The sequence below is a fragment of the Grampus griseus genome, assembly GCF_964374135.1.
Source record: "Grampus griseus genome assembly, chromosome: 4".
In the NCBI taxonomy this organism is placed as follows: Eukaryota; Metazoa; Chordata; class Mammalia; order Artiodactyla; family Delphinidae; genus Grampus; species Grampus griseus.
Window position 1 is genome coordinate 32,180,861 of NC_138997.1, and position 144,179 is coordinate 32,325,039.

Sequence of the window (144,179 nt, forward strand, 5' to 3'; positions counted from 1 at the left end):
TTGTACCAAATGTGTCAGATGCGATGATTAGAAAACGATTGTAATCGGAAGGATGCAAAGCACGCTTTATTTGTTTATTCCATTGCTCAGCTTCTCTTTAAATTCTTTACACAAGACAAAGTGCCAGTTGTTATTCAGTTCTCTAAATTCTTGGGGTCATCTCTAAAATTAGAAAAGAAGGGCTTCCCTGGTGGCGCAGTGGTTGAGAGTCCTCCTGCTGATGCAGGGGGCACGGGTTCGTGCCCCGGTCCGGGAAGATCCCACATGCCGCGGAGCGGCTGGGCCCGTGAGCCATGGCCACTGAGCCTGCGCGTCCGGAGCCTGTTGCTCCGCAACGGGAGAGGCCACAGCAGTGAGAGGCCCACGTATCGCAAATAATAATAATAATAATAAAAAATTAGAAAAGAATGTCAATATTAAATGTACGATTAAGGATTAGAAAATATTTCAACATGCAATACATTGCTTCTGGGGTAGGTGTACCATGCTATTCCAGACCTAGTGAATAATTAATGCCTTGGAAGATTCCTATCACCACGGGTTGCCAGGCCACCAGATAACCAGTCCAGGATTTGTCCATATAAAAAGTGTGTGTGGAGGAGCTTCAAGATGGCGGAAGAGTAAGATGTGGAGATCACCTTCTCCCCACACATACATCAGAAATAGATATACATGTGGAACAACTCTTACAGAACACCTACTGAATGCTGGCAGAAGACCTCAGACCTCCCAAAAGGCAAGAAACTCCCCATGTAGCTGGGTAGGGCAAAAGAAAAAAGAAAAAGCAGAGACAAAAGGATAGGGACGGAACCTGCACCAGTGGGAGGGAGCTGTGAAGGAGGAAAGGTCTCCACAGGAGACCCTTCGCGGGCGGAGACTGCGGGAGGCGGAGGGGGGAGCTTCGCAGCCGTGGAGGAGAGCGCAGCAACAGGGGTGCGGAGGGCAAAGCAGGAAGATTCCCGCACAGAGGATCGGTGCCGACCGGCACTCACCAGCCCGAGAGGCTTGTCTGCTCACCCGCCGGGGCGGGCGGGGCTGCGTGCTGAGGCTCGGGCTTCGGAGGTCAGTGGGGTTGGCGGCGTGAACACAGCCTGAAGGGGCTAGTGCACCATGGCTAGCCGGGAGGGAGTCCGGGAAAAAGTCTGGAGCTGCGGAAGAGGCAAGAGACTTTTTCTTTCCTCTTTGTTTCCTGGTGCGCGAGGAGAGGGGATTAAGAGCTCCGCTTAAGGGAGCTCCAGAGACGGGCGTGAGCCGCGGCTATCAGCGAGGACCCCAGAGATGGGCATGAGACGCTAAGGCTGCTGCTGCCGCCACCAAGAAGTCTCTGTGCGAGTACAGGTCACTCTCCACACCTCCCCTCCCGGAAGCCTGTGCAGCCCGCCACTGCCAGGGTCCCGGGATCCAGGGACAACTTCCCCGGGAGGACGCACGGCGCGCCTCAGGCTGTTGCCACATCATGCTGGGCTCTGCTGCCGCAGGGTTGCCCCGCATCCGTACCCCTCCATCCCCCCGGACTGAGTGAGCCAGAGCCCCTGAAGCAGCTGCTCCCTTAACCCCGTCCTGTCTGAACAAAGAACAGACGCCCTCAGACGACCTACACACAGAGGCGGGTCCAAATCCAAAGCTGAACCCCAGGAGCTGTGTGGACAGAGAAAGGGAAATCCCTCCCAGCAGCCTCAGAAGCAGCGGATTAAATCTCCACAATCAACTTGATGTACCTGCATCAGTGGAATACCTGAATAGACAGCGAATCATCCCAAATTGAGGAGGTGGACTTTGGGAGCAACGATATACATATATTTTCCCTTTTGCTCTTTTTGTGAGTGTGCATGTGTATGCTTCTGTGTGTGAATTTGTATAGCTTTGCTTTTACCATTTGTCCTAGGGTTCGGTCTGTCCGTCTTTTTTTTTTTTTTTTTTTTTTTAGTATAGTTTTAGCACTTATCATTGGTAGATTTGTTTTTTGGTTTGGTTGCTCTCTTCTTTCTTTTTTATTACTTAAATTTTTTTTAAAATAATTTTTATTTTAATAACTTAAATTTAATTTCCTTTTATCTTCTTTCTTTTTCTCCCTTTTATTCTGAGCCATGTGGATGACAGGCTCTTGGTGCTCCACCCAGGCATCAGGGCTGTGCCTCTCAGGTGGCAGAGCCAAGTTCAGGACATTCGTCCACAAGAGACCTACCAGCTCCACATAATATCAAACGGAGAAAATCTCCCAGAGATCTCCATCTCAACACCAGCACCCAGCTTCACTTAACGACCAGCACTATGGTGCTGGACACCCTATGCCACACAATTAGCAAGACAGAAACACAACCCCACTCATTAGCAGAGAGGCTGCCTAAAATCATAATAAGGTCACAGACACCCCAAAACACACCACCAGACATGGAACTGCCCACCAGAAAGACAAGATCCAGCCTCAATGAAATTAAAAATTCTCTAGGCCCTCTGACCCCCGTCCCCCACCGCAGCCGGTGGGGCAGGCGAAATTTTGTTGCTTGTTGGCCTTAACACATGCCTCCAAATTACAAAACAAGATTTACTACTAGGTACACATCGGAAGAAGCAGGTGTTAATACCACTGGAACTTTGCCTAGCAAATTATTTACATAATCTGGGCAACAAAAGAATTGCTTCAGAGTTTTAGAGAAATATGTTTTGAGGAGCTTCAAGACGGTGGAAGAGTAAGACGTAGAGATCACCTTCCTCCCCACAAATACATCAGAAATACGTCTACATGTGGAGCAACTCCTACAGAACACCTACAGAACGCTGGCAGAAGACCTCAGACCTCCCAGAAGGCAAGAAGCTCCCCATGTACTTGGGTAGGGCAAAAGAAAAAAGAAAAAACAGAGACAAAGAATAGGGACGGGACCTGCACCAGGGGGAGGGAGCTGTGAAGGAGGAAAGGTGTCCACACACTAGGAAGCTCCTTCGTGGGTGGAGACTGCGGGTGGTGGAGGGGAAGCTTCAGAGCCACGGAGGACAGCGCAGCAACGGGGGTGCAGAGGGCAAAGTGGAGAGATTCCCGCACAAAGGATTGGTGCCGACCAGCACTCACCAGCCCGAGAGGCTTGTCTGCTCACCCACTGGGACGGGTGGGGGCTGGGAGCTGAGGCTCGGGCTTCGGAGGTCGGATTACAGGGAGAGAACTGGGTTTGGCTGTGTGAACACAGCCTGAAGGGGGCTAGTCCGCCACAGCTAGCCAGGAGGGAGTCCGGGAAAAACTCTGGAGCTGCAGAAGAGGCAAGAGACTTTTTCTTGCCTCTTTGTTTCCTGGTGCGCGAGGAGAGGGGATTAAGAGCACTGCTTAAAGGAGCTCCAGAGGCGGGCGCGAGCCGTGGCTATCAGCGCGGACCCCAGAGATGGGCATGGGACGCTAAGCTACCAAGAAGCCTGTGTAGCTGGTCAGTATCCACACCTCCCGTCCTGGGAGCCTGTGCAGCCCACCACTTCCAGGGTCCCGTGATCCAGGGACAACTTCCCTGGGAGGATGCACGGCGCGCCTCAGGCTGTTGCAACATCATGTTGGGCTCTGCTGCCGCAGGCTAGCCCTGCATTCCGTACCCTCCTCCCCCCCCCCCCCCCCCCCCCGCCTTAGTGAGCCACAGCCCCTGAATCAGCTGCTCCTTTAACCCCGTCCTGTCTGAGCGAAGAACAGATGTTCTCATACGACCTACACAAAGAGGCGGGTCCAAATCCAAAGCTGAACCCCAGGAGCTGTGCGAACAAAGAAGAGAAAGGGAAATCTCTCTCAGCAGCCTCAGGAGCAGTGGATTAAATCTCCACAATCAATTTGATGTACTCTGCGTCTGTGGAATACCTGAATAGACAACGAATCATCCTAAATTGTGTAGGTGGACTTTGGGAGCAACGATAAATATATTTTTCCCCCTTTATCTCTTTTTGTGAGTGAGTATGTGTATGCTTCTGTGTGTGATTTTGTCTGTATAGCTTTGCTTTTACCATTTGTCCTAGGGTTCTGCCTGTCCGTTTTTTCTTTCTTTTTTTTATTGCTTAAAAATTTTTTTTTCTTAATAATATTTTTTATTTTAATAACTTTATTTTTTTTTGTTTTCTTTTTTCTTTTTTTCTCACTTTTATTCTGAGCCATATGGATGACAGGCTCTTGGTGCTCCAGCCAGGCATCAGGGCTGTGCCTCTCAGGTGGCAGAGCCAAGTTCAGGACACTGGTCCACAAGAGACCTCCCAGCTCCATGTAATATCAAACGGCAAAAATCTCCCAGAGATCTCCATCTCAATGCCAAGACCCAGCTCCACTCAATGACCAGCAAGCTCCAGTACTGAACACCCTTTGCCAAACTACTAGAAGATAGGAACACAACCCCATCCATTAGCACAGAGGCTGCCTAAAATCATAATAAGGCCACAGACACCACAAAATGCACCACCAGATGTGGATCTGAACACCAGAAAGACAAGATCCAGCCTCATCCACCAGAACACAGGCACTAGTCCCCTCCATCAGGAAGCCTACACAACCCACTGAACCAACCTTAGCCACTGGGGACAGACACCAAAAACAATGGAAAATACGAACCTGCAGCCTGTGAAAAGGAGACCCCAAACACAGTAAGTTCAGCAAAATGAGAAGACAGAGAATGACACAGCAGATGAAGGAGCAAGGCAAAACCCCACCAGACCTAACAAATGAAGAGGAAATAGGCAGTCTACCTGAAAAAGAATTCAGAATAATTATAGTAAAGATGATCCAAAATCTTGGAAATAGAATAGTAAAGATGATCCAAAATCTTGGAAATACAAGAAACATTTAACAACGACCTGGAAGAACCAAAGAGCAAACAAACAGAGATGAACAACACAATAAATGAAATTAAAAATTCTCTAGAAGAGATCAATAGCAAAATAACTGAGGCAGAAGAATGAATAAGTGACCTGGAAGATAAAATAGTGGAAATAACTACTGCAGAGCAGAATAAAGAAAAAAGAATGAAAAGAACTGAGGACAGGCTCAGAGAACTCTGGGACAACATTAAACAAGGGAACATTCGATTTATAGGGGTCCCAGAGGAGAAGAGAAAAACAAAGGGACTGAGAAAACATTTGAAGAGATTATAGTTGAAAACTTCCCTAACATGGGAAAGGAAATAGTTAATCAAGTCCAGGAAGCACAGAGAGTCCCATACAGGATAAATCCAAGGAGAAACACGCCAAGATACATATTAATCAAACTATCAAAAATTAAATACAAAGAAGAAATATTAAAAACAGAAAGGGAAACACAACAATAACACATAAGGGAACCCCCATAAGGTTAACAGCTGATTTTTCAGCAGAAACTCTGCAAGCCAGAAGGGAGTGGCAGAGCATACTTAAAGTGATGAAGGAGAAAAACCTACAACCAAGATTACTCTAACCATCAAGGATCTCATTCAGATTTGATGGAAATTAAACGATTTACAGACAAGCAAAAGCTAAGAGAATTCAGCACCACCAAACTAGCTTTACAACAAATGCTAAAGGAACTTCTCTAGGCAGGAAACACAAGAGAAGGAAAAGACCTACAATAACAAACCCAAAACAATTAAGAAAATGGGAATAGGAACATACATATCGATAATTACCTTAAATGTAAATGGCTTAAATGCTCCCACCAAAAGACACAGACTGGCTGAATGGATACAAAAACAAGACCCTTATATATGCTGTCTACAAGAGACCCACTACAGACCTAGGGACACATACAGACTGAAAGTGTGGGGATGGAAAAAGATATTCCATGCAAATGGAAAGCAAAAGAAAGCTGGAATAGCAATTCTCATATCAGACAAAATAGACTTTAAACAAAGACTATTAGAAGAGACAAAGAAGGACACTACATAATGATCAAGGGATCGATCCAAGAAGAAGATATAACAATTGTAAATATTTATGCACCCAACATAGGAGCACCTCAATACATAAGACAAATACAAGCAGCCATAAAAGGGGAAATCGACAGTAACACAATCATAGTAGGGGACTTTAACACCCCACTTTCACCAATGGACATATCATCCAAAATGAAAATAAAAAAGGAAACACAAGCTTTAAATGATACATTAAATAAGATGGACTTAATTGATATTTATAGGACATTCCATCCAAAAACAACAGAATACACATTCTTCTCAAGTGCTCATGGAACATTCTCCAGGATAGGTCATATGTTGGGTCACAAGTCAAGCCTTGGTAAATTTAAGAAAATTGAAATTGTATCAAGTATCTTTTCCAACCACAGTGGTATGAGACTAGATATCAATTACAGGAAAAAATCTGTAAGAAATACAAACACATGGAGGCTAAACAACACACTACTCAATAACCAAGAGATCACTGAAGAAATCAAAGAGGAAAGGAAAAAATACCTAGAAACAAATGACAATGAAAACAAAACGACCCAAAAGCTATGGGATGCAGCAAAATCAGTACTAAGAGGGAAGTGTATAGCTAAACAAGCCAACCTAAGAAACATGAAACATCTCAAAAAAACAACCTAACCTTGAACCTAAAGCAATTAGAGAAAGAAGAACAAAAAAAACCCAAAGTTAGCAGAAGGAAAGAAATCATAAAGATCAGATCAGAAATAAATGAAAAAGAAATGAAGGAAACGATAGCAAAGATTGATAAAACTAAAAGCTAGTTCTTTGAGAAGATAAACAAAATTGATAAACAATTAGCCACACTTATCAAGAAAAAAAGGGAGATGAGTCAAATCAATAGAATTAGAAATGAAAAAGGAGAAGTAACAACTGACACTGCAGAAATGCAAAGGATCACGAGAGATTACTACAAGCAACTCTATGCCAATAAAATGGATAACCTGGAAGAAATAGACAAATTCTTAGAAATGCACAACCTTCTGAGACTGAACCAGGAAGAAATAGAAAATATGAACAGACCAATCACAAGCACTGAAATTGAAATTAAAAATCTTCCAACAAACAAAAGCCCAGACCAGATGGCTTCACAGGCGAATTCTATCAAACGCTTAGAGAAGAGCTAACACCTATCCTTATCAAACTCTTCCAAAATAGAGCAGAGGGAGGAACACTCCCAAACTCATTCTACGAGGCCACTATCACTCTGATACCGAAAGCAGACAAAGATGTCACAAAGAAAGAAAACTACAGGCCAACATCACTGATGAAAATAGATACAAAAATCCTCAACAAAACACTAGCAAACAGAATCCAACAGCACACTAAAAGGATCATACATTATGATCAAGTGGGGTTTATCCCAGGAATGCAAGCATTCTTCAATATCAATGTGCTACACAATATTAACAAATTTCAGGAGAAAAGCCATATGATCATCTCAATAGATGCAGAGAAAGCTTTTGACAAAATTCAAAACCGATTTATGATTAAAAAACCCTCCAGAAAGTAGGCATAGAGGAAACTTTCCTCAACATAATAAAGGCCACATATGACAAACCCACTACCAATATCGTCCTCAATGGTGAAAAACTAAAACCATTTCCACTAGGATCTGGAGCAAGACAAGTTTGCCCACTCTCACCACTATTATTCAACATAGTTTTGGAAGTTTTAGCCACATCAATCAGAGAAGAAAAAGAAATCCAAATTGGAAAAGGAGAAGTAAAGCTGTCACTGTTTGCAGATGACATGATACTATACATAGAGAATCCTAAAGATGCTACCAGAAAACTACTAGCGCTAAACAATGAATTTGGTAAAGTAGCAGTTTACAAAATTAATGCACAGAAATCTCTTGCATTCTTATATACTAATGATAAGAAATCTGAAAGAGAATTTAAGGAAACACTCCCATTTACCACTGCAACAAAAGTATAAAATACCTAGGAATAAACCTACCTAAGGAGACAAAAGACCTGTATGCAGAAAACTATAAGACACTGATGAAAGAAATTAAAGATGATACAAATAGATGGAGAGACATACCATGTTCTTGGATTGGAAGAATCAACATTGTGAAAATGACTATACTACCCAAAGCAATCTACAGATTCAATGCAATCCCTATCAAATTCCCACTGGCATTTTTCACAAAACTAGAACAAAAAATTTCACAATTTGTATGGAAACACAAAAGACCCTGAATAGCCAAAGAAATCTTGAGAACGAAAAACGGAGGTGGAGGAATCAGGCTCTTGGACTTCAGACTATACTACAAAGCTACAGTAATCAAGACAGTATGGTACTGGCACAAAAACTAAAATATAGATCAATGGAACAGGATAGAAGGCCCAGAGATAAACCCACGCACATATGATCATCTTATCTTTCATAAAGGAAGCAAGAATATACAATGGAGAAAAGACAGCGTATTCAATAAGCGATGTTGGGAAAACTGGACAGCTACATGTAAAAGAATGAAATTAGAACACTTCCTAACACCATACACAAAAATAAACTCAAAATGGATTAAAGACTGAAATGTTAGGTCAGACACTTTCAAACTCTTAGAGGAAAACATAGGTAGAACACTCTATGACATAAATCACAGCAAGATCCTTTTTGACCCATCTCCTGGAGAAATGAAAACAAAAATAAATAAATGGAACCTAATGCAACTTAAAAGCTTCGGCGCAGCAAAGGAAACCATAAACAAGACAAAAAAAAAAAACAACAAAACCCTCAGAATGGGAGAAAATATTTGCAAATGAAGCAACTGATGAAGGATTAATCTCCAAAATTTACAAGCAGCTCATGCAGCTCAATATCAAAAAAACAAACAACCCAATCCAAAAATGGACAGAAGACCTAAATAGACATTTCTCCAAAGAAGATGTACAGATTGCCAACAAACACATGAAAGAATGCTCAAGATCACTAATTATTCGAGAAATACAAATCAAAACTTCAATGAGGTATCACCGCACACCAGTCAGAATGGCCATCATCAAAAAATCTACAAACAAGAAATGCTGGAGAGGTTGTGGAGAAAAGGGAACCCTCTTGCACTGTTGGTGGGAATGTAAATTGATACAGCCACTATGGAGAACAGTATGGAGGTTCCTTAGAAAACTAAAAATAGAACTACTGCACGACCCAGCAATCCCACTACTGGGCATATACCCTGAGAAAACCATAATTCAAAAAGAGTCATGTACCACAATGTTCATTGCAGCTCTATTTACAATAGCCAAGATATTGAAGCAACCTAAGTGTCCATCAAGAGGTGAATGGATAAAGAAGATGTGGCACATATATACAATGGAATGTTACTCCTCCATAAAAGGAAAGGAAATTGAGTTATTTGTAGTGAGGTGGATGGACCTAGAGTCTGTCATACAGAGTGAAGTAAGTTAGAAAGAGGAAAACAAGTACTGTATGCTAACATATATATATGGAATCTAAAAAACAAACCAAAAAATGGTCATGAAGAACGTAGGGGCAATATGGGAATAAAGATGCAGACCTACTAGAGAATGGACTTGAGGATATGGGGAGGGGGAAGGGTAAGCTGGGACAAAGTGAGAGAGTGGCATGCACATATATACCCTACCAAACGTAAAATAGATAGCTGGTGGGAAGCAGCCGCATAGCACAGGGAGATCAGCTCGGTGCTTTGTAACCACCTAGAGGGGTGGGATAGGGAGGGTGGGAGGGAGGGAGACGCAAGAGGGAAGAGATATAGGGATATATGTATATGTATAACTGATTCACTTTGTTATAAAGCAGAAAGTAACACACCATTGTAAAGCAGTTATACTCCAATAAAGATGTTAAAAAAAAAAAAAAAGTGTGTGCGCTCCGAGATGAATCTCAGTTAAGTAGGTTGCTCTACCTACAGCCATGTAGCAGAAATAGTGATTGTTATTTACACTACACCCAATTTCCAAAAATAAATCGAATCCATCCACGTTAAATTCCCCAAATATCATAATCCCAAACAAGAATAAAAGGCAAGGGTCACTTACTAAAAAAAAGAGGAAAGTGGGGAATGGTTACAGTGGAAAACGAAGAATAATGGGAACTACCGTAGTGAGCAAAAACAGCTCTGGGCTCTCCTGCCTTCAGCTCATCAGAGAGAACTCATTGCATATCTCAAAGAAAAACATTAGTTCATAGATAATACGTATGTTATCCTGGTATCTTTGATAAATTGTACTAAGGGAACTTAATTAATACCTTCTATCTCTGTTAGCAATGTTCCACACAGAAAGGCAGATTTGTCACATGTAGCTTTTATCTTACACTGAGTCTCAATAAAGAGTACATGTATTTCTTTAGCCGCCTTAGAAGAATGACGATTGTTGTTAGGATGTTACATTCAGAAATAAAGTTCTGTATCTCATAGGGAAAAATAAAAGAGTACATGTAGTATTCAAAAGTTTCTTCTCTCAAGACCATTTCTTTCTCTCAGAGAAACCAATTGTCCTTTGTTATTTAAATGATTGTTAAGGTGACATTTATGATCATATCGCCAATTTTATAACAAAGATTTATGGACTGCAGTTTCATAAGTAAGTTATTAACCAAAAGCTGTTCTGGACTCGTGTTAGCATGAGTGGAGGAGAGGAAGGCACATGACAGGCCTTCAGCCTTGCCTGTGCGTGCCTCGCACGGACTCTGCGAGGAAGGCCAGGTCTGGGAAGGGAGCTGGTGGCCGCAGGGGGTGCTCTCTGTTGTTTGCGTGTGGCTCCGAGATCCAGGGGCCCACGCACGCTGCCTCCTCCACTGCCCTGCTTGCAAGTCCTTCCTTGGTTTGCAGTCCCCAGAGATGGGGGCGTTGCTGCCAGCGCTGCCGGTTCAAACTAAACACTTAGGGTTTGAAGAGTCAGCGGGGCAGGGAGCAGGGTGGGGGTCTCCTTTAGCACTGTGAATGCAGGTGACTGGAACTCAGAAGGAAGAGTAAGGCTGTCACTTAGGAGAAGAGCGAGTACTTGGCAGGCGGAAACCATCCCTTCAGTGCTCTTCTGCTTAAGGGGGGATATGTTTTAGTTCCATTTACGCCCCTGGAAGATATACACTATGGTCTTGGGCCAGTGAGGGGTTGAGGGCTAAGTCTTTGTAGTCAGCTCTGGGTGGGGACATTCCCTTCCTGTGACCTTAAGGAGATTTGGGTTTATTCAGTTGGGGATCCCTGCTGTCTATAAAAATCCTTTTGCTGCCATTTGTCGAGCAAATCTGTAGTAGGTCTTCACTCCTTTCAATATTATTATTACTTAGGTTAGCCTAAGAAAAGATGAGCTGTAGCAAGGAATTAAAAAAGCCAAAATTCAGGGGGAAAAACCCCTACTCATGTCTGGAAATAAAACAATTTGGTACACCTTCAACATACTTTTCTATTCTAGCTCACATTTGGGGCCTTTACAATTTCAATTCTTTTTTTTTTTTTTTTGCGGTACGCGTGCCTCTCACTGTTGCGGCCTCTCCCGTTGCGGAGCACAGGCTCCGGACGCGCAGGCTCAGCGGCCATGGCTCACGGGCACAGCTGCTCCGCGGCACGTGGGATCCTCCCGGACCGGGGCACGAACCCGTGTCCCCTGCATCGGCAGGCAGACTCTCAACCACTGCGCCACCAGGGAAGCCCTCAATTCTAATCTATTTGTCTCCCCACCCACTCGTCCCATCCACCTGTTACCTATCATCTCTCTATCTCTTTGCCTATCTATCTATATCTCTATCTATCTATCTGTCTGTCTGTCTGTCTGTCTATCTACCTACCTACCTACCTACCTACCTATCTTATCCTTCCATATATTCACCTATCTTTTGCAATGTCCCATCACATTTCCACTAAAGCCCTAATAGTGGAATATGTGGAATATAAAGAGTAAAATGTATCTTTTTTGGCATTTAACTTCCTAACTAGAATGGTAATGTAGGCACAGGGGAGAAAAGAAACCAGAAAATTGTTGTGAAATAGGTGGTTAGGGAGAACAGAACGTTTTCTGCTGTACCTATAATGAAGATAAGGAAAGTTTAAAGAATACATCACCAGAAAAAAATTTGAGATAATATTTCATAACTTTATAAAAAAGGATACAGGTTATTGATCATCCTCTTCAAATCGACCTTCTCTTTGCTGTAAGGGCACGTCTGCTTTTTACCAACAATACACCAACCTCGGATGCAGAATTCATGAAAGCTTAGGGATCTTTTTAGGGAAGCTTCTGGATATTAAAGGGCAAGGTCTGCTTCATGATGATGTAATAGAAGTGACCCCACCTGTAGGGTGGAGTGGTGGATGTGGGAATTGCTCTCGGTTATGACTCAGTTGTGTCCATCACTCTCTTAGGGAGATTCTGCAGGACAAGGGAACCACCAAGTCCCAGAGGAGCCTGGAGTCAGAGCTGCAATAGCTTATGACCCTGAGGAATTTACTGATCTTCTTGGCCTTATGTGTTCTTACCTCACTCGATTCTTGTGATTAAGTTACATAAAGAATGTGGACATGCTTTTTTACAGAAATGTCTTATGTAAACATATCATTGTATTTCTCTGTCTCGCTTATCATGCATTTTTCTGTGTTTACCGTAGCATCTCTCCATTCAGCTTTTTGTGCACCTACTCACTACCTACTATGTATGTAACCAGACTTGTCTTAGGCGCTAGACAAATTTAAATTATTTGTGGTCAAGAATATGTACAAATATTTCTGTTAGCTTCATAAGTTTTTTCTCAACTTTTTATTACTGATAAGGGGCCAGTTATTTTTAATAGAATATAAACCTATAATGAACATCTAAAACTCTAGGCATTTACAGATTCAGTTGTATACAACCCCTTGTCCAGAAAGTTTGACCCTTTGGCCCCAAAGTTGCCAGTGAACTGTATGTTTTTCTGCAGCACCAGGGACGGAGTCTTAACAGAGCACAAGTCACTCTGTGTCATGACTTTCTGTGTATTTACATGTCTCTCCTGGGCAATATGTTACCTGTGGGACCATGACTCATTCATCTCTGTGCTCAGCACATTAAGCAGTGCCTAAGTGCCTATTTATTGAAAAGTATTTGAATGAATCATTCAAAACCGATTACTTTTGCAAATGTATTTCCCCCAGGTTCCACAGCTTATAGATTTGGGTAAATGATTAACTACAATGAGATCCATCATGTTGATTTATTTCTACAGTTGTTGATCCCAGTGTGGCCTTCTGGATCAAGATCACACGATGTTCTGTCTGGCCTGCTACACACCTGTGTGAACAAAAATGATGTTCCCTCTCTAACAGACGGAGGATATGAAGGCGGAGGCAAGTCAAGGCCATGTAGATGATTCCTCAATATTAGATCTGTGTGCAACTAAGGGTTCCCACTCTTTTACGTTCTTGGCGTTGGGGTCACTTTTGCAACATGCTTGGGTTAACATACAGTGTATTATAACAAAGATTCTGAGTCAAAACCCATACAGCTCTTCATTCAAAAGGGCTGGAGTACAGCCCCATCTTCCACATAGATATGGAGTTCAGGGGTCATCGAACGATCATCGAAATGTCCATCTCCTCTTTAATATTCTCTCATCTTCAAAATCTCATCTGCAAAGCTTCCACACTGGCAGAATTGCCGCAGAGCAAGACTCAGATTCCCGCCCCCTTGTTAATATGATTCCGGTTTGCCCACTCCTTGTTAATATGACTCATGCTAAAATGGGCCTTTAATAATACTCCCTGCAAAGCAAATTTAAAGGTGACTACATTTTCGATTACATATGCACACGTGTACAACAATCCCTAAGGGCTTTTAAAGGTGAAGAGAGAGAAAATACTTCCACTTGCAAATGGCAGAAAGGGCTCTGTTCCAACATTTGAAAAGTAATTCATATTTAAAACTAGGACCAGACTTGGAAAATTTCTACTAAGAATGATAGTTTTTTGGGAAAGGTATCACACTGAGAAACCACATAGACTTCCACATGGGGTATCTTTGTGTTTCTCACCTTAAAATGTTAAAACTTAAATGTTGGAATAATACATTTCAGATGCATTTGGTCCAGTTTAGTTTTGCGGTACGCGGGCCTCTCACTGTTGTGGCCTCTTCCATTGCGGAGCACAGGCTCCGTACGCGCAGGCTCAGCGGCCATGGCTCACGGGCCCAGCCGCTCCGAGGCATGTGGGATCCTCCCGGACCTGGGCACGAGCCCGTGTTCCCTGCATCGGCAGGCGGACTCTCAACCACTGCGCCACGAGGGAAGCCCTGGTCCAGTTTTTGACTCTCAGGATTGAATAAATGGAATCTGTCCAGGTTAAACAGAATCAAATCATGAGTGCTGCACATCTAGGGCATTACTGATTGAGTTAGGTGGGCTCCAGAGGCAAAAGACAGATGGTTTAACCACCTCATAATGCCAGAGCTTTGAACCGACTGAGTGCATAGCAATATTATAAAATTGATATTGTACTATAAAATAAAGATAAATGATGCCTTCTCTTCCCTCTCTTAAGAAAAGAATTAAAATACTGATTGTTGGCCAACGCAAACACAACTCTGGTATCCAGAGTTACTTGCTCAGGCAGGGCAGGCTGCTGGGTTCTTGACCTCAGTATCTTTCAGCACAGTGGAGATCTTCCTCACGGTTACTGGAGTCCCAGAGGATGCTGGTTTCCAGGCCCAGGCTGGTCTGGTCCCTAATACCTAAAGATTCCTCAGCCAGTAGATAGCAATTTGGGGTACAGCCCATAGGCAGAGGAACCAAATAGTCCAAGAATTGGGTGCTCACGTTTTGGTCCCTCCTTGTGTAACTTAAAGTGTCCTGCTGCCTGTGACCTTATCCTCTTTTCAAGACCAAAGCTGATACTTGGCTTCCCCCATCACCACTGTTGACACAAGCAGGTTCCTAAGGATTATTTCCAGGCAAAGAATACCGCTTTGTCGTTCTTGTTCCTGTGAGACTCAGACACGGGCTCCACCTGGAGAGTCCTGAGTTCCTCCCTGCACCTGAAACTTCACTCTGTTTTTCACTCCCCAACCCTTTCTCTCTCTTGTCCTTCTTGGCTACCTGTTTGCTTATAGCTTCACCAGCTTTCCCAGCCAGCCTCTGCACAGATGCTGCAGCCCTCCTGTCTGTGTGGCATGAAGATTCCTTTTTGAAAAAGAAATTACTGGAGGAGGAGGTTCACCTCCTGCTAATTAAGAGCAGCTCATTATTCAGCAGGGATTGCCAGAAAGTCTCAAAAAGAAGACGGATGGGAGGATAAAGGCTTGGGGTTTGGGGATGAGCGTTAAGCAAGGCAGAGGGTGGGGTTAAGGGGAGAAAAGGAAGGAGGAGGGAAGTGATGAGACAGTCTTCCCTGACTGGCTATCTCCCATGCCTGACACAGATTATCTGAAAACTGCCTCCTGGCACTGGCTTGATAAAGACCAAAGGGTCTCCCATGGAAAGGATACACACGCTTGCACGAAAGCTGGTAGGTGTTTTCAGTGAGTCCTTCTTCATTGAGCACCACGGTGATCTGCCCACAGGCGGCACCGATGTCGTCTGACGAGCTTCTGGTGGGCATCCCACTGACTCTATAGAACTGTTGGGGGAAAGGCACAGAGCAACACCATTCTCGGAACACAGGGAAGCCACTGCCAGGCTTGGGAACATAGTCTTTACTGTTTCTCTGGTGGTTTAGAACTTGAAACACTTTTTCCCATAGGGACAATGCTACTGTGGGGTAAAGGTTTCTAGGCAAAACCCCACGGCACCCCAAATGGACCCAAAGCACATCGCTAATTGTAACTACCTAACCTCCCCACCAAGGAATCCTTTGAGAGGAAGAGTTTTTATCCAGAGCTGTAAGTGCAGACTCACACGGGAAGCTTTTTAAGTTCACCCAGAGCCTGACCCTTCCCTTTATTTTCCTGGAGACTCTGATTCATAGATCTGGAGTAAACCCAGGCATCTATGTATCTTTTAATTAATTTTAATATAATTAAAATTTTAATATAATCCCAAGTGATTATACGGAGCACACAGACTAATCCCATTAGAAGGCAATGCATCTGGAACCCTAATTTAAGACACTGCGTCTCCCCAGGGCTGCGGATGAGGAGTGATTCTCAACATCAGCAGCACATTAGAATGTCTCAGAAGCTCCTTTAAAAATAAAATATGTATTTTATAATAGCTTTAAACTTAAAGATACGAAGATAGTACAGAGTTCCCATACCAAGTTTCCCCTATCAGTGACATCTTACATCAGTATGGTACATTTGTCACAATTAATGAGCCAACATTGATACCTTATTATGAAATAAAGTGTATAGTTTATTCAGATTACTTGGTTTTCCCTTAATGTCCTTATTTTGTTTCAAAACCCCACCTAGGATACCATTAATTATCGTGTCTCCTTGGGCTCCTCTCAGCTTTGGCAGTTTCTCAGACTTTGGTTTCCTTCTGACTTTGAGAGTTTTGGAGGCAGGTATTTTGTAGAATGTCCTTCACTTGGAATTTAGCTGATGTTTCTTCTCTTGGTTCCGCTGGGGTTATGGTTTTAGGGAGGAAGATAACAGAGGTGAAGTGCCATTCCTACCACACCGTAGCAAGGGTACATGCCGTCAACATGACGTCCCTGTTGATGTTGACCTAGATCACCTAGCTTGAGGTAGTGGTTGTCAAATTTCTCCACTATAAAGCTACTCGTTCTTTTACTTCTTTTTATACTGTACTCTTTGGAAGGAAGTCGTCATCACTATGAGCAGCCCACACTTAAGGAGTGGGAAGTTATAAGTTATGCTCCACCTCTGTGTTAGTCAGCGTTCTCCAGAGAAATGGAACTGATAGGATATGCATGAGTGTGTGTGTGTGTGTGGAGAGAGAGAGAAAGAGAGAGAGAGAGAGGGAGGGAGGGAGGGAGAGAGAGAGAGACTCATTTTAAAGACTCGGGGCTGGGAAGTCTGAAACCTGGAGGGCAGACTAGCAGGCTGTAAACTCTGCAAAGAGTTATTTCAGACTTAAGGCAGTATTCCTTCTTCTCAGGGAAACTTCAGTTTTTGCCCTTAAGGCCTTCGACTGATTAGCTAAGACCCATCCATATTTTCAAGTGTATTTTCTTTCCCTTAAAGTTAATCATATCTACAAAATACATTCAAAGCAACACGTAGACTGGTGTTTGATCAAACAACTGGACGCCAGAGCCTAGTCAAGTTGACACATAGCATTTAACCACACAAGCTTCTTAAGGGTGGAGTATCTACATAAATTATGTGGAATTCTTCTGCATAGGAGATTTGTCTATTCTCCTCTATTTATTTATTTATTTAATTTATTTATCTATCCAATCATTTATTTATGTCACTATGGACTCATGGATATTTATTCTATACTTTGAGTTATAACCCAATACTATTACTACTACTACTACCTACCATTGTGTTGCTCAAATTGTTTCAGCTTTGGCCATTGGGCTCTCTTTCAGTTGGCTTCTGTGTCTCTTTGACATATCCCCATCATTGTGAGTTTTTTCTTGTGTGGGGTTTTTTTTGAGCACTTCCTTACTTTCTGACACTACAAGATACTCCAGGCTCATATTGTATATTCCCTGCCAAGATCAGAGTCAGTCATTTTTCCAAGAAGCACTGCTTCCTCTTATTATAGAATGGTATTAGAAACCAAGATCTGGGTACTCGGTGTGCTCAATGCTACTGAGGTGTCATTTCTTCTAGGGCTTCGTAGCTGACAGAGCAAGGAAATATGTCTGTATATACTAACCCATGTGTATACACATATCTATAAATATTTCTATATGTATCATCTACATTAAGATACATTAAGCTAAACATGAGTTCAGATTGATGTCTTTGACTCATCCATTACTACATAGATAATTCTAGCCTTTTCTCCTTGCTTGTATGTAAGCTTCTGAGAGTAAGAAATGTAGCTCCCACAATCGGTCTTCCATTTACCTGGTAGTCCAATTCCAGACCTGTATAGTGGTATCAAAATAGTTAACCCATAGCCCTGAGGGAAACTACTTTATGAACTAGCATACAGTGCTTATGTATATTTCCTTTTGCTTTTAATCTTAGATCTCCACTCATTTCAAAGTGACTTAGGTCAGCACTTTCCCCCCACCCCCTTCAGTGAGGTTATTTCATACATTTGTAATACAGTTGAACTCTTTTGTCACAGTCTACATTCTATCCTGGCATTCCCTGACATCCTAAATGATTTCTTAAGATTTGCATACATTAAGGTTTACCCTTTCCACTATAAAATACTGTTGATTTTGACAAATGCATAGTGTCATGTATTCACCATTAGAGTATCACACAGAATAACTTCACCACCCTAACAAATAACCTGTGCTTCACACATTCAACCCTGCTCCCTCCCTAACCCCCTGGCAACCACAGATCTCTTTAGCGTCTCCATAGCTGTACCTTTTTCAAATTGTCATAGAAGTGGAGTCGTGTAGTATGTAGCCTTTTCAGGCTGGCTTCTTTCACTTAGCAATATATATTTACAATTCATCCAAGTTTGGCATGGCTTAATAGCTCATTCCTTTTCCTAGGGAGCTTTTAAAACAAAGCAGATGCACTGGCTCCACTCCCAGAGTCTGACAATTAGTGTGGGGCTTGGGCGCTGGGGTGAGAATGGAGAGTGCTCATCCTTTGCTTCCTCTTTACCTCTGTCACAAGTGTGCATGCACGCACACACACACACACACACACACCATCAGTTTAAGTCACAGATGGCTGTACCAATGGCTCGAGGCAGGGGTTTTTATGTCTCTGGTGGTTGGAAAGAGGATGACAGGAGATGACAAGATGTTGAAGACTGGTGGGGTTGGGTCAGGTGAGAAATCTCCAGGATGTTGGTGCTTAAAGACTTGGTTGTCTTGCCAGGTTAAGTCTCTTCTTCCTGGTTCACTGGCGAACAGAGGACATACAACTCTTCTCTTCCTCTCCTGTCCCTAAACAAGCACAAGAAGCTTTGGGAATTTTTTAGAGGGGGGATGGCTCTGGTTTTTGTTGGAGAAAGTAGGAGCAAAAATGCTCCCTCCTGTGTTCACCTTAAACCTTATAAGAAAGGCAGTTGTCTCAAAGATTACACATGGCAGGGCAATTCCAGAATTTCACTATAGAAGTTGGATTCCAGGCTCTAGGAAAAGAGTAAGATGGAGCCTACAGAGACGGGGGGGTGAAGTCAAGGTCTTGTTTACTCAGTCCTGTCCCATAAAGAGAGGGAGAAGAGCAGTCCAGAAGTTCACTCTTCTCTTGCCACTCACACTGGTTTTTCCATTTTACATCTGGCTGTGTACCAAAAGACTGGTAGAGGGCAGAGATGTGGAATTTCTGAAACCACTGGGTCTTCCCTGGAGCCCTTGGTATGCAAGTTTTTAAGAGATGTGCATGTGTTAGACACAGATGGATACTCCTAATATCTGAATCTGGAATCCATCTAACCAGAAAGTATGTCCATTCTGAGTTTTAATTTTAAGAGAGTTAAAAAAAAAAACTACTAGGGATTTTTTTAAATTCCAGGGAAGAATATTACAGTTAGAATACATTTAGCACACTATTTTTGTCTTCTACTTCTTTAAATGCTGTATAATGATAACTGCTGTATAATGATAATGATAACATCATATCTTTATGATGAGGCATTGGTTGATTCTAAAGTGTTTTATGTGCATAAAATATGACTTTTATTTGCATTAGCAGAGATCAAGTGTTTTTGTTATTGCTGATTTTTTACTAATCCTTTATATGTTGACAATTGGAGTATGCTAGACATGGTTACTTTCAGATAATCTGACGCCAGGAGAATCCAGGGAGCAGCTGGGCTGACAGAACCAAAAAAGACTTATCTATTTTTGAAAATGGATGCAAATGTGTAAGATGAGACCATTTTTCCATGTACCATAAATGATTTCAAAGAATGAAAGCAACGCTTCCCCTATAGTAGAAGCCATGTAAACTGAGCAGATCTCTGCAAAGTCTATCCTCATTACTCCATAGTAGAGGCCATAGAACGAGGGCATGATGCCAAAATCCATGGAATCTCTAGCCTTGATTCTATTGAGAACAACAGTGAAGGGATGTAAGGATGTGGCATTTGTGGGGATGGGTGAGGGCTGCAGCTTGGAAAGTATTGGGTTGGCCAAAAAGTTCATTTGGATTGGTCAAAAACCCCAAACGAACTTTTTGGCCAACCCAGTATTTCCTGCCATGGTATCTAACAGAGCCTTGGTGGTATTTCCCCCCACTTATTTGTTTAATTTTTTTTTAATGAAAGAATTTAAAATTCTCTCAATTCCATTCAAATTTTACTACTCAGGGCTAAGTGGACAAAGTCATTATTGAGAATGTTTAGAGGCTTCTTAGGACTGCAGTGCTGAGACAAGCCAACTCTAACCAGCAGTTCTCAAGCTTGGCTGCGTGTAGAAAAACCTGGGCAGCTTGTAAAAACCTCCATCCCCAGGCTGCACCCTGGGCCAATTACATCAGGCTTTCTGGGGGTGGGGCCTGTGCAGCAATATTTTTGGAGGCTCTCCAGACACCAGGTGATTGCAGTGGTCCACTAACATTAGGAACCTCTTTAATAGTCCAATGATTCTCAGCCCTAATTGTAGATTGGAATCACCTGGGGGAGATTTAAACATATACTGATACACGAGTCCACTTTCAGGGGCTCTAATTTAAGTGGCCTGGGGTGAGGTCGGGGCAGCAGCTAGGGTTGAGAATCCCTGCTATCAAACTTAGATTTTACAGAATGCTTTCAAATACTTTATCTTTCCTAAAAATATTTGAGATAGATATTATTATCCCCAATTTACCTTTGAAAAAACGGAGACTTAGAAAAAGTGATTTGCTTAACATGACAATTGGTACAAAATGAAACCAGGAATCAAGCGCAAATTTTGATGCCCTTTGCTGCTATGCCGTGGTTGCCGTGTGTTAATAAAAAAAATCTTTTTGCAAGTTGGATCGTATTTCAAATGCACTAGGATTCTCTATGACAACCCCTATTTCTTTTTTAAAGGTAAATGTTTCTTTAAAAAGTAAATGATTATATCACCTCACACCAGTTAGAACGGGCATCATCAGAAAATCTACAAACAACAAATGCTGGAGAGGGTGTGGAGAAAAGGGAACCCTCACGCACTGTTGGTGGGAATGTAAATTGATACAGGCACTATGGAGAACAGTATGGAGGTTCCTTAAAAAACTGAAAATAGGACTACCATATGACCCAACAATTCCACTACTGGGCATATACCCAGAGAAAACCATAATTTAAAAAGACACATGCACCCCAGTGTTCATTGCAACACTCTTTACAATAGCCAGGTCATGGAAGCAACCTAAATGGCCATTGACAGAAGAATGGATAAAGAAGATATGTTACATATATACAATGGAATATTACTCAGCCATAAGTAATATTCCATTGGGTCATTTGTAGAGACGTGGATGGACCTAGAGACTGTCATACAGAGTGAAGTAAGTCAGAAAGAGAAAAACAAATATTGTACATTAATGCATATATGTGGAATCTAGAAAAATGGTTCAGATGAACAGTTTTGCAAGGCAGAAATAGAGACACAGATGTAGAGAACAAACGTATGGACACCAAGGGGGGAAAGCGGGGGCAGGGGGGGATTGGTGGTGGTGGGATGAATTGGGAGATTGGGATTGACCTATATATACTAATACATATAAAATAGATAACTAATAAGAACCTGCTGTATTAAAAAAAATTCAAAAAGAAAGTAAATGATTAGCTTCTAATGTAATGTCTGGATCTTAATCATTGCACTTTTGATGTGCTATCTCTGTAAACAGTCTCAAATACTAGCAATGGATGTAGGTGGGTCTGACTGAGTTGGGAAGGAAGTGGAGAGAGGAGAGGCGTTGGGAAATCTGTCTCTGGAACCTTCTTCTGGCAGTTTTTGTACTCTTAATTTGAGGAGGAAATGGTGAAGGCAGAGAGCTGTGTAGACCTAGAGGGCAGCCATCTTTTGGTAATGCGAACCAGGAATTCCAACACAGCAGGTGGTTTCATCCTTTCAATATTTGAGAATTGGGGCAGTGAGAAAGAATGAAGATGACTTTCCCTCCATACCCAGGGGAGCACGTATTTATAATCTAATTGATAAAAAGTGTAGCAATGAACTCGTGGTTCCACAGAAAAGAATCTTAATACCATAATGCTCAACAAAAATTAGTAGTGAAAAAAATCGTTCCTTCCCATCTGAAGGGTTAGATTCTTTGAATGCCTCACTATAGGAGAATTCCTGGTTAAGGATCTTAAAATTATATGGATAATAATCTTGGGGCAACTCTATTCCCAAGTAACTTCATAAAAGTCCTTATGAATACTTTTACATTCATTAAAGTAATACAGACAGTATGCTGAAAAAATAAATCCGTGTCTTTCTATAGCTTAAACTAATAATAATAGATCTGTACAGTTATTTTCTATCCCTTTCCTGCTAGAGAATGGTAGGAGTTCCCGCTCTGAAAGTTTCATGAAATACTTATAAAATCAGATTGCTATGTTGCCATAGAAAGAGCCCTTCCTCCCAGGGCTGGCTCTCCATCTGATTGTCTTCCTTATTTTATTTATTTATTATTATTTTTTTTAAAGTAGTTTTTAAAATTTATTTTATTTTTGGCTGTGTTGGGTCTTCATTGCTGCACGCGGGCTTTTTCTAGTTGCAGCGAGCTGGGGCTACTCTTCGTTGCGGTGCACGGGCTTCTCATTGCGGTGGCTTCTCTTGTTGCAGAACATAGGCTTTAGGTGTGCAGGCTTCAGTAGTTGTGGCATGTGGGCTCAGTAGTTGTGGCTCGCGGGCTCTAGAGCACAGGCTCAGTAGTTGTGGTGCACGGGCTTAGTTGCTCCACGGCATGTGGGATCTTCCTGGACCAGGGCTCGAACCCGTGTCACCTACGTTGGCAGGTGGATTCTTAACCACTGCGCCACCAGGGAAGCCCTGTCTTCCTTATTTTATGAGTTAAGAGTTGCAGGCCTCTGCCTCTGAATTTCTGTTAAGGTCCTAGAGATTTAGAGTAACCTTGATGTGACAGATCTTCCAGGAAATTTTTCATTTGACATGTTTTCCATGGCTGTGCAGTATGTCTTACATTCCCTTTCTAGGACATAGGTTGATTACACAGCCTCAGCTCTGCCTGTGAGACCCTCACCCGTAGCACATCTCAGCAACCATCTTCGCAATGGGAGCACGGTTCTGAGTCATAGATATTATTATCCCAATTTCCTTTATTTCTCCTTAGACTTTCTTTTTTTTATCTCTTCACCTCTCTTTCAGTGAAAGTTTCAGTACTCAGTTTCCTCTTTTCCTAACTGCTCCCAGCAAAAGGAATTTCATGGATACCAGAAACAAAATTCTAGAGCAGTGCTGTCCAGTGGAAATATAGATTGGACAAAATTAAAACTTTTCTTGTAGTCACACTAAAAAGGTAAAAAGAAACACATGAAATAATTTCACCAATACATCCAGAGTACTATCATCTCAGCATATAATCGATAGAAGAATTATTTTCTTATGCTGTCTTTGAAATCCAATGTGTATTTTAGACTTACAGCACCTCTTATGTCATAATTTAAGTGCTCCGTAGCTACATAGGCTAGTGGCTACTGTATTGGATAGCATACTTCTAGAGGTTTTAAGGAAGAAGATCTATAGAAGGAAATGACACTTCAGGATTTTGTGGAAGGGAAATTTGTAGTTCAGTAAGAACTACTTTACCATAAATGTCAACCTACTTTTTTGTTTGTTTGTTTGTTTAAATTTATTTATTTATTTGGCTGCATTGGGTCTTTGTTGCTGCGCGCGGGCTTTTCTCTAGTTGCGGTGATCAGGGGCTACTCTTCATTGCAGTGCGTGGGCTTCTCATTGGGTGGCTTCTCTTGCTGCAGAGCAGGGGCTCTAGGCGTGCAGGCTTCAGTAGTTGTGGCTCACGGTCTCTAGGGTGGAGGCTCTGTAGTTGTGGTGCGCAGGCTTAGTTGCTCCACGGCATGTGGGATCTTCCCGGACCAGGGCTCGAACCCATGGCCCCTGCATTGGCAGGTGGGTTCTTAACCACTGCGCCACCAGGGAAGCCCTGTCAGCCTGCTTTTAATGGTGATCTTTTAAACTTATAGACCACGTTTAGATTCTCTTTAAAGCTTATAATTTTTGCAAAACTTTTAAATCTGTGGGTTTTCTCTTCCTTTTCTCCTGGTTTTCCCCAGTGATATCTACGATACCAATGATAGGCCTATAAACAACGTGTGCATGGAAAAGTGTAGGGCCAAACGTGGCTTCCAGAGACAGAGAACTCGACCAGGTGAATGTTATAAGCAAGTGCTTGGAGATACGAATGTCTTAATTGGAGATACTTACTTGAAAAATAAATTGAATCCACACATTGTAAACATGGTAGCCGAATAACCCACAGCACCAAATGCACAGCTGACTTTTTGGATGAGAAGAAACCATTTGTAGACCAATCTGTGGAGTAAAAAATGGGGAGAAGCACAAAACACGATGTACTATAAAATATTTTACCTTTTTAGAACATTGTTATAAGTCAATTTTTAGTTTCTAAAATACTATTCATTATGCAATATACAGAACATGAGTATATTATATCAGCTAAACCCCATAATTATCTCGAGTTTTAATACACTATCAACAAGCAGTATATAAACAGTGCTATCATGCACATGTGTTTCTGTGTATATGCATATGTAAATTCATTGTGACTTATTTATGTTCCTCATGTAAAAATGGCCTTCAGGACTGGTTATTCTATATGGGACCCTGCCTACCTTCCTCTCCTCCTTTTCTCATTTGGCCCTAGGTTAGCTTAGAGTGGTTTTGGCAGGAGTACTTCGGAGGCAAGCAAAAGATGGGAAGAGAAGTCTAGAGGGGAGACCCCCAGGAGTTTCTCTTCCCTCCTGCTGCCCCAGCCCCAGGGCAGGCATCACCAGCCCTCACCCCATCGCCTCTCCACTCAAACAGCACCCCACCCCCCAGTCCTGGAGCAAGAGTGCTTCAGACTTGTTTTTTCTTCTATGTGGATGGGTTCTTTGTGTGTCCCGCACTCACCATGATGACTTCTAAGGCCTTTCCCTCTTCCCACAGGGTCCAAGTGGAGAAGGAAGAGTATAGAGAATGAGGGCAAGAGTGGAGATGATCTAGAAGGAGCCGTGTACCCTGTTCATTTCCCTCGTTCCAGGCAGTAAAAGCCCTTAGAAAAACTGCAGAAAGGCCACACGGCTGCTTTGTGCCTGAGAGAATGTGGAAAGAGGATGGAGGCACAGCTCCATTCCTGGGACACCGTGGTACAAGGACTCTTCCCACTGGAACAAGAAGAGAGGGTGGAAGGAGGAGGGCTGGGGGCCCCAGGCTTGGTGCCCAGAGAAGATAGGGGGTGCTGGCACATTGCACACAAGGGTGAACAATGGCAGGGGGCCCTGTTCGCCCTCAGCCCTTTCCCTCCTCATCCTCTTGAAGCCCCTCTCCTGCATTTCACCCCAAACTTCATTCAGAGTCTCCCTCGAAAGACCTGGCCCCCCCTTTTACCTCTGACCCCTGGAGCCCTGTCCCCAACTCTCACCTTCCCCAACTTCCTCCCTGTTGGAGACATTGCACCAAATGCTTATGTTCTATGGTATTACTGATGCAATGTTTCAGCGTTATTTTTTAAAATTTTTATTGAAGTATAGTTGACTTATGATATTTTATTAGTTTCAGGTGTACAACATAGTGAGTTGACATTTTTATGCATTACGAAATGATCACCACCATGAGTCTGGTTACCATCTATCACAATACAAAGTTATTACTATATTATCAACTATACAGGCAGACCTCGCTTTATTGCACTTTGCAGATACTGCGGGGGTTTTTTTGTTTGTTTGTTTTTACAAATTGAAGGCTTGTGTCAACCCTTTGTCAAGCAAGTCTATATGTGCCATTTTTTCCAACAGCATTTGCTCACTTTTTGTCTCTGTGTCCCATTTTGGTAGTTCTTGCAAGATTTCAAACTTTATTATTATTATATTTGTTATGATGACCTGTGATCAGTGATCTTTGATGTTACTATTGTCATTGTTTTGGGGCACCACAAACCACACCCATGTAAGATGGCAAACTTAATTGATAAATGCAGTGTGTTCTGACTGTTCCATCAACTGGTCATTCCCCCATCTCTCTCCCTCTTCTCAGGCCTCCCTGTTCCCTGGGACACAACAATATTGAAATCAGGCCAATTAATAACCCTACAATGGCCCCAGTGTTCAAGTGAAAGGAAGAGTTGCGTGTCTCTCACTTTAAATCAGAAGCTAGAAATGATTAAGCATAGTGAGGCAGGCATGTCAAAGCAGAAGCAGGCTGAGAGCTAGGCCTCTTGCACCAAACAGCGAGCCAAGCTGTGGATGCAAAGGAAAAGTACTTGAAGGAATTTAAAAGTGCTGCTCCAGTGAACACAGAAATGAAAGTGAAACAGCCTTATTGCTGATGTGGAGAAAGTTTTATTGGTCTGGATAGAGGATCAAACCAGCCACTACATTCTCTTAAGCCAAAGCCTAATCCAGAGCAAGGCCCTAACTCCCTTCAATTCCCTGAAGCCTGAGAGACGTGAAGAAGCTGCAGAAGAAAAGTTTGAAGCTAGCAGAGGTTGGTTCATAAGATTTAAAGAAAGACGCTAGCTCTGTAACACAAAAGTGCAAGGTGAAGCAGCAAGTGCTGTTGCACCAGGAAGCTGCAGCAAGTTATCCAGAAGATCTAGCTAAGGTAATTAATGACGGTGGCTGCACTAAACAACGGATTTTCAATGTGGACAAAACAGCTTTCTATTGGAAGATGCCTTCTAGGACTTTCACAGCTAGAGAAGAGAAGTCAATGCCTGGCTTCAAAGCTTCAAAGGACAGGCTGACACTCTTGTTAGGGTTTAATGTAGCTGGTGACTTTAAGTCGAAGACAATGCTCATCTACCATTCTGAAAATCCTAGGGCCCTGAAGAGTGATGCTCAGTCTATTCTGCCTCTGCTCTATAAATGGAACAACAAAGCCTACATGGCAGCACATCTGATTGCAACAAGGTTTACTGAATACTTAGTACTCCTCAGAAAAAAAGATTCAAAATATTACTGCTCATTGACAAGGCACCTGGTCACTCAAGAGTTCTGATAGAGATGGACAATGAGATTAATGCTTTTATGCCTACTAATACAATATCCATTCTGCAGCCCATGAATCAAGGACCAATTTCAATTTTCAATTCTTATCTTTTAATAAGTACATTTCATAAGGCTATAGCTGTCATAAATAGTGATTCCTCTGATGGATCTGGGCAAAGTAAATAAAAAACTTTCTGGAAAGTATTCACCATTCTAAATGCCATTAAGAATACTTGTGATTCATGGGAACAGGTAAAAATATCAGCATTGACAGGAGTTTGGAAGAAGCTGATTCCAACCCTCATGGATGACTTTGAGGAGTTCAAGACTTCAGTGGAAGAAGGAACTGCAGAGGTGGTGGAGATAGCAAGAGAACTAGAATTCGATGTGGAACTTGAAGATGCGACCAAATTGCTGCAATCTCCTGATAAAATTTGAATAAACGAGGAATTGCTTCATGTGGATGAGCAAACAAAGTGGTTTCTTTAGATGGAATCTTCTCCTGGTGAAGATGCTGTGAAGACTGTTCAAATGACAACAAAGGATTTGGAATATTACATAAACTCAGTTGATGAAGCAGCAGCAGGGTGTGAGAGGACTGACTCCAATTTTGAGAGAAGTTCTATGTGGGTAAAATGCTATCAAACAGCACCACATGCTGCAGAGAAATCGTCCATGAAAGAGTCAATCGATGAGGCAGACTTCGCTGTCTTATTTTAAGAAATAGCCACAGCAGCCCCAGCCTTCAGTGGCCACCACCCTGATCAGTCAGCAGCCACCAACATGGAGGCAAGACCCTCCGCCAGCAACAAGAGTACAACTTGCTGAAGGCTCAGATGATGGTTAGCACATTTTAGCAATACATATTTAAAAATTAAGGTATGTACATTGTTTTTTTGAATATATTTCTATCGCACACTTAATAGGCTACAGTATAGTGTAAGCATATGTAGTGTAAACTTTTATGTGCACTGGGGAACCAGAAAACTTGTGTGACTCACTCTATTGTGAAATTCACTTTATTGCAGTGGTCTGGAACCCGACGCAAAAGGTATGCCTGTACATTGCATTCTTGTAACTTACTTTATAATGTGAAATTTGTACTTCTTTTTTAAAAAAATTATTTAATTTATTTTTAATTTTGGCTGCCTCGGGACGTAGCTGTGGCACATGGAATCTTCATTGAGGCATGCAGGATTTTTGTTGAAGTGCAAGCCCTCTTCATTGTGGTACGTGGGCTTCTCTCTAGTGGCGAGCAGGTTTTCCTCTTCTCTAGTTGTGACGCGCAGGCTCCAGGGTGTGTGGGATCTGTAGTTGTGGCATGCAGGCTTAGTTGCCTCGAGGTATGTGGGATCTTAGTTCCCCAACCAGGGATCAAACCTGCGTCCCCTGCATTGTAAGATGGATTCTTTACCACTGGCCCACCAGGGAAGTCCCAAAGTTTGTACTTCTTAATTCCTTTCACCTATTTCACCCATTCCTCCACTGCCTTCCCCTGTGGCAACCACTAGTTTGTTCTCTGTATCTATGACTCTGTTTGGTTATGTTTTTTCATTTGTTTGTTTGTTTTTACATTCCACATATAAGTAATATATGGTATTTGTCTTTGTCTGACTTTTAAACTTAGTATAACACCCTCTAGGTCCATCCATGTTGTCCAATCAAAATGCAAACTTCGATAATTTCAATGGCTGAGTAATATTCCATCGTGGGTATATACCCTATCTTCTTTATCCATTCAGCTATTGACGGACACCTAGGCTGCTTCCATATATTGGCTATTGTAAATGCTGCCATGAACATGGGGGAGCACACATGTTTTTAAATTAGTGTTTTTGTTTTCTTTGGTTAAATACCCAAAAGAGGAATTGCTGGGTGGTAAGGTAATTGTATTTAAACATTTTTTTAAAGAACCTCCATACTGTTTTCCATAGTGGCTCCACCAGTTTACAGTCCCACCCACAGTGCACAAGGTTCCCTTTTCTTCACATTCTTGCCAACACTTATTACTTCTTGTCTTTTTGTTAATAGCCATTTGACATGTGTGAGATAATATCTCATTATGGTTTTGATTTGCATTTCCCTGATGATTGATGTTGAGCATCTTTTCATGTGCCTGTTGGCCATCTGTATGTCTTCTTTGGAAAAATGTCTATTCATGTCCTTAGCCCACTTTTAAAATGGATTGTTGGTTTTTGATAGAGTTGTATGAGTTCTTTATATATTTGGAGATTAACCCCTTATTGAACATATCATTTGCAAATATCTTCTCCCATGCAGTAGGTTACCTTTCATTTTTGTTAATAGTTTCCATTGCTGTGCAAAAGCTTTTTAGTTTGATGTGGTCCCATTTGTTTATTTTTGCTTTTGTTGTCCTTGCCTGAGGAGACAGATCAAAAAAACATTGCAAAAACTGATGTCAAAGAGCATACTGCCTATGTTTTCTTCTAGGATTTTTATGGTTTCAGGTCTTACATTTAAACCCTCAATCCATTTTGAGTTTATTTTTGTATATAGTGTAAGAAAATGGTCTACTTTCATTCTTTTACATGTAGCTGTTCAGTTTTCCCAGTGCCATTTACTGAAGAGACTGTCTTTTCGCCGTTGTATATTCTTGCCTCCTTTATTGTAGATTAATTGACCATATTAGCATGGGTTTATTTCTGGACTCTCTATTCTGTTCCACTGATCTAAGTGTCTGTTTCTGTGCCAGTACCATACTGTTTTGATTACTATAGCTTTGTAGTATGGTTTGAAATCAGGGAGTGTGATACCTCCAGCTCAGTTCTTCTTTCTCAAGATTGTTTTGGCCATTTGGGGTCTTTTGTGATTCCATACAAATTCTAGGACTGTTTGTGAAAAATGCCATTGGTATTTTAATAGGGATTGCATTGAATCTGTAGATTGCCTTGGGTAGTATGGATATTTAAACAATATTAATTCTTCCAATCCATAAGCCCAGTATATCTCTCTTTTTGTGTCATCTTCAATTTCTCTTATCAGTGTCTTACAATTTTCTGACTACAGGTCTTTTACCTCCTTAGATAGGTTATTCCTAGGTATTTTATTCTTTTTGATGCTATGATAAGTGCGATTGTTTCCTTAATTTCTATATCTGATAGTTCATTGTTAGTGTATAGAAATGCAACATTTTTTTGTATTAATTTTATATCCTGCAACTTTACCAAATTCATTAATGAGCTCTAGTATTTTTCTGGTGACATCTTTAGGATTTTCTATGTATAGTATCATGTCATCTGCAAACAGTGACAGTTTTACCTCTTCCTTTCAAATTTAGGTTCCTTTTATTTCTTTTACTCTTCTGATTGCTGTGGCTAGGACTTCCAAAACTATCAATATGTTGAATAAAAGTGATGAGAATGGACATCCTTGTCTTGTTCCTGATCTTAGAGGAGAAGTGTCCAGCTTATCACTGTTGAGTATGATGTTAGCTGTGGGTTTGTCATAAATGGAATTTAGTATGTTGAGGTATGTTCCCTCTATACCCACTTTGTTGAGAGTTTTTATCATAAATCAATGTTGAATTTTGTCAAATGCCTTTTCTGAACCCATTGAGATGATCATGTGATTTTTATCCTTTGTTTTGTTAATGTGGTGTATCATGTTGATTGATCTGTGGATGCTGAACTGTCCTTGCATCCCTGGAATAAATCCCACTTGATCATGGTGTATGATCCTTTTAATATATTGTTGAATTTGGTTTCCTAATATTTTTTGAAGATATTTGCATCTATGATCATCAAGGATATCGGCCTGTAATTTTCTTTTTTGGTAGTGTTTTTGTCTGGTTTTGGTATCAGGGTATTACTAGCCTTGTAGATTGAGTTTGAGAGTGTTCCTTCCTCTTTAATTTTTTGGAATAGTTTGAGAAGGATTAGTATTAACTCTTCTTTAAATGTTTGGTAGAACTCCCTGTGAAGCATCTGGTCCTGGACTTTTGTTTGTTGGAAGTTTTTGATTACTGATTCAATTTCATTACTAGTAATTGGTCTTTTCAGATTTTCTATTTCATCCTGATTCAGTCTTGGAAGATTGTATTTTTCTAGCAATTTATCCACTTTTTCTAGGTTGTGTAATTTGTTGGCAGATAATTGTTCACAGTAGTCTCTTATGATTGTTTGTATGTTTGTGATATTGGTTGTAATTTCTCCTATTTCACTTCTGATTTTATTTACTTGGGCCCTCTCCTTTTTTCTCAATGAGACTGGCTAAAGGTTCATCAGTTTTGTTTATCTTTTCAAAGAAACAGCTCTTAGTTTCATTGATCTTTTTAATTTTTTTAAAGTCTCTATTTCATTTATTTCCACTTTGATCTTTATTATTTCCATTCTTCTACTAACTTTGGGCTTTGTATAGTCTTCTTTTTCTAGTTCCTTTTAGTTGTAAATTTAGGTTGTTTATTTGAGATTTTTCTTGTTTCGTGAGGTTCACCTGTATTGCTATGAACTTCCCTCTTAAAACTGATTTGCTGCATCCCATAGATTTTGGATCTTTGTGTTTCCATTTTCATTTGTCTTGAGGTGTTTTTTGATTTCCTTTTTATTTCTTTGTTCACCCATTGGTCGTTTAGTAGCAAGTTGTTTAGTATCCATGTGTTTATATTTTTTCCAGTTTTTTTCTTGTAATTGATTTCTACTTTTATACTGTTGTGATCAGGAAAAACACTTGATATGATTTTGATCTTCTTAAATTTATTGACACTTGTTTGACACATGGCCTAGCATGTTATCTACCCTGGAGAATGTTCCATGTGCACTTGAAAAGAATGTGTATTCTGCAGTTTTTGGATGCAGTGTTCTATATATATCTATTAAGTTCATCTGATCTAATCATTTAAGGCCAATGTTTCCTTACTGATTTTCTATCTGGCTGATCTATCCATTGATATAAGTGGAACAGTAAAATCCCTTGCTCTTACTGTACTGCTGTCAATTTCTCCCTTTATGTCTGTTAATATTTGTTATATTGTATTTAGGTCCTCCTAATGTTGGGTGCATAAATATTCACAGATATTATATCTTTTTCTTGGACTGACCCCTTTATAATTTTGTAATGCCTTCTTTGTCTTTTGTTTTAGTCTTTGTTTTAAAGTCTATTTTGTCTGATATGAGTATTGCTACCCTAGCTTTCTTTTAGTTTCCATTTGCATGGAATATCTTTTCCCATCCTTTCACTTTAAGTCAGTGTGTTTTTAGATCTGATGTGAAGCCAACATATAAATGGGTTTGGGTTTTTTTTTTTTTTAATCTATTCACCCACCCTATGTCCTTTGATTGGAGCATTTAGTCCATTTACATTTAAAGTTCTTATGATAAGTATGTACGTATTGCCATTTTGTTAATTGTTTTTTGGTCATTTTTGTAGTTCTCTGTTCCTTTCTCCTTCTTTTAGTCTCTTCCCCTGTGGTTTGATGATTTTCTTTAGTGTTAGGTTAGAGTTCTTTTCACTTTATTTTTTGGTATTGTGGGTTTTTGGTTTGTGGTTCATGAGTTTCATATACATGTAACTATATATATATGTGTGTGTGTGTGTGTGTGTGTGTGTGTGTGTGTGTGTGTGTGTGTTTTAAGCTGATGGTCACTTATTTGAATACATTCTAGAAGTACTACATTTTTACTCCCCTCCAGCCCATGTTTTATGGTTTTGGCATCAAATTTTATATCTTTTCACTTTGTGTCTCCCTTAACTACTTATTGTAGCTATAGTTTATTTTACAAATTTTGTCCTTTAACCTTCATACTACTGGTGGTTGATCCACTGCCTTCACTATCTATTTGCCTTTACCAGTGAATCTCTTTTCTTTCACATATTTTCTTATGTCTAGATATGGCTATTTGTTTTCCACTTAAAGGAAACCCATCAACATTTCTTGTAAGGCTGGTTTAGTGGTGATGAACTCTTAGTTTTTGCTTACCTGGGAACCTCTTTATTACTCCTTCAATTCTGAACGATAACCTTTCTGGGAAGAGTATTCTTGGTTGTAATTTTTTTTTTCCTTTTAGCACTTTAAATATATCCTGCCCCTCTCTTTTGGCTTGTAAAGTTTCTGCTGAAAAATTGGGGGTTTCCTTGTAAGTCACTTATTTTTTCTTGCTGCCTTTAAAATATTCTCTTTATCTTTAACTTTTGCCATTTCAATTATGACATGTGTTGATGTGGATCATTTTGGGTTCATTATGTTTAGAATTCTCTGTGCTTCCTGGATCTGCATATCTGTTTCGTTTTCCAGATTAGGGAATTGTTCAGTCATTATTTCTTCAAAGAAATTTTCTGTCCCTTTCTCCCTCTCTTCTCCTTCTCAGACCCCTGTAATGTGAATGTTAGTATACTTGATGCTGTCCCAGAAGTCCCTTAATATATCCTCATTTTTTAAAATTCTTTTTTTTGTTGTTGTTCTGATTGGGTGATTTCCACTATTCTGTCTTCCAGGTCACTGATCCATTCTTCTGTATCATCTAATCTGCTGTTGATTCCCTCTAGTGTATTTTTCATTTCAGTTTTTGTATTCTTCAGCTCTGATTGGTTCTCTTCCTAACTATATGTTGAAGTTCTCACTGTGTTCCTCCATTCTTTTCTCAAGATCTGTGAGCATCTTTATGACCATTAACTGAACTCTTTATTGGGTAAATTACTTATCTCTGTTTCATTAGTTTTTTTTTTTTTCTGGAATTTTATCTTGTTCTGTTCTTTCATATTCCTTTGTCTCCTCATTTTTTGGCCTTTTGTATTTGTTTCTAAGAATTAGGTGTAATAGTTACCTCCCAGTCTTGAAGGAGGTGGCCTTGTGCAGCAGCACCCCTGTGTGGATTGTGTGTGCTGGACAGATTTGGCAGGCTGGCTGGGGCTGGAGTGGGCATGGGCTGGGGATTTCCTAGGGCATGCTGGGGCTGGGCTGCCTAGGCAGGATGGCTGGAGTCGGTGTGGGCTGGGGCCATTGCTATTTTAAAAGATACTGTGCTTCATTGAGTTCTGGTTAGAAGGGACCTTATGAAATATGATTTAAATGGGGGTTTGTGGGCTTGTCTGATAAATGATTTGTCATTTAAATTATTTCTATGATGAAATGCTTTCTCCACTTCAAACAAGTGACATACAAGAGTTATCTAGACAGCACCTTCTCCTATAGATGTAATCCTGCCTCATCAGAGGGCTCAACAATGGAGAGTTACTTGGAGCAGGAAACTCACATGGGCTGCACAAGGTGTCTGAAATCACTATGAGGCTGTCATCTCCAAAGGGAGACAGAAAGGGCTTTTGTGGTCTTTTTGCCACAGTGACTCCTTGGACCATCAGTCCTTATGACTTGCCAGTGATGAGCACTGTGGAGCATTGTTTAGTGCATCGAGACAAAGGCAGAAATTAATGTTGCCAAAAAGGGTGATGATGGGAAAAGTGGGGAAAGTGGCAGCTCTGAGAGGATATCCCCTCCAACCCTCACAACATTGGCAGCACCAGAGTGGGCTTCCCTGAACTCCACATGTACTTTCTGCCCATCTCAAGATTGTACCAGCATTAGAGGTGTGTCTGATTAATAACTGTTTAAACTGCAGGCTTTCTCTGTGCAAAGCAGCTGGTTGATATAATTAAGCCACAGCATGTTCTTGGGGCAGAGGCTTTGCATTCCAGTAGTCCGTGGCTTGATTCTGGGCTCCCTGGCTTACTACCTGTGGGACCTTGGCCACCCTATTTAGCATTTCTGAACTGTGATTGCCTCATTTATGAAGTGAGGAGGGTAGCACCGGATCCTAAAGCAGTCCCGAAGATTATGTGAGAAAATGTAGTAACACAATATGTCATATTGTTGTTATGGTTGTGTTATGTTTTCCAAATGTACCCCTCCCTCTCCCCACCCAAATCTTCCTGCTTATTGGCGGTATGAGTTTGTAAAGCCCATAACTTCCTTGCTACTCAGATTACACTGGACACAGATATGCTAGATTAGAAATTGTGTTGGTGTCAGAGCAGCCTCCACAAAGGGAAGCTTGGCCTTAAGTTGGAGTTGATGTGATGGAGCCCAGCTCTTTGTGGCTGGCCTGTGGCCTGTTTTTGAGCCTGAATATTGCATGACAGACAACCCAACTATAGTAGAGAGGAAACCCACTTCCCTTTCTCTGTTCTCTTTTCCACAGAGAAGCCCTGGTATACTATGGGAGTGGAACAGCCGGTTTTTAAATGGCGTTGGTACTGGAGACTCTTCTTGGGTTTGCCTTCTGCAAAAGTTTTGTGAATGATCTGATGGAATTATATATATTTCAAGAGGTTGGCAATGGAAATTAAAGTGAGCACTGGAATATTAAACTTCATTTGTTATGAGAGTAATAGCTTGTCTATTACTCATGATTTATCAGACATAAAATACATACATAGTTGTTAGAAGTACAAACTTCCAACTCTTGCTTTATGATAAAATGTATGTGATGTGACTTAGCATGGGATCCAATAAAATGCTGAGGAAAAAGTCAACATACAAATAGTGCTCTAAAAAATTTAAACAATAGTTTCACTTCTCTTTCTCCAGGCCTTCACTAGCTGATGTCTAAAATAATAAATTTCACAGACATGTTGGAATCACCATTAAATAGGAATGTGAATGCACAGCAGTAGAGCAAATCTCCAGTTTTGCTACAAAGGGTCAAAGAGGTGTAATACCCTCCTCCCCATCAGGAAAATGGATATTAAATATACTTTCTAATGGTTAAAATTAAGGGTATGGTGGGGAAAGAATGAATGGAATATATACTGTGGTGTTCTCCCTGAGAGGGGTTTTCGGGTAGCGCTGCAGAGGATGTAGCTGGTAATAACTGAGAACATTCCCCACATAGACAGAAATCACCACCAGTAAAGTTTCTTTTTTTTAAACATCTTTATTGGAGTATAATTGCTTCACAATGGTGTGTTAGTTTCTGCTTTATAACAAAGTGAATCAGTTATACATATACATATGTTCCCATATATCTTCCCTCTTGCATCTCCCTCCCTCCCACCCTCCCTAACCCACCCCTCTGGGTGGTCACAAACCACCTAGCTTATCTCCCTGTGCTATGCAGCTACTTCCCACTAGCTATCTATTTTACGTTTGGTAGGGTATATATGTCCATGCCTCTCTCTCACTTTGTCCCAGCTTACCCTTCCCCCTCCCCATATCCTCAAGTCCATTCTCTAGTAGGTCTGAGACTTTATTCCCACCTTACCCCTAGGTTCTTCATGACCTTTTTTTCCCTTAGATTCCATATATATGTGTTAGCATATGGTATTTGTTTTTCACTTTCTGACTTCACTCTGTATGACAGACTCTAGGTCCATCCACCTGACTACAAATAACTAAATTTCGTTTCTTTTAATGGCTGAGTAATATTCCATTGTATATATGTGCCACATCTTCTTTATCCATTCATCTGTTGAGGGACACTTAGGTTGCTCCCATGTCCTGGCTATTTCAAACAGAGCTGCAATGAACATTTTGGGACATGACTCTTTTTGAATTCTGGTTTCCTCAGGGGATATGCCCAGTAGTGAGATTGCTGGGTTGTATGGTAGTTCTATTTGTAGTATTTTAAGGAACCTCCATACTGTTCTCCATAGTGGCTGTACCAATTCACATTCCCACCAACAGTGCAAGAGTGTTCCCTTTTCTCCACACCCTCTCCAGCATTTATTGTTTCTAGATTTTTTGATGATGGCCCTTCTGACTGGTGTGAGATGAGATCTCATTGTAGTTTTGATTTGCATTTCTCTCATGATTAATGATGTTGAACATTCTTTCATGTGTTTGTTGGCAATCTGTATATCTTCTTTGGAGAAATGTCTATTTAGGTCTTCTGCCCATTTTTGGATTGGGTTGTTTGTTTTTCTGTTATTGATCTGCATGAGCTACTTATAAATTTTGGAGATTAATCCTTTGTCAGTTTGCTTCATTTGCAAATATTTTCTCCCATTCTGAGGGCTGTCTTTTGGTCTTGTTTATGGTTTAATTTGCTGTGCAAAAGCTTTGAAGTTTCATTAGGTATCATTTGTTTATTTTTGTTTTTATTTCCATTTCTCTAGGAGGTGGGTCAAAAAGGATCTTCCTGTGATTTATGTCATATAGTGTTCTACCTATGTTTTCCTCTAAGAGTTTGATAGGGTCTGGTCTTACACTGAGGTCTCTGATCCATTTTGAGTTTATTTTTGTGTATGGTGTTAAGGAGTGTTCTAATTTCATAGTCTTACATGTACCTGTCCAGCTTTCCCAGAACCACTTATTGAAGCGGCTGTCTTTTCTCCACTGTGTATTCTTGCCTCCTTTATCAAAGATAAGGTGACCATATGTGCCTGGGTTTATCTCTGGGCTTTCTATACTGTTCAATTGATCTATATTTCTGTTTTTGTGCCAGTACCCTACTGTCTTGATTACTGTAGTTTTGTAGTATAGTCTGAAGTGCAGGAGCCTGATTCCTCCAGCTCCGTTTTTCTTTCTCAAGATTGCTTTGGCTATTCGGGGTCTTTTGTGTTTCCATACAAATTGCGAAATTTTTTGTTCTAGTTCTGTGAAAAATGCCAGTGGGAGTTTGTTAGGGATTGCATTGAATCTGCAGATTGCTTTGGGTAGTAGAGTCATTTTCACAATGTTTATTCTTCCAATCCATGAACATGGTATATCTCTCCATCTATTTGTATCATCTATAATTTCTTTCATCAGTGTCTTATAATTTTCTGTATACAGGTCTTTGTCTCCTTAGGTAGGTTTATTCCTAGATATTTTATTCTTTTTGTTGCAATGGTAAATGGGAGTGTTTTCTTAATTTCACTTTCAGATTTTTCATCATTAATGTATAGGAATACAAGAGATTTCTGTGCATTAATTTTGTATCCTGCTACTTTACCAAATTCATTGATTAGCTCTAGTAGTTTTCTGGTAACATCTTTAGGATTCTCTATGTATAATATCATGTCATCTGCCAACAGTGACAGCTTTACTTCTTCTTTTCCAATTTGGATTCCTTTTATTTCTTTTTCTTCTCTGATTGCTGTGGCTAAAACTTCCAAAACTACATTGAATAAGCGTGGTGAGAGTGGGCAACCTTGTCTTGTTCCTGATCTTAGTGGGAATGGTTTCAGTTTTTCACCATTGAGAACAATGTTGGCTGTAGGTTTGTCATATGTGGCCTTTACTAGGTTGAGGAAAGTTCCCTCTGTGCCTACTTACTGGATGGTTTTTATCATAATTGGGTGTTGAATTTTGTTGAAAGCTTTCTCTGCATCTATTGAGATGATCATGTGTTTTTCCTCCTTCAATTTGTTAATATGGTGTATCACACTGATTGATTTGCATATATTGAAGAATCCTTGCATTCCTGGAATAAACCCCACTTGATCATGGTGTATGATCCTTTTAATGTGCTGTTGGATTCTGTTTGCTAGTATTTTGTTGAGGAATTTTGCATCTACGTTCATCAGTGATATTAGCCTGTAGTTTTCTTTCTTTGTGATATCTTTGTCTGGTTTTGGCATCAGAGTGATGGTGGCCTCGTAGAATGAGTTTGGGAGTGTTCCTCACTCTGCTATATTTTGGAAGTGTTTGAGAAGGATAGGTGTTAGCTCTTCTCTAAATGTTTATAGAATTCGCCTGTGAAGCCGTCTGGTCCTGGGCTTTTGTTTGTTGGAAGATTTTTAATCACAGTTTCAATTTCAGTGCTTGTGATTTGTGTGTTCATAGTTTCTATTTCTTCCTGGTTCAGTCTTGGAAGGTTGTGCATTTCTAAGAATTTGTCCATTTCTTCCAGGTTGTCCATTTTATTGACATAGAGTTGCTTGTGGTAACCTCTCATGATCCTTTGTATTTCTGCAGTGTCAGTTGTTACTTCTCCTTTTTCATTTCTAATTCTATTGATTTGAGTATTCTCTCTTTTTTTTCTTGATGAGTCTGGCTAATGGTTTATCAATTTTATTTATCTTCTCAAAGAACCAGCTTTTAGTTTTATTGATCTTTGCTATCATTTCGTTTTCATTTATTTCTGATCTGATCTTTATGATTTCTTCCCTTCTGCTAACTTTGGGGTTTTTTTGTTCTTCTTTCTCTAATTACTTTAGGTGCAAGGTCAGGTTGTTTATTTGAGATGTTTCCTGTTTCTTAAGGTAGGATTTTATAGCTATAAACTTCCCTCTTAGAGCTGCTTTTGCTGCATCCAATAGGTTTTGGGTTGTCATGTCTCCATTGTCATTTATTTCTAGGTATTTTTTTATCTCCTTTTTGATTTCTTCAGTGATCACTTCGTTATTAAGTAGTGTATTGTTTAGCCTCCATGTATTTGTATTTTTTACAGATTTTTTTCCCTGTAATTGATAGCATTGTGGTCAGATAAGATGCTTGATAAGATTTCAATTTTCTTAAATTTACCAAGGCTAGATTTGTGGCCCATGATATGATCTATCCTGGTGAATGTTCCATGAGCACTTGAGAAGAATGTGTATTCTGTTGTTTTTGGATGGAATATCCTATGAATATCAATTAAGTCCATCTTGTTTAATGTGTCATTTAAAGCTTGTGTTTCCTTATTTATTTTCATTTTGGATGATGTGTCCATTGGTGAAAGTGGGGTGTTAAAGTCCCCTACTATGATTGTGTTACTGTTGATTTCCCCTTTTATGGCTGCTTGTATTTGTCTTATGTATTGAGGTGCTCCTATGTTGGGTGCATAAATATTTACAATTGTTATATCTTTTTCTTAGATTGATCCCTTGATCATTATGTAGTGTCCTTCTTTGTCTCTTGTAATAGTCTTTGTTTTAAAGTCTATATTGTCTGCAATGAGAATTGCTACTACAGCTTTCTTCTGATTTCCATTTGCATGGAATATCTTTTTCCATCCCCACACTTTCAGTCTGTATTTGTTTGTCCCTGGGTCTGAAGTGGGTCTCTTGTAGACAGCATATATAAGGGTCTTGTTTCTGTATCCATTCAGCCAGTCTCTGTCTTTTGGTGGGAGCATTTAATCCATTTAAATTTAAGGTAATTATCGATATGTATGTTCCTATTCCCATTTTCTTAATTGTTTTGGGTTTGTTATTGTGGGTCTTTTCCTTCTCTTGTGTTTCCTGCCTAGAGAAGTTCCTTTAGCATTTGTTGTAAAGCTGGTTTGGTGGTGCTGAACTCTCTCAGCTTTTGCTTGTCTGTAAAGATTTTAATTTCTCCATCAAATCTGAATGAGATCCTTGCTGGTTAGAGTGATCTTTCTTGTAGGTTTTTCTCCTTCATCACTTTAAATATGTCCTGCCATTCCCTTCTGGCTTGCAGAGTTTCTGCTGAAAGATCAGCTGTTAACCTTATGGGGATTCCTTTGTGTGTTATTTGTTGTTTTCCCCTTGCTGCTTTTAATATGTTTTCTTTGTATTTAATTTTTGATAGTTTGATTAATATGTACCTTGGTGTGTTTCTCCTTGGATTTATCCTGTATGCGACTTTATGTGCGTCCTGGACTTGATTAACTATTTCCTTTCCCATATTTGGGAAGTTTTCAACTATAATCTCTTCAAATATTTTCTCAGTCCCTTTCTTTTTCTCTTCTTCTTCTCAGACCCGTATAATTCGAATGTTGGTGAGTTTAATGTTGTCCCAGAGGTGTCTGAGACTGTCCTCAGTTTTTTTCATTCTTTTTTCTTTATTCTGCTCTGCAGTAGTTATTTCCACTATTTTATCTTCCAGGTGACTTATCCGTCCTTCTGCCTCAGTTATACTGCTATTGATCCCTTCTAGAGTATTTTTAATTTCATTCATTGTGTTACTCACCATTGCTTGTTTCCTCTTTAGTTCTTCTAGGTCCTTGTTAAATGTTTCTTGAATTTTCTCTTTTCTATTTCCAAGATTTTGGATCATCTTTACTATCATTATTCTGAATTATTTTTCAGGTAGACTGCCTATTTCCTCTTCATTTGTTAGGTCTGGTGGGTTTTTATCTTGCTCCTTCATCTGCTATGTGTTTTTCTGTCTTTTCATTTTGCTTATCTTACTGTATTGGGGGTCTCCTTTTTGCAGGCTGAAGGTTCGTAGTTCCTGTTGTTTTTGGTGTCTGTCCCCAGTGGCTAAGGTTGGTTCAGTGGGTTGTGTAGGTTTCCTGGTGGAGGGGACTAGTGCCTATGTTCTGGTGGATGAGGCTGGATCTTGTCTTTCTGGTGGGCAGGTCCACATCTGGTGGTGTGTTTTGGGGTGTCTGTGGCCTTTTTATGATTTTAGGCATCCTCTCTGCTAATGGATGGGGCTCTGTTCCTGTCTTGCTAGTTGTTTGGCATAGGGTGTCCAGCACTGTAGCTTGCTGGTCGTTGAGTGAAGCTGGGTGTTTGTGTTGAGATGGAGATCTCTGGGAGATTTTTGCCATTTGATATTATGTGGAGCTGGGAGGTCTCTTGTGGACCAGTATCCTGAAGTTGGCTCTCCCACCTCAGAGGCACAGCCCCGACGTTCGGCTGGAGCACCAAGAGACTGTCCTCCACATGGCTTTTGGGAGGTCTGAGGTCTTCTGCCAGTGTTCAGTGGTGTTCTATAAGAGCAGTTCCACGTGTAGATGTATTTCTGATGTATCTGTGGGGAGGAAGTTTATCTCCGCATCCTGCTCTTCTACCATCTTCTCCTGTCTCCACCACCAGTGAAGTTTTATTGTGAAAAACTAAAGGACAACCCACATCTGCAACAGGGTCACCAGCTGTCAGAGAGATAAACAGAAAGGCTCCTTCAGTGACTGAGGGCCAGATGGCACATCTACTATTACACGATTCAGAAGCTACTCTGGGGTAGGGGGAAGCCACCTTCACCATCCTGTCTGGAACATGCACCTGGCTCACCACTCACCTGCAAGCTGCTCTGTACATGTGCAGCTATGGAAGGCACAGTTATTTGAACATTAGGATGGGAAATAATACAAAATATGCATCTTCTGTCACCTCCTTCTACAGATATTTCAGATGAAAGGAACTTTAGGGTGCAACAGCTATGTGATTTTGGACAAATGAGCTGCACTTTAGTGGTAAAATCGGGGGACACAATGTCTGCTTCCCCTGTGTTGACCGAGGTGGGGAACAAAGTAGATCACAGCTGGGAAAGTGCTCTGGAAGCAGTACTGAGCTACAGGGAGCCGAGCGGCTGTTGTTACTATGACAGCACATATACAAATGCACTGCGATGGCAAAGGAGGGAGTGGTGTCGATGCAGCAGCGTCTGGGACTCTCCTGCCTGCTGTCCCACTGTGCTCTGCAGGGCTACTCTCACATCCCCACTGTTGGGTTATCTTGTCCCTGATGATTGGATCTTCAACCCACCATATTTCTTCTTGTCTTTTCTCTTCAGTTATTGGTGCCCTGTCCAGGCAGCCCCAGATGTGGATCAGACTCTTTCGTGTCCCTCTGTGTTTAACCCCTTTGTGGCCTATACCACTGACCTGAGTCCAAGTAGCCTTCAGAGGGTCCTTTAAGTTTTCTGGCCACAATCCCACTTGGCCGGAAGCAGGATAGACTGTGCTGATGAGCTGTCAGGTCAATGACTTGTTATGGTTACCATAGTGACACTGTTACTCTATAGATCAGGCCTAATGCCAGCTACTCACCTCCTTATAAAAACCACAATAGCAATAACCTTTGATCTTTTATTTTTTATCACATTCAGACTAACCACCTATATATGCTCAGCACCAATATACGAGGAGGCTGACAAAGAGGTTTTTTCTCAGGTGTAGACTTTTATAGGTAGTGGCACCTGGCAATACTCTGTTGAAGGAGATTATGAGATCGGGTCTTAGTTTAGCAGTAAAGAGTATCATGATCAGTTAATTATGTCTGCCAGTGATGTGGAAAAAGTTGCCAGAGCACGCATGTCACATGTTTGTCATCTGAGTATAAAAAAGACTGATGTCATTTGTTTGTTTACTTTCTTCATCTTCATGATAAAAAGAAGTGGCTTAGAAAAAAAAGTTTGTGAGTATATTTTTGGGTCCTTTAATAAGAATTTGGTTATAATAGTCTCAAAGTCAATAACCAAAATTATTTGATAGAACTTCAAGATTTAAACCAAAAAGGCCCAAGGCCACAGCCATTCTTCTTTCCATGTCAAATAAGAAGACATCTTCCAGGCTTTTTATTTCTTCATCTCATAAATGGCCTGGATCTGAAGTCTTCTTAGAGTGTCTCTAAATCTTCTTTCAGAGAACACTACAATTGTTATTATATATATGCATTTGAACAAAAATACACACAGATCAAATCTGAAGTAACTATTTGGAGAGTTCAGGAAAAAATATCTTATAATAACTTACTTTTTTTGTCTTTAAATTACAGGCAGTACTTCCAGGGAAGAGTAAATACTCTTTACTTCTGTCCAAATTAGTCAGATCATTGCTTTAATTTTCCATTCTACTTTGTGGGTACCGTCAAAGCTAATGAATGAGTTTGCACCTTTCTTTCTGAAATTGAGATAAAGATGTATATATCTAAACAGGAAAAACAGGTTTTACTTAAGGAAGTAGAGTAGTTTTCATGAGGGCCACAAACCACATGCTAGGTAACCAGGACTCAAGATATGTTTCCTTTAGCACTCAGCATCAGCAACTTTGACTCTACTAGTGATAATGAAAGTGTGCAGCCCCTTGAAAAATCTCCTCCGTATCTAGATCATTCATTTCCCATAGCTGATCATAGAGATTGTTAGCTATGATAAATGATAGATTTTGACTTTTTTCTTAGTTTATTACTTCTGATATTAAAAAAGAAAATGGACATAAACTCCATCTTTCAAAATCTGATCATCTCTCATTTGCATTTTTCATCTTTTTGTTTTAAGAATTTGATTCACTTTTATATCTACCCCATAAAATGCTGAATTTTTTTAAAATAAAAAGTTAAGATTCAGTTCAGTTTAATTTAGTGAAACTACCATGCTCCTATGTTTTATACTTTAGATTATAAGCCAAAATTTACAAGACTAATCCATTTCCTCTAATCAGTGGAGCTACACTCTTTTACAGTTTGAAGTGATGACTGGACTATATTCTTATAAAACTAGTTCTTTCCCTGTAGGTCTATAAGTACAACCTATTTCTAGAAGATTCCAAATTCCTCTTACTTGATGCCTGGATTTAATTAACAGTAAATAACAATGTTCAAATGTATACACATGCTACTTAAAAAAATATAGGCCTTGGAGATCAGAAATAAAAGGAAAGCAAAAAATCATTATAATGTATTGTGTATGCAAATATTTAATTTCTTAACTATCTTTAAAGTGGATACCCAGTGCCGTGTTTTCTCAGCATGCAAGGGGAAAGGTCAGAAGTTTGCATGATGAATTCAATAATTGTATAAGAACTCATTTTGAAATGAGGGCCACATTTCAGAGCGATTTAAAAGATTCTTTATCAATTTCCAGACCAGTTAGAACTTCTCATTTTTAATAATAACTGCCACATATGAAATGTAGGAATGTTGTGCCTCATAAATAAACGCATGAAATATGTGAAATTGAGGCACATGCATGCAAAGGAGGAAACCTGGCAGCTGGGACACATTAATAATGCCAGAGGGGTCACCATCTGGGCATGTGCGGATAAAACACATCTGCATTCCTGGCAAAGGGCAGCCTGTGCATCTGGATCACATCACCCCGTCCTCCCCACCCACGCATCATGGCAGGAGGAATTTCCTGACGAATAAGATGCTGCTGAAAGGTACCATGTTTGTTCTTGCAGCCATGCACATAATGAATCTGAAAAGAACTGCTAATCAAGTCAAAACAAAGGAATCTTTTCATTTGTCTAATTGTACAGGATGATGAATGAGTCACACAGTATGAAAGAAAGAAAGAAAGAAAAAGAAAGAAAGAAAAAGAAAGTTGTGTTATGCCCATTCCCTTTGCGCTACAAATCCTAAACTATCTGCAACCATTTGTGGTGGGTCTGTGTGTATTTGTATGGGTGGGGCTGGAGGGAGAGCAGAGGGATGCTCAGAGGTAAGCAGAAAATTATAATTTCCTGGCTCCAGGAAATATTGCTGCTATCAGTTCAAAGTCAATGAAGGAGAGTGTGGACAAATCGAATAAGTAAAAGTACGGAATCCTGGCATATGAAGGGCTCTTAGAAATTCACTTGCTCCATATTTCTATCTTCAAATCAATTGACTGTTGATTTTGCTACTAAAATTCTTAAAGGAGATTCTGTAGTGGCATATATGTACACATGTAAGTATGTATGCAACTATGTATGTATTTGTGTAGTAAAAAGATTCGATTAGATAACACTTTATTGGTACAGTAATATGTTTTAGTGTTTCACAGCTATTAATAGTCAGGAAGTTTGATTTAAATAAAGCAAATTTTCAATCTGTGGCAAATTATTTGCCTGTGTATTGAGGCAAGTTAACAGTGTATCTGAAGCTGAAATTCTGTGTATTTACTCCTCAAGGCTTCTATTGATTTGAAGAGCAGTAGAAAGATTCTTTTTTGGTGCACCCTCCTCCACTTCCTGCAGATACGAAAAACGGATACATAAAAGAAGGTGGCGAGGGTGTTGTTGAATGAAATTTTATTTTTAATTAAATGCTGTTAAAAGCATTTGGGAATAATTTAACTTTGAGGCTTTGCCTATGTGTATACTGTATCAACACTAGCAGCTGGAAAGAGAAAAATTCAAATATCCAGATGTTCAGTCTATGCTGTGCTAAAAATGTGATCGTGTATTTGCAAACATTCAGGTATTTAGTAGTATCTCAAACAAAATATGAAAAATTTTCTACTTTCTACCCACACTTTTTGGCATCACCTAGGAGCAGTTTATGTTATATTTTTCAACTTTATTTTCTTAATAAGCTGTTTCCTTTGCTCTATGTATTTATGATAAGCTTCTCTGATGTACACAGCTCCTATAGACCATACAACAGAATCAGTCTAGACAAATTAAATGAGCACTTCAGAAGACAGACAAATTTGTTAAAAGCTGTATCTGAAAAAATTCTGAGCTTTTGGATTGGTCTCTCGCCTCTGAAGTACCTGGTCCAAATTATGCATGAAATAATGTGAAAGTAATAATACTTTATGCATAATAAATAATACCTTCAGGGCATAAATATTATGTATAAATAATAATAATAATACCTTCAATGTACAAAACTGTTCACACACATTATTGTGTGTGTACTTCCTACTTTTTTTTCTAAATTCCTCCCTTTTTTATCTGTAAACTCCCACTCCCACCATTTATCATTGATTGACTGAATTGTTCCATCCCAGTACACAAATATAGGAGTATCAGAATTGTTAACCTGTACCGCATGGGAAACAACCTTGCCCACTAGTGATCACATGAAGCTCCTATTGACTTCATCTTACAGACTCTCATTTCCAAAGGTACTCAGAGCAGCACCTTTCCCCCTAATTCCCTTCAATGAGGTTGTTTCACACACTTGTAATGCACTTAGATTTTCTCTTCACGGTCTGCATTTCTCCCTGGGATTCCCTAAACTTCCTAAATGATTTTTAAAAATTTGCATACCTTAAGGTCTGCTTTTTGTGCTGTATAGTTCAATGGGATTTGACAAATGCATAATATCTTGTAAGCAAAATTACAGTATCATACAGATCAGTTTTACTGCCTTAAATTCCCATTTCACTTCCTTATCCTTTTCCTTCCCTGAGCCACTGGCAACCACTGATTATTTTATTGTCTTTGTTTTTGCATTTTCCAGAATGTCATATAATTGGAATCATACAGTATATAGCCTTTTCATATTGGCTTGTTCCTTCATGTCTTTTTGTGGCTTGATAACCCATATCTTTTTACTGCTGACTAATGCTTCATTGTATGGAGGTACCACAGTTTGCTTATTCATTCATATTTTAAAGGACATCTTGGTTGCTTCCAGTTTGGGGTGATTATGAATAAAGGTGCTTTAAATATTTTCATGCAGGTTTTTTTTGTGAATGTAGGTTTCAATTCAATTGGGTAAATACCCAGTAGTGATCGCTGAATCATAAGGCTATGTTTAGCTTTGTGGGAGACTGCCCAGCTGCCTTCCAAACTGGCTTTACCATTTTGCATTCCCACACAGCAAGAGTTCCTGCTGCTCCACATCCTCATCAGCATTTGGTATTGTTAGATTTTTTATTTTAATCATTCTAATAAGCATGTATTGGTAACTCATTATTGTTTTAACTTGCCATTCCCTTAGATGGTGAGCTTCTTTTCATATGCTTATTTGCCATCTGTATATCTTCCTTGATGAGCTGTCTTTTTAGATATTTTGACATTTAACTAAGTTGATTTCTTATGATTGAGCTTTAAGTATATTTTGGATAACAGTCCTTTATTAAGTATGTATTTTATAGTTACTTTCTCCCAGTTTGTAACTTGTCTTTTCATTCCCTTAACAGTGTCTTTCACAGAGCACTTTTTACTCCAAATAAAATTCAACTTACCAATATTGTCTTTCCTGGATCATGCTTTAGGTGTTGTATCTAAAACTCATCACCAAATGCAAATTCATCTAGATATTTTTCCTATGTTATCTTCTAGAAGTTTTATAGTTTTGCATTTTACATTTAGGTCCATGATCCATTTTGAGTTCATTTTTGTGAAATACATAAGTTCTATGTCTAGATTGTCTAGATTATTATTAATTTTTTTGCATATGGATGGCCAATTGTTTCAGTACCATTTGTTGAAAGATATCCTTGCTCCATTGAATTGCCTTTTTGCTCCTTTGTCATGGATCAGTTGACTATATTTGTGGGGGTCTATTTATGGGCTCTCTATTCAGTTCCATTGATCTATGTGTCTATTCTTTCACCAATACCACACTGTAGTCATTACTACTGCTTTATAGTAAATCTTGAAGTTGGGGAGCATCACTCCTCCAACATTGTTCTTCATTGTCGTGCTGTCTATTCTAGGTCATTTGCCTTTTCTTATAAATTGTAGAATAAGTTTGTCAATGTTCACAAAATAGATTGCTGGGATTTTGATTGGGATTGTAGAACCTTTAGATCAAGTTGAAAAGAATCAACATCTTGACAATATTGAACTTTCCAATCCATGAACATTGATTATCTTTCCATTTATTTGAGATCTTCTGTTTTTGCATATAGCTCTTGTACATATTTTGCTAGATTTGTACCTAAGTATTTCTTTCCTAAGTATTGTAAATGGTATTGTGTTTTAATTTCAAATTCCAATTATTCATTGCTAGTATATAAGAAAGTAATTGACTTTTGTATATTGACCTCGTTTCCTGCAACCTTGCTATAATCATTTATTATTTCCAGGAGTTTTTTGTTGATTTTTTTGGAGTTTTCCATAGAGACAAACATGTCATCTGCAAACAAAGACGGTTTTATTTCTTCCTTCCCAATCTGTATACCTTTTATTTCCTTTTTTGTCTTATTGTACTAGCCAGGACTTCCAGCACAATGACAAATTGGGGTGATAAGAGGAGACATTTTTGTCTTCTTCCTTATCTTAAGGGGAAAGCATCCAGTTTCTCACCATTAAGTATAATGTTAGGGTAGGTTTTTTGTAGATATTCTTATCAAGTTGAAGAGTTTCCCTCTATTTCTAGTTTGCTGAGAGTTTTTATATGAATGGGTGTTGGACCTTGTCAGATGCTTTTTCTACATCCATTAATATAATCACGTAAGTTTTCTTCTTTACCCTCTTGATGTGGTTGATTGCATAAACTGATTTTTAATTGTTGAACCAATCTTACCTACCTGGAACAAATTCCACTTGGTCATGATGTATAATTCTTTTAAATGCATGGTTTAATTCAATTTGTTTCTATTTTGTTTAGGAATTTTACAATTATTTTGGTGAGAGATACTGGTCTAGAGTTTCTCTTTCTTATAATGTCTTCATCTGGTTGAGGTATTAGGATAATGCTGGCTTCAAAGAATGCGTTCTGAAATATTTCCTCTGCTTCGACTTTCTAGAGAGATTGTATCATTTCTTCCTTAAATATGTGGTAGAATTCACCAGTGAAACCATCTGGACCTGGTGCTTTATGTTTTGGAAGGTTATTAATTATTGATTCAATTTTTAAAGATAGATATAAGGCTTATTCAGACTATTTCTCCTTATGTGAGTTCTGGTATAGTTTGAGTCTTTCAAGGAATTAGTCTATTTCATCTAAACTTGTAGGCATACAGTTGTTCATAATATTCATTTATTTGCTTTTTATGTCCATGAGATCAGTAATAATGACCCTTTATTCTTTTCTTATATTAGTAATTTGTGTTCTCTCTCTTATTTTTCTTTGTTAGCTGGCTAGAGGTTTATTAAATTTATTGATCTTCTCCAAGAAGTAGCTTTTGAACTAGTTTTGAACTCTTCTCCCCTTAGCATGACTTGTAATTTTTGGTTGAGAAGTTCTTATTGAGGTTCTTATTTGGGTAGTAAGAACATTTAGTGTGAGACTTTGTGTTAATTTGGCTAGGAGTTGGGCTGTGTTTGATGTTTGCCATGTGTTAGAGTCTCCAATTTCCATTAGTATACGTGTTTGTGTCTCCCTTTTTGTCACTGGTTTCCCTAGAAACGCATTCTTGTGTAGCTTGCAGCTCTTTCAGCTGTAATCCACTGTTTTCTGGATGCCTGATGATGTGGAGGTCAGGTGATGGGCAGTGGAAGTGTTCTATTGTTCTGTGATTAAGCCTTGGTCTTTTAGTAGTTCCCATACTACGACCTTCACAGTGTTTCTGAACTTTCTGTTTTCCCCTGAGGTGAGACAGGAAGGCTAGAGGGGCCTGGAGTTGGGTAATTTCTCTTTCTCCACATTGGCTAAGGCTCTGATAAAATCTTTTCCCTTGCGGTGCAGGTCTTTGTCATGGTGAACACTCTGGAACTCTAGTTCAAAATAATTAACTTTTCCCCTAACCCTGTCAGAAGCACAAAAGTTTTTCTTGGCTTTTTACCATGAGAAGACTTGGTGGGATCCTTGAAGGTAAAACCTACAAAAATATGGGCGGTCCTTAAGACTGTGGCCCCAGGAGTTTCTCACTCTCACACTGGCCTAAACTCTACTCCCAACAATTCTTCCAGGTTACCCATTAAGTGTTTCCTCCAGTTTATGGCTCTTGCAGTTTCTGCTCCCAATAAGCAAATCTTAGTTTTGAGTTCCTGTATTCACCTGTCTTTCCAGTTTTGTGGGTGATGGCTTTCCCTGTGACATCTATTCTCTGATAGGTCCAGCAAAAGTCACTGACATTCAGTTTGTTCAGCTTTTTTTTTTTTTCTTGTTATATGGGAGTGATGACTTTCAAGCTTCTTACATATTAGAGCTGAAACTAGAAGGCCTTCCTATTTTTAAAAATTCCATCATTTTAAAGATCAGGAAACTGAGGCTCACTGTGGTAAGATGAGTAGCTAGAGTTGTCTAATTCTTAAGCCAGTGTTCTTGGCTTCACAGCCTGCTCCTGTTTCCTGGTAATACATCTCACAGAACCAGCCCAGGGAATACTCCCAGACAAAGCAGATGGCAGAGTAGGAGGGTGTGCTAAGGCAGGGTAAACAGGTGTGATGTTTGAAAAAACAATACATCAAAATCTCCTAACAGAGAATGTAAATTAATGAGGGGGGTGTATTCATTTTAGCTTTACAAAAACATTCAGAAAAGGACTCTTTTATTAGTAAACTGCTTTTACAGTGTATGATTAAATTTGCACAAATGTTATATACAAGTCATATCCCTTGAATGTATTCAGAGTCAACTGATGGTACTGAACACTCACTGTGTATCTAGAAATTCTCACAGGAAAATATTCTGAATCACAAGTCTGGGAGATGGGCTCTTATCTGCAGTATTTGCATTTTGCAGATTAGGAAACCGTGATTCAGAGATATTGAAGGAGCTGATCCTTGATATGAGAGAAAATAACTAGTGAGGTTGGATTCTTGTCTCTTCTCTGCAACTAATTAGTGATATGACCTTGACCAAGTTATTTAATCTCTCTGAACTATATTTCACAAAGGGAAGAAAAAAATTATTATCTCCCAGGGTAACTTAGATAATGTACAAAAAGCACTTATTACAACTATAATAAGATGTAATAGTTATATATAAATTTATATATAGTATTTCATATATAAGTATATTATTATAGTGATATAATTGTTATTATTACTATGGAGTAACTATTACTATAGTAATTATAATTAAGTTATATATAATAATATACTACTAATATACTGGTGGAAGTTACAATATCAAATCATGGAAATAAACTTCACTATATGGCCCCTTATAGAAAAGAGCCAGTGAGAGGACCTTCAAGATGGCAGAGGAGTAAGACGTGGAGATCACCTTCCTCCCCAGAAATACATAAAAAATACATCTACATGTGGAACAACTCCTACAGAACACCTACTGAATGCTGGCAGAAGATGTCAGACTTCCCAAAAAGCAAGAAACTCCCCACGTACCTGGCCGTGTGGCTGACAGGGTCTTGGTGCTCCAGCCAGGTGTCAGGCCTGAGCCTTTGAGGTGGGATGGTCAAGTCCAGGACATTGGACAACCAGAGACCTCCTGGTCCCATGTAATACCAGTCGGTGACAGCCCTCCCCAGAGATATCCATCTCAAAGTTAAGACCCAGCTCCACTTAACGCCCAGCAAGTTCCAGTGCTGGACATCTCATGTCAAACAACTAGCAAGACAGGAACACAACCACACCCATTAGCAGAGAGGCTGCCTAAAATCATAATAAGTTCACAGACACCCCAAAACACATCACTAGACGTGGTCCTGCCCACCAGAAAGACAAGATCCAGCCTCATCCACCAGAACACAGGCACTAGTGCCCTCCACCAGGAAGCCTACACAACCCACTGAACCAACCTTAGCCACTGGGGGCAGACACCAAAAACAATGGGAACTACAAACCTGCAGCCTGCATAAAAGAGACCCCAAACACAGTAAGTTAAGCAAAATGAGAAGACAGAGAAACACACAGCAGACGAAGGAGCAAAGTAAAAACCCACCAGACCAAACAAATGAAGAGGAAATAAGCAGTCTACCTGAAAAAGAATTCAGAATAATGATAGTAAAGATGATCCAAAATCTTGGAAATAGAATACAGAAAATACAAGAAACGTTTAACAAGGACCTAGAAGAACTAAAGAACAAACAAACAATGATGAACAACACAATAAATGAAATTAAAAATTCTCTAGGACTTCCCTGGTGGCACAGTGGTTGAGAGTCCACATGCTGATGCAGGGGACACGGGTTCGTGCCCCGGTCCGGGAAGATCCCACATGCCGCAGAGTGGCTAGGCCCGTGAGCCATGGCCGCTGAGCCTGCGCGTCCGGAGCCTGCACTCCACAATGGGAGAGGCCACAACAGTGAGAGGCCCACATAATGCCAAAAAAAAAAAATTCTCTATAAGGAATCAATAGCAGAATAACTGAGGCTTAAGAACGGATAAGTGACCTGAAAGATAAAATAGTGAAAATAACTACTGCAGAAGAGAATAAAGAAAAAGGAATGAAAAGAATTGAGGGCAGAGGGGAGACCTTCAAGATGGCAGAGGAGTAAGTCATGGAGATCACCTTCCTCCCCACAAATACATCAGAAATACATCTACATGTGGAACAACTCCTACACAACATGTACTGAGTGCTGGCAGAAGACCTCAGACTTCCCAAAAGGCAAGAAACTCCCCACATACCTGGGTAGGGCAAAAGAAAAAGAATAAACAGAGAGAAAAGGATAAGAATGGGACCTGCACCAGTGGGAGGGAGCTGTGAAGGAGGAAAGGTTTCCATACACTAGGAAGCCCCTTCACTGGCGGAGATGGTGGGTGGTGGTGGGGAAGCTTCAGAGCCATGGAGGAGAGCACAGCAGTAGGGGTGCAGAGGGCAAAGTGGAGAGATTCCTGCACAGAGGATCTGTACCGACGAGCACTCACCAGCCTGAGAGGCTTGTCTGCTCACCTGCCAGGGTGGGTGGGGGCTGGGAGCTGAGGCTCGGTCTTCGGAGGTCAGATCCCAGGGAGAGGACTGGGGTTGGCTGCGTGAACACAGCCTGAAGGGGGCTAGTGCACCATAGGTAGCCGGGAGGGAGTCTGAGAAAAAGTCTGAAACTGCCTAAGAGGCAAGAGACCATTGTTTTAGCGTGAGTGAGGAGAGGGGATTCAGAGCACCGCCTAAATGAGCTTCAGAGATGGGCACGATCTGCGGCTATCAGTGCAGACAACAGACATGTGCATGAGATGCTAAGGCTGATGCTGCAGCCACCAAGAAGCCTGTGTGCAAGCACAGGTCACTATCCACACTTTCCCACCCGAGAGCCTGTGCAGCCTGCCACTGCCAGGGTCCCATGATCCAGTGACAACTTCCCCGAGAGAACACATGGCGCACCGCATGCTGTTGCTACCTCATGCCGGCCTCTGCCACTCACCCCACATTCCATACCCCTCCCTTCCCCAGGCCTGAGTAAGCCAGAGCCCCCTAATCAGCTGCTAATTTAACACCGTCCTGTCTGTGGGGGAACAGACGCCCTCAGGCAAGCTACATACAGAAGCCGGGCCAATCCAAAGCTGAATCCCAGGAGCTGTGCAAACAAAGGAGAGAAAGGGAAATTTCCTCCAACAGCCTCAGGAGCAGCAGATTAAATCTTCACAATCAATTTGATGTACTCTGCATCTGTGGAATACCTGAATAGACGATGAATCATACCAAAATTGAGGTGGTGGACTTTGGGAGCAACTGTAGACTTGGGGTTTGCTGTATGTGACTGACTGGTTTCTGGTTTTAGGTTTATCTTAGTTAGTATTTAGAGTTTATTATCTTTGGTAGATTTATTTATTGATTTGGTTACTCTCTTCCTTTTTAAAAATATATAGATATACAGTTTTTTCCTTTTTCTCTTTTTCTGAGTGTGTATGTGTATGCTTCTTTGTGTGATATTGTCTATATAGCTTTGCTTTTACAATTTGTCCTAGGGTTCTGCCTGTCCTTGTTTTTTTGATAGATTTTAGTGCTTGTTATCATTGGTGGATTTGTTTTTTGGCCTGGTTGTTCTCTTCTTTCTTTCTTTCTTTTTTCTTTCTTTTATTACCTTTTAAATTTTTAATATTTTTTTAATAATGTTTTGTTTTTATTTTATTTTATTCTTTCTTTCTTTCATATTTTCTCCCTTTTCATCTGAGCCATATGGCTGACAGGGTCTTGATGTTCTGGCTGGGTGTCATGTCTGTGCCTCTGAGGTAGGAGAGCTGAGTTCAGGACATTGGACCACCAGACACCTCCTGGTTCCATGTAATATCAAAACAGTGAAAGCTCTCCCAGAGATCACCATCTCAATGTTACGACACAGCTCCACTCAACAACCAGCAAACTACAGTGCTGGACACCCTATCCTACAAAACTAGCAAGACAGGAACACAACCACACCCATTAGCAAAGAGGCTGACTAAAATCATAAGTTCACAGACACCACAAAACTAACAACCAGACGTGGTCTTGCCCACCAGAAAGACAAGATCCAGCCTCATCCACCAGAACACAGGCACTGGTCCCCTCCACCAGGAAGCCTACACAACCCACTGAACCAACCTTAGCCACTGGGGGCAGACACCAAAAACAATGGGAACTACAAACCTGCAGCCTGTGAAAAGGAGACCACAAACACAGTAAGTTAAGCAAAATGAGAAGACAGAGAAATACGCAGCAAACGAAGGAGCAAAGTAAAAACCCACCAGACCAAACAAAGAGGAAATAGGCAGTCTACCTGAAAAAGAATTCAGAGTAATGATAGTAAAGATATCCAAAATATTGGAAGTAGAATGGAGAAAATACAAGAAACGTTTAACAAGGACTTAGAAGAAGTAAAGAGCAAACAAACAATAATGAACAACACAATAAATGAAATTAAAAATTCTCTAGAATGAATCAATAGCAGAATAACTGAGCCAGAAGAACGGATAAGTGACCTGGAAGATAAAATAGTGGAAATTACTGCAGAGCAGAATAAACAAAAAAGAATGAAAAGAATTGAGGACAGTCTCAGATGCCTCTGGGACAACATTAAATGCACCAACATTTGAATTATCAGGGTCCTAAAAGAAGAAGAGAAAAAGAAAGGAACTGAGAAAATATTTGAAGAGATTACCTTTGAAAACTTCCCTGACATGGGAGAGGAAATAGTCAAGTCCAGGAAGCACAGAGAGTCCCATACAGGATAAATCTAAGGAGAAACATGCCAAGACACATATTAATCAAACTATCAAAAATTAAATACAAAGAAAAAATATTAAAAGCAGCAAGGGAAAAGCAACAAATAACACACAAGGGAATCTCCATAAGGTTAACAGCTGATCTTTCAGCAGAAACTGCAAGGTATAAGGGAGTGGCAGGACATATTTTAAATGATGAAAGGCAAGAAACTACAACCAAGATTACCCAGAAAGGTTGTTATTCAGATTTGACAGAGAAATTAAAACATTTACAGACAAGCCAAAGTTAAGAGAATTCATCATCACCAAAACAGCTTTACAACAAATGCTAAAGGAATTTCTCTAGGCAGGAAACACAAGAGAGGGAAAAGACCTACAGTAACAAACCCAAAACAATTAAGAATATGGTAATAGGAACATAAATATCATAATCACCTTAAATGTAAGTGGATTAAATGCTCCAACCAAAAAACACAGGCTTGCTGAATAGATACAAAAACAGGACCTGTATATATGCTGTCTATAAGAGACCCACTTCAGACCTAAGGACACATACAGACTGAAAGTGAGGGGATGGAAAATGTTATTCCATGCAAATGGAAAGCAGAAGAAAGCTGGAGTAGCAATTCTCATATCAGGCAAAATAGACTTTAAAATAAAGACTATTACAAGAGACAAAGAAGGACACTACATAATGATCAAGGGATCAATCCAAGAAGAAGATATAACAATGGTAAATATTTATGCATCCAACATAGGAGCACCTCAATACACAAGGCAAATACTAACAGCCATAAAAGGGAAAATCGACAGTAACACAATCATAGTAGGGAACTTTAATGTCCCACTTTCACCAATGGACTGATCATCCACAATGAAAATAAATAAGGAAACACAAGCTTTAAATGACACATTAAACAAGATGGACTTAATTGATATTTATAGGACATTCCATCCAAAAACAGCAGAATACAGTTTCTTCTCAAGTGCTCATGGGACATTCTCCATGATAGATCATATCTTGGGTCACAAATCAAGTGTTGGTAAATTTAAAAAAATTGAAATCATATCAAATATCTTTTCTGACTACAGCGCCGTGAGACTAGATATCAATTACAGGAAAAAAACTGTAAAAAATACAAACATATGAAGGCTGAACAATACACTACTAATTAGCCAAGAGATCACTGAAGAAATCAAAGGGAAACAAAAATATACCTAGAAACAAATGACAATGAAAACATGATGACCCAAAACCTATGGGATGCAGCAAAAGCAGTTCTAAGAGGTAAGTTTATAGCAATACAATCCTACCTCAAGAAACAAGAAAAATATCAAATAAACAACCTAACATTACACCTAAAGCAATCAGAGAAAGAAGAACAAAAAACCCCCAAAATTAGCAGAAGGAAAGAAATCATAAAAATCAGATCAGAAATAAAGGAAAAAGAGGGGCTTACCTGGTGGTGCAGTGGTTGAGTGTCCGTCTGCCGATGTAGGGGACACAGGTTCATGCCCCGGTCCGGGAAGATCCCACATGCCGTGGAGCGGCTGGGCCCATGGGCCATGGCTGCTGAGCCTGTGCATCCAGAGCCTGTGCTCTGCAACGGGAGAGGCCACGGCAGTGAGGGGCCTGCGTACCGCAAAAAAAAAAAAAAAAAAAAAAAAAAAAGAAAGAAATAAAGGAAAAAGAAATTAAACAATAGCAAATATCAATAAAACTAAAAGCTGGTTCTTTGAGTAGATAAAAAAAAATTCATAAACCATTAGCCAGACTCATCAAGAAAAAAAGGGAAAAGACTCAAATCAGTAGAATTAGAAATGAAAAAGGAGGAGTAACAACTGACACTGCAGAAATACAGAGGATCATGAGAGATTACTAAAAGCAACTATATACCAATAAAATGGACAACCTGGAAGAAATGGACAAATTCTTAGAAATGCACAACCTTCTGAGACTGAACAAGGAAGAAATAGAAACTATAAACAGACCAATCACAAGCACTGACGTTGAAACTGTGATTAAAAATCTTCCAACAAGCAAAAGTCCAGGACCTGATGGCTTCACAGGTGAATTCTACCAAACATTTAGAGAACAGGTAACACCTATCCTTCTCAAACTCTTCCAAAATATGGCAGAGAGAGGAACACTCCCAAACTCATTCTACAAGGCCACCATCACCCTGATACCAAAACCAGAAAAAGATGTCACAAAAAAAGAAAATTACAGGCCAATGTCACTGATGAACATAGGTGCAAAAATCCTCAACAAAATACTAGCAAACAGAATCCAACAGCACATTAAAAGGATCATACACCATGATCAAGTGGGGTTTATCTCAGGAATGCAAGGATTCTTTAGTATAGGCAAATCAATCAATGTGATACACCAAACTAACAAACTGAAGGCTAAAAACCATATGATCGTCTCAATAGATGCAGAAATAGCTTTGAGAAAATTCAACAACGATTTATGATAAAAAACCCTGCAGAAAGTAGGCATAGAGGGAACTTACCTCAACCTAATAAAGGCCATATATGACAAACTCACAGCCAACATCATTCTCAATGGTGAAAAACTGAAACCATTTCCACTGAGATCAGGAACAAGACAATGTTGCCCACTCTCACCACTATTATTCAACATAGTTTTGGAAGTTTTAGCCAGAGCAGTCAGAAAAGAAAAAGAAATAAAAGGAATCCAAATTGGAAAAGAAGTAAAACTGTCACTGTTTGCAGATGACATAATACTATACATAGAGAATCTTAAAGATGCTACCAGAAAACTACTAACGCTAAACAATGAATTTGGTAAAGTAGCAGTTTACAAAATTAATGCACAGAAATCTCTTGCATTCTTATATACTAATGATAAGAAATCTGAAAGAGAATTTAAGGAAACACTCCCATTTACCACTGCACCAAAAGTATAAAATACCTAGGAATAAACCTACCTACGGAGACAAAAGACCTGTCTGCAGAAAACTGTAAGACACTGATGAAAGAAATTAAAGATGATACAACCAGATGGAGAGATAGTCCATGTTCTTGGATTGGAAGAATCAACATTGTGAAAATGACTATACTACCCAAAGCAATCTACAGATTCAGTGCAATCCCTTTCAAACTACTAATGGCATTTTTCACAGAACTAGAACAAAAATATGACAATTTGTATGGAAATACAAAAGACCCTGAAGAGCCAAAGCAATCTTGAGAAAGAAAAATGGAGCTGGAGGAATCAGGCTCCCTGACTTCAGACTACACTACAAAGTTACAGTAATCAAGACAGTATGGTACTGGCACAAAAACAGAAATATAGATCAATGGAACAGGATAGAAAGCCCAGAGATAAACCCATGCACATATGGTCACCTTATCGTTGATAAAGGAGGCCAGAATATACAATGGAGAAAAGACAGCCTCTTCAATAAGTGGTGTTGGGAAAACTGGACAGCTACATGTGAAAGAATGAATTTAGAACACTCCCTAACACCATACAGAAAAATAAACTCAAAATGGATTAAAGACCTAAATGTAAGACCAGACACTATAAAACTAGTAGAGGAAAACATAGGCAGAACACTCTATAATATAAATCACAGCAAGATCCTTTTGACCCACCTCCTAGAGAAATGGAAATAAAAACAAAAATAAACAAATGGGACCTAATGTAACTTAAAAGCTTTTGCATAGCAAAGGAAACCATAAACAAGACGAAAAGACAACCCTCAGAATAGGAGAAAATATTTGCAAATGAAGCAACTGACAAAGGATTCATCTCCAAAATATACAAGCAGCTCATGTAGCTCAATATCAAAAAAACAAACAACCCAATCCAAAAATGGGCAGAAGACCTAAATGGACATTTCTCCAAAGAAGATATACAGGTTGCCAACAAACACATGAAACGATGCTCAACATCACTAGTCATTAGAGAAATGCAAATGAAACTACAATGAAGTATCACCTCTCAACGGTCAGAATGGCCATCAACAAAAAATCTGCAAAGAGTAAATGCTGGAGAGGGTGTGGAGAAAAGGGAACCCTCTTGCACTGTTGGTAGGAATGTAAATTGATACAGCCACTATGGAGAACAGTATGGAGGTTCCTTAGAAAACTGAAAATAGAACTACCATATGACACAGCAATCCCACTACTGGGCATATACCCTGAGAAAACCATAATTCAAAAAGAGTCATGTACCACAATGTTCATTGCAGTACTACTTACAATAGCCAGGACATGGAAGCAACCAAAGTGTCCATCAACAGATGAATGGATAAAGAAGATGTGGCACATATATACAATGGAGTATTACTCAGCCATAAAAAGAAACGAAACTGAGTTATTTGTAGTGAGGTGGATGGACCTAGGGTCTGTCATACAGAGTGAAGTAAGTCAGAAAGAGAAAAAGAAATATTGTATGCTAACACATATATATGGAATCTAAAAAAAAAAAGAAAAGGTACTGAAGAAACTAGGGGCAGGACAGGAATAAAGATATAGACATAGAGAATGGACTTGAGGACATAGGGAGGGGGAAGGGTAAGCTGGGACAGAGTGAGAGAGTGGCATGGACCTATATACACTACCAAATGTAAAATAGATAGCTAGTGGGAAGCAGCTGCATAGCACAGGGAGATCAGCTCAGTGCTTTGTGACCACCTAGAGGGGTGGAATAGGGAGGGTGGGAGGGAGACACAAGAGGGAGGGGATATGGGGATATATGTATACATATAGCTGATTCACTTTGCTATACAGCAGAAACTAACACAACATTGTAAAGCATTTATATCCAATAAAGATGTTAAAAAAAGATGTAAAAATTTTAAAAAAGAAAAAGAAAAGAGCCAGGAACCTCATGAACATGTTCAAAGCTCTAGCAGGTCCTACATAATCTTAAATGAGAAGAGAAACAAGTTAAAAGTTAGGTTATGTTTGGATGATAAGGCTATTTAGGTCAGCTTTTGTGGAAACACGTTCAGCAAATTCCATCCCGAAGATATTAAACTGAGCAGTGTATTAAGTTCAGGTTTTTGGATCCTGTTCATGCAGAGCACAATAAAAAAGCTGGAAACCAGTGCTGGAATCAGCTACTTGTGCTCTGGGAACCATTTCCAGGCCCAGTGTTTGCAGATGTCACCAAGAGTTCCTGAAATGGCTGAGTTCTGATGTTGGCTCTTGTAGTGAACCTACAAGTAGGATGTACAGCATGGGGCAAAGTCAAAGCCGCAGCATGGGGAAAGCTCAGACTCACGTGCTGGATCTCACCTTGAGCTAAAGATTGTCATCAGAGACATGCAGGGGAAGGGGGCTACACCACCTGTTCCTTTGGGGCAATACAGTAATAGATGGACAGATGGGCAAAGAAGTAGAATATACTCCACTGTATTTTCAGTTGTATCTATGAGCCAACCCAGAACAGTTCCAATGGCTCCACAGCTCCAATGAGACCCAAATCTGTCCTTGACCCCGAGGGCATCTTTAGACTCCTGGCTTTGTCAAAGTGTCAGACTGGGTCATCTTAAGAGATGCCACGATCACAGTCACCTGGTTACCTCCAAGGTATCCTTAGGACCACAGTGGCCCTCTGGGTAGCCATAAAATAGCACAGGTGTGTGACAGAAGGACACAGGAACAGGAACCTCAGGGAGAAGTGGGGTGACTAACAGGGTCTAGTTTTGGGGTGGGGGGAGTGGAGAACAGTCAAAAGCAACGTCCCTGGAGAGGCATTCTAGGCAGTACAACTGTGTAGTGAGCAACAGGAAACAACTTGGGCAGACCACTCCAGCTAATCAACAGTTGTAGCCTGAGCCACCAAGGGTCAGAACCTCCAATGGCAACAAGCCCTTCAAGGGACCTCTGACTCATGGGCAGGTGTATCTGTGGTATAGCCAGTGTGTGAACTCCACATTGATGGACTCAGTGAAGAAAATTTGTCCAAGTGGAATATAGAGGGTGTTCATTTTAATTGACAAGGCAATGGTGACATGGCAGCACATGGATGCATTTGCTTAAAGAACAAACAAACCCCTCCCCCCAAGATTCCCCTTTCTAAATAAATGTTCAAAATTACCTAAATTTACATATTATAGGGAACTCAAAAGAATTCCTTTAGATCCCATGCTATGTAGGAAGTAATATTTATGATGGGTAAAAAGAAAATAAAATACTGGTCTAAGCCAGCCCTTCATATGTCACAGGCAAGTCTTCTTATACAACGACCAGTCCAAGACCCGAACCATGGAGAGTGTTAATTGAGGACCTTTCTCCTCTGCAACGTTTCTCCACTCAGGCCATACTCAGGTCTAAACCATTGGTTCTCAGCATGCGGTCCCAGGACCAGTAACATCAGTATCACTTGGGAACTTGTTCATGTGCAAATTATTTGGCCCCTATTGAATCAAAAACTCTGGGGGTGGGACCTGGGAATCTGACTGAAGGAGACCGCCAGGTGATTCTGATGTGCCCTGAGATGTGAGCACCACTGCTCTCCACATTGCAGTAGCCTGGTCTCGGGTCCAACAAGCCCAGGGTATGACTCTGAGGCTATGAGATGGGAAGGCTTCAGTGGGCGTGCTTGGGTGGGATTGGTCTGTGACAACGGGATCCCGCTCTGTGTGGCCAAGGTCAGCGCAGTGTCTGCCTTATCACACTTCCTTGGATATGGAAACCATCAATGCCAAGACAGCTTATTGCTAATGAAACAAAGTTAGACAGACTCAGTCTTTTGTTTCTGCCATTCCTAATCCTCCTGTCCTGGGCCACTGGCAGAAGTAGTTCATGCCCAAAAGGAAAATTGGGTTACTTAAACCAGGGTTTCTCAATCTTGGCACTATTGACATTTTTGTCATGAGGAGCTGTCCTGTGCATTTTCAGCGGCATCCCTGGCCTCTACCCACTACATTCCAGTAGCGGCTCCTATCCCCCCTCCCCTCCCGCTAAGACGTGACCATCACAAATGTTTCCAGATGTTGCTTCCGAGAGCAAAACTGTACTGGGTTGAGAGCCACCAACTGAAACCAAACCATTTCCTTCAAAGTGGTGAGAAAGGAGGGATGTGGTGGGAAGAGGAGCAGGTTTCCAGCGGCCCCCGGGGTGACTCACGTTGTCGGAATGACCATGCTTCTGTCTCCACTGCACTAGCACTATCTGGGCGATGACCAGGGCACAGAGGAAGATCAAGACCATCTCCACGTGCACGGACTCATGGCCGTGCATCCTGTACATCCTCTCCTGCCGCAGGCTGGAACCAGCAAAGGAGGTCAGCTGAAAAAGCCCTCAACTCTTGCACATTTAGCAGAACAAGAAAAATAGGTGGGATTCATAAGAAGCAACTGGGAATTTCAAATGTAGGGTTTTTGAAGCTTTGATTACAAAGTTTTCCAAAGTCCTTCTTGGTTCTTCCCTTTCCCCTGGGCTTGGGGAAGGGACAGCTGAAAGGAGGAGCCTGAGTTTGTCAGCAAAACCAATTCCTCTCAGCCCTTAGCTTTCCCGTGTGCTTTTGGCCTCAGCCTTGTCCTTTCAAGGAAAGTGATGGGGCCAAAAGCTCACTGATGGGCCCTGGGAAGACCTGGGTTCTAGCCCCTGATCTGCCACGTTGATCACCTTGGGAAAGTCACTTATTCTATTTGAGCCTCAGTTTCCTCATTTGCAAATCTCAAATGATGATCCCTCTGTACCTCACAGGATTGGTCTAAAACTGTAAAGCACATATATATTTTATTTGTACCTATATGAAGAATAATAATTGCTATTAGGTTGAATCATATGAAATTGCCATTTTTGAAAGTAAAAAAAAAGAACAGTCAAATATTGGTAATTTCAAGTAATTGCTAACATTCTCAAGTACAAGGATATCCTGCAGATGGTGCCTGTGAAGAGAATATTATCCGCGGGGCTACAGAAAACTCCTGGGTTGTATAAATCATTTTCATTATAAGGAGAAAGAAGAGGCCTAATTATTATCTTAGGCGCAAACATTCAGAGGATGGCTAAATGCTTCAGTGTTTAGTTGGACTCTTTAATTTTATACAATGGTAGAGAAAACCACTAAAATATTATGTCATCTGGTTTAACTTCCTACAGCAGAAGTGGTCTCTAAGGGAGTCTAGAGCAGAGGCTCTTGACCTGGTCTGTGAGTTGGAAATCACTGGGGAGCTTTTAAAAATCACAGTGCCCAGGCTGGACCCCAGATCAATGAAGTGAGCATGGCTGGGTGTTCTGGGCTGAACTGGGTCCCCTCAAAATTCATATGTTGAAGTCCTAACCCCTAGGACCTCGGAATGTGACTGTGTTTGGAGAGGGGGTCTTTAAGGAGGCAATTAAGGTAAATGAGGTTGTTAGGACGGGTCCTAATCCAACATGACTGGTATCCTTATACGTGAGGACACAGACTCCCACAGGGAAGACACAAGGAGAAGGTGGCCACCTGCAAGCCAAGGAGGGAGGCTTTAGAAGAAATCAAAGCCTGCCGACCTCTGGATCTTAGACTTCTAGCCTCCAGTCTGTGAGAAAATAGATTTCTGTTGTTATAGCACTCAGTCTGTGGTGCTTTGCTATGGCAGCCTGAGCAAACTGATAGAGATTTCCAGAATGGGATCCAGGCATCAGTAATTTTTAAAGTTCCCTGTGTGATTTTAAGGTGCAGCCAAGATTGGGATTCACTGGCCTAGAGGAGGGAGCAGTCCGAGATCAAGATTAGGGAAAAGGGGGAAAAGTATGAATCTTGCCAATCAATTATTTTATAAATACTGGTTAGCATTATCTTTCACCCCAAGTGGGGAACCATCAGTCACAAAATCTCTTAGTGTCCACTTATGACTGGTCACAATATATATTTAGTTAGAGCACTGATCAAAAAGCACTCCAGGGTAACATTCTGGGACCTTTTAAAGGCACTTGTTGGGTACCTGGGTTGAGTCTTTGTCTTTACCAGCAATTCTACAGAGCTGCCTCAGTAAGAGCCCCATCCAAATCCCAGGGGTGCCCCCTGCTGGAGAATGCACAGAAATGAGCCCACAGACCCTCATAAATATTCCTGCTTGAGTTCAACTTTCCTGAGATGGAATCTGAGAATGTTAGTGCTGGGAGGTACCATAGATGTACTGAGACCCCTTCATTTATCAAAGGAAGAAGCTGAAATCCACATCAGGTAAGCAACCTGCATAAAATTACATGGCTGTTAGTTTCTGTGTTGGAAGCTTAGCTTAGGAGCCGAGAATGATTTCTAGAAGCTCTTTTAAAAATATATGCACTCTTCTGAAGAAATGGGAAGTGCAAAAAAAATAAAAGGGTACAAGCACTTAGTTATAGTTTTTACAGCCCCAAATACCAAATAACTATTTAATATTTTCTGTAATGAGTGGACTTCAACTTAGGCCATGTAGATAGAAGAGTGAATTTATCATCAGTCTAAAAGAGGGCTTGCATAGATATCAAACAAAATATACTTTATGACATTAATCTATTTTGTGCATATACAGTAAAATGCATCTCAGATGGTTAACCTATGTGGAAGTACTTTGGAAAGTATAAAGTAGTGTACAAATGTAATAAACATTTCTACTTTGATTAGGAATACATTCATAATTGACAACCATAAAGCAAAAAAGGAGGAACATTTCACTTTTATTTCATTTGGTGCCCATAGGGGTCCAATGGTCCCACAGTAGGTGCCACAGCACAGGGGAAACAGCCTATAAAGAAAACCAGATGTGTCTTGTGCCTCAGAGGACAAGGACATACAAGGACATGTATTGAGGGACATACGCATTTGTGGGACTGCATGGAGCCTACTGCAGAAAACAGATGAAATCCCTGTGGCTTTGGTCTATACAATCACTGTGCACACATGGCCATGCTAACCCATCTTCTATCCTGGGAAATTTATAAATTAAATGATGGCTTCATTTAATTTCTCAAACTGTTAAGATGGAAGTCTAATTTTTAGTATACCAGCTATAAAAAAATACAAATCACTTACTTCCACTCATTATCTGCAGAAAGCTTTGTCTGAGAGATCTGAAAAACAGAAAAATTTTTCTTGTTTTCTTAGCTTGCATTTTACAACATTACATGAGAAACCCAAACCATGAAAAAGAGTGATGTTTCTTAGTACTGGAATAATTTAGGATGAAAGTGCTAATAAAATATTTCCTTATGGAACAAAAACACACATACACATACACACCCTAAACAAAACAGTAATCAGGTCACTATTAATAAATACTTGATTCTTCTGTCTAAGGTCAGAGAACCAGATAAGACCCCATTCCTGTGGTTTTGTCTGGCAATTCAGTCAAGGTTGTAGGGAGTGGCCTCCTAATGGGCAATGTTACCCTGGCTTCTGGTATATGATCTGTGAATTGGAGAACCTCTGAAAAACATCTGTTTTGCTGGTGTCTTAAATGATGCCAATGAGTAAATATCATCTCCAAGTTCAAGGTTGTAGAGTCAGAGCTGACCAGCTACTTGTTTGCAGCATTTTTGTGTCCTCCTGTTAATTTAATTTAAACCCTGACCCCAGGGAAGGGGGGTAATGTGGCCTTGCCCTTGCACACTGAGCGGGAGAGCATAGAGACCATCCCCAGGAAGTGCTTTAGGCTGACCCACAGAGTGTTCCCGCATGCTGCCTGCCTTCCGTTGGTCACTGCTAATCCACTACCTTGGGTCATTTGAAGCCTTTAAGGCCAATCTTCGAAAAGACATCATCGTATAACCTTCATGGAGAACACAGGCTGCTTAATCTCTAGTCCAGTAGCATCAAAAGTTAAAAATCCCTAATGATGGCAAAGAAGAGAAGGCAAATAAAGCATCTGTTACACAAATCTGACATTAACCAGCTTTTTTTCCCTTTGTTTTCTTCAAATGGAATAAACAATTCTGACAGATGGAAAGAAACAGCGCCATCCGTATTTCAGGCTAGGCTTTCTCTGACTTGAGGTCAACAGGTTCCGTAAAACACCTATGCCTTGGTCAGAGGCTGGAGAGGTTCCCTTGTAAGAGAGATGAAAGCTCCAGGTGATACAGCTAAGCAGAGGCTTGGGCAGTATCTGCACAATGCGAGGGCTGGCTGGATGATGCCAGGAGAGGAAGTGGGTGAGGCAGCAGGGGATGCTGGCAGCTTCTCCCGGGCTCTCTGCCCACTGGTGGTCCCACCAGGTGGTCCCTGATATCCAACTGGAGGTCACAGCACCTGGGCTCAAGGCTGCTTTCCAGGAGCAAAACCTTAGTGGCAACCCTCAGGGAAGAGCGGTACCCGAGTCCCCTCCTTTTGTCTGATAGGGCCCACTCGTCTGACATCTGCTTTGGGGGAGAAAACACTGGATGGGCTTGGAGCCCTGAGCCATGCAGCCACCCAGCACCACCCAGCACTAAACATCGAGCTGACTGGGGCTTTGGGTGACCCAGGGCACATCACCAACCTGTGTTTGTCTCCATTTCCTTCTTAGAGACTGGAGATTGACGTAAAAGCTGCTCTTGTCTACTTCACTGGAGTACTGTGAGTATAAATAAGACAATAGATGAGAGTTTTGTAAGAAGGTGCTTCGTCCAAGGGCCAATTATCTCAGTAAAAGTTGTAACCAAAGACCCCCTGGGTCCTTTTCCTTTTGCTATTCAAGATCTTTGGGTTCACAGTGCTTTTTGTTCAGATAACCTTAAAACAGGGAACTGGGTGTTTTGTTGAGAAGATAAATCCCCTTTGACTTTTACAAGCAATATAGCCCCGGGCATAAATGTGTAGCTATCTATCAGATTCTAAGCCTTTTTTATTGAAGTATAGTTGATTTACCATATTATATTAGTTTCAGGTGTACAGCAGAGTGATTCAGTATTTTATAGATTATACTCCATTAAAAGTTATTACAAGATAATGCTATAATTCTCTGTGCTATACAGGGTAACCTTGTTGCTTATCTATTTTATACATAGTAGTTTGTATCTCTTAATCCCACACCCCTAATTTGCCCTCCCACCTCCCTTTCCACTTGGGTAACCACTAGTTTGTTTTCTATATCTGTTAGTCTGTTTCTCAAGCCATTTTAAAAGAACTATGATAAATTATTCTACAGAAGACCAGGAAAGCTTAGGGAGTGGAAATTATAGCTGAAAAGATTTCTGCTAAATATTGGATATAGTTAAGAACTTCCTTAGATCAAGTGATATTGAAACAATATTCTTATTTCCTAGGGAACAAGCACACGATGATGATGATGGAAATGATAATGATATACTTAGGGACATCTCTTTCCTAGTAATAGTTCCCTATAGCACAATATTTTTTTCTAGGGTGGAATCTACTTTTGGACAATTTTTTTCTGGTATGTAAGCCCATCTGGGATCCTAAGAGGATTTATTTTGGAAATTGAAATGACACTAAGACTTATGCTTATCTGAAGGATAAGCATAAGGATAGCCAGGAAAATTCAGAAGAGTAAAGACTTGGCTTCTCAGCCACTGAAATCTATAATACAGCCACAGAAATTAATTGAAAGCATTACTGGCCCAGGAAAAAGAAGACAGATGAGTGAACGAAACACAGAGGCCAGGGACAGACCCAACTCCCTATGATAAGCAGTGAGAAATCAGTGAGAAAGAAATGGATTGTTCAATAAAGGGTGCTGAGACCCTTAGCTGGTCATTTGGGAAAAATGTAAAGCCGGATCCATACCCGGCTTCAGAAGGATCAAATATTTAAATGTAAAAAGGAAAATCTTAAAAGGGCTAGAAGTAAATATGGGTAAGTATTTGAATACTCACGCAGTGAAGAAGGCATTTCTAAGTATGACGTGGAGCCCAGAAATTATAAAGTAAAAAAATCGATGAATTTTGAGGACATAAAAATCAAATACGTTAAAATCACCGATATTTGAAAGACAAATTAAACTGGAGAATATACAACATATGTAAAGGCAAGAAGTGAATAACTTGAATAGAAAAAGAGCTTTTGCAATTTAATCCAAAAGAGACAAAACATTTCCAAAGGGCAAGGCACATGAACAAGAACTTCATAAAAGAGGAAATACAAATGGCTTATTTATGAAAAGATGTTTCAACTCACTAGTAAAACCTTTGGAAAAGCCTTTGTGAAAGAAGACTGATTGTGCTGAAGACCCTTGGGAAGGCGGAGGGGTGGAGGGGTCCTAGCACTTCTGGAAGTGTGGGTGCAGCTGGGTGAAAACAGAAGGTTCGGTTAAGAGTGGTGGGAGGCTTTGTGTCCTTCTCCCCTGCACCCCACCCCTAGGGCAATTGGATGGGGCTCAGAGGCCCAGGAGCTGGGAGGGAGGGCGGAGGCACTGAAAGCCTGTGTCTGGAGGAGGGATCCCAGTCCCGTCCTCTATTAGGCCCCACGGGCATTGCCTTGCTCTACAAGGCCCTGTGCATCTCTAACCTGGAAACACAAAAACTTTTTTTTTGTCTTTTCTAACTCTTAAGAAAATATTTTGAAAGTTTTGTCGCTGGTTGAGTAGAAATTGACAGAAGAGGGCTGGTGTAGAGTGGAGGCCCTCAGGTGGGTTGAGGGAGAAGGGCGGAAATAAAGAACAGCCCCAGCCCTGGGAAATCAGATATAGAGTTTTTAATTTGCCCACCCCCTAGGCCATTCGAAGCTGGTGTCTAAGCAGATGGGGTCCCCCTTGTAACCGCACTGCCTCTCTCCCTCCACTGCGGTGGGGTCGTTTGGAAGGAGCTAGGATCAGCCTGGAAATCCTAAGTCTGAGAAGTGAGGAGGTAAGGTGTGCGGCGGGGGCCCTTCCTACCCCGGGTCCTCGGGGCGTCTGATGGCACCAGCGCTCCTCCCTGGTTTCTGTGCTGCCGTGGGTTGAACTATGTCCCTCCACGCCCCGCCCCCCCCAAAGATATGGCCAATTCTTAACCTCTGGTACCCATGACTTGATCTTATTTGGAAATAGAGTCTTTGCAGATGTGATCAAGTTAAGGATCTTGGGATGGGATCATCCAGGATTTACAGTGGGCCTTAAAGCCAACGGCTGGTGTCCGTATAAGAGAAAGTCAGAGGGAGATTTGACACCCAGAGACACATAAGCACAGAGGAGAAACATGCAGGAGGAGGCCACGTGAAGACAGAGGCAGAGACTGGAGATAAGCAGCTATAAGCCAAAGACACTTGGAGTCCCCCGAGGCTGGAAGAGGCGAAGAAGGATTCACCCTAGAGTCCTTGGAGCAATCACGGCCCTGCCTATACGCAGGTTTTGGACTTCTGGCCTCCAGAGCTGTGAAAGAGTAAATTTCTAATGTTTTTTTTTTCCCTTTTCTGTCAATATTTCTTTTATTTTCTGTACTTTTAAAATAATTTTTATCAGAGTACAGTTGATTTACAATATTGTGTTAGTTTCAGGTGTACAGCACGGTGATTCAGTCATACATATACATGTATCTATTCTTTTTCAGATTCTTTTCCCATATAGGCCATTACAGAGTACTGAGTAGAGTTCCCTGTGCTATACACTAGGTCCTTATTAGTTATCTATTTTATATATAGTAGTGTCTGGATGTCATCCGAATCTCCCAATTTATCTCTCCAGTAAATTCCTATTGTTATGGCAGCTCCGGGAAATGGATACACGCATGTCCAGCCCCAGCAGGTCTTTATACACTCCGGTTTGCAAGCAGCGGGGCGGGTGCGGAGGGCATGACCCCTGTAAGCTCTGGGTCAAGCAGGCTGCACAGGTCCCGGGTGGACCCTGCAGGCAGGCCTGGCAGAGCAGCTTGGCTTATAATCTTTAGACATGTGGCATGTGGGACTTTATTTGTACTCTTGCCCTGGGCCTATCAGATGTGGGCCTGCCACTTGGCGGGGGATGCTGGCTGCCAGACAGCACATGGAAGACGAGAGTACTCTTTGTAAAACCATCCAGGACTAGAGAAAAGACTTACAGATATGGACCGTCATCATTCTTCACGTGAAAAGGCCCAGGTAGGTCCCCTTCCAGCTCAGCCTGCCCGTCAACAAGTTCTCTCTGCTTACGGAAGCTTCTGAACAGTGTTTTAGTGTCTCCCCTGAAATATAAACAGATGGCCAAAGATCACCAAGTCCTTGAGTCAGGAAAGGGTTCTGCAATGATGACAAGGACCCCAGGCTTTAAAAATGGAAACAAACAAAAGCTCTTAGAAATGAAAAATTTGAGAACAGAAATTGAAAATCTCATGGAAAAGTTGAAGATAATTTATGAAACTCCCTCAGAAAGAATAACCAAAAACCACCAACGGAGATGGAAAAGAAGAAAGAAAATATATGAAAGTTAGAGAATCTGGCCAGGAAATCTCAAATCCAAAATAGAGTAGTTCCAGAACAAGACAACAAGATGGCTGAAAGTAAGAAATTTAAGAGAACTTCTACAAGAAAATTCCCAAGGATTGAAAGACACCTGTTTTCAAATGAAAGGACTCCCAGGTGCCCAGCACAATAAATGAAAAAAGAGCCACGTCAAGTCACACCAGTTGGAAATTTGAAAATTGTGGCTCAGAAGGAAGAGCCTATCCAGAGAAAAAACGCAGGTCAAATGTAAAGCATCAAAACTCAGGATGGCACTGACCCCTGAACACTATCTCCACAAGTCACAAAGAGAGCAGAACAAAGTGTTCAAACTTCCAAGGGAAAATTACTTCTATAGACAAACTACCAATCAAGTCTGGAAGCAGAATGAAGATATTTATGGACATGCAACATTTCAAAAACATTCATCTCCCATGTGTCCTATCTCAGGATGCTCGACTGAAACAACAGAGTAAAATGAGAAAGAGAAAAACCGGATTTCCAGGAAAGAGGAGTGCAACCAGGAGAGTTCCCTCCAGGTGAAGGGATGCCCCAGGAGGACGGTGGAGGGGCATCCAGGACTGGTGTCTGGGCCTCAGACTGGGGATGCGGCCAGCCTAGACTGGACCAGGCATGGGGGTTTCACCAAGTGCATCTCCAAGAAAAAGATGAAGTCGAGAGATCAGCCAGTGTGTTCTGGCATGTTGAGAAGATCCATACAATTCAAGCAGTGGGTTTGGGGATGAATGGGTGACTGGTACACAGAAAACTCAGGAAACCAGAACATGAAACTCAAGGGAAAGCAGAATAGTACAGAGTGCATGTGTAGCGACCCGGCTGGGAGTGACTAGTACTCACTTGAGTCGCTAACGTAGGCAGTGAGTGAAGGCTTAGCCAAGATATGTGATGTAACTAAATAGAGAGGATGGAAGAAAGGAAAGCAGTGTGGACAGGCTGGTGGGAGAGAGTATAGTTCTCATCATCCACAGTAGGGAATCAATCAGATAACACCAGTGACTAAAAATCAAGAAATGCTGCGTGATCGTGTTATTGAAAATAAGGAACACATACCAGAAAAAATGGGTGGAATGGTTGAAAATTGTTGCCTCTGGGGAGTGGAAATCAGGAATGGGGAAAGGTGAGTGAAAGTGAGAATGCTTTTTTTGTTTTAAGTCTTACAGAATTATGTATGAGTCTTTAAATTTGGGATGTACAAAACTTTAATAAAAATTAGCAATAAAAAGAAAAAATTCCCATAACAACAAGGTATAATTTTCACCGAAAAGAATGACAAGGGGGAATATAGCCCTCTCACGCATGTCACGTGTGGGTGTACATCAAGACAGTTTCTCTGGAGAGAAATTTGGCAACCCATACCAAAACTGTAAGTGTTTGTCTATTCTAGTGTAGAATGTTCTAGGAGTATTCTCTAAGGAAATGAAGAGACATTGAAGGATGACACAGGTGTTCATGTAATTTTATTTATAATATCGCAAAACTGGCAACAATCTACGTGTCAGTGTGTGAGGGATCAGTTAATGAGTTATGGTATCTCTCTGCAAAGGAAATCCATGTAGCTCTTTAGAATGATGGTGCAGAGCCATATCTATCAACGCAGAAATATTTCCATGACGTATGGTTAAGAAAAAATGCATGCTCCAAAAACAGCTGTGTATCATATGAACCTATCAGTGTCAATGTGCAGTTACATAGAATGAAGAACAGGGACATCCAGAAGAGAGAGAGATCCAGAAGAGTTACCAAAACGTAGCCATGACCCGTGGGTGGTGCTGGAACTTGGGATATTTACTTCTTTTTTTATATTCGTCTATACTGAATATATTCTACATGAACACGTCACTTAGAAGAAATCAAGCAGTTGTGTTTACTTGGCCCTCTCCTTGCCCCTTCTCCTTGTCTGTCAGTTGCCAAGCCCTTTTCTTCCTATCCCTGCATCATCATTCCAATCGACCTCTCTTCTCCTTTTAAGCCAAATCTCACTTTTGAGTTCTAGATTCTTCTAATGAAGTGACTTCTACACAAATCCACCTGGATGTCCCTCAGGCACACGAACTCAACCTGCCCCAAACCGAATACATTAATTTCACCCGAACTGCTCCCATTTCAGCGCCCCCCACCTCCCCCAATAACCCCACATCCCATCTACCCAATCGCTCAAAGCAGAAACCTGGGGCACCATTGTTGATCTAACCCTCCGCCTCCAGCCTGTCACGCTCCCGTTGACGCTACCTCTAAAGACCTCGCAAACCACTTCTTTCCTCCTCTATGGCCTCTATACCATCCGCGTTTTCATTCATTCAACAAATATTTATTGACCACCTCCTGTGTGCCAGGCACTGAGTGGGGCTGGCATACAGTGGAGAATAAGACAGACGAGGTTGTGTTCTCATGAATAGAGCCTTGTGTGCGACAGAAAGGGTGGACAATAAACAAATAAACAAAACAATTACCTAATGGAGTAAATCCTAGAAGAAAATAAATACAATGTGTGATAAAGCATAACCGGCGGCGGGGGAGGGGTCCTGACTCTAGATGGGGGGCGGGAAGGCTCTCTGAGCCAGGAGAGATGGAGATGGAGCCAGGCACCAGGGTGCTCCCCTCCTCCCGGGGCCCTTGCCTTCGCCTTTCCCCTCTTCAAACAGGGAGGTGATCTTATCAAAAGCCAACTGATCACATTAGCATCCCCCTGGCCACCCTTGTTAACGTCCCGCATGAGGCCTCGTGTCTCTTTCTGGCCTCACCTCCGTCCACTGCCCCTGCACACCCTCTGCTCCAACTAAGCAGAACCTTCTGTCTCCTGAATGCTTTTTCTGCACCACCAGCCTCCCTGTGGGTTGCCCTGGACCCACTTCCTCCAGGAAGCCCTTCAGGTTTGGCCCGTGAACACTGTTGCCACACTGCACCGTCACTGATGACTATTTCCATGTCTGAATCTGCAGGAGGGCAGGGCTGGGCCACCCCCCCTGCCACTACTGAACCCCCACTGGTGCCGGTTCTCATCCTTTCTCACCCCAGCTGCTACCTTTCCCTTTCAACTCTTCCCTCATGACAATCCATCTGATAGAGGAATCTTGCTAAAACGAGTGACAAAGGCAGAACAGTGACCTCAAACTACTGATGTTCCTAGGGCACATGTGAGCCGGAGGAAAGGGTGTTAGGTTTGGAGCACTGCGTCCAGCGATAAGGAATTCATGTTACGGGAGGAGGACAAAATTCCTGTGCATAGAGGGGAGGGGAGGGCTGTGAGGCAGAGAGCAGTTTTGGGGCAGAGGTGGGTCTTCTCGGGGGACGATAGAGCCTGCAAAGCAGACCTCAGTCAAGCAGAGGAGGGAACACATGAATCCACACTCTCTGCTCTCTTGCACTCCAACTTTGAGGCATCTCAAAAGCACACGAGGCTAGCTGACTCAGCAGACCCCAGGGGTGCCGCTGAGCTGGGGGGAGGTGGATGGTGGGGAATGGGGCAGACCTCTGCCACAGAGAGGTTGGCTGGGAGCTGCGCAGACTGTGTCCCAGGTCATGGGGTTGTTTGCTCATTCGTCCACTCATTCACTCTTTCAGTGAATATTTCTTGACATCCTGCCATTTGCCAGACTTTTTTCAGTGCTGGAACCCTAGTAGCTAGTAAAGCAGATGAAGTGCCTGCTCTCTTGGACCTCGGGAGGTGTCGGAGGCTCTTAGAGAAACAAATACACAAATAGACTACTTCAGGTGGCAATGGCGATGAAGGAAAATAAAACAGGGCGAGGTTCAGAGTGAGAGGGTGATATAATATATAGGGGGGTTAGTAAATTTTTACTGGGTGCTCAGTAACCCTATCTATTTTTCTTTTGTTTTCCCCGGCTCTTGTAAAGTCTGGTTTAAACCAGCACTTCTCAAACTTTGATGTGCAGTCACCCAGGGGTCTGGTTAAAATGCAGATTTTAATTCAGTACGTCTGGGGTGGGGACTCAGACTCTCACTTCTAAATAACTCTCAGGTGACACCTTGGCTTCTGGTTCCTGGACCACACAGCTCTGCCTTTGGGGCTAAGGGGAAAGCTGTGGGTCCCTCCCAGTTAACAGAGGGACCATGCCTCCTGAGGGCGACGGCAAGACAGTGATGTCAGCCTTAAGGGAGAGCAAACAGCAGCAGCAAAAGTGACCCTTGCCAGTCTTTTGGCCCTCCTGGTGTGCAGAGGTCTTCATCCATAACTCTCTCTGGATGATCCGGGTTTGGAACCAGCAAGGAAGCCATGGAGTTTCCTTAGAGCTTCTCCATTTTGGAGACGAACTCCCAAATGCATAGTGCGGGACATGAGGCCTGCAGCAGCCTAGCTCTCTCCCTTATCTTTCACTACAAGCCTTCATGAACCCTGGATTTCTACCAGGGTCACAGTGAGTACTGCTCCCTCTCCCCTTTCCCCAGGGTCTCCATCCCCCAACAATGTTCTTCACCTCCAAGCAATTTGGTACTGCTGTTCCCTCCATTTAGAATTTCCATTCCCCTCATGGCCACAAGGTCAGATCTCACTCATCCTCTGAGACCCAGCTCAAATGCCATGCCCCCCACCAGCCTTGCCCATCCCCCCTGCCAGGAGCAATCCCTTGCTTCTTAGAAATCCTACAAAGCTTCACTTGAACCTGTTTTTGGTTCAGTGATTTCTTCCTACCCTCAATGAGTTATTTGTGTCCTAGTTTTACTTTCCTTCCAGGATGTGAGCTCCGAGAGGAAAGGCCCACCTCTAATCGTATTCTTCCCCCCCTCCCTACCCCAGTTCCCAGTACCTGGTCATGACCTAAGAATTGTCCTATGAATGAAAAATAAATGAACGATTGGGTTTGAAATCACCACCAGCAGGAGGAAGAACGTGCTAGCCCAGTGATTCTCAAAGCTCAAGCAGCAGCACCCTCTGAGAACTGGTTAGATGGCAAATGGTCAGGCCCTACCCCAGAGGTGAGGCTTGGAGATCCTGGGGGCAGAGCCCAGCAATTGATCTACATCAACTTTTCAACCAGCCCTCCAAGTGGCTCTGACACTTGCTCCAGAGTGAGAACCATAGAGCTGAGCCTGATGTACATCCATCATTCCTCAGCTGTCCTCCTGCAGTGCCTCGGCCCTCACCCAGTTCCGCCAGGGAGCAAGGAGGAGAGAGGGGTGCAGCCAGCACGGAGGGCAGGGAATGGATGGATAGGGCTGAGCAGAAGGCTCATGCTGGAAGAGACAGAGTGGGTGGGGAGACATGGAGGGAAGGAGGAGAGAGGAAAAGAGGGGAAGGGGAGAAGGAAGGGGAGAAGAAAAGGAAAGAGGCAGAGAGGGAAATGGAGAGGAGCTCGGCCTCCTGGGGTGGGGTGGGGCGGGGTGAAGAGATAGCATTTTCCAGAAGGTCATTCCTCCCTCCATCCCCAGCCAGTCCACACCGGGTGCTGGCGGGGGACCCTGGAGACCTGTCTGTGTGGCCTCCCAGCCCCTGTGCGGGCCTTGGGACCCCAGCCTGGTGTTCCCCCACACCCGCGCCCCACACCCGATACTTGCTCGTGCTGGGGGGGCGCCTCCAGCCCCAGCGTCGCCCACGTGGCCATACCTCCGGTGCACACAGCTGCTGCCGAGGGTCTCCGAGTCTGCGGGCGGGGGCTGCCCAGATGCCCAGCCCCAGGCAGTGCGGTCCCGGTACCAGCACGGGGAGCCTCCTGCAGAGCAGGGACGCTCATGATGGTCACCATCACCACTGAGGAGACTCTCTGGGTCTCGGGGCCCTCTGCAGTGTAGCCATTCCATCAGTCGCCTTCACTAGTGAAACGTCCTGCGCCCGCCACCCCCCCACCCCACTTCCCGTGCTCTGGGCTGGACCCAGTGGCTCTGTTACCAGGCTACAGAAAGGATAAGATGTAGGGAGTCTAAGAGTGAGCAGTGGAGATGAGAGAGGAGCAAGGACGAGTGAGGTCATTTTCTCCTCAGTTCTCTCCCTCAAAAGTGTTCATCAGAAGACAAGAGTTCAGGTGATGGTCCATATGCCCAGAGACTGACTCTCTGCTGCCTGCCCAGCCCCCTGCCCCTTCCTCCTCAGTTATCTGCAGACTCAGTCAGGTGGGACAGCTCCCTGGTACAGTCCCATCGGCCCCTCCACAGATGGCAAAGGAGGGAAACTCCACTGTGGGAGAATGCAGAGCCCCTTCACCACTGTGCTCCTCCAGGACCTGGGTCTTCCCCTGGGACATCACCTGAAGTCTTGTCTTCTGGGTCCAGCCCATGTAATTTGCAACTTTGTTTCCCAAATTGAATGGTTGGCAGCTGACTCTAACATCAATGTGGAAAAGATGAATTTTAGTCCTGTTGTTTAGCGGTAATTTCTTCAGCATGTTAGCCCCAGTCTGCTGACCCCATCCTCTCCTGGTCTAGAGCCCCGAGGTGATTGCAATGATGTAAGAGAAGAAATGCGATAATGTCATAAAGGTGCTTGAAAAACAAGGTGGAATCAAGACTAGATAGAAAAATATGGTATATTGTACAGGAAGAGAGAAATAGACCCATGGGATGGAGCAGAAAGACTCCAAATGGACACATACATTGACAGGAACTATTTTTATGAGAAGAATGGCAAATCAGCAGGGAAAGGATGGACTGGGTAGTAATTAGCTTACCCATGTGAAAAAAGTTACAGCATAACAAGACAAACAGATGGTTTAAAAAGCAAAACTTTAAGAAGACAATTTAAAAGAATATCTTTGTCATATCAATATAGTAAAGATATATTAAACAAGAGTCAAGAAGAACAAGCCATGAAGGAAAAGATTGATAAGTTAGTCTACGTTAAAATGTAAAATTTCTGGGCTTCCCTGGTGGTGCAGTGGTTGGGAGTCCGCCTGCCAATGCAGGGGACACGGGTTCGTGCCCTGGTCTGGGAAGATCCCACATGCCATGGAGTGGCTGGGCCCATGAGCCATGGCCACTGAGCCTGCGCATCCGGAGCCTGTGCTCTGCAATGGGAGAGGTCACAACAGTGAGAGGCCCACATACCACAAAAAAAAAAAAAAAAAAAAAAAGTAAAATTTCTGTACAATGGAAAGTTGCCATTAAAAAGAAGCAAGCTGAGAGGAGAGACAGCAGAAGTAAGAAGAACTACAATCCTGCAGCCTGTGGAACAAAAACCACATTCACAGAAAGACAGACAAGATGAAGAGGCAGAGGGCTATGTACCAGATGAAGGAACAAGATAAAACCCCAGAAAAACAACTAAATGAAGTGGAGATAGGCAACCTTCCAGAAAAAGAATTCAAAATAATGATAGGGAAGATGATCCAGGACCTCGGAAAAAGAATGGAGGCAAAGATCGAGAAGATGCAAGAAATGTTTAACAAAGATCTAGAAGAATTAAAGAATAAAAAAACAGAGATGAACAATGCAATAACTGAAATGAAAACTACACTAGAAGGAATCAGTAGAAGAATAACTGAGGCAGAAGAATGGATAAGTGACCTGGAAGACAGAATGGTGGAATTCACTGCTGCAGAACAGAATAAAGAAAAAAGAATGGAAAGAAATGAAGACAGGGCTTCCCTGGTGGCACAGTGGTTGAGAGTCAGCCTGCCAATGCAGGGGGCACGGGTTCGTGCCCCAGTCTGGGAAGGTCCCACATACCGCAGAGCAGCTGGGCCCATAAGCCATGGCTGCTGAGCCTGTGCGTCCAGAGCCTGTGCTCTGTAACGGGATAGGCCACAACAGTGAGAGGCCCGTGTACCGCAAAAAAAATAAGAAATGAAGACCGCCTAAGAGACCTCTGGGACAACATTAAATGCAACAACATTCACATTATAGGGGTCCCAGAAGGAGAAGAGAGAGAGAGAAAGGACCAGGGAAGATATTTGAAGAGATTATAGTTGAAAACTTCCCTAACATGGGAAAGGAAATAGCCACCCAAGTCTAGGAAGTACAGAGAGTCCCATATAGGATAAGCCCAAGGAGAAACACACCGAGACACATAGTAATCAAATTGGCAAAAATGAAGACGAAGAAAAATTATTAAAAGCAGCAAGGGAAAAATGACAAAAAATATACAAGGGAATTCCCATATGGTTAACAGCTGATTTCTCAGCAGAAACTCTACAAGCCAGAAGGGAGTGGCATGATATACTTAAAGTGATGAAAGGGAAGAAACTACAACCAAGATTACTCTACCCGGCAAGGATCTCATTCAGATTCAATGGAGAAATCAAAAGCTTTACAGACAAGCAAAAGCTAAGAGAATTCAGCACCACGAAACCAGCTCTACAACAAATGCTAAAGGAACTTCTCTAAGTGGGAAACACAAGAGAAGAAAACGACCTACAAAAAAACCCCAAAACAATTAAGAAAATTGTAATAGAAACATACATATTGATAATTACCTTAAATGTGAATGGATTAAATGTTCCAACCAAAAGACACAGGCTCACTGAATGGATACAAAAACAAGACCCATATATATTCTGTCTACAAGAGACCCACTTCAGACCTAGGGACACATTCAGACTGAAAGTGAGGAGATGGAAAAAGATATTCAATGCAAATGGAAATCAAAAGAAAGCTGGAGTAGCAATACTCATATCAGATAAAACAGACTTGAAAATAAAGAATGTTACAGAGGCAAAGAAGGACACTACATAATGGTCAGGGGATCAATCCAAGAAGAAGATATAACAATTACAAATATATATGCACCCAACATAGGAGCACCTCAATACATAAGGCAACTGCTAACAGCTATAAAAGAGGAAATCTACAGTAACACAATAATAGTGGGAGACTTTAACACCTCACTTATGCCAGTGGAAAGATCATCCAAAATGAAAATAAATAAGGAAACAGAAGCTTTAAATGACACAGTAAACCACATAGATTTAATTGATATTTATAGGACATTCCATCCCCAAACAGCAGATTACACTTTCTTCTCAAGTGTGCATGGAACATTCTCCAGGATAGATCACATCTTGGGTCACAAATCAAGCCTCAGTAAATTTAAGAAAATTGAAATCATATCAAGCACCTTTTCTGACCACAATGCTATGAGATTAGAAATGAATTACAGGGAAAAAAACGTGGAAAACACAAACACATGGAGGCTAAACAATACGTTATTAAATAACCAAGAGATCACTGAAGAAATCAAAGAGGAAATCAAAAATACCTAGTGACAAATGACAATGAAAACAGGATGATCCAAAACCTATGGGATGCAGCAAAAGAAGTTCTAAGAGGGAAGTTTATAGCTATACAAGCCTACCTCAAAAAACAAGAAAAATCTCAAATAAACAATCTAACCTTACACCTGAAGGAACTAGAGAAAGAAGAACAAACAAAACCCAAAGTTAGCAGAAGGAAAGAAATCATAAAGATCAGAGCAGAAATAAATGAAATAGAAACAAAGAAAACAATAGCAAAGATCAATAAAACTAAAAGCTGGTTCTTTGAGAAGATAAACAAAATTGATAACCCATTAGTGAGACTCATCAAGAAAAAGAGGGAGATGACTCAAATCGATAAAAGTAGAAATGGAAAAGGAGAAGTTACAACAAACACTGCAGAAATACAAAGCATCCTAAGAGACTACTACAAGCAACTCTATGCCAATAAAATGGACAATCTAGAAGAAATGGACAAATTCTTAGAAAGGTATAACCTTCCAAAACTGAACCAGGAAGAAATAGAAAAATATGAACAGAACAATCACAAGTAATGAAATTGAAACTGTGATTAAAAATCTTCCAACAAACGAAAGTCCTGGACCAGATGGCTTCACAGGTGAATTCTATCAAACATTTAGAGACGAGCTCACACCCATCCTTCTCAAACTCTTCCAAAAAATTGCAGAGGAAGGAACATCCCCAAACTCATTCTATGAGGCCATCATCACCCTGATACCAAAATCAGACAAAGATACTACATAAAAGAAAATTACAGACCAATATCACTGATGAATATAGATGCAAAAATCCTCAACAAAATACTAGCAAACAGAATCCAACAACACATTAAAAGGATCATACACCATGATCAAGTGGGATTTATCCCTGGGATGCACGGATTCTTCAATATACGCAAATCAATCAATGTGATACACCATATTAACAAACTGAAGAATAAAAACCATATGATCATCTCAATAGATGCAGAAAAAGCTTTTGACAAAATTCAACACCCACTTATGATAAAAACTCTCCAGAAAGTGGCCATAGAGGGAACCTACCTCAACATAATAAAGGCCATATGTGACAAACCGACAGCAAACATCAATCTCAATGGTGAAAAACTGAAAGCATTTCCTCTAGGATCAGGAGCGAGACAAGGATGTCCACTCTCACCACTATTATTCAACATAGTTTTGGAAGTCCTAGCCACAGCAATCAGAGAAGAAAAAGAAATAAAAAGAATACAAATTGGAAAAGAAGAAGTAAAACTGTCACTGTTTGCAGATGACATGATACTATACATAGAGAATCCTAAAGATGCCACCAGAAAACTACTAGAGCTATTCAATGAATTTGGTAAAGTTGCAGGATACAAAATTAATGCACAGAAATCTCTTGCATTCCTATACACTAATGATGAAAAATCTGAAAGAAAAATTATGGAAACACTCCCATTTAGCATTGCAACAAAAAGAATAAAATATCTAGGAGTAAATCTACCTAGGGAGACAAAAGACCTGTATGCAGAAAACTATAAGACACTCATGAAAGAAATTAAAGATGATACAAACAGATGGAGAGATATACCATGTTCTTGGATTGGAAGAATCAATATTGTGAAAATGACTATACTACCCAAAGCAATCTACAGAATCAATGCAATCCCTATCAAGTTACCAATAGCAATTTTTACAGAACTAGAACAAATCATCTTAAAATTTGTATGGAGACACAAAAGACCCCGAATAGCCAAAGCAGTCTTGAGAGAAAAAAGCGGAGCTGGAGGAATCAGACTCCCTGACTTCAGACTACACTACAAAGCTACAGTAATCAAGACAATATGGTACTGGCACAAAAACAGAAACATAGATCAATGGAACAAGATAGAAAGCCGAGAGATAAACCCACACACCTATGGTCAACTAATCTATTACAAAGGAGGCAAAGATATACAATGGAGAAAAGACAATCTATTCAATAAATGGTGCTGGGAAAACTGGACAACTACATGTAAAAGAATGAAATTAGAACACTCCCTAACACCATACACAAAAATAAACTCAGAATGGATTAGAGACCTAAATGTAAGACCAGACACTATACAACTCTTAGAGGAAAACATAGGAAGAACACTCTTTGACATAAACCACAGCAAGATCTTTTTTGATCCACCTCCTAGAGTAATGGAAATAAAAACAAAAATAAACAAATGGGACCTAATGAAACCTCAAAGCTTTTGCACAGCAAAGGAAACCGTAAACAAGACGAAAAGACAACCCTTAGAATGGGAGAAAATATTTGCAAACTAATCAGTGGACAAAGGATTAATCTCCAAAATTCATAAACAGCTCATGCAGCTCAATATTAAAGAAACAAACAACACAATCCAAAAATGGGCAGAAGATCTAAATAGACATTTCTCCAAAGAAGACATACAGATGGCCAAGAAGCACATGAAAAGCTGCTCAACATCACTAATTATTAGAGAAATGCAAATCAAAACTACAATGAGGTATCACCTCACACCGGTTAGAATGGGCATCATCAGAAAATCTACACACAGCAAATGCTGGAGAGGGTGTGGAGAAAAGGGAACCCTCTTGCACTGTTGGTGGGAATGTAAATGGATACAGCCACTATGGAGAACAGTATGGAGGTTCCTTTAAAAACTAAAAATAGAATTACCATATGACCTAGCAATCCCACTACTGGGCATATACCCAGAGAAAGCCATAATTCAAAAAGACACATGCACCCCAGTGTTCCTTGTAGCACTATTCACAATAGCTAGGTCATGGAAGCAACCTAAATGCCCATCAAGAGACGAATGGATAAAGAAGATGTGGTACATATATACAATGGAATATTACTCAGCCATAAAAAGGAACAAAATTGAGTCATTTGTTGAGACGTGGATGGATCTAGAGACTGTCATACAGAGTGAAGTAAGTCAGAAAGAGAAAAACAAATATTGTGTTAACGCATATATGTGGAACCTAGAAAAATGGTACAGATGAACCGGTTTGCAGGGCAGAAATTGAGGCACAGGTGTAGAGAATAAACGTATGGCCACCAAGCGGGAAAAGCTGTGGAGGGTGGGGATGGGGGTGTGCTGAATTGGGCAATTGGGATTAACATGTACACACTGATGTGCATAAAATTGATGATTAATAGGAACCTGCTCTATAAAAAAAATAAAATTCAAAGAAAAAAGATATGGTATACACACACACACAAACACACACACACACACACACACACACACACACAAATAAAAAATAAGAAGAAGCAAGTGTTGGACCAAGAGAATATATTTGCATTTATCTAGCTGTCAAAGGATCAGTGTTCAGAATAAACAGAACTGTTAGAAATAATTTTTTTCAAAAAATCTAAATCATTAGAAAATGGTCAAGGGATGTAAACCAATTGGAAGAAATAGTTATGAGATGTTTTTGTAATTTAGAGAGAATTAATTACTGCATTTATGTATATAAGAGTTAATCTAAAGTGCATGCTTCATGGAAATGCCTTGTATACGTTAAATTACTGAAGGCAAAGTGCGTCCCTTCCACCTTCCCATCCATTCTGACCATCTATTACTTTCCCCATTCTCTGCTGAGAACAACCAAACTGCTGATGGCTGATGGTGCCCCCTAATGGTTTGATCTTGCAAAAGACCACTATATTGCTTTATAAATGATCTTTTTCAAGTAACTTCTTTTTTCCCTGTGCCCCTTTCCTCTTTCTCATACCCTTTTCATAGTGATAGATAAAATTTGTATTTCATCCTCATCATTACAGCTAAAATGGGTGATTCAGGATGTCTTCAGCCAGGTGCAGTGCCAGTCACATGGAGCAGGGAGCTGGAGGGAGGGAGTCTAGGAGCCTGGTGGGGCCTCTCCTCTGTGAAGGGCTGGCAATGGCAGATTCAGTCTAAATGGGGCAGGGGGGTCAAGTTCAAAGCCATCCAGGCAATGTGAGTAATCAACTGCTTGCCTGGTCTCAAAAATCAGTATTAAAAGAGGCGCCAAAAGTTCTGCACTCAGAGATTCTTGGGGTCAGGGGCAGCCTGGGTCATTGATGCGGGCAATCATCCCTTAAAGGAAAGTGACCCCAAAGCCAGGTTCTACCTTGGAAGATGGAGTGACTGCATAGAGATAATTAGGCTGACTTTCCATCCCAGCACTTCAAGCCCCATCCCCTCCTCCGCCTCTGGATGATAGGTTAGTCTTCAGGTGTAGACACTGGCAGGAATCACGCAAGCTCGTCTGATCGCCGACTGCCTGGGCTCCTGACTACAGTAGCAGTGTTCCCAGGCCCCTCAGCCTCACGGGGCAGACCTTTGCATCTTCCTTTAATTAAATCTGCTTTTGCTTAATCAGTAGTACTCAAGACAAATGAAAGATGCTCAACTTTATTATCTCATCCTTTAATTATTAGTATTGTAACATTATTGACTTCTACTTTTTTGGCTAAAGTGTTCGGTATTTAGCTATATTATGGTTACATGGAGTTTTGTGAGCTGGCGTGTGGCCCTAATCACCATTTATAACATCGCTGCTTTGGGAAAGTGTATTCTGCCTTTCAAACCACAGCCTTCCAAACGCACATTTGGAACACAGTCCACTTGTGAGCTTGGAACTCTCTGTACTGATGTCTCTTGGCCCAGGGCAGCCCCACTACCAAATGACATGTGGTTTAGAGTTCATGTAACAGCTGGTTCATTTAAATAATGTTAGCTGGAGCTCAGCTTTCAGGTTCTCAGGTTTCTGGTTAATTTAAAATCGAGGTGGCAGCAGAGTCGCAGTGATCAAACAATAGCATGTATGGGGCTCCCGCTTCCTATAGAGAGATGGCACATCCCCACTCTTCACGGTTTTCCCTGCAGGTTTTAGGACTAAGCCTCTTCTGAGGGCAAGCTTTCCAGTTCTGCTGAATAACTGATCTTGAAAAAGAAGACCTCCTTTTAAAAGCCAACTGTACTTTGAAGCCTGGAAGTTCAACCTGGGTCATTTCGGTTTATGGAGTGCAGGGGCCCTCTCAGCAGGAGGAAAAACCACATTTAAATCCTTGATGGGGGTTCCTCCCTCTCCCCTCTCCTTGTTTCCCTTTCCTGGTGCCTCCTCTAAGAAGTCTCATCTTTACTAAGTTAGAAGCCAGACATCCTGTCCCAGGCGAGCCAGGCTCTCCCCTGTCCTATCAAAAGAGTTAATACTTATCAAACACCTACAGCATGCCATGCCCTGGGCTAAGCAGGCTACGTGTCTAACATAATTTAATCCTCAAAATGACCCCCAGTGACAGGAATCAGCATCTCCATTTTGCAGATGAAGCCATATAAGTTAGAAGAGGGTAATTGTTTCATCTAAGAATGCTGAGCTGCGACACTGCCCCACTAGTGTCCTAATCCCTGGGTGGGGTGGGAGGTCCCCTGCTTCATGGGGGTGCCCCCGGGAAACCCCGTCCTGCTGTGGAAGTTGTATTTGTCATTTCTAGTTAAGACCAAGGACTTGCCGTCGTAATTCCTCTACCTCAGGTTAATTGCCAAGATCACGTTGCACCTTTGTTCCACAAAAGTCACATTCTCGTGAAAGAGAAGTACTAACATTCCTGTTTTCTCTTGACTTTAGCTTTTTGTCCTACTTGGGGGCTTGGAACAAGATCAGTTATAAAAGCAATGCCAAGAGGACACAGTTATTATTTTCTGGAGTAAAAAGCCTTCCAGTGTGCCTTTCTGGCCTTACTTACTTTGCTCCCTGCCTGCCATAAAAGCTAAGACTTTTTCTAGTGCCTACCAGTGCCAGGTACTTTACATATACTCAATCCTCAAAACCACCCTATGAGGTAGGTGTACTATTCTTACCGTTACTTACAGTTAAGGACAAATAAGGGCTTCTGGGCCATCCGCTCTGCTTCTAATGCCCTTTCCTGTCCTCATTTGGATCTTCCCAAGTCTCACCCCTCTGCCAAGGCCCTGGACAGCTTTGTTCTCTCACCAGGCTTTCCCAGATCCCAGGTGGGCACACATCTCTCTCAATCCTGTGCTCCCACAGCTTTTTGCATTTGCCTCTCTATTCCAGACTGTTTTGTGTTCAAGGTGCTGGCACAGATGTCTCTATCAGCCACCAACTGCAAAGGCTTGGAGAGCAGAAACCCATTCTCATCATTATTCCACCTCTGCATCTAGCACGATGCCTGGCCTGGAGCCAAATGGAATTAGTGGTGTGGTCACATTCCCAGGATGGATGTTTTCATTTTCCTTTTTTTAACATCTTTATTGGAGTATAATCGCTTTAAAATGGTGTGTTAGTTTCTGCTGTATAACAAAGTGAATCAGCTATACATATACATATATCCCCATATCTCCTCCCTCTTGTGTCTCCCTCCCACCCTCCCTGTCCCACCCCTCTAGGTGGTCAGAAAGCACGGAGCTGATCTCCCTGTGCTATGTGGCTGCTTCCCACTAGCTATCTATTTTACATTTGGTAGTGTATATATAGGATGGATGTTTTCCCTTAGCCCATAGCCTGCAGAACTTCCTTCAGGAAGGGGACGGAGCTGCTGTCACTGTGGCCACAGACTTTCGCCATCTACCCATTACAGAACCATTGAGAATTCTGTACATCGGTACGGACTTAAAATAAGAGGCCTAAACTGTGCCCTGAACATAAATCCATCCAGTTCAGAATGTGTGTATACTACTTTCTTTATGATGTGGCATTGTTCACCAGGGCAGGGACATACTTTTGCCATCACTTAGAGATGCTGACATGAGATTGGGAGAAGGAAAGCCGTGCCTGGTTAAGGCTTGAGTCTGTTCCATTCTTCTTGTTATTTTATCCTTGTGTCGAAGGAACATAACTTTTGGTGTTTAGCCACATAACTGCTGAAAATATGTGGCACATGAGTGTTGATGATATAGTTGCTTTTCTAATTTATTCCATAAATGCAATAATCCTAGCACATCATATAATAGTTGGAATAGTGCATGGATGGAAATAAAACACATATTTATATTATTTTAGAGTATGAGAGAAATGGAATATTAGTGTCTTTGGTTGGTTGTTGTTGCTTTCACCTTTTTTGCGGGGGAGGATGAAGGATTTCAATTATTCCAAGTAACTAAATGGTTATAAACAAAACTTCGGGGCTGGGCATGTTGTTTAATTATGGCTATTTTTAAATTTTAATATCTTGGCATAAAATTACTTATGTATGTTTAATTTTTATAGCAAACATATTTTGCTAGGTCTCAAAAGAAGGAAAATTTTAGAAGCTATCCTAGATACAATAGTTAGTGTATAACTCAGGGAACAGTTCGACTTTACCAGTTTAAGATTTTCCTGAAGATATCCGCCAGAATGACCGTAGTCTTGGGGATGACTTTAAGAGAACAACTCAAAGGAAGTTTCATATGGAGACAGGTGTGTGTGATCCCAGTGCACAGCAAGACTTGAGTCCAGGTCCTACTTCCACTACTGGCTCTCTAGAAGTTTTGGAGACAGGGTCTTTATCATTTCCCCTTAGTTGCTATTGTGTTCATATCCTAAGGCATTATTAATGTGAAATAAGGATGAAAAATCTCTTGGGAATATGTCATCTGGGTGAAGAGTCAGGAAAGAGAATGGTCAGAGCTGGTAACATGAGCCTGAAAAACTTGATCATTTACTGGACTTGGGGGCAGTTAATTATCTTTGCTTTCCAAATAGCCTGAGGAATGGAAAGGACAGCAGCCAACTAGGAATAACTCCCAGTGAGAGCTATTCATAAAAGGAAGATAAAGTTGTGGAAGGTGAAGTTAAATTTGGTTTAACACATATTGATTTTTTTTTTCAAGTATGTTCAGTATCATTTTATCGACATCTGAATACATAGGTTGAAATAACTGGAAAAAGATGTCGAAGGCAGATCATGATAAGACATACATTGAATAAAATGATAATGATAACAATAATAAAAATCAAGTCACTGATTGCATTGATATGTTATACATTGAGTTAAGAATTTCAGATAATTATTTATAGTCATTTGTATCTTTGCATATTTATAGCAGCAATTCTGTGAAATGGATTAAGAAATACTTGTTCTAATTTTACAGATGCATAAATTGAGGATACATTTCAGGCATTTTATTTAAGGTCTTATGGATTGAGTGTCTGCCCTTCATACAGACTTTAGTTAATTTAACACATGTTGATTTTGAGGTCTTTCTAGGCCACGCAGGCAGAGTAGTCCACAGTGAGAGACAAGTCCACTCAACAGAAAACTAAGGGATAGAGATAGAGATCTGGTGTTGGCCAAATTCACTCTATAGAATGAATGGCATTGTCTTGAAAGTCAATGTAAAAAAAGAAGGCAGCCCAGGAGTATAGTTGATAGTTAAGACAATGAGTTTCAGAATCAAACAAACTTCAGATGTCATTTACAACACACACACTGTGTCACTTTAAGCCTTGGGATACCTGACATTTTTTTTTAATAGTAGACTTGAGATATAATTCACATACTATAAAATTCACCCTTTTAAAGTATGTGATTCAGCAGTGCAACTATCACCACTATACAATTTCAGAACATTTTCATCACCCCCAAAAGAAAACCCATATTCATTAGATGTCACTGCCCATTTCCCCCTTCTTCCACCCATTAGCAACCACTAATCTACCTTCTGTCCATACAGCTTTGCCTGTTCTGGACGTTTCATATAAATGAAATCATACAATATGTGGCCTTTTGTGTATAATGTTTTCATTTAGCATAATGTTTCAGGTTGTAACATGTAACAGTACTTCATTTCTTTTCATGGCCAAATAATATTTCATTATACAGTTATACCACATTTTGCTATCCACTCAGCAACTGATGGACTTTTGGGTTGTTTCCACTTTTTGGCTCTTATGACTGATGCTGCTGTAAAAATTCAGATACAAGTGTTTTTGTGGATATATGTTCTCAGTTCTCTTGATTATAACATCTAGTAGTACAATTGCTCTGTCATGTGGTAACTCTGTGTTTAAGATTTTAAGAAACCGCCAAACTGCTTTTCAAGTTAGCAGTACCATTTTACAATCCCACCAGCAAAGCATGAGGGTTCTGATTTCTCTACATCCTCTGACTTTCTGTTTCTAGCCGTTCTAGCCATGGTGGGTGTGAAGTGGTATCTCACTGTGATTTTGATTTGTATTTCCCTAATGACTAATAATGTCAAATATATTTTCATGTGATCATTGGCCATTTGTACATCTTCTTTGGAGAAATGTCTTTCCTTGCCCATTTTTAAATTGGGTCATTAGTCTTTTTATTGTTGAGTTTTAAGAGTTCTTTATATATTCTGGATATCACTCCTTTAGTGATATATATGATTATATGATTATATATTATATATTATATGATTTGCAAATATTTTCTCCCATTCTGTGAGTTGCCTTTTAATTATTTTGATGGTATGCTGTGAAGTGACAAAGTTTTAAAATTTACCATTTTTTCTTTTGTACCATGTTTTTGGTATCATATCTAAGAAATCATTGCCCAATCTCAGATTGTAAAAGTTTACTCCTGTGTTTTCTTCTAAGAGTTTCATAATTTTAGTTCTTGTATTTAAGCCTTTGATTCATTTAAAGTTAATTTTTGTGCATAGTGTGAGGTAGTGGTCCAACTTTATTTTTTTTGCATGCAGATGTGCAGTGTTCCGGGTACCATTTGTTGGAGACTATTCTTTCCCCATTGAATCGTTGTCTTGGCACCCTTGTCAAAAATAAATAGACCCGGGCTTCCCTGGTGGTGCAGTGGTTGAGAGTCCACCTGCCGATGCAGGGGACACATGTTCGTGACCCGGTATGGTAAGATCCCACATGCTGCAGAGCAGCTAGGCCCGTGAGCCATGGCCGCTGCGCCTGCGCATCCAGAGCCTGTGCTCCGCAACGGGAGAGGCCACAACAGTGAGAGGCCCGCGTACCGCAAAAAAATAATAAATAAATAAATAGACCATAAATATAATGATCTATTTCTGGACTCTCAGTTCTATTCTTTTGACCTACAGTTTTATTCTTCTGTCCTTATGCCAGTACCACACTATCTTGATTACTGTAGTTTTGTATTAGGTTTTTAAATTGGGAAGTGTGAGTCCTCGAACTTTCTTCTTTTTTTCCAAGATTGTCTTAGCTATTTTTGGTCTCTTGCATTTTCATGAGAATTTTAGAATCAGCTTGTCAATTTCTGCAAAAAGTAGCTGGAATATAGATAAGGATTGTATTGAATCTGTAGACCAATTTGGGGGAGTATTGCCGTATTAGCAATATTAAGCCTTCCAATTCGTGAACGTGGATATCTTTTCATGTATTTAGTTCTTTCATTTGTTTCAATGATGTTTTATCATATTCAGTATAGAAATCTTGCACTTCATTTGTTAAATTTATTCCTTAATATTTTCTTCTTTTTAATTCTATGGTAAATGGAATTGTCATCTTAATTTCATTTTTGGATTGTTCAATGCTAGAGTACAGAATTACAATAGATTTTTGGATGTCGATCTTGTATTTTATAGCCTTGTTGCACTCATTTGTTAGTTCTGATAGTTTTTTAGTGGATTTCTTAGGATTTTCTGTATACAGGGTCTTGTTATCTGCTAATAGAGGTAGTTGTTTTACTTCTTCCCTTCTGATCTGGATTTTTGTGCTCTTTCACTCTCTTCTTTTCCCTTCCCTCCCTTCTACCTTTCACCTTCCTTCCTTCTGTCCCCCTCCTCTCTTCTTCTTATTTTTTTTGCTGTCCTTTTTTCCTTATCATGCTGGCTAGAATTTTCAGTAATATGTTGAGTAAGAGTGCTTAGCTTGGATATTACTCTTTTTTCCCCCTGATCCTAAAGAGAAAGCATTTATTTTTTTCACTATTAAGTATGATGTTAATTGTGGCTATGTAGATGGCTTTATCAGGTTGAAGAAGTTCCCTTTTATTCCTAGTTAATTAAGTGTTTTTATCCAAAAGGGTGCTGAATTTTGTCGTGTTTTTCTGCATCTATTGATATGATCATGTGGTTTTTGTCCTTCATTATATTAATATAGTGTATTACATTGATTGATCTTTGTATGTTAAACCAAGCTAGAATTCCTGGGATGAGCCCCACTTGGTCATGGTGCATAATCCTTTCAATATGTTGCTAGATTGTTGAGGCTTTTTGCATCTATATTCATAAGGAATATTGGCTGGAAGTCTATTTTCTTGGGATTTCTTTGTTTCATTGTGGTATCAGGGTAATATTGGCCTCATAGTATGAGTTGAGAAGTGTTCCTTCCTGTTCTATTTTTTGGGATGAATTTGTGAATGAATGATGTTTGTTCTTCTTTAATGTGTGTTAACATTATCTAATTTATTGGGTTAAAATTGTTCTTAGTATTCCCTCATAACTTCTGTGAGGTTGGCAGTAATGTCCCTCTTTCATTCCTGATTTTAGTAATGTGGGTCTTATCTCTTTTTATTTTGGTCAGTCTAGCTAAAATTTTGTCAGTTTTGTAGAGTTCTTTAAACAAACGACTTTATTTTCATTTATTTTTTCCATTGTTTTTCTATTCTCAATTTTATCAATTTTTTCTCTAATCTGTGTAACTTACTTTCTTCTGCTCACTTTGGGCTTAGTTTGCTCTTTTTGTTTTTTAAGGTGGAAGATTAGGTTGCTGGTTTGAAATCTTTCTTCTTTTTTAATATAGGCATTTACATCTATTTCTCTCTGAGTGTTGCTTTAACTGCATCTTACATGTTTTGGTATATTGAGTTTTCATTTTCATTCAACTAAATTTCAAACACACTTAGAAATGTGATGTTTAATTTTCACATATTTGTGAGTTTCCCAAATTTCCTTCTGTTATTTATTTCTAATTTCATTCTTTTGTGATTGGAGAACATTCTTGACATGGTTTTGGCCCTTTTAAATATACTGAGGCTTCTTATATGGCCTAACATATGGTCCATCCTGGAGAAGGTCCCGTGTGCATTCACTTGTGTGTTGAGCTTGAGGATTTTGGGGCTGATCAAGGAAAGACCGGAGGATGAGATGGCTGTGGTGCACAGTGAGCTTATTGGGCAGTATTTGTACAGGGCTGCATGAGAGGGGAAGAGCCTCACAGCAGAAGATCTTCCAGAGACAGGGGCCACCATCCAAAAGGGGAAGAAGGTAAGTGAACTCCCAGAGAAGAGGGAAATGGAGAGGGGGCTTATGTGTCAAGGTGATGTCACTCAGCAGCAAGGTAGGGGGTTTTCTGAGTCAGAGAGCTCTGAGGGGCAGCAGTGGTTCCGGGTCCTTTACACCTACAGGGTTTGTCTTCTCTATGGCTTGCAGATATTGGGTGCAGTTTTGCAGGGTATACAAAGCAGGCAGGCTCTAAAGGCTAAAAATATGTTTACTTTGGATATATTTTAAAGCAATTGGATATGTAAGAGTTTGAGTTTGGCTTTGGGTTGATGGTGCCAACTTCTTGTGGAAAAGTAAACAACGTGAGGGCCAATATACAGGGGTCACATAGAACAATTTGAGAAAAATGTGTATTCTGCGGTTGTTTGATGGAAGCTTCTATAGACGTTTGTTTGTCTGGTTGGCCTATAGTGTGTTGGAGTCTTCTGTTTGCTTTTGATCTTCCAGCTATTTGTTCACTCCCTTGCTGAAAGTGGGTTTTGAAGCTTCTATTATTATTATTTATTTATTTTTTTTTTGCGGTACGCGGGCCTCTCACTGTTGTGGCCTCTCCCGTTGCAGAGCACAGGCTCCGGACGCGCAGGCTCAGCAGCCATGGCTCACGGGCCCAGCCACTCCACGGCATGTGGGATCTTCCCAGACCAGGGCACGAACCCACGTCTCCTGCATCAGCAAGCAGACTCTCAACCACTGCGCCACTAGGGAAGCCCTGAAGCTTCTATTATTGTTGAGTTGTCCATCCACTTTGTCCCCTCTCACTTTCTCCTTTGCCTAGATAACTCCTTCTCATACCATAAACAGTCATTCAGGATTCAGGTTTTGGGTCTGGATCTGCTGAGCAGGGGGTAAATTTACTGGTTTGTGTTGGTTTTAGTTTAAATTTTATTTTCTAGTCTTTCATCACAGGCCAGTGTGCACATTCTAATCCTCTGAAGGACAAGAATTTAAAGGAGCTAGGCCAGGAAGCATGAAGGGACCATGCTACCGTCAGAACCTCTCCCCTTTCCATATCAGCAGTAAGTCAGTGTTCAGATTGTTAGAAGTCCAAAACACTAAAAATATTGTTATGACCTCCCCACATCACCCCCATATTTTCATTCTGAAAACAAACAGAAAACCCCCCCAAAACAAAAAAACCCACTAACTTATTTAAAAAGGTATAAGTAAGCATACAATGGTTTGGTTTTCTTCTATGGTGACTATGTTGATGCTTTTTTAAAAAATCAAAAACCAAAATCAAATGCTTTTCCCCCAGTTGTCCTGTTTTTAGAACCCCTGCTTTACTGGCACGCTAAACACAATGTGTTGCCCGCCATAGAATCAAGCACTGCAAGTCTCCTTTGCCCGCTAGGGCCTGGGTAGCAAGCATCTGGGGCGTGGCTACCACTCCCTCCTCCCAAGCCCGTGGTAGATACCATCAAGGCCACATGTATATCCTCTTGCACTGAATGTCTGTTTATGTCTTTACCCATTTTCTAAATGCATTGTTTGATTGTTTTACTTTTGACTTCTGAGAGTTCTTTATATATTCTAGATACAGGTCTTTTGTCAAGTATGTGGTTTGCAAGTATTTAATCTGTAATTTATCTTTCCATTTTCTAACCGGGTCTCCCACCACCCCATGTTGAGGTATGATTGACAAACAAAATCGTACAATATTGAAAGTGTACAATGTGATGATTTGATATACATTTAATGGGGTTTTCTTGAATAGCAGAAGTATTAAATTTTGAAGAGGTTCCATTTATCAGCTTTTCCTTTTATGGATTGTGCTTTTGGTATCAAAGTTAAGAACTCTTTGCCAGGTCCTAGGTCTTGAAATAATAAATTAATCTTCTGTTTTTTCAAAAACTTTTATAGTTTTACATTTTACATTTAAGTTCATGATCCATTTTGTGTTAGTTTTTGTATACCATGTAAGGTTTAGATTTTTTTGTTTTGCCTATAGGATATTCAGTTGCTCCAGCACCATTTGTTGAAAAGGCCATCCCTACTCCATCATGTTGCTTTTACATTTTTGTAAAAAATGAGCTGGGTTCATTTCTGGGTTCATTTTTGTAAAAAATGAGCTGGGTTCATTTCTGAGTTCTGTATTCCATTCCATCAAGCTATGTGTCTATCCCACAGTACCATACTGTGTTGATTACAGAAGCTCTAAAGTAAGCCTTAATATTAGGAAGAATGATTTTTCTTGCTTTATTCTTTTTCATAATTATTCTGGCTACTCTAGGGTCTTTCCCTTTCAAAACAAATTTTAGAATAATGTTGTCCATATTTACAAAGAAGCTTGCTGAGATTTTGATAGAAATTACACTAAACCCTTAGATCAGTTTGAAGAGAGCTGACATCTTCACCATGTTGAGTCTTTCAATTTATGAACATGGTATGTCTCTCCAATTATTTAGGTCTTTTTTGATGTCTTTCATCAGTATTTTGTAATTTTCAGCATATAGAACCCATACATGCTCTGTTACGTTTATACCTAAATATTTTAATTTCTTTGGAGCAGTTGTAAATGGTATTGTGATTTTGTTTTGATTTCTACTTGTTTGTCGTTAGTATATATAAATACAATTGATTTTGTATGTCAATCTTGTATCCTAGCTCCTATCCATTCCTAGTTTGCCAAGAGATTTTATCATGAATAGGTATTGAATTTTGTCAAATGCTTTTTCTTCTGCATCAATTGACATGATTGTATGATTTTTTTTCTTTAACTTGTTGACATGGTGGATTACATTTATTTTTGAATATTGAAACAGCCTTGCATACCTTGAATAAATCCAGTGTGTTTGTAGTATATTATTCTTTTTACACATTGCTGGATTTGATTTGCTAATATTTTGTAGAGGATTTTTGTGTCTAAATTCATTAAAGATATTGGTCTATAGTTTTCATTTTTTGTCCTTTATTTGGTTTTGGTATTAAGGCAATACTAAGCTCATAAAATGAGTTGGGAAGCATTCCCTTCTCTTCTATTTTCTGGAAGAGATTATGTAAAACTGGTGTCAATTATTCTTTAAGTGTTTGGCAAAATTCTCTAGTGACACTTTCTGGGCCTAGAGATTTTGATTTTTAGTATTATTTTAATGTGAACTTATCTGTACCCATAAGAACAAATGGAACCCAGGAAGACTGTGTTCAGGAAAGTCTGGAGAATTTTGGGTCTCAGTTAATATTGTATGTCACATGTGTATATGACACATTAGCCTGTGTTCTTCTTGAGAGTAGCCATGTATGTTGGTCATTGTTGGGACCTCAGCACCTAGGACAGCACCTGGCACATAGTAGGTGTTCAATGTAAGATTGCTGAATAATTGAAACGACTCTCAGCACTCTGCTGCAGATGGGAAGCCTGATGCTGTTAGAGGGCAGCATGGAGGCACCCAAATCTTCTTTGGGGGTAGAAAAATCTTTTGGGAAGAAGGGAGGAGTAGATAGTACTTATGGTTCCATTTTTTTCCTCTTATTTGCCTAAGCTGCTTCCAAGCAGGCCGTGATCAGCCATACCACCTACAGCAACCCAATGTGCTCAGGAATTTGAAGAGCATGGGGTTGCTGGTGGGGCAGCAGAGTGTGTCGGGGTAGGACTAGGGTTGGTTGCAGACTGGTGTTCCTTCCTGTTCTGGGTGCCTCCTTACAGAGAAACAAGCTCTGAGAATTCCACCTTAAAACAGACGATGAACAAGAGATGAGAATGTATTGAGATTAAGCATAACTTATAGAGTAATAATTCTTAATTATTTATTGATGAGTAGTCTCAGGCTTGCAGAAACTATTGACTGGCCTAGGTCTCTCTGAATTTCGAAAGCTACACCAAGGTGCTTGCCACTTGAACTGCAGTTTCTAGTCTGTTAAGTGGTTTGTTCTGACATCCCTTAGATTATATAGTTATAGATTTCCTGCCAGAGCTACATTTGTGTGTGGGTGTACAAGAAAGCACATGCATGCATGAGGAAGTGCATAGGTTTTTAGATATTGCTACTGGGGAGCCAGTTAATGACAGTAAGTTCTTGTGCTTTGCACATTTCATGGTATAGCAGAATGTCTGGGTTGTTAAATTAATAATTATTATTACTCTCTACTGGGACATCTTGGGACAGTTAAATTCTTTGTTTTTTTCTTCTAACACTATCTGTATTAACTGCTACTTTTATCAATAGATTTTTTTTTTAGCACCTATCCATCTGCATTATTCTCTGGACAATCATGGACAACTATAAGAAATATTTTATTATGCTCACTTGCTCTTTGTTTCTAAGCTAAATGTGAATTCATTTGTTTGTAATTTGAGGATGTGGGGATTTTATTGATTATAAAGGCAATGGACCTTTTGCCAGGTTTATTTGTAGTGTCTAGAACAGTACCTTCAGCACGATAATTGCACAATGTTGATTCATCAATATGTAAAACTGATGATAAATACTTAATTTCTAGGGCTCTGTCCTATTAGAAAATATTCTGGTACAACTCAGTGAAAGTTTTCTCCTTGCACGCACCTTTACCTGAGTTCGACCTGAACCAAACATTCTATTTTCTACCTGAGTTAATCCACTCTCTCCTTTATGCCATCCCTGGGCATGTGCATACCTCCCTCTTAACACAGCATGTTGGAATTATTTGTTTGCATGCCTCTCTCTCTTACTGGATTGAGAGTTCCTTTTGGGAAGGATCCGTCTATCCTTAGTGCCTAACACAATTTCTAACTCTAGAATAGAAGCTGAAGGAGGGCAGGATCACTGTGCATCCACCACCTAGAACAGCGCCTGGCATGTGGGTCAGCACTCACTACCCATTATTGAGTGAATACATCAGTGGTGATAGTTGGTGCTCAGAAAATCTTTGCTGAGTTAATGAATTAATGTGTATTTGTGCAACAAGTTTCATGGGCAAAAATCACATTGTTTCATAATCCAGAGGCAGTGACTGCACGCCGGATACATGTGCCTGGACTTGCTTTCCAAGGTGACCCCTCCCGCCATCAAGAACATTGAAAACCTGGTAGTAAACAATATTTGAAAGGTAAAAAATCAAATTATCATTTGATGACAGAATAGGGAATGAAGACTGGAGGGTGCTGTTAGATAAAATGGATCTTTTTTAACTCTATGAATTTCAGTGCACGTGGACAGAGCCTTTGAACACTTAGGAAATGTTGTCCCAAAAGTCTTATAAATGTGTTCTTGTACACAACTCATTTCTCAGGTTATTTAGGAAAGGGAAGAGGAGTTACATGTGTAGTAGATGTGTAGTTTTTATATCTCTAAACTTTCCTGATCTCCTATTTGGGGCATTTTAGCAGTTTATTAACAGGTCATGAATCATCTTAGGAAACTCAGAAATCCAATGTCTTCTGATGGCTTGCTTTCTTTTTACAATAATGGGTGAACATTTGTGTTTTTATCTGCCTATGAAAGAAATCTAATAGTTGAAAAACTAATTAAGAATACAGCCATAAGGGCTTCCCTGGTGGCGCAGTGGTTGAGAGTCCGCCTGCCGATGCAGGGGACACGGGTTCGTGCCCCGGTCCGGGAAGATCCCACATGCCGCGGAGCGGCTGAGCCCGTGAGCCATGGCCGCTGAGCCTGCGCGTCCGGAGCCTGTGCTCCGCAACGGGAGAGGCCACAACAGTGAGAGGCCTGCATACCGCAAAAGAAGAAAAAAAGAAAAAGAATACAGCCATGATTATTTCAAAAATGAGCCATATATATATATTTGAATCATCATGCAAAAGAAAACAATAAAACAGAATGAAAAATGAACCAAAAACCTACCTGCTCTGTCCAAACATGTCTCATTGGCTTATAGGCTTGCCAAAGATGGGAACAAGATGTGTGTGGGGGGATTGGAAAGTCCATAGAGAGGCCCATAAGGCAGGATGCAGGCACGGGAGTGATGCCTCTGCTACTTCTTTACAAAGCGACTAAAGGAGACTGTGTCTGGCATTAACGAGCTCTCCAGAGCTGGAGAGTTTGCAACCCTTAACACCGCCAGGTGGCTTTTGTTTTGATTGGAAAGGGGACATTCAGACAGGTCAGTTTCTTCCAAATTGTTTCTTTCCACTACTTTTGCATGTGTTGTACCTATTTTCACTTTCTAATTCCTAAATCCTTGGTCTACTTTCTTTTGTCTTTTATCTTCTCTCTCTGTCTCTCTCTCTCTCCTTTTCCAGGGTTCCTAGCTTCCTGTTTCAAATGTTTACAATGAGTAATGGTCTTGATCATGAGTGTTCCTCTTCCAGTCCATGCGTGCCTTTTAGGAAGAGGGTTGTGCCATGAGTTTGTGGAATTGGTGAGAAGCAGAGTCAGGTGGTAATCCAGAGAAAGATGAAAGGAACTGTGCAGCTCAGGTAGGCAGAGGGCTCTATTGACTTTTGGAGCTAGAAGAGCTGAAGCGCTGTAGAGAGATCATGGCTGTATGTTCAGGAAACTTTTAAACTAAATCAACAGAATGCTATCAGATAAAGTCTTCACACGAACACCACTAAAAATTTCAAATTTGCTGAGGACACTCTGTTGTTCTCATGTATTACCTGTCCTTATACTTCATGTAACTTATCAGTTGTAAATATATAATTGTAATTGTGGTTGTTTTCTTTCACCCTCTCATGTAAATGCCATGAGAACAAGGACTGATGTACATGTCCACAGCACTTAGAACAGGGCCAGGCATGCAGCAGATGCTCAATGAGTATTTGTTGAATAGATGAGTGCCACCCTGTTCCTATAATCCATCCTGGATTAAATAGAAGATAGAATTTGCCATCTGAAAGGCCTGAGTTTTAGCTCTGACTCTACCTTGTGGCAGTGGGTCCACGCCGCCTAACCCCCCTGAGCCTGTTTCCTCGTGTGTTTAATAGAATTTCTCTGGAGGCTCCTAAAATAGAACAACGAAGCGTTTGGATGGAAGCTTTGTGGATGGATGCCCTTCTCACCTTCATGCTGTTTTTTCACCATCCCTTCCCTACCCTCTGCCTTCCAATGGCTACTCTTCAAATCATGGCTCTGTTTAGCTGAGTTGAAGTGGGGAAAGAATGAACATTTTTGCAATGGTGATTCTTTTTCATTATAAAAATCTGCAGAAATGAAAAGCACAACTGTCAAGCTTGTGAACCGTAGGCTAAGACTAGTGTCCCCACGATCTGCCGCGGGACTGCTGAGACCAGACAATAGCCTGCCCATCCCCGTCTCCCAGCAGGGTCCGCAGTGGTAAAACCTGAGTGAGATGGGAGGCAGGAGTGGGTGATGGGAGGTGTGGGGAAATGCACTTTCTGAGTCACAGAGGAAATGGGCTCTTCAAACTGCGGGAAGGCTGGGCCTCAAGACAAAGGAGGTGACAGCTCTTGTTCAGCTCCCTTCCCAGTTCCTCCCACGAAGAAGACAAGACACAAGACCAGGAGTTGGTAAAGCAGGAGGTAAAGTTTATATACAAGAATATAATGTTTATCTGAAATATTTACAGTGTTGGTTAAAGCAGTATTTTTACAACTTTTTCAGGTCAACTACTATGTATATTACAGGTAAGCTACAATGGTTTAATTTGCAAAATTAAGTAAAAAAAGCTTAAAGTACTCGGGTCAATCATAACATCAGTCTGTCTTGCCCTTTATTTGAAGAACTCATGCTACGGTGGTTAATGTGGTTTTTATAAATGGAAGTACTCTACCTGGAAATGCAAAATGCAATACATGCTAGAGTTGTAAGTTCCCAATAGGGATGTAAAATGACAGGTGAATCGTTATAAGACTTAGGTGCTGAGTGTCAGGCTGGAGCTGAGAGAGAAGTTGAGATAACAGCCAGCTTTATCTCAACTGGGTTTTGGACCCACAACAGAAAAGTGAAAGTTTGGGCCACATAGGAAAGTAAAGCTATTTGCACATTATGGCAACCTCAGCAGAAAGTGAAACTCGGTTGACCCAAACCAAACAACCAAAAAAAAATAAAACCCAAGTCACAGTTGCACGTATTCAAAACTAGCTTTTCAGTGAGCTATTTTAAAACTTCATAAAAATCTTCGTGATTTTATTAGTTGGAAGATTTCTACAAGATTTGGGTGGGTTTTTCCTTTTTGTGGAAACAACTATTTGTTCCTGAGGCCTCCTGGGGCCTTATAACTCAGAAAATGCCAGGGGTGCAAACGTGCAAAAGACAGGGGAGAGCCGCTCCAGGCTGGGGCTGGAGCTGCAGGGACTGTGCTTGGGAAATGAGTGCTGAGGTCCCACAGCAGAAGTGGAAAGGGTCAGCAGAGCCCGGGGGATGGCCCCGGGACTAGCACTGCAGCTTGCGGATGCTGCGGGAGATGCGCTTGAACTCTCTCTGCCCCTTCTGCCACCGCTTCACAGAGGTGATGACTAGCTCTCCGCCCAGTTTCTGCCCCATGACCAGGTAGGGCGCATTGATGTCATTCATCTCCTCGCACGTGCACTGCAGGCTGTCTTTGAGCCACAGCACCGACTTCTTCAGGTCCCTCTCGGACACACCGTTCAGCTTGTAGATGGTCTTGCTCTTGGTCTCCAGGATGATTTTGGTATCTCTGTTGATGTAGGTGATCTCCTTCACTTTTATTTTCAGTGCTACGAAGACAAGAGAGGACAGAGTGATAAGGAGGGAACACATCCCACTGCATATTTGTGACTCGGCTTGGGAGAGGGAAGAAGAGCTTCCCAGGGCCGATGGGACTGTCAGGGGCTGCGGGTAGGGGGCTGGGAGCTGAGGGCAGCAGGTGGCTCCATTTCTAAAGCCTCAAAGGGTTTGTCAGGCACTTTGTTTCAAACCAGCCATCCTTTAAAAACTCTCTTTGCGGGGACTCAATTGACTTTTCTTCCTTGCCCTTGTGTTCTTGTGTTTGTACGTAGGCTGCCTGTGGTGTGTGCTCTCCTTGACAAATGACTTTCCCTATTGGAAACTTCAGCATGAAAAGAAATGCCTGACTCTTAGGTGAAACACGATCCTTCTGTGGCCGTAAACGTTAAACTCAATTTATTACGTCGGAGAGGTTTTTGGACAAACCTGTAAGGAAATTATATCACAAAATCATTGTTTTCTAAAGAACAAACTACAAGGAAGGAGAATTGATCTTACAGCTGCATTTGATTTGGTAAAGTAACTCAGAAAAAACAGCCAAGACGCTTTTTAAGAGCACAACATGTTTAGCTGTAAAAGTGTTTTTCTGAAGACCTCATCCTCATATGCTATCATTTGCCCGTCCGAGGCCAAGGCGTTTACAGATCATATATGTACTGTTTCCAAGATGAATATGTAGACTCATTAGAATGCTAAGACCAAACGTAAGTGGTTTACGATAAAAGACACATTTTATAGTCATGAACAGTATGCTTTGGGAAAGACAACCCTACAAACATACATGCTGGAGTTAAATTTCAAGACCCCATGAGGCAGGGAAATGATAGAATTTTAAGGTTGGAAGGGATCATCCAGTTAAAATCTCCTCTTGGTACACAAAGAATCTGAAATCCAGAGAAGTTTAGTGACGTAACATGAGGTCACCCAGTTAGGCTGTGCCCTGGCTGAGTCTAATTCTCAGAACTCTGGTCCCCAAACCTCCTCCTATAACACCACTGTGATCTCTTAGGCAGAGTATCAAGTTTCTTGTCCTGGTTGGTGCATTAATATGCCCACTGTAATGTGTCTTCAGACCCTTGGTGACATTAACAATTGTTCCATAGAGATGACATGCAGGTGTGACTTCCTGACTCTGATGGAGCTTAATGCATGGTTTAAATTAGTAATAGAGGAAGAGGTTTTTGTGTGTATATCACTGTTCTGGAAATTTCTTCCTCTTTCTTTCTCTCAGAAGGAGAATTTGACTAAGCATGGCTTTTCTAGTCAACCAGGAAATGGCTGAGGCTCAACCAGGTAAATCAAGGATACTGGGACTTGGCCAACCATTGTTTGTCTGATACGCATCTGGGCTCTAGTACTGAGTTCTCAGGGTTTATCATGAGATAAGCCACATGGCACTGTCACATGGTCCTACGGCCTCTGCCTAAGGGCTGGGAGTGGGGAAGGTATATGGTGGGAGAAGTGATTGTAATGTTACCTGGAAGCCTCATCCACAGCACAGACAGAGCATGTGTGAGATTTCGCCTGGTCAAATTAGACACTCTTGAGCTCCAAATATCAGAAGAACCATCACTTTTAACAAGGGGGGAGACTTATTACTCATCTTTCTCTAGCTATGAAATAACCAACTTTGTAAGAGCTTACCATGGGAAAACTTCAGACATCTCCTCCCTGGGTTTTCAGCTGGGACCAAATAGAGGGAATCAAAGCCCTCAAATAACTTTTCCTGCCCTGCAAGATGTGAACGGAGATGCCACACATGGCAGGAGGCAGGGGTGTTGATACTGTCTGCTCCAACAATAGGCTGCATACAGAGGCAGGCAGTTCTGGGCTATTCTTTCTTCACCAGTACTTTCCCCACTGTAATAAGGAGGTCTTCTCCATCCTCCCTGTACTCCAAGTGCAGTGGGGAGAGTGTCACGCTTTCACGGATGATTCAGATTTCTACCCTTGTTCCTTCTACCCTGTCATTACTCCCCCAGAGTACAGAGGCGATGTGGAGAACCACCTATAAACCAGTATAACACGCACCCCCTACAATTTAGGTTCATTATCCCCTTCGGGACAAATTGAATGTGGAGAAATAGAAAACAAAGCTTGTGAGGTATCTGCATGTGTGATACCTTAAGTGTAATGACTTCCATGTTGTTTTGAAAGGCTCTCTCCTCTAAGGAGAGAGAAGGTTGAACACACACACACACACACACACACACACATTTCTTTGGCCCAGGTCTTGATACAGCATTCTTAGGAAGGAGGTCTTCTGTAAGGTAAGCCACAAAGCAAGCAGGTAATGTGTGTGTCTGCACGTGTGCTCTAATTTCAACTTTTATGGAGCTCCACTAAACTTTTTCATGGAAGTCAGGAGAGTGATCTGTACTAAATCTAGTGCAAAGGCCATAACTTGTCAGAAGAAAATGATATTTTATATACATTTTTATACAAACTTTATTAAAATTATATTAAAAAATTCTGTCCTTAATCCAATCCTGTAGCATGGAAGCTAAGAACCGTGTTTTGGGCAAGGCTCTGGAGCTTTAGGGCTGCTGCTGCCAACATGCCTGGCCCTCTCCTACTTTGAGAGTTGTATGTATTAGAATATAGACATTTGAAACCCTATCATCCATCTGTGGCTCTCACTGAGGGGAAGGACTGGCTAGGACTCAGAGTTACCTCCTTCCTTTCCCCTTCCTCAGCTGTTTGAATCTTCTCCTATAGCTACGGCTGTCCCAGGACCTGCTAAGGTTAAGCCCAGGACCCTTCCTGCAAGAGACCTGGGGTTGTAAGGGGCAGCGATTGGGTGGTTTCCAGTTTCAGGGACCTGGCCAGGTCTGAGATTTCTGGGCTGGCGAGCTGTAAGGAGAGGGTGGGAGGGCAGTCCTCCACAGTGGGCGCTGGAGTGATTTCTCTGTCTCCAGGACTTAGTTGAGTATGTAGAAGTGTTCATACAGATCTGTTACAGTCTGTTATTGTTTGCTAGAACAGGGACCACATCTGTTTACCAGTAAATTCAACCTTCTGCCTGAATAAATACTTTTAAATACCAACCCCTCAAACACACCCAAAAGTGCCTGCTCTTGGAATGGGAGGAAAACACGAATGTCTCAGGTGTCTCGGCAAAGTTCCTGGCCACCCCCAACTCCTCCCCCAACACAGCACTGATCTGTGTCTAGCTGGCTCCTCTGCTCCCCTTGGAGGGCTGAGGACACAGATGAGGTGCTGCTGGAGCTCTGGGTGGACAGTCTCCAACCCTCCTTCCTCTTATAATTCTTTCTTAAGGGGAATGACCCGCACGCCGTGGAACTTGGGTAACATACCTCGCACATTATTTACTGTCCTCCAGAACCTTGTCATCACGGCACCTTGCATGTATCTTGCCAAGGTAAACTCCTAGCTTTATTGTTTCTTCTTTTTAAATTTAAGGAAACTCTCCCCGACATCTTATTAACCAGTACCTTGGATATACTCACTGATGGTGGAACATGGGAAGCAGAGCATCACGGGTTACGAATAACGTAAAAATATTTGTTTGGCACTGGAGTAAATTTCAATTTTTGGCCAACTCCATGCCTTGGATCTGTTTTGCTGAGGCTAATATTTACATGTTCCCATCCGCTTAGACACATGTTAAGTGACTAAAAGAGAACATGGTCCAAGATTATGCTTGTTGGCAAGAAAAAGCCATAGTGAAATGAAAAACGTGCCATCGGAAATTCATGATTTGATTATTGCTTAACAGAGCAATGACTCTCACCTAAAAAGATACAACTCGATACCAGATAGTTACATAGGGAGGAAACTAGGATAACACAGATGATTAGCTCAAGGAAAGATGAGCTGTGATGATATGTCACCCAAACTTTATCTAGTAACATCTTAAGGAATTGTACCTTTAAGTTGTACTGGGCAATAAAACTTCTGTTGTTGGTGGTGTATTACTTACCAAAATCATTTTTACAAAGAGTTTCCATTATGTCGTTGTCATCTTCGTTTTTATTTTTGCAGGCTTCGCATACCTTTGGAGCTAGAAATGTGAAAAGTTAGTAAGTTTGCTTAAAACGAAACAGCAGGTGGCATTTCTAAACAACTCACAGGGGCTTATTCAGGCAAGAGTAGCAATTGTCCTGTAAGACCCCAGCTTCTGCCTCATTTATGAAAGAGGGACCACTCATTCCCAAGAGAGTCTCCCATGCCTCCCATCTTTCTGACAGGCAAAAATGCCCACATGCTGTGTTCCATGTATGAGGACTCCCCAAGCAAAGGGCGCCCTGGTGGAGTGTGCAGGTGCAGCCACAGGTAACTGAGACAGGCTGCAGCTTTTCAGTCTTCCTCCCACTCCTGGGACAAACTCGGTCTCTGAAAAAGTTAGTCCCAAAGCCTCTCTGAGGAGAAAGCACCAAAAGACCCTTAAGGGACTTTGGAAAACTAGCAACCACAAACTACGGCCAGAAGATCGTCTTTCTGAGCTGCAGGTCACTGGTGCAGCCTGGCCTCTGCTGGGCTCTTCAGCTGACCTGTCTCTCGGGGGAGTCATTTCAAGATATTTTCAGGTCTGGACAGGGCGGGGTGGCTAGCACTGTAAGGCTCACATCTGGGTTCTTCCCCCTTGGAAGCACACCTTGCTAATGACTATAGCCTGCTCTAAATGGTTCTGTATCACCTCGTGCTTTCTGCCAAGTTTGTGCTTGAGTTAAGCAGCATTTATTTCACTGTTATCTTCATCCCTGGTGCAGATTCTTCTTGCCTCTCTTTGCCTGTTTCAAACTCTCGAAAACAAACAGACAAAACAACAGCAACAATAAAACCCAAACAAACAAAAACCCAAAGCTTCTCCTGAAGCCAGTGAAAATCTGACCAAACCCAGGAAGGTGCACTAGCACAATCATGAGAAAGCCTGCTAAAGGCTCCTTTAAAAGAGTCTGATTCCTGGCGAAAAGGGAAAAAAGAAAACATTCATTTTCTCCCACTTATAAATGTACTAATGCTGTCTTTAAAATTTAGGTGAAATTTCATTAATATGAAACTGCGTTTTCGCAGGGAAAAAAGAACTATATGACTCATTTTAGAAGTTATTTATCAAATAAGAAAAAGCGCAGAGCAGATTTTGAAACACGTAAACTTTTATTTTGAAGGGAGAAATGACTTTTTCGAGAAATGTAATATATAATGTGGGTGGGACTGTGAAAAACAAAAACAAAAGCAACACACATAAAACTGCCCTTAACGCCTCTGTCTCAAACAAAATGAAACTTTTCCAATTAGGAGCTCTAGGAGTGTATATAAAATGTTACTAACCTGTGTTGGTTGGTCTGTGGTATATGTTGGACAAATGTTTGAAATATGCCAAACATTTGCAATAAATTATAAATCTAACCAATAAGATGATTGCAAACTCACGGTGCCTGCCAGGAAAGATTGCTAAGCAACTTTGCATTTTCTTTAACTAATGATGGCTGTAGGAAAACAATTAGAGATGGAAAGGGAGATGCTGGTGGAGCCCTGAAAGGGATTAGGAAGCCCCCTTTCCATCCCGGGGGAACCTAAATCAGCTCAGACACATTGTATATGTTTTCCTTTCAGGAAGACTATCAAGCGCCCATGAGGTTTTCATTGCTTTGATGGTTTCTGCACAGGAACTCCCCCCCTATTTTCTAAAAAACTTGGGAAACTCTCTTTTGCACGATTTCTCCAGTTAATTAAAACCACTCCTAAGATAAAAGCTGATTAGTGATAGAAAAATGATTCCTGGAGATTCCCTTTGTGCCCTCTTTCTTGGACCTCTGGACAGTTAACAACCAATGCTCAATTTTCAACACGCATGAGCCAGTCCTGCTTTTTATTTACAAAGCCTAAATCGGCAAAGAACAGAGAGTGCCTTAAAAGACTATCTGTTTGCACATTTTGGCGATCGTGCCTGTAGGGAATGTCCCTGTGCCTAGAATCCTGCCCAGTGGTAAGAACGTGCTGCGTGAGGCTGAGGCCAGCGTGCTCTGGCCAGGGTGCTCACCGTCAACCCCTCCTAGCAGGACCACTTCCAACACTCTCAATTGCGGCCCCCGTGCTAGCATCTTCACAAAGAATTGTACATATATCTACACGGGAAAGATCTCTTCCAGTTCTACGTTTTCTCCCCCCACCCCCCCTTTTAAACTGTCCCTAAGAAAGAGCAACTGGTACAACTCGGGAAGAGAATGAGAGACTTGGGTGTGTGTTTGGGCGGGGGGGTATCTCAGATTCGTCACGATGACACACCAGGGCAAGGAGAGCGTCTGCCCTGCCCGGGACTGACACCCCCGGCGGGGAAGCATCGGGATGGGGGGCGGGGGCCGCGAGAACACCCCCGGAAAGTCTTAGCGGAGCTGGTCGGGGGGGTGTAATAAGGAGGAGGGCTTACCTTCCTCGGTGGCCGGCAGGAGGTGGTCGCTGCTAGCGAGGGGGATGCAGAGGTCGTTGTCCTGGGGGAAACGGTCGCACTCAAGCATGTCGGGCCAGGGGAAGCCGAAGGCGGACATGACCGGAGCGCAGCGGTCCTTCACCTGCACGCAGAGCGAGTGGCACGGCTGGATGGTTTCGTCCAGGTCATCGAGGCAGACGGGGGCGAAGAGCGAGCAGAGGAACTTCTTGGTGTCCGGGTGGCACTGCTTCATGACCAGCGGGATCCAGGCGCCCGCCTGCTCCAGCACCTCCTTCATGGTCTCGTGGCCCAGCAGGTTGGGCAGCCGCATGTTCTGGTATTCTATGCCGTGGCACAGCTGCAGGTTGGCCGGGATGGGCTTACAGTTGCTGCGCTTGTAGGAGAAGTCAGGCTGGCCGAAGAAGAGCCCGCGCGCGAAGCCCAAGCAGCAGTGCGAGGCGAGGACGAGCAGCAGCAGCGACCCGGGACCCTGCGGCATCGTGGGCGCGCGACCCCCGGTGGGGCGGAGGGAGCCAAGGCGGGGAAGCGCGAGACGGCAGGGGCCGGGAGCTCTTTCCGGCCCGCTCGTTGCGCTCGGCGCGGCTCGGGGCCTGGGAAGCGGGCGGTGGGAACGCCGGGACGCCGGACGCGCGGACTGTGGCGGCGAGGTGCTGTGCGTTCGGCTCCGCGCAGCAAGTCCGCGCGCAGCTCCAGGGGGCTCCGACCCGGGGGAGCAGAGTGAGCCACTGCTGGGGCCCGACCAGCGTTTTCTTGGCCTTTTTTATGCAAATCTGGAGGTGGGGGGAGCGAGGGAGGAGCCAGTGGAGAGTAATCCGAGGAGGTTTGGTCACTGTTCTCTGGGTCTGGTTTTCCGTTGAGAATGCCCCTCACGCGCTCCCTGGAAGGAAATTCTGGCTGCGCCCCACCGACCCCCGTTCCCCCCGCCCCACAGGATGCTGCCAAGCGCGCGCTCTAGGACTGCTGTAAACAACAAACAAATAGACCAGCCTGGCAGCTGCGCCCCAACAGTGGGCGTGCGGAGCACGGGCTGCGGGAGATAGGGGGACGTGACCAGCGGCCTTGTCGCCAGGTCCCTGAGGGAACGCGCTCCGCCCCAGCGAGGCCCGGGCGTGGGTTTGTTTCACCCCAGCACGAAGTTTCTGCTCGAGCCCCAGGTCTGCGGGGCGGAAATGCGTTCCAGGCAGTAGCGAGCCAGCAGCCGGCAGGCTCTTTGTGCCCCTGGCCCGCGCCCGGGACCTGCCCGCCCGAGGCCGTCTCGGCCCGGTTGCTCTCCTCTCGGATCCCCAGCCACGGTTCCCAGCCTGGCCCAACCCGTACAGTGACTCCCGCCTGCCCTTTCAAATATCAGAATTTATATAAGTAGAGTCGTATGAGCAAAACTTGTACATGACAAAGGAAATATCAGTAAAACCTTGGGGGTGTTTTGCTGGGGTAAGTCTAGAAAATTTGGCCATTGTGGAAGCGCCTCTACAGAGTTTCGTCAGAATCACACACGACTGCCCACCATTTCCCGGTTTGGGAGAAGAGACCTGCCCTCCCTGCCTAAAGGAACGGGTTGACTCAAGGCTCGAAGGCACCACGCGCCCTAACCCACTCTCGCCCTGACGGCGGGCGCTGAGGAGTGTGTGCCCTCAGGGCACGGTTTGGAAAGGCTGGTGCCCGGCACAAGGGACTGGTAGCAAGTGCCCCAGGTGGGCAGGCTGGGAAGGGGTGGGGGCAGAGGAAGAAGCCCTGCTTAGACATACACGAAGCCTGGGCAGAGGCGGCTCATTCACGCTACATGTGACGGAGGGCAACGGGTGTACGGAGGCTAACAGGCAGAGGGCCTGTGCGGTCGCGGAGCTGGGAATCTCGTGCCCCGGAGGACTCCAAACTAAGTTCACAGCTGTAAACCGGCACTAGGGTGTCAGCAGGAGGAAGGTGTGTGTGTGTGTGGGGGGGGTCTCCTTTCTTCTAATCGCCCCGAGTTTCCCCTTGTGGCTGATCGTCTCCTCCGTCTCAGCCATCCCCCTCTCCCCGCAGGTTGGCGGTGCAGCTCCAAAGAGAGAATGCCCGGAGAGCGAGACTCCAAGGTTCTTTCATATGGATGGTGGGCGCATTGTTATCACTTCCCGGTCACTTAGAGCCATCGGTGGGCTCCGTCCGCAGCTTCTCTATTTCCCTCCTTCCGGAAGATGCTTTGGCCTTGGCGGCACCCCAGGCCCAAGTCGCCCAGCTAGCTTTGTGGTCCCACTGCTTAGAGGAGGGGGTTAACGTGGGATGGCGAAAGCCCACTTAGTGTTTTCTCTTACCCCATCCTGGCCGTGAACCCATCAGGAAAATCGCCACCTGGAAGGAGAGTATCTTTTGATTTTGACCCAATAATTTGGGTCCTTAAAACCCCAGCTTGCGTCTTGTCTCCTTTGACGCTGGTGCTCTGCAGGAGAAGGGCCGGGGGCGGCAGCAAAAGTCCGCTCTTCCGCCGAATGGGTCCTGGGTCTTTTCGTGTCTAACTAAAGCACTAAGATGCCTAAAAGCCCCGCTCCCCAGTACAAATTACTTTGAAAATAAACCTCAAATAAAACGGAAGCACACCGAACCAAGCAGCTAATCAGAGCCTGAGCTCTGAGAGATGCTAGGACTTGGGCCCGGGGCTGGGATGAAGGCCCTCCCGCCTCCACCGCCCCCAGCCCCAACGCCTTCCCCTGGGTCCCCTCCGCTTCTCAGAACCCCTCGGGGGTCAAGGAGCCCGGGGCACAAGGAGCCCGAAGCCGGTCGGGCTGCTTCGAGGCGGTGCGCGGCCGTGCGCCCAAGAGAGGCTGGGGGCCCAGGAGCCCTTGGGGCCCGCGCGGCCGAACGCATTGTTTCGAGAACCCGCTGCCTCACTGGCCGCCAGGGGGCGTCGGGAGCCGCACTAGGGGCTCCATCTCGGCCGCGCCTAGTTTCGCGCTCTGGCCTGCCTGGTTCCGGGGTCGCGGCCCCTCCATGCACCCGCGCAGCTCAGCCTAGACCTCACCCTGCACAGGCTGCGTCTTCCTCCCCCACTTCGGGTCGCGGCCCGCTTCCTTTCTCTTCCGCCGCTCGTTAGCGCCTGGTCAAGCGCGTGCGCGTGTGACAGGCGCACCAGCCAGACGAGCAGACTGCAGACGAAGAGGAGAATAACCTCTCACCGAGGCCCGGACGCGAGCGCGGACCGTTGTCTGTGTGACAAATGCTCGAACACAGATGCTTGGCGCGTCTCCCCCGCCCGGGTCGCTGTGCTACCGCAGAGAGATGGGCGCACGTGGTGTAGCCCAGCGGCGCCTTCAGTAAGCCGGACTCTTCTGCCCTCCATGCCGGCCCTTGGGCCTACAGGTCTCCTCCGATCCATGCAAGTTATCAAAATCCGAAAAAGGCTTTTGTTTTCCACAAATGGAGAGTCAAATGCTTACCCCTCTCACCCCTACACCCCCCACTCCTCCGGGGTCTATTTAGTACTTGCCGTTTTTTAGGAATGGAAACTATTCGCCCAAACCCAGGATAAGTAGTGGGGGTGACCACTCCTCTGAGGGCCGAAGTACCCTGCCGGGCGACCTGCTTAAAGGGGTGGCCCATGGGCCCCAGGTGACGGGGTTGGGCATGCTCCCCCCACCCCCCGACGATGAACTACACCCCACCCGAATGCTGCAGGCCTGAGAACCTCAGCAACCCCGTGTTCTGGATTTGGCCCCGCTTCTCTGCTTGTTTTCTGTTGTCAAGGCACTGAAGAATCTTGAGGCACAAAGAAAGTTCCTGCCAATCTCGCCAGAACAATTCGGCTGCTTGGTTAAACCTGTGCCGGCTGGAAGAGTTTCTGGGCAGGCAGGACCCTCATTCTGCGGCCCAGAGATTCTGCCCTGGGGGCTGGGGGCGGTCTCCAGGGGGCCTCCAGACCCCTGCGTCTGCTCTGCTTCGGCGGAGAACCGGGGAAACCGAGACTTCCAACCCCCCTCGCCCCCCCCCCCCCCGAGAATAGTTGAGTAAAGGCGTTCAGACTCTTATTTCCGAGAGGGAGTGCAAGCAAGAAGGGGGTGAACGACGTGTGATAAACCGACGTCTTAATTTCTCACAATCCAGCACTGGTGGAGGGGCAACCTCGAACTGGAAACAAGCTTCTTAGCCCCCACTAGATTGGAAAGCTTGGCCTTCGACGCTCCCTGTTAAAATGCACGGCCTCTTGCGGTTTAAGCCTTTACAACAACTCGTGAGTGGGGAAGAATGCAGTTACAGAGGGCAGGCCTGGAGCGCCCTGGGTAAGCACGGAGAAGGACGCCCCGCGCCGAAGCCCTAACAGACCGGCTGAGCGCTACCCCCGTTCCCGGAAATCCTCACTACCACCCGGCAGGTGGGTGTGACTATTATCATTTTGCAAATAAGTAGTCATGAAGAAACTGAGGCATGGACGGGTTAAGGAACTAGAACTGGGTCACACAGCGTGTGACACAGCTGGTGGTGTTGCACGTGCCTCGGCTGGGTGAGGTTCCTGCCCCGGCGGCTGTGGGGATGCACCCTGACCTGTCAGGACAGCGCGGTGGTTAGGCTTTCGTCCACGCGCAGGCCGGCGGGGTGGGTGACGTCACCTTCTCCTAGTGGGACTGGGGACCCTGGCCTTCCCTGCTCCCCGGGGGCGGAGCAGCGAGCCAGCTCCAGCATCTTTCGTGGGATTCGCGGCAGCCATCTGGGGGCGCCATTACCCAAAACAGATAGTTTCCGCAAACCCTTTTAGGGTTGCAAATCGGCTTCCTTTACTCTGTTGAGGCTCTGAGATCTTTTATATTTTTACACGTTGGGCGTCAGGGTGTTTTGTTCGTTTGTTTTTTAAATGTGCAGCGGGAAGGGATTACCTGGTTGTTTCACTTTTGGCGCTCCCCTGCACCCACCGCCGACTGCCGCTGGACGTGAAGGTGCCCGGCGCAAACGCGCGCAGGGCAAGTGCCCGCAGCTCCCCTGCCGCCCACTCTGTGCTCCCCTTGGGCCCTCGGAGTCCAAGGGTTCAGTCGCGGATTTCCAATACCGAGGTCCGTGCCTGCGACCGCAAAGCCTTTGCCTCGCATTTTAAGAAAAGTCAAGGCTGAGAGCGAACAGTTTACCAGCTGCTAACCCAAGCTCTCGCGCTTACCTCCTTCTTTAAGATTTAAGGGGCTGATGGGCCCCAGATCCGCGCTGCAAGAGCAAACGAAGGGTCCAGAGAGGCTCAGCCTCGGCGAGCTGGCCGAGGAAGGGAGCGGGAGGGGCGGCGGAGACTAGACTGTGGTCGGCGCTCTACCGGAGCCCTGGCACAGGGCTCGGGGCGACGATTCCCTGGGGGCGAAGCAGGAGTCGTCCGCGGGCCCTACTTGGCAGCGAAGGAGCCCGCCGGCGAGAGCTGTAATTGCTCGGGTCTGTGTGAGCTCTCTGGCGGTGGGGGTCCAAAGCCAGTGCGAACCCCTGGTTCCCGAGGCCTCTGGGTACCGAGTACACTGAACTAGCTCTTTGAGAAAGGTCTGAAGGCATTGTGGATGGATACTTCTGGAGCTCAATAGAAAACTATTGAAAAACAGTCGCTCCAAAATGGTAAAAAACAATTACACCTACAATGGTCATCTACTAGTGCAACAGGTCATTTTCTTGCTCTTCCCCGGTCACTGGAGTGTTTTAGTCAAAGCTGACGTGGGATGGACTGAGAAAGCTGTTTGACAGTATACTTTTCTAAGGAAAAGCTAGAGGCACATTATGGAGGCTGTCTGCCTTGGGAGAGACCAATTTCCATTTCTTCTCTTGTTCCCTCAATGGGAAAATGGCCCTAGACATTTTGGGAATAAGGATGGAACTAGGGCATGGTATGTCCTACTTGCATCCCTGGGCTGCTTCTGCTTCAAAACAAAAACAAAAGAAAAAACAAAAAGAAACCCACCCAACCAAACAAAAGCACCTGAGGTGGTTCAGTGGCCTGGACCTCTGGGAAGGAGATTCTATTTCTGTGCAGTGCAGGTATCCTCCTCAGCAACTTTTTGTTTACAGCAGAAAGTCTCACATTTGCTGGACCAGTAGTAACTCCTTGGTCTTGGGGGTTCAAAAACTTGGAGTTCGTGTCACCTGTGTACAGCTAGTCCATTTGGCATTCTTAAAGAAATACTTACTGAGCACAGCTGGTATGCAAGGAACCCTGTGGATACTTTCCCTTTCCTCTCCCCTGCCCCTTTCTTCCCAATTTTCCTGTCTCTTTCTGGGGTCTCAGTAGTTCATTGCTCACCGATGTGTTGCAACTGCTGATGAGACTCTTGAAATGAAGCATCTACTAATTGCCCACATTAGGAAATCCTGAATGGAAAGTGCAGAATCCCAAGGCCATTCATAGAGGGCAGTCCAGAAGCCACAGAGTGCCTCTGGGAAGAAAGACCTGCTCCATTGTCTGATTTGAACAGCAGGGGTCACTGGCTAAGCTGGTGTTTCACTCTGGTGGGAATTTACTGCCATCAGATAAGAGCACAAAGTCAATACAATAAATTCTGTTGGCTCTAAAGCAACAGATGGAATCTGAGTTCCTGCACACATGTACGGTCTTTCCAGATACAAATCCCAGAATCAAAAGCCCTTTGTCATTCTTACTGAACTGACTTTTAGGGACACCTTTTCATACTCTGTGTGTGTTTGTCTGTTTGGGTCTTTCTCTATAATGGTAGATTTTTATGTTGCCCAAAATAAGACATTTGTCAGATTCATTAAAGTGATTCATCCTTTTATGACATACTCAGTAAGTCACAGGTCTTCACAGCAACAAAGAAATCTGTAAATTAGAAAAAGCATTTGTTTTTAGTTAATTTAGGGCTAATAGTGTAACCTGTAACTTCAAACTACAGTATCCAAACACACAGACTCAGCACTCTGAATGAATTCATTGGCATTAAACGTTAAAGTTTCATTAGCAAGCCTAATATTTCTTAATAGCTTGTAAATCTCCAGTGGTACAATAGGGAGTGAAATATTACATAGAAATAACAGTTCCAAATGTTAAATTGGGTTTCTGGGAGATGGCCAGTCTGTGAAGTGTCTAGGGATCATCTTAGACATGTCATCCACAGCTTTGCTGTTTTCCCTTAGTTTCCTTGAAATCTTAATTAATTAAAGACACTCATGACAAGTTCTGCCCTGGAAGAAAATAAAGAAGAAAAGAGCGCTTTTATGAGTACAGTTAATTTATTATTATTTGTACTAGTTCAGAAACCCTTTCCATGTCCAAGTTTGTCTGGATTAGAGCTTCAAAATGAGCAAGATTATCTGATGTTTTCTTTTATCAGTTTTCCCTGGAATAAACAAGTCTTTAACTCTAAGCTGTTTGGTATTATTAAGTTGAAACTTTTACTTCTTATGCTAGTTATCGTTGCGTTCAGAGCAGTTGGGTGTGGTGGGAGGGGGGAAGATGGAGGGGGGTTGTCAATTTTGCTCGTACCCTGCCTCACAACCAGATTTATTTTGGATTTTTACTTATTTATTTATTTTTTTGGTGAAAGAATGTATTATTCCCTAGGCTATTCTCATGGTATCTGAAAGACTTAGCCAGGTAGTCACTGAATTATTTCCATGGAATGTTGCCATATCACGAGAGGCAGGACAAATATTCTGCACTGCTCTTCTTTTTAACCATAGATGATGTAATTAGCAGCCTAATGCCATAAAGAAGTAATTCCTCAAGTTCCTCGGGGTTTAATTCTATCCATCCAATCAAAAGATTATTGGGCCTCTACCACATACTGTGGGAATAATCAAAAGGTCCCCGCCTTTAAAGGGTTTATGGTTTAGTATTTGCAGGTAAAGGTAAAATTTCCACTTCCCTGCATTTAGCTTTAAAGATGAAGATGGCACATATTTCTGAGGATAAAGACTTTTCCCCACTGCACTTGGATAACAGGCTGTGAAAGCTATGAAGATTCGCATAGAGCAAAATATGTGTTGTAGGTCATGTCTGAGAGCCTTAGTTCCTTTTTGAATTGTGATAGAATACAGTCATAAGCCTTATTAGAAAGCAGGCAGTCGGAAAAACCTTCTGTAAGAGATCTTGAGAGGAACAGATGGACCAGCTTAAGCTAACAAAAGGAGATTACATTCTGTCCAGTTTATGAAGTTACTTTCAGAGAAGAATATTCAGTGTCTAAGAAACTCTGGACTGTAATAGATACATGGGAAATTCTCATTAACCACCAGATAAATGATGTATCCTGCACAGCTGCATTTCCCAAATCAACAGCAGACAACTGGATAGAGGACTGAAGGAATGAATTGAAAATTAAATCAAGTTAATATGAAACTTTCATTTTTACTCATGAATTGCTCCCCCCCACCAATGCCTATTGTTTGTAAAGGTAATATATGTAAAAAATTCAGGCAACACAGAGAATTATAAAGAGGAAAGTAGAAATCTTTTAATTTCACTGTCCTGATTTGCCAAAAAATGAGAAGCATAATTGTATTTTTCTAATTTAAGAGAAAATGAGTACACACAAAGCTTTATAAAAATGCAAACATACATACTGTTTATAACAACTTTCCATATGTCAACAAATGCTGATCTATGTCATAATAAATTACCTTTGAATATAATATTTGAACCATATTCAATTTCATGAGTGAATTCCTCTGCATTGATGTTTCCTCTCCAGTTTCTTACTGGCTCATAAGTGGCACTGCTTTTGTAGTGACTGATTTGTGCCTATCATGATTAACATGGGTCTGGGTAAGCACCTCACTGTCCAGATTTCTTCCAACATATTAGTTTGATCGTAATGTCTTCTGGCATTTGGACAGGTTGGCCACAACGCAGAAACTGTTTTCTCATATTTCCCATATCAACTTGGTTGAAAAGAGGAATTTTAGATTTGCAATGAAAAAAAAAAAAAAAGCAATTGAGCTTTGCTTTTAACCTCAAAAATGACGTGGTTAGAATTTGAGAAGAGTTAGCTCTTATTTTTCTGAGCCATTTTTCCCATTCACGTATTTCAAATATCCCTTTGTGCAGAGAAGAATGTACTTTGGGAACCAGAACTTTCTGGTTCTTGGAGAACATCCTTGGAAGGCTCAGTTCTGTCTACCACGAGGGTGATCCACAGGGAAGGTGAGGGGAGGATGAGTCATGGATAAGGGCTGCCACTCCATGAGTTCATGTTTTCTGGGAGAAGAATGTGTTCACTCTCAGATGGGTGTAGGGTTTTTTTATTTTATTTTATTGAAGTATAGTTGATTTAAAATGTTGTGTTAATTATTGCTGTAGAGCAAAGTGATTCAGTTATACATATATATACACATTCTTTTTTAAAATGTTCTTTTCCATTATGGTTTATCATAGGATACTGAATATAGTTCTCTGTGTTATACAGTAGGACCTTGTTGTTTATCCATTCTATATATAAAAGCTTACATCTGCTAACCCCAACCTGCCACTCCATCCCTCTCCCAACCCCGTCCCCCTTGGCAACCACCAGTCTGTTCTTTATGCCCATGATTCTGTTTCTGTTTCATAGGTAGGTTCATTTGTTTCATATTTCAGATTCCACATGTAAGTGATATAGTATTTGTCTTTCTCTTTCTGATTTACTTATATGATAATCTCTAGTTGCATCCATGTTGCTGCAAATGGCATTATTTCATTCTTTTTTATGGCTGAGTAATATTCCATTGTATATATGTGCCACATCTTCTTTATCCATTCATCTGTTGATGGACATTTAGGTTGCTTCCACATCCTGGCTGTTGTGAATAGTGCTGCTATGAACACAGGGATTCATGTAACTTTTTAAAAAAAGTATTTATTTATTTATTTGGCTGTACCAGATCTTAGTTGCGGCATGCAGGATCTAGTTCCCTAACCAGGAATGGAGCCTGGGCCCCGTGCATTAGGAGCATGGAGTCTTAACCACTGGACCACCAGGAAAGTCCCTGCATATATCTTTTTAAATTATAGTTTTGTCTGGATATGTGCCCAGGAGTGGGATTGCTGGATCATATGGTAATACTATTTTTAGTTTTCTGAGGGACCTCCATACTGTTTTCCACAGTGGCTGCACCAACTTACATTCCCACCAACAGTATAGGAGGGTTCCCTTTTCTCCTCTCAGGTGGGTGTAGTTTTGGAAGGAGACAGTGTCAGGATAGGTCTGACACACTCACATGAGTGGTGCTCTGTCTGTTCACATAGTGTGTGCCTATAAGACCTTTAGTAAGGCTCTTCACGCTGGCATGAAATAGCTGGACACTGTCTGATATGTTGTGTCTATCTATGTTCTACTTCTAGAATCAATTTAGCTAAAATAGATTTTTGATTTACAAGATGTAATGAACTGTCCTTTATGGGCGAGGATGGCCCTATTGAATATTAATCATTAAGATACGTGCCATCACTCGCTTTTATAGAAATCAAGGGAGTGTACACTTAGTTATGTAAATTATCTTTCTCAGTTTTCCTTGTAACACACATTAGTACTCATTTTCAAGATGGTAGGGTTAAAATGATGTTTAGCCATTGACAAAGCAAATTGACTGGTTTACTTAGGAATTACACACATGGCCCTGGGCTTCAGTGTGATGCAAAGCATGCGTCACATACAATACCACATCAGTCAGAACAGGCTAGGTTTTACTGCTATAACAATCATCACCAAACAACAGAAGTCTGTCTTTCACTAATGCAAAGTCTGTTGTGGGTCAGGATCCGGGGCTTTTCCAGGGCAGCTGTTTTCTCGGCTCAGCATTCCCAGCTGCTTTATTTTATGGCATTTCCATATTAAGATGTGCTCCCAGAATCACTTAACAGGCAAAGGGCTGGTGAATCCATTACTGGAAGTAAATGCTTCCATTGGGAAATGATACATGTCACTTTCACTCACATTCCATTGGCCAAAATGAGTAAGAAGGTCACCCCTAACTTCAGAGGGGTCGAATGTGCACTCCTGCCCTGCGGCTGGAAGTGGAGGAGAATTGGATGTCAGAGAACGGTAGCAACACCTATCGCGTGTATGTACACACTCCACATCTAATTCCATGCTTTGTACTGTGCTTAAGCTGCTATTGTTAATCAATAAATGTCAAGTAATAAGTAAATACTGGTAAGGTTTGTATATTATACTATGCTGTAAAGTTGAAGTTAGTGAAAAAAACGACAATTGGAAAATATTACATGAACCTTTTTCTATGGTTATGCTTTGATTTGTATCAGAGCAGAATCTATGTGACAGCAAGCTAGGTTATGATCTGAGTCCACTGCATTTTAACTGGCATTGTCAACTTACATGAAGAAATAAAAATAGGCCACTGTTAAAAAGTCTAGAGAAATATAAACCTGCTCCCTGGAATTGAGAGGCCTGAGTTGATGGGTGCTATAGAATTTCCTCTACATTTCTAATTGGTAATTTTGATGAACTCCTATAGGTGTTTCCAGTAGTACAGGAAATAAGAGCATTACCTAAAAGACCTATCTATGGAAATTTGCTTTAATAATATGTTTCCATTATGTAGCTTAGAGAATGATTTCTCTGGGACAATGTAATCTGGGAGAATAAAACTCTTAAAGAAATAAAATGACTTTGTGAAATAATTTCTTTTAATAAAATAAAATCCTTGAGCAAACTGAAATCTATCAGGGCTCTAGCCAGGAATACATATTATGATGTATTTTGTATAACATGCATTTCTGGTCTTCACGGATTAGATTTTTTTGGTGGCATTTTAAGGTGATCCGGCTATGCAAATATGTTCAATGAAATGTAAATTGCCAGGAAATTAGATAAAGATGGCAGATTGAGGGAAGGAAGAGAAAGGAACCCTCCGAACTATTTTGAGTCTCTTGTTTTCCATGGACCGAGGAATGCCAAAAAGAACAGCCTTCAAGACTCCCCAGGGGAGGGGAATCAGAGTCTTTCTTGTCACAGAGGGGGAATGAGGATTGCAGATGTTTTCTTAGAGACTCTTGCAACAGGGTTGCAACCCAAGAAAGCAAGTCCTGTGGCTTAATTTGAGATATCCATTTGGTACTGGGAGAGATCAGCTTCTCCCAGGCTGATTCCTGGGGCTGCCTGATGGTCAAAACTCAGACTGCGTTCAAATCTAACTTCACTGTTTTCTAGCTGAGAGATCCTGGACAGGTCACCTGAGCTCTTCGTGCCTCAGTTTCTTCACCAGTTGAACGGGATACTAATGTGCCTGGTGAAAGGAATAAAGCACTTAGCAGTACAGTTAAGTACTTTATGTAAGTACTGTTTATTATTTTTGTTCTCCTAGGTAGTCATTAGTGCATGATGTCAGCCAACTCTAGCCACGAGGCTTCCTCTGGAAACTTCTCATGTGTGTGTAATGAAGTGTTAAGAGACTTGCCCAGGTCACATAGAAAGCCCTGAATCATTAGAAGAGGCGGAGTGCCACTCAGCTGTGAAAGACGGGGCCAGGGGTGGACTCCACACCTGCATCCCGGGAAGGGGCAGGCAAATCCAACTTACGCTTTACACAGGTTCAAAAGAAAATCAGACTCACTAAGTTGGAAAGAGATCTAATTATTTTTAAAATGTTGTTCCTGTTGTTGGAATTTGCATTTGAAGTCAGAATTGTATTCCAAAATAGATGACCAGTAGTTGAAATATTAACTGAGGGAAACAGTTTTGGCACTTCCAGAAAAACCCTTGTAATTAATCTTCGCTGGTAATCTCAGGGTAACTGTTACTAATTAGAAACACATTTTCTCAGCCCATCCAGAGTCTAGGCCTGGGGATGGCAGGAGTATATTTTTTGGGTACTGCCACAGCCCCAAGACTTAGTGGCGTGTTGTGCATACAGCAAGTGTATAATCAAAGTAGTTTGTTACTACTCTGCAGTGAGAGTAGGACACCAAATCCTAGACTTCAAACATAGAACAGAAGGGTTTCCTCGAGCAGAGCCATGCCCTTTTCCGATCACACGCCGGGGTTCAGAGACAATCCAAGTGGGAAGAGTGAACTTGGGTCTGACAGGATGAGCCTCACATCTGGCCCTTCACCCTGGGCCTTCACCTTCTCCTTCCAAAACAGTAGACAGACAGTGCTCGTAGAAAAATGATTCAAGCAGCATAAGAGTGTAACCTTGTAAAACCTACCAGGGCAAGGGGACTCATGTTTTGCAGACAAGTTCATACTGAGTGTTATTCTCAGCATAGAGACTTCAAGTCTCTTTGGGTACAGATGATATAATTCTCAACTCTCCATTCCTATTCCCACCCCACCACACTGACCAACATGGTTTTATTTATCCGTTACCTACCCTCTTAGAAGGCTAACAGGCTTAGAGGTGTTATTTTATTATGTGACTAAAACTTGGTGTTACTTTTTAAAAATTGTGGTAAAATATATATAACCTAAACTTTACCATTTAATCCTTTTTAAAGTGCACAGTTCAGTGACATTAAGTAGATGTATTAACTTTTTTTTTTTTTTTTTTTTTTTTGCGGTACGCGGGCCCCTCACTGCTGTGGCCTCTCCCGTTTCAGAGCACAGGCTCCGGATGCGCAGGCTCAGCGGCCATGGCTCACGGGCCCAGCCGCTCCGCGGCATGTGGGATCTTCCTGGCCTGGGGCACGAACCCGTGTCCCCCGCATCGGCAGGTGGACTCTCAACCACTGCACCACCAGGGAAGCCTGATGTATTAACTTTTTGATCAAAGTGCCATTCACATTTTGGGGAACCTACTGTTCATTAGCATTTTTACCAAAGAGAGGGTACAGAAGAGCAAGGACACCCTTATCATTTAATGGGTTCTCTCAGCAACAGCTTTGTAAAATGATTTGTTGGTGTAGGAACTAGAATTTATTGACCAAAATGAAAATGTTGTATTATCAATAGCCACTATTCTTGCTATTGTCGTCTTACAACAGAATTGGTTAGACTGGCTAATAACTTAACACAGGTCACAGTTCCCTAAGGTGAGTTGACTCTTTACAACCAGCGAGAGTAGATGCAAATCTGCTGACTCTTGAGCCTGGCAGAAGAGTCTAGAATACTTGTAACTGTAGCTGTTCAAAGATCATCTCAGCTCTCTGTGACTCTGACAGTAGAGACAGGGGTTCATCGCCCTCCTTCTCCTCACCTGGAAAGACAACTCCCAGTCCTTTCCCTCCCACTTGGTAAGGTCCCATCGGTCCTTCAAGTTCCATTTCAAATACTCATCTCCAAAAAGTGGGAGAAAGATGATGGCAGCAGTAAGACGCTGTGTGTTTGAGAAATTAAGGAGTCAAATGAAGGAGGGGCCAGAGGGGGTCAAGTGAAAGTATTTAAATATGTTTCTGTTTTGTTTTAAATTTCTAGATAGGAGACCCCGAAGTATATTTGATGATGGAAGAGATAATTGTCTTCCATGGATAAGTTGAAGTTTGTAGAGAAAAATGATAGAATCTAAGTGTTGGAAAGAGGTTCGAGACCAGCTGGTCCATTTTCCCACCCAGTGTGATGTCCCTGACAGGGATTCACCCAGTTTCTCCTTGAACACACACGGGAATGAGGAACTCCCTCATTAGCTCCTTTTTAAGGTCATCTAACTCCCTTCACTGTCTCCTGTGTTCACCAAGGAACCCTGGTACAGGGAAGGATGCCGTATTAGCCGGCCAGGGCTGTCATGACAGAATACCATAGAGTGCGGGCATTTAAACAACACAAACTTATTTTCTCACAGTTTTGGAGGCTGGAAGTCCAAAATCAAGGGGGCAGCAGGCTTGGTTTCTGGAGGCCTCTCTCCTTGGCTTCAGATGCCACCTTCTCACTGCCTCTTCACTGGTTGTCCCTCTGCGCACGCACACCCCTGCCCTCTCTTCCTCTTCGTTTTTTTTTTTTTCCTCTCTTCCTCTTCTTATAACACCAGTCATATTGGATTAGGCCCCCCACCCCCACCCTAATGGCCTCATTTCATTTTATCACCTCTTGAATGGCCATATTTGACAGTGAGCTCCTGAATGACAGGAATCCTGCCTTCTCCCTCTTGGGCTACCAGAGCCTAGCATGGTACCTAGTGCATAGTAAGCACTCAGTTCTCAAGTGAACTCTAGTGAAATAAACTGAGATGCATCTCTTTATTCTTTGGGCTCACCGGTTGGAAGCCAAAGCAGATTAGATTAAAAACATTGGAGATGTGAGAGAACAGCCTCATGAGGGCACCTGGGCACATCAGTACTTTTGCTGCTTTGAAAGTGAGATGATTTTCCACGTGGTTTAGTGCCTGATCCCATCAGGCAGGCCTTATGTGTGTGATTGTCTTTTGGGATTTCATACTTATGAGTAATGCAATGAATTTTCATTACAGTTGAAGGGCATTCTTATTGGAAATAGGTGCTGATTATACTGTAATTTCTTATTTCCAAATGGCTAGTGGCAGATAATTGCAGATGTTTGATAAAGCAAACAGATTTGCTCTACATGCTTCAGTGAGCTGCTCTTTCTCTTCTGTGTAGACAAATGTTATTTATTTACGACCTTTGGGTAGGTCATTATAATCTAGATTACTTATATTCAATGAGGCATCCTCTTTTATTATGTCTTTGCCCTTCTCATTTAATGATATTTACAAGCTCTTGGGTGTAGTAGGTTCTTATTTAGCAGCAGAAGATTCGTCCTGCTTTGACTAATGATGCATCGCTTGTTTTCACCCATGAGTGCTCAGTTGGTGAAGCCTGCATCTGGCTTCCCTGTTTGTTCTTACGTACATTTCTTCCTAATGTCACAGATGTCCTTATGTAGTAGGCACTTACATTTTCTCTGTTTGCTTCTGTTCTGATGTTCCTTCCTACTTTTTCATGTTGCTGTTAATTTTGAAAGGTCAGTTGTTAAAAATAGATCTATCTCCATAAAATAAATACTTCAGTGCATGTGTTATTTCCATGTTTACTACCAATTTTTTCACTTGGACCTAGTTAGATGAATATGGAGGATAAAGGTTGTCCTTATTTGGCAACATAGAGTGATGATTACTCTCCTTGGCCTTTGAATATCACACACCCGACAATAAGGAAGTAGTCCTCTAGAACTGAGAATAAGGCACAAATACATTCACAGACTGCATTATTGCTTTAAGCCATAAGAAACTGTGTTAATGATTAAGAGAAAGGCTGCCAGTCCTGGGAGAACTTCACCTGTTATTTATGCAGTAGTTATAGGACGGTTTCAGTATTATATCCTGTGTGGCTTGTGGTTCATGGGTCACACTGCTTAATACCTGGAACCACAAGGGACATCTGTGAATCCACTGTCCAGCTCCTAAGCTAAAGCCACAGGCAAAGAGACCGTTTGTTGATGGGCAGATTGTTACACATATTAGCAGATGAAATTTATTCTAATGTGGAGAAAGCTCGATGTTGGGGGTATCTAAAAATGACATTAATTTCCATAAACACTTTATAAGATTAAACAATGAAACCTCACATTGGATGTGAAAATAAAATAAATAAGAAAAATAAAAATAGTGGCAAGCTAGTAAAGTTATAACAGTGAAATACTTTTGTCAAAGGAATAGAAAATCCTCAACAGAAATATTAGAAAAGTATGTAAGCAATCTTACTTTAGGGAATAAACAATTAATGATGACCAGTGTTTTATTCCACAGAACTAAATAGGGTTAGAATAATAATTTGAAATTGCTTCTCCATATGGAACTTACTTGGCTTCTCCATATGGAACAAACTTTCAGAAAATACTCTGAACCATACCTTGCTAATTTTTTTCCAGATTTGTACATTTCTGACTTTTTACACCTTTACCTACTGTACAAAATATGGGTACAAAATATGTATAGTTTTCTTAGAACTGATAACATGGTAGTTTTCACATGGGAAGGGTGGTTATCAAAGTTTTGTAAGTTTGGAACCCTGTTGCATTCATTTAGCTGTTGGCAGAGGTGATGGTATGTGGTTGGTGGTGGGGTGGGTGTCATCGAGAGGAAGAATAGACTCTTTTCCGTATAATCTCCTTGTTAAATCTTGTTTTGGTTATATAACTGAATATTGACATTCAACCCCTGTGTTCCTGAGCCCCTGGCTGGTGATTACCGGGCTCCTGTGAGGAGTTTTCTGGGTGGTAGTTCAGTGATGGCAACAATACTGTCATGCTCTGAGGCTTGTAAGAAACTTGTGGTGCTCCCTAGTAGACTGATAAATAGGTTTCCCCACTCTGTCCCTTAAGGTGATAACTTGGGGACATTTTCAAAGGGGACGGGCTGCCAAGGTTAGGCCTCCCAGTGTGTTACCTCACTCTTGAGAAGTTTCAGCAAGTTATTGAGCAATTTCATTTTTTTTTTTTACAAGGAAAATTTCAATTCTCCGTTCCTGGACTGTTCTACACACATTATGTGCCGACCTCATCTTTTGCTTAGGCTGTCACTGCACCTCTGACAGACTGAGCTGAGTGGCAGCCTGGAGTGACAACGCACAAGTAGATCCAACCAAATTTGGCTTCGAGGCCTACAAAACATTTCACTGACATGAGTTTTCCAAGAGGAACAAATATTCTGATTAACTGAATATCTGAAAAGATTTGTGCATCACCTTCTAGTGTCCTTTGGGTTGGCATTGGAGGTTGGGAAGGTGACCAGATGGTCATATTGTGTAGAGCATTTATGTTCTTTTCGATCACCAGCTCACCTCTGGGCTCCTGGGAGCAGTTTCCAGTGGAATGGAGAGCAGAGGGAATCATAATTACGTCTCAGCCCTGGTTCATCACTCAACAGGGACCTGTATTTCTACATGTGCCCTTATAAATCTTTTAGCTAAAACAGGGCTCAAATGTAAAACTCAGTTCCCTAGGGAACTTTTTAATATAAAGTCTGGTTTACACTGATTTTTTTTAACTTTCTGACAAGTATTCACTCATGATAGTTACAGATTTAGTACAAAGTCTTATTTATTTTGCATGAGACTAAAAACAAAAACAAAAAACAACAAATGAACGAAAAGCAGACACATCCCTCGAACACCTTACAACATATAGATAAGTTACATTTAAATTTATATCAATGAAAATATAGTTTAGAAGCTGGTAGAATATTCAGAGGAAGCATAATATTTCTGGGCAATGCTGCCATTGTTATTTTGCTTGGTTTTGCTTTTCAACTGAATAATGTTTTTACCTACTTATAATACAGCCCCCAAAAGGGATAAAGTAATGAAAATGTGACAATCTTGTCCTTTCTGTTTTTCTCAAAAAAAAATTGCTTGTTTTTAATGTCCTGTGATAATCATAAAACCTCATCCTCATTCAGTTGGGTTCATTACAGGTTAAATCCTGAGTAAGTAGTATTCTAGAGTTAATCTCCTAAGGTGCTCTACCCTGATGTTCTGACTACCCTTGAAAGAAGAGATTCTGTCTGGTCAGCACTCTGGGACCCAAGTGCTCTTTTAAAATCTGGGTTGGTTGATGCTACATGTCAAGATCCAGACAGAGTGATATATTACTTATAAATGAAAAGAGAGAAAATTATTGCAGTGATGGTCACTGGCTATGATCTTGGTAATTCCAGTGCTATAGCTGTTCTTTTAGCTACAGATATTTTTTATGCTGAACATCTGATTCCCAAGTTGAACCTCTGAATTTGAATGGCAGAATAAGTTACTGGAAGCTGTTAGGAAAAACTATGCTGTCTGGAAATGAACCTTGGGATCTCTAGAATCCTATGAAGAAGTAATAGAAAACCCAGGGACCACTAAATGCCCTGTGAACTGCTGGGAAAAAATACCTTACATTTTCTGGAAGAAAAGTAACTCTCTGTATTTATGTAATCATTTCAATTATGATTCTGCTTATTAGCTATAAACCCCAGAAGTCATGAGGTTAATAGAAACCTTTCCAGAGACATATACATTAAACTTACAGAGTAAGGTCATACATTTGTGGAATTCAAGGTTTGTTGGGGTGGGTACCTGTCTCACATTAGAGACTATGTAGGGAACACTGGCTCCTGGCACATACTCTTTTGGCATCTGTATTCTTTTTGTTTGCCTCAAATTCCATTTGTTCCTCAAACCAGCAGAAGCTATTTAAGCCTAAAGGGGTGGATGCCTCCTACACCTGGCATCATATAAGCAATAAGACGTGTTCCATTTCCCTAATTAAGAAAGGACCTCAACAGGCAAGCTTGTAGTATTAGTGATATGCTTTTATATTTTAGTACACTGCTTATGTTGGAGTCATTTTTTGAGTGTTTTTGTTGATTTACTTTGAATTTCTAGCTTTTAATTCAACTCAGGTCAAAATTTCTTTGCTGTTTTCAATATGTGCTAGGCACCATGTTCAAAGGCTGTAGAGGATGCTGTAAATAAGACAGAAGAAATACACGTAAATAATTAACATATGAAAAAATTTCAATCTCATGAGCAATCGATAAATATGCATTCAAGTAAGATTTTTCCCTTCTATCAAATGATCCAAGATTAAGAAAGGGGAGGCGATGATGCTAGGGCACTCTGCTGTGCTGCACTGAGAGTGAGTGTCATAGAGATACAAACCACAAGCGCCCAGGGAAGGATCAAAGTTGGAAACATCAGGGAAAGTTTCTGGAAGGATTTTGGAGGAGAGGTGGAATTTAAACAGATGGAGGATGGAAATGGAAGGCGAAGCGCAGAGCTCGATGAAGGGCGGTGGTTTTTCATCTCCCCATGTTTTGGAGGTTTATCTATCTTGAAACGTGAACTCTGTCTCATTCATTTTAATGTTTTTATAGTATTCCATTGGACGACTATATAATTTATTCACCCATTCTCCTACTGATGGACAATTAAATTGCTTCCAAATTGTTGTTGTCACAAACAAAGCTATTGTGAACACCTTAGCATATGTTTTCTCTTGCACACTGGAGAGTTTTTTTCAGGAGATGTACTGGGGGATAGGATTGCTGAGTCTTGGGATGTACTAGATAGTCCAAATTGCTCTCCACGTGTCTGTGCCAATCGAAAATCCCACCAGCAATGTTGGAGGGCTCCTATTTTCCCACACCCTCACATTTAGTGTTGGCAGACATACATTTTTACCAATTTGATGGGTGTGAATGAATATCGTATTAATTTTTTTTCAATTCCCTGATTACAACTGAGGGTCAACATTATATTTTGTAATATTTATGGGCTGTTAAGATTTCTTCTTGAGCCAGTTGCGTGTTTTCCCCTCTTTTCTATTTTTTGTCTTTTCTATTTCTTTAGTTGACTTATAGATCTTCTTTATATATTCTGGATGTCATGTTATAAAAAAAAATGCATGAAATAAATTGCAAGTATTTTCACTTTCTCTGGATCTTGTCTTTTAAATTTTTATAATTGTCTCATTTCATCTAGAAGTAACTTTAATTTAGGCAAAATTATAATTCTTTTTGTTTATGGTTTATGTTTTCTATGACTTGGTTAAGAAATCCTTTCAACATAACTTCATAAGAATGTATCCTAACATTCTGTTTAGAAATTTTGCTTTTCATAGTCTTTAATTGACCTGGAATTGCTTTTTGTGAATGGTCTGAGATAGGGTTGTAATAGCCAACCCTTCAAGTCCATAAATAATTCTTTTTATATTTTATTTCTATGTGTTATCACATACCAGGCAACTTTATACAGACTTCGGCGAGCAAACACGGTGGAAATCCTCTCGATGGCAAAGTGTGTCCAAGTATCCCTGGAGTCACAGGTGTTCTAGAAGCAGCTAAAAAATGGTGACTACAGATCTGATTGAGTTTGAATTCAAGCTCTCTCACTTATAAACAAAGTAGGGTAAAAAGAATGTTAACAAAATTAATCAAAGTGAAAAAAAGTTGATATTGAAATAAATATAATTGGATAGAAGTTTGGGGCAGAAATCTGAGCTGTCTGTATCAATTTAAAATGGTTGGGAGAGCTGGACCGTAAGGCTCTCACTGGACTCTAGAAATACTGGAATGAAATGAAGAGGACCCTTCATCACATGCAACCCAAGAGCCTGGACTAAATAAATAGAACAAAACAGTATCAGTGAGGAGCAAGTTATGTGAAAACCATTTATTCTTGGGAGAAGAGCTGTTAGCACATAGTTCCAGGGCTTGGCTCACTCAACCCCATTCCCAACCGGCTTGTCCCTTGCTCAACACTCACTTTTCTTGGACATGTTCTGTCTGGGGGTGCCACGTGGCTCAGTGATGGCCAGTGATTCAGGTGCCCAGCACCCATTCCCAGGCAAAAAGACCAAGCTGCCTGGGGAAAAGGCCATTGGCCCTCGCATGGTCTTGCTTCCTGGAGAGTGGATTTGGCATCTGGAAGAGCAGTGGCCATCTGGTGATCCTGAGGACAGAGACTTGTGGCATCCTGAGCTCCTCTGCCAGCCTGGTGTTCCTACCCTTAGACTTCCTGTGGCCAGAGACAAAGTAAACCCATATCTGGGTAAGGCCTTGTAGTGAAAGTTTTTATTTTTTACATTCATTTATAGCCAAACACATTCATTCTTTCATTCAGTATTGGTCATCACTGAAAACATTTACAGTAATGGGTGTGAGTTAGTGAGGTGAGGGAGGATCCAACAGAGGAAGGGAAAAGAGAAGACAGAATGTGTTCCTTGTGTATCCAGAATTTAACTTCTAATAGGAGGAGTAAAACATGACTCCAGACTGAGAGGCAGTTTATGATAAGTAAGTGCCCCATGTGCCAACAGTGGGTTCCAAGTTTTCCTTAGGCGATCTTTCTACAACCATCTTGGATTCACTGTGGCAGCTTGGGTACCACAAAGATATTTTTGTGCATCAAATACGTAGTCCTCAGAGCACATGTCATGTGCTCCTAAAGTCACATTATAAATACTCGCAGGACTATTTTGTAGTATGAGATGTTCAACAGTGTATTTTCTACTACAAAACAATCCATATAAAGTTCCTTTTGGAAATCTAAGGCATTTGCTTCAAGAGACACAAGCATTCCGATCCACCTGTTGTAGCCACAGGATGGCCTCTATTCTATTGGTGTGGCTTTGAAAGAAACAAGCATCCTGCTGCTATTCCATGTCACCGTCTTGTGCAGGCAATGCACAGGGGACAAGGAGACAGAGAAAGGCACACTTACAGCCAAGGCTCAGAGGCAGGATGTAAACTCCTGGCATCTTGTTGTTTTGTATCCTGGTATCCCTCATCATGACTAATTTCTTGTTTGCACATTTCAGGGGCTCAAAAATGTTTGCTCTTTCTGATTGCACATAGTTTTATTTTCCGGCCATAATTTAACATATATATATATATATATATACACACACACACACACACACACACACACACACACACACACACACAAAGATATAATCCAACTTCTTGCATTACTGGCCAGTCCTAGGTTTAGATTTGGCAGTGAACACTTGGTCCAGTTTCTGGTTCCCTGACACAGATGAATGAATTCCCAGCAAGGACAGGTCATGCCACCTGCCTTCCCACAGAGTGTCCTTTGGTTCTGGTCAAGGGCTGAAGACAGGGTAGCAGGGGGAGTGGCATGGATAAAGGCATGAGCATGGAGCAGCCCAGCCCTGGGTCATCCTTGGCTGAAAGAACCTCCAGGAGCATGAGTTGAGGGGCACTTAGGATTGTTAGTTCTCCTCAGATTTCATTAGTGTCCCTGTGAGGCTAGTATCAAAGGTTTTGTGGCAAGCCTGGTCATGCCTTGAACGTGTGGTTTGTGACTCAGGCTGCCGCATGGTCTATCCCTGGCACTTTCAATCTGGCCAGGCTTGGGATAAGGCTACAGAAGAATCAATTGAAAGTATCAGGGTGCAGGACTGAAGTTAGGTAGGAGGTTTGCCAACTCATTTCTACGGCACTGAAATGTCTTCTCTTGGAAAATCCTCCAACTGATTTCCATGCCATACTCTGCTAAACTTCTCAGACCAAGATGGTTTATCTGTGGGAATAGGATGCCATGGGTCTTGAGGCTTTGATCTCTAGCTTGTGGAAACACACTTTGGGATGATGTGGTTTTAGCCTATTTGGCTTTTCCCACCTTTTTTTGAACATTACCCTTCTTGATTAAAAAATGTCATGCTTGTAAGATCAAAAGTTGGTGATAAAGATTGTTAGTCCATATGAAGTCATTTAAACTGTTTTTGTTTGTTTCAGAGATTGCTTAGTCCATCTGTGATTGCCTCAGTGCAGTTTCCTTTGATATAAACAGAAAGACTTTAAAAAATTGGATGAATGCCAGTGTTGGTTAACATTAGAATTGGCTCATGTTGAAGTTCATATTGACCTCAAAGTGCAACTTTATCTTTTGAGGTTGACTTTGGGGAGGCTAGATATTGTAAGTTTCCATGGAGAATACTGCTTGGTTGAATTGTTTTTCTTCTCCATGATGTTTGAAGGAAAATCTCCATGACCAGAAGGCTTACTTCCTCAGACAAAGTGGTGGTCCATCTGCAGTATCTCTGGCTGTATAATCCCGAGGTCAATTGATCAGGCACCCAGCCCTCGGCTGGGAATTTAGTGCTTCTGCTGTTTTATAGGTGATGTACCTGAGGTCCCAAGAGGGCCAAACAACTTAGCTATATCACTAGGAGATGAAGCTGATAGTGGTATGGAGATGCGATAGATGTTGGGTGGGGGCAGGTCCTAGAATTCCTGATTCTTATTTCAAGTCCACAAATCCATGGAAAGCTGGCCATGTCAGCCTGTCCAGTGTTCCTGATGCTGGTCTATGAGAATCCGAGACTGAGGACCAGGCTGGATGGTGAGGGAGACAAAGCTGGTCTTGCTACTCTCTCCACTCCCAGGCTACCCCTTGTCTTTCAAAATCTCCTTATTAAAATAGTAAAGAAAAATGTCCCTGTATTTTCCTCTAAGACTTGAGTCAACTATCTTCCCTGTCTTCTTCATTGGCCTATTCTTTAGTAATCTCTCTTTACCATATCTCTAATCTCTCCTTCTTTGCTGGGTCTTCCCTGTAGTTTACAAACATATTCAAGTCTCTCCTATATTAAGAAAAAGACCTTTATTCTGCATCCCACTATCCTTTTATTCTTTCACAGCCTACCTTCTTAAAGAGTTGTCTACACTTTTTTTTTCATTTTAAAAAATCGAAATATAGTTAATGTATCACATTGTGTAAGGTTAAGGTGTACATGTTGATTCGATACATTTATATTTTGCAATATTATTGCCATTGTAGTATTATCTTCTACACTTATTTTTTCCACTTTCTTACCGCTAATTCATGTTAAGCCCTCTGCAGTCCTTGCCTTGACCTTTCACTTAACTGTCTGTCAAAGGTCACCATGATATCCTGATTATCAAGTTGAGTAGATTCAGTTTTGGATCTCCTTATTTGACTTCTCTATGATATTTTACAGTTTATCACTCAGTTTTTTTGGGGGGGTGGTTAATGCAGTTAAATTATAAATTATAACATTTAAGGTAATGTTTAGCATCTTTTTATGTTAATCTTCATTCATTAGTATGTATATTAATTGAGCTTAAGTTACTAAATCCTAGTCTTAAAAATACAATTAATAGACTTTATTTTTTAGAGCAGTTTTGGGCTTACAGAAAAATTGAATGGAAAGTACAGGGAGAGTTCCCATATGCCTCTTCTTTCCTCTCTCACAGTTTTCACATCTTGCATTAGTGTGGTATATTTGTCACAACTGATGAGCCAATATTGATACATCATTAACCAAAGTGCATAGCTTACATTAGGGCTCGCTCTTTGTGTTGTACGGTTGAATGGGTTTTGATAAATATATAATGTCTCGTATCCACAGTTATTATACCAAACAGATTAGTTTCACTGCCCTAAAAGATCTCCTGTGTTCCACCTATTGACCACCACCCCGCCCCCCGCCCTGAACCTGGCAACCATTAATCTGTTTACTGTCTCCATAGTTTTGCCTTTTGCAGAATGTCATATACTTGGAGTCACACAGTGTGAGCCTTTCCAGACTGGCTTCTTTCACTTAGCACCATGCATTTAAGGTTCCTCCATGTCTTTGTGTGGCTTCGTAGCTCATTTCTTTGTTATCACTGAGTAACATTGCATCGTGTGGATGTACTCCAGTTTGTTTATCCATTTGCCTGTTGAAAACATTGTGGTTGCTTCAAGTTTTGGCAACTGTGGATAAAGCTGCTAGAAACATCCGTGTACAGGTTTTCTGCTCATTTGGGTCATGGCCCCTCAATTTTGAAAGCCTGTCCTTCCTGACTTCCACAGGTGCCCTTCTCCTTTGATCCCCTCCTGTTCCCTTTTGCTGTTGCCTCCTTTGTCAGCCTCTTAGATGGTGCTGTTTCCCCAGAGCTCCGTGTTGGGCCTTCTCCTATTTTCAGTATATCACACATGTTTCCTGCACAGTTTTGGCCACTCCCAGGACCTCAGTCATCACCTCCCAATGTGCCCTAAGCCTATATTTCCATTTTAGATCTTTCTCTTGAAAGAAAGTGTGCACTTCACTTTTTGAATGTCTCCTATAGGGAGATGTGGGCGACACCCCAGAGAAGAAGGACATCCAATTCTGGAGACTGTTTCTCATAAGGAAGGAAGCATTTCTGTGTTTCTTTCATACATGTATGAGCACTGAGGCTTTTCTACCATATTTCTTCTAACGCAGGGTTTCTCAACCTCAGCCTCGTTGACATTTTGGAGCAGGTGATTTTTCACTGGTGGGGGGACCGTCTGTGCCTTGTAGGATGTTTAACAGCATCTTTGTCCTCTACCCACTAGATGCCAGTGGTACCTCCCCCTTTCCCCCAGGTTGTGACAACCAAAAATGTCTCCAGACGTAGCCAAATATCCCTGGTAGTAGGGTTGGGGGAAATCACGCCTCCCCCCACCAACTACTGCTCCAGTGGATTATGCTTCCCACTGCTCTCTCTGTCTTTGCTCGCCTTTCTGCTTCTTTCTGTGTTGCCCTTTCTTGGGTGAACACCTGAGAGGCTTCTACTTATGCTTTAAGTCTTGGCTTACCTCATTTACGAACTCCTTTCTCATCTTCCTTTCCCTTCCTTTCTCTGTAGAATTCCCTCTTCCTGGTGCCTCACTGGCTTCCCCTGGGCATGGTGCTTGCTTGTTTACCCACGTGACCCCTTTCTCTGCACGGTGAGATGGCTGGGGGTTGGCATCACGCTTTAGTCTTTGAATCCCCGGCACTTTCACAGTGTGTGGCAATTCATGTGCCCAATTAATACTGTTAAATAAATGAACCATAATGGCCCCTTCTGGTCAAAATCCGCTATGGGAAATTCTCATAACACTATGTCCAGCTCCTTCAAAGCACTTATTACAGTTACAATTTTTCTTTTTTTCGTTTTTAGTGTGATTATTAAATTACTGTCTTTCCCCCTCACTAGGCAGACCTTCAAAAGCTCCATGAAGGCAGAAGCTATAGTTGTTTTTGGTCATCACTGAGACATGCAGTACTTAGCAGCCCTTCACAGGAGCTCAGAACATATCTGTAGAATGAATATATGATCTCATGAAAGAGTAGCCTTGGGAGGTTCAATCTGGGCTTATTAGTAACAACAACAACAACTACTACTACTACTAATGTTAATTTAAAAAGCATAGGTATTATTCTCAATTAATCACAGAAACCCTGGTAAAAAGGTATCATTTCTATTTTACAGATGAGAAAACTGAGGAAGCTCAGAGAAATTAAACATCTTAAGGTCTCATACCTCATGATAATTGTATTACAGATTTTGCGCCCCATATTTCTTGTCTATACAGCCAGATTTGGGGACATGAGTAAATGTTTTAATGGCATATTAAGTGAATGAGTAACTATGTGATTACTCTGTATTTCTTGTGTATCAGTTCAGAGAACAAGAGTGTTTACATCTAGATGAGAAAATGTCACTGGAATTTACATTAACTGCTCACGGCCCCTATCAGCCCTGTAGGAACACAAGCATTGTCTTTAATTCATATTCCAGGGGCAGCCAGAGAGGGTCAATACAGGGAGTTTTATGGGTCCAGTGGAAGCAACTACCAAGTGGGAGAAGAATTTTGATGTTTTGAAGAATAAAATACTTTCTCTGTGTTAACATTAATGTAAATAATTGACAACCTGAATGAGATAAAGGAAGCTTGATGGGACGAAGAATAATACAGACACATTCATCCTGTCTTTTCCTACCACTAGAAACATGGGGTTTATAACCTTTACCCCCACTAATCTGGAAGTAGTAGAAATAATGAATTTACACGTCTGAGAGCCTATTGTGGGTAAATTATTAATATATTCCTGAAGTAAGTATGGACATGAGTACATTATGAATTTGAATGCTATAGAAGACCAGCTGAAACTCTTCTGTAGAACATTGGAATTCCCATGTCACATCTAAATGTCACTGACTAATCACTTTTTACTCAAGAATGGTGGGTTGAATCCTGAAAATTTATGTACATGGAAAAGGTAAAAAGGATGTCAAGTCTGTACTAATGCCCTTTAGAAGATGCATTAGAAATGATAATAGATTCTTTTTTCTTAATTGAAGTATAGTCGATTTACAATGTTGTGTTAATTACTGCTGTATAGCAAGGTGATTCAGTTATACATATATATATATATATATACATTCTTTTTTTAAAAAATATTCTTTTCCATTATGGTTTATCATAGGATATTGAATATAGTTTCCTGTGCTATACAGTAGGACATTGTTGTTTATCCATTCTATATATAAAAGCTTACATCAGCTAACCTCACCCTCCCACTCCATCCCTCCCCCAAACCCCTCCCCCTTGGCAAACACCAGTCTGTTCTCTATGTCCGTGATTCTGTTTCATAGGTAGCTTCATCTGTGCCATATTTTAGATTCCACATATAAGTGATATCATATAGTATTTATCTTTCTGAAATGAGAATAGATTCTTCACTGGGTGGATAAACATTACTACCTAATACCTCTTTGCATCACCATGCTGGTTCAATGAAGGCATTCAACAGTTATTTGCTGAATAAAATGGTAACTCTATCCTATCGTATGAATGCCTGACTAGAGAAGAATTTCCCAGGCCAAGAAAGTAGCCTCTATTCCAAGTGATACTTGCTGGGGTGTAGGGAAAGTTGTCTGTGATGATACCAAATCATAGTCTATACCATATCATTTTACATCTGACAGAAGAAGGATGGTATCAAAGGGAGTATGAGAAGATATGTGGGGTTCCAATGGAACTTTCTTGACATTTGGCCCACCTTTGAGACAAATGGAAAGACTGATGGTAAATGTGAGTGAAGGGAGGCGATTCTAATGATATAATATGAAAGCACGAGGTATCGATCTTTGGGGTACTGATCATTGATTGATTTCTTGGTGAGATCCTTATCAAGAGATGACCTCGTTGCTGAAAATTACAGTATTGGGAAAACATATAACCACTGATGAAAGCATGTGAAGATTTACTTTGTGTGAATGTGTGTGTATGATAGATGGAGATATTGTCTCTCTAACAAGGCAACTGTTTCTTGTTCTTGAGTCAAGAGTATAATGGAAACCCAAGGGAATTTCTCCTTAGCCAGAAGACCCTTTTATTTTGTCCTTTCTGAACTTATATTCACACTTTTGACCACCCACAGGCAAATCCAAGACAACTAGATATAACTTTCATAGACTGGAAAACCAGAATGAATTTGTGTACATTTCAATTTAAAAGATCCTTTTTAAGGTAATTAACTTCGTGATGTTGGAAGGTGTTATTTCAATCACAAAGCATTTGTAAGGTCTATTATGTGTGAGATTAATCACATGTAAATATGTGGTAGAAGTAAAGCAAAATGGATCCAGTGGTGGGAACCAACCCAATGAGGAGAGGCTGTGTTTCACTTTTCTAAGCATCACCAACAGAGCTGCTTATTCTCTGAGTTTGGAAGAGATCCAGTGGGACTTAGTTTTATGAGGTTTAATGTAAAGGTGTTGTATTTCATGAGATGAAATCATAACACAGTGGGCTGCAAGAATTTTGAGAGATTATTTTTTCAGAGTGTTGGCAAGCACCATCCTCTAGAGAATTTTGTGTCTAAAAGAGAAAAATAGATCTTCTTTCACAGGATTGAAATGATAACTAATCTTTAATCCTTTTTGGATGGCCAGGGTTCGACTGGTTAGGTTGACTTGGAATGCATGTAGTAGGTCTGGCCTCTCTGGTTGGCCTTTTTTGCATCTATGGCTTCCAATGCATCCTAAAATTTCAGGGTACATGGGCAATGTATTTTGGGGAACCCCCGCTCCTAACCCATGATTAAGGATTTTTGTATTTATTTATAGGTCATACTTCACCTTTAGGCTTTGCACACAGTTTGATTCTCCATGAATTTTGACAATCCACATGAACATTTGGCCAAGTCAAGAGAATGCTATCGAGCTCCCTCTCAGGTTTCTTTCCTCTCCTGCAATTATTATGTTTTCAGCTGAGAAAAGTTCCCTGTCTCTATTTTAGAGAAAGCTGAGCCAGTCCCTTGACTTAGGTTTGACCTTTTTTTCCTTTGTTCTGGAACACATATAACTGTCCTTAGGCTAAACATCTCTCTACTTTTGTGACCATTTCATCTCCAATTTCCTTGCAATGCAACATCTTGGACCAGGTTTCTCATGAATGGCAGGAGGGAAACAAGACACTGTGGGGGGAAATCTGGTGCCTGTTCTGATTTCCTGATTTCGATGTGTATGGAAGGGAATTTTCGTTCTCTGTAGCTAAGAGCCTTCTTGAAACGTGGTTCAGGCAAGAATGTTTTGGAAGTGCAATTAATTCAGCATGGGAGTCTAGCGAAAGTAATGTATGCCCCATTGTATGTAGCTCTTTTCCCAGGGAGATTTTTTTCCTCCCTCGTTTCAGAAATAATAGATGCAATCTTAAGACTTTAAAAACATTCTGCAGTGGCCTACATATCATCTGTAGTGATAAAGAGCCGTGCACATCAGCACAGATGTGTTTGTATCCAATCGTGTGGGTGATGTACCTCATGTGGAGCCTCTAGTGAATTCTCATGGTAACAGATGAAATTAGTGTCGTGGAGGAAGGGAGGGGAAAGTTTTGAGTTATTACCATCAAGGAACAAGTGTTACATAACTTATCTTTCTCAAATGCTTTCCTGCAAATTCATGTCAGAGCGGTTGTCATCGGGAGAGAGTCCAGCTGAGGGGGGTTACCACAGGGCTGTAATCAACCAGAGGAGCATGCTCATTTGCAGCTGGAGACTATCCCTTATCACCTTGTTTCCCAGACTCACCTGCTCACCTGGGGAGCGTGTTCACTGTGGCGATTCCTGCAGACTCATCAAATCAGAGTCTGCAGTTGAGGAAATGGACCAGCTGATTGCTGTGATCAGGCAAGTCTGGGAATTACTCACCTCCTCTAATGAGGACAGGCATTTTAAAAGGGGTAGGTTTTGTGACTGGGTGTGTGTGGGGGGTCGGGGGTGGGCATGATAAATACTGAGTAACAGTCGGAGGAAGCTTTCTGCCTCTGTTGAGAAGATGCTGAAAGAATGTTGCTCTCCTGTTTCTCAAAGCTCTCTGTCATGCCCCACCCAGTGTATTTCTCTCAAAGTTGGTCCAAGAAAGACCTTTGTCTTTCCTAAGGAATGCTTTGTGTTTTTTCTATGAGAATCTTCCCTCTTTTCTTTCCTCCCCAAACTTCAGTTGCCAGAAAATGTGACACTGGTTATGCTCAGTCACAGGTACCACAACCATTATGATGACTGGCCTGTAGATTTCCTCTTTCTACCCTTGTGTTACCTTCTTTTTCATCCCTATTTTGAGGTATTTTATGATACTTGTTTTGTTAAGTGACTTCTAATCTTTTTTTTCCCTGAAAAATGGCAGAGTATGCATACATTAAATGGAACCATTAATTACTAGTTGTTAATGCAGGAAAAAAAAAGACAATGATTTAAATGGTTCCCAATTTAAACCACTTTCATTTGGACTCTGACTGCAGTTCTAACCTTACCAAACAAGTACGCATTGCATCCCCGTTCCTGCCAGTGACTAAAGCGGGTTAGTGAGAGAACCAAAGAGGCCGAGGCCCATCACAGATATTTGGGAAAGTGCATATGCTGAATCAATTGACAGAATTTGCTTATGCAAATAACACTTCTGTAAAGGTCTCTTATTCAGGTAGGGGTTTGACTAGAAATATGATAGAGATACTCAAATGAAAGGCAAGTCCCCACCCCACCCCTCCCAGCAGCAGTCCCTGTCAGAGGCAGTCACTTTGAACTGTTTCAGTTTCCAATTCTGTGGCTGGCCACCTTGATGATTCCATTGTCTTGAACTAGTACTCTTCTAGTACTCTGTGCAGTTTTGAAATTTCACGATGCTATTTCTAGGTCAGCCCACTTCTGTTTTCTGTGCACATGCTCCATGGGCCCTTACAATCAGAACGGAGTCCCTTTCTTCAGGTTGGGGATGTTTGATTATCATTTCTCTAATAATTTCCTGCTCTCTGTGTTCTCTAGTTAGGAAATCCTACTGGATCATTCTTCTCAGTGTCTCTTCTTTCTGCTGTTTAGGGAAGAAATTTTTTTTCCTTGAAGGTAAATGTGGCTAACCTACTGCTGAGAGCAGGGTACCTGGAATAGCTTTCCCCTTGATAGATATCTATCCAATTCCTTGTTTTCAGCTCCATTTGTCAGACCTGTCCTGTATCCTCCTTGACATCATCTTTAGGTTTTTGTGGGAAGGTGCTCCCACAGCTGCAGCCTTGTCCTGCGCACACTTGGAGCTGTGACTCTTTCTCCTCTGTTTCTTCCATCAACTTGCCTCCCTTGGCCTTCTCTTTTCAAAATGTGTTTATGGGTTTATTTCTACATGGATTCCTTTACTTTCACCAGGGCCTTGGTGTATTAGGCAGAGAAGGTTAGATTGTGCTATAATAACAAACAAATCCTGACATCTCTGTGGCTTAATATAGTAAAGGTGTATTTCTGCCTCATCCAGAGTCTAAATGGTTGATCTTGTTTGGGCATCTTTTCTGGTCAGCTGTCCTCCAAGCTGAGTCCTTCACTTCCAGCCATGCAGGCAGGAGAGAGATAGCTAGAGCTAGAGCGGCTTTACAGAGAGGCCTTGAAGTGCGGTATAGCGCCTCTGCCAGCGTTAACTGGCTGGACTCCTCAGGAGAAGCTGAGAAATGAAGTTTAGCTGTGTACCCAGGAAGGCAAGGAGAACTGGATACAGATGGCCCAGAACGGTTTCTACTGCATTCCGTCAGCACGGAAGGCAGGTGTGTGTGTGCATGTGTGTATGTTCAATTTACCACCTCGAACTAGGATTTTTTGATTGATTTTTTTCCCCAGATGAGAATCAGATGGCTGTCACCAAGAAGTAGCCAAGGATGAACCTGGTGAGCAGGCTTCTCCAGACTTTTTTGGATTTCTAGATTTATTAGGCTGAAAATAAGTATAGCTTATAAATGATTTCTTTTAAGGTATACTTAAAAAGAAACTATAAATGGAATACCTTTTCATCATGGAGAATATCAAATAAAAAGAAATAATCACCATTAGCTTCATCTCTCAGACAAAACAGCGCTAACATTTTAATATATTTCCTTCCATCTTTTCTAGGCATAATATACTATATATAAACCTTTCATTCTGTATCACCATTCTATGAAGTGCATATATCATGTTTTATCATATCTTTTTTGTTGGATCTTCAGGTTATTCCAACGTTTTGCTCTTATAAGCATTGCTACTGTAAACTTAACAATAATTTATTTTTTTCTGCGTTTAGAATTTTTCCTTAGAAATGGAATTTCTGATTAAATAGTATAAACTTCTTAAGGCCACTAGATATATTTTACCAAATTGCTTTCCAAAAGGGTCTCTGAATTTACTCTTCCACAATGTTGAGTATTATTGTTTTGTTCCTCTAATTTTGTACATGAAAAATGTAAATTTTGTTGAAGCGTTAACTATGTAGAGAGAGGAGATTTCTCTTTTTATAGCCAATTACATTTCCTCTTTTTATATTGTTTGTTCAGGTAACATTTATATTTTCCTACTGGAAATCACTGATTTTTTAAAAATGAGCTCTCCATATATTAAACCTAGTATTCTTTGGCTAACTAATTTTATCCTGTGCTAGAGGTTTGTTTGAAAACACACCGACTTGGTTTCAGTTAACCAAGAATTGATGGGTACTTTATCTTCTCTCCTTTGCTTTTTTAGTGTAACAGAGGAATAAGCTGTAAATTCACTTTAGGGAACTTAACAATTTCTCTTTTCTCTTTCAAGAGGTTGCGGACAAGAGCTATCTGAGAAAGTTTGTTTAACAATTTTGCTTATAGTTAGAGGAGTGAGTGGAGAGTATAGTTTAATGGGGAAAGATAAGGCAGTCTTAGGGTTGAGAGTTAGGGGTGTGTGTGGCAGGGGTGAGGGGAAGCAGAGTAACTGACAGAGAATAAAAGGCGAATCTTGTTAGAAATTTAGAGGTGAAATGGCTGGGGGTGGGGGGAGTATGTAGGGGGAAGAAGGCTGTGTCAGACCAGGTCATGAGACTGGGAAGCTAGTTATAAAGGAATGACCATGAGAGTTTATTGCAGAGACAGGCTGGCAGAGGTCTGCCACAATCAGGGCTCCAGCTAAAGCCAAACAAGGGACTTAATGACTGTGAAAATCATTAAGGAAAAGTGCAACCTTGTCAGTCTTTTATACTTCAGTCTCAATGAGCTAATGACGTCCTGATGCTTTCCCGAGAACATACTCTGTTAGGAAGGAGGGAACAAACTCAAGACCCCTGGGGACTTGTGGCCAGGAGATGACACTGAAGAAAAAATAGGTGGAGAAAGGGAGAGGTGGGAGGGTCAAAGCTGTATTTTCCCTATTTGGTTGGGCTTCGATGACTCAGGGCAATGGGCCCGGAAAGGGGGACTGTAAGGGACGGTGCATCTGCAGACGCTGTTACCTGAGGAAGTGCTGGGGAAAGTGCCATGGCTCCGAGAGAAGCAGTGGTTTCTGTGGTGGGTGGGACGCAGCTGTGTGTGAAGACCGTGCCGAGTGGAACCAGCTGCCTGAGTTGCTTCTCTGGCCAACAGTATCTCAACATCTGTGGATGCACTGCATTTCAGAGGCAAAAACCGCAGGGATAGATCAACAGTGGGATTGTCAGGGATGCCTCTGCTCCTAATTCTTTCTGTGTCGAAACTTGCCAACTCTGCCAAAAGAGCCCAAGCAAAAGATACAGCCGATTTACTGTGTCTAGGTTCAGAGTAGAAGTTTATATTTATGTTGGTCAGTGATACAGAGAGAGCCAAAAATATGACAGCAGGAATTAAATGTCAAGCTAGATGTGTCTTGTGTGACCATTTCTGGGTGATGTTAAATAGTACACTATCTTTGGTTTGGAAGCATATTAACTTATTTGGAATATTTTTACTGGAGTGGTAAACTCTGGTATTGAGGGCTCCATTAATAATTCAACTTAATACTAGACCCTACATAAGGTGAATCTTGTTTTGTACTTTAATAGGTGAGAGAAAAGAGTAATTTTTTTCAACTAATTTCCTGATTTCCAATTACTGTAGACCTCTTAGAGCAATCAGAACTGTTACTGCCTGGAAGAGGCGTGGTGAACAAAAGTGAGTCACCGGATTTCAAATAAGTGAAATAATCAGTATTAAATGCCTCTATGTTGGATTTCTTCCTATTCTTTTGAAGCTCCAGTAAACCTTTATAATCTCTTTTCTCATGCACTAAATTATGAGTATACTCTGGAAAGTATCTCATCATGAAGCAGATATAATACTGGCTAATTTATATTACAAACTGTTAGGAACCATTGCTTTTCAACAACTGTTAACTCATATCAATAATTTGTATTCAATAACCTAAACACATACATAAATAAATGACATCCTATTGTTCTAATTTCAGCAGCTGCCCCAAAGCTGAGAACAAAGCAGTAAGTAACTCCTACTTTCCAAAGAGGGGGCCAGAGACCTCCCTGCTGCACTAAGAGGCTAGCAGAGTCAGTCACGAAAACCTGTCACCCGCTCAGCCTATCCAGGATAAGGCTAGACCTTCGGAAGATGGGTTGGAGACAGCCATCAAAGTAAAGCGTAAGGAGCTCAAGATAGGGTTGTGCCAGCCTAGGAGGTACTGGCTGTGTGTGTGTGTGTGTGTGTGTGTGTGTGTGTGTGTGTACACGCACGCGCACTTGTGCATATGTGTACGTATTTCACAGGAGGAGGTGAGCGTCGCGCTTCAAGAGAACCGCTCTTGGAGGTCGGGCACCCTCTTAAAGAAGGAGAGCTGCCTGACAAGGGGGATAGCATGGCAGCAGCAGGGCCTGTCCTCTCACTGGAAAGAGTGGCAAGAAGATGAATTTCCCAGGGGCCAAGTGTACACTGAGTGTGGACCCAGGCTTGAGTCATTTAATGGGACCTTTCTAAGAGGATGAGCTGCAGGCCAGAGGCCCAGAAGCCACTTAAGAAGGTTTAAACCTCATTCACAACTGATGTTCAGACCTATCCTGACATGACGGACTGACTACACTATCCAACGAACTATCCCTGTAACAGTTCCCCCACTCCTACCCCTTGGAAAACTGGTTCAGGGAAGATTGGGAGCAGGGTCCCTGTAAGAAAACCACCAGGAATGAATAAGGAGTTTGAAAGCATGGGTCAGACCAAGCCTGAGAACTGATGTCAGGAGGGCACAGGGGACCAAGGACCACTCTGGTCCTCCCTCCTTCACCCACATGTTCTGTGAGAGAGGGCTGCAGCTGAGGATGAAGTGACATAATCATGCCACAAGCATCCCCGGCCCCAGAGCTGTGACTGTCCCTCACTTTTCTGAACAAGGAGGACGTTTTCTGTATCAGCTGTTTTCTGTATCAGCTGGAGGAAGGTAGCATGGCCATCATAAGGTGGAAACCATGAGGAAGGTGGAGCCTGGCCGTACAGAGAGGGCTGAAGCTGGGGGCATCTGTGGTCACGAGACAGTCAGCACAGGATACGGTGGGCTTGGCAACCACACGCAGTGGCCTGGAGCCCAGGGAGCCCAGAGCTGCATGATGGAGGACGCGGTTGGAGTGCGGGGCCAGGCTGGAAAGACACTAGCTCAGCTCTTGTCAGAATACATGCAAGATCACCACCCCGTCTGCCCTTTCAGGGCCTCTCGGAAACCTGGGAACATGGAGCCTGGGGATAACCACTCTCTAGTGGATGAGGGCCACTCACAGAGCCAAGACATACCATGCTCACGTGTTCTTCTAGGGCCTGAAAACTGGACAGGGTCCTGGGAACCCTGCGTTACCCAACAACTTCACGTGCGACCCACCCCAAGGAGTATGTTTCTTCAGAATGCCATGGGGAAGCTCATTCCATAGCACTTTACAACACTGATAAGGGTGGACAAGTTTGGTGACTTTCGGTATTTAGTAGGCTTTAAAAAAGTTTTGCACAGACTATTATTTAAGGTGAAAGTCTCTAAGGTTCATGAAGTCCCCATGGAGCAAGTCTCTGGCTGAGTAGAAAAGGAAAAGAGGGCTGCCCCCGATACTTCGAGGTGCTGCTTCTTCCCTGGAGGGGCAGCGCTCCGCAGGAGGAATGCACGGCAGTAGGCTTGACAAACCACAGCAGCTGGCTTTATTGGACCGCAGTGGCACTGTGCTGTGCAGAGACCTCTCCCACTCCATCAGATAGATTTCCTAGCTGGCGTTGGGGTCAACGCACAGTCTCTGATATATGCACCCACGTATTGGAACCCAAACAGAAACATGAAATGATTTCTTTGTCCGGGGGAATTTCAGCGGCAGAAACCCCATGACCCTCTAACCGCCCAATCCCTTTTCTCTGTGTATCCTCTCTCCTCTGGCCTTGTTTTGTTGAGGGATTTTCTTTTGTCTTCTGCTTCTGCTTCATTTGACCAGCTCTCTGCGGGTCTTTGGCACCTGGGAAGGTCTGACTGTGCCCTTTGTGTGTGCCGGACTGCGCTGTGCCCAGCCAGGCAGAGATGATCGCAGGGCTTTTCTATGGCTTCATAACTGCAAATTGCTCAGCCCTTTGTCCTTTAATCCTCAGAAGCCCTTTGTGCTGGAGGCCGAGCCCCATCATCATCGCCCTTCATTTTCCAGTCCAGGAGACGCGTGATATGTGACTTGTTCACGAACGCAGGTTGGGTTGAGAATCTGCCCGTTTGGGCCAGAGGAGCCTTGAAAGTGAAGATGACAGCAGTGAAGCTGAACTGGGGAGGGGGGCTTACATCAGGCCAGGCTGAGGTTTGCAGCCTTTTGAAGAACTGACACCCGAAGCGGGAGGTGGGAATGACTTACTGGTTTAAGACCTCAAGGGGAGCTTGCACGGTGGACAGGGGCTTGTACACTCAGATTGCTTCT

General features: G+C 41.8%; 2 protein-coding genes across 2 annotated transcripts; both read right to left on the reverse strand.

Moving 5' to 3' along the window:
- Positions 1 to 487: 487 nt before the first annotated feature.
- RNF175 (ring finger protein 175) lies at positions 488 to 76,111 on the reverse strand (the record flags this gene model as incomplete). Its single annotated transcript, XM_082653399.1, is given in 14 exon segments — positions 488 to 560; positions 562 to 598; positions 601 to 602; positions 12,010 to 12,111; positions 15,350 to 15,480; positions 19,846 to 19,966; positions 24,301 to 24,408; positions 35,845 to 35,933; positions 35,937 to 35,951; positions 41,721 to 41,752; positions 41,755 to 41,779; positions 62,387 to 62,525; positions 65,265 to 65,302; positions 76,088 to 76,111. Coding segments are annotated over 12 exon segments (858 nt in total). The 5' UTR covers positions 62,510 to 62,525; positions 65,265 to 65,302; positions 76,088 to 76,111.
- Positions 76,112 to 99,320: 23,209 nt separating this feature from the next.
- SFRP2 (secreted frizzled related protein 2) lies at positions 99,321 to 107,633 on the reverse strand. Its single transcript, XM_082653142.1, has 3 exons — positions 106,884 to 107,633; positions 104,433 to 104,513; positions 99,321 to 100,479 (listed from the first exon to the last, which is right to left on the reverse strand). Exons 1-3 carry the CDS (start codon positions 107,380 to 107,382, stop codon positions 100,175 to 100,177), a joined length of 885 nt encoding a protein of 294 aa, XP_082509268.1. The 5' UTR covers positions 107,383 to 107,633; the 3' UTR covers positions 99,321 to 100,174.
- Positions 107,634 to 144,179: the final 36,546 nt, after the last annotated feature.

Bases quoted from the DNA above. Each gene is read 5' to 3' on its own strand.
- SFRP2 (XM_082653142.1), bottom strand. From the start codon at position 107,382: ATGCCGCAGGGTCCCGGGTCGCTGCTGCTGCTCGTCCTCGCCTCGCAC. The intron at 104,514-106,883 runs GTAAGCCCTCCT...TCACATTTCTAG, and splicing joins CCTGCCGGCCACCGAGGAAG to CTCCAAAGGTATGCGAAGCC. The intron at 100,480-104,432 runs GTAAGTAATACA...TTGTCTTCGTAG, and splicing joins TCTTTGTAAAAATGATTTTG to CACTGAAAATAAAAGTGAAG.